This window comes from Lepidochelys olivacea, assembly GCF_965140295.1.
Source record: "Lepidochelys olivacea isolate rLepOli2 genome assembly, chromosome: 1".
In the NCBI taxonomy this organism is placed as follows: domain Eukaryota; kingdom Metazoa; phylum Chordata; order Testudines; family Cheloniidae; genus Lepidochelys; species Lepidochelys olivacea.
The window spans coordinates 57,779,901-57,924,079 of NC_140411.1; the positions used below are offsets into that span (position 1 = coordinate 57,779,901).

General features: G+C 41.9%; 3 protein-coding genes across 6 annotated transcripts; 2 read left to right on the forward strand and 1 right to left on the reverse strand.

The window, feature by feature from the left end:
- Window positions 1-6,554: 6,554 nt before the first annotated feature.
- On the forward strand, window positions 6,555-12,753 carry LOC311515486 (uncharacterized protein C13orf42; the record flags this gene model as incomplete). The annotated part of the gene is made up of 3 exons (XM_084618574.1): window positions 6,555-6,977; window positions 11,307-11,454; window positions 12,518-12,753. 3 exons carry the CDS (start codon window positions 6,555-6,557, stop codon window positions 12,751-12,753), a joined length of 807 nt encoding a protein of 268 aa, XP_084474700.1.
- An 11,699-nt stretch (window positions 12,754-24,452) lies between these two features.
- Window positions 24,453-55,767, forward strand: LOC311516915 (guanylate cyclase soluble subunit beta-2-like; the record flags this gene model as incomplete). The annotated part of the gene is made up of 16 exons (XM_084621343.1): window positions 24,453-24,509; window positions 25,195-25,268; window positions 28,964-29,058; window positions 31,674-31,834; window positions 32,622-32,721; window positions 35,931-36,127; window positions 36,686-36,800; window positions 39,386-39,489; window positions 40,419-40,635; window positions 42,660-42,980; window positions 44,065-44,213; window positions 44,734-44,880; window positions 46,390-46,544; window positions 48,676-48,839; window positions 53,840-53,935; window positions 55,507-55,767. 16 exons carry the CDS (start codon window positions 24,453-24,455, stop codon window positions 55,632-55,634), a joined length of 2,280 nt encoding a protein of 759 aa, XP_084477469.1. The 3' UTR covers window positions 55,635-55,767.
- Window positions 55,768-75,868: 20,101 nt separating this feature from the next.
- On the reverse strand, window positions 75,869-127,359 carry RNASEH2B (ribonuclease H2 subunit B). 4 transcript variants are annotated; one of them, XM_084615064.1, is made up of 11 exons: window positions 127,257-127,359; window positions 113,393-113,464; window positions 111,206-111,313; window positions 108,006-108,082; window positions 103,044-103,161; window positions 95,843-95,907; window positions 93,936-94,041; window positions 90,491-90,572; window positions 87,573-87,615; window positions 85,101-85,181; window positions 81,503-81,967 (listed from the first exon to the last, which is right to left on the reverse strand). In XM_084615064.1, exons 2-11 carry the CDS (start codon window positions 113,442-113,444, stop codon window positions 81,860-81,862), a joined length of 840 nt encoding a protein of 279 aa, XP_084471190.1. In that variant the 5' UTR covers window positions 113,445-113,464; window positions 127,257-127,359; the 3' UTR covers window positions 81,503-81,859. The 4 variants fall into 4 exon arrangements, with proteins under 4 accessions (XP_084471189.1, XP_084471190.1, XP_084471188.1 ...); XM_084615062.1 differs by having other exon boundaries at window positions 127,266-127,287; XM_084615061.1 differs by lacking the exon at window positions 127,257-127,359 and adding an exon at window positions 126,938-127,154.
- Window positions 127,360-144,179: the final 16,820 nt, after the last annotated feature.

Genomic DNA, 144,179 nt, shown 5'->3' on the forward strand with positions numbered 1-144,179 from the left:
GGGAGTTAAGTGATCTCCTCTCATCTGACTAAAAGAAAAGGAGTACTTGTGGCACCTTAGAGACTAACAAATTTATTTGAGCATAAGCTTTTGTGAGCTACAGCTCACTTCACTTTCCAGGCTTCCTATCCTCTGTGCTGCTTTCCATGCTGTCAACCATGATGTCCATCCTGGCACCATTTGCTGGAGTCTCAGAAAACTGGCCGCCTTGTTTTTTTTCCCCATCTATCAGAGTCCTCTTTTTTTGCAGCAAGCAGCAGAGAGAAAAGGGCTTGTCTGTTGGATGGGGAGCTAGCCCTGAAAGACCTGGGTTCTACTCCCCCTAGGGACTTCCTGTCTGACCACAAGCCAAGGCTTTAAGGACAGAAGGATTTGTGCTGGAAATGGCCCACCTTGATTATCATACACATTGTAAGGAGAGTGATCACTTTAGATAAGCTATTACCAGCAGGAGAGTAGGGTGGGGGAGAGAAAACCTTTTATAGTGATAAACACCCATTTTTTCATGGTTTGTGTGTATAAAAACATCTTCTGTATTTTCCACAGTATGCATCTGATGAAGTGAACTGTAGCTCACGAAAGCTTATGCTCAAATAAACTGGTTAGTCTCTAAGGTGCCACAAGTCCTCCTTTTCTTTTTGCAAAGGTTTTTAGGCACTCAAAGATGCAGCTAGATATCTAGTGGGGTTTACAAAGCACCAAATCTTCTAAGTTCATTTGAAAATCTCACTAGGTGCCTAAATACTTTTGAAAATCTGGCCTTTAATCTGTGTGTGCCTCAATGCCCCATCTGTACAATGGGGATAACAGCATTGCTCTACCTCACCAAGGGGCTGGGAGGAGAAATAGGTTAGACGTTGTAAGGCACAGCCTCAGATACCATGGTGATGGGGCCAGATAAGTACCACAGGTAGAGTGGGAACTTCTCGATACACTGCTAGCCTTCCCTGGGTTTGACCTTTTCTTTTCACCTATGCCCCCAAATCTCCCCCTTTTCTGAATGTAACCCAAGCTCAGTGCTTTGCTGGATTTTTTCTGAGTCCCCTTCCCCACCGCTTTGTTCTCCCTAAAACAACCCCTCCTCCCTGGCCCCCCTCCACAGTGGAATTCCTCTTTTACAGGCTAAACTGCCACATTCTTAATCACCAGCCCTTTCTCATCTTAATCACCCTGCCTCTGTTTGTAAACAAAATACTGACTCCCTAGGGCACCTCTCCTCTGCAGAACTTACATTTCACACTAATGCTGTGCTGTAGTTAAGAGCTTTACCTGGGAGCTTGCACACCTGCTGTACAAAAATTGGTGGGGAGGAGGGCTTCTGCCTCTCTTCCCCAGTTGGCACCCTTGTTAAGCTTTACCATGGTGATGTGTCCTTCTGGCATACATGGTGCTTTTATTTGAATACACTAAGTGCTTCCTTATGCAGAAATATTAATTAAATTAGTGCTTTATTACACTCAGAGCACATTACGAATAAAACACAATGAAAAACACAGTTGGTCAAAGCGTTTTAATTAGGGAAGTCTGTGACATGAATGTTCTCAGTGAATGAAGAGAGCGCCTCACTTACTTCACATGCTGAGCTGCCTGTAATATAATCAATAAAAAGTGTTCTTTTATTTTTTGCCAAGCAGCTTAAGTCAGTTGCAGATGAAAATTGACTGAAAACCGAAGATGAACTTCTTTACTGAGTGTGATACATTAGGAATCATAACCAGCTACAAAGACTGATAAACTCTGACAAACTGTGAACCATTTATTAATATATTGGCTAAACCTCTGTGACCGATTTAGTCATCAAAGCTCCACCAGAATAAAATAATTTGCCAATGACACAGTTTTAAAAAGTTACATTTCTGACTTGCCAGGATGAGGGTGACGGAAAAACAACTGCCAGCAACTGTGAGTTGTTTGTCATTAATGCTGTCCTGAGGGAATGCTTTGTAGACTAGAGCATGCAAGCCTGTTTCCTGCCACTAATAGCCAGAAGCTTGAGCTGGTAGATTGTAGAATTAGTAGGCACAGGCTGGGAAAATCGTAAAATACAAGAGCAGGAACACAAATTATACATTTTTAGATACATGTATCATTCTTAATATTAACGCATGGTCTGAAGCATAGGGGGGAGGCAACCCCCCGCATACACTCACACTCTCCCCAAATGGCGCCCTGGCTGATTGAAACAGTAAAAGTCATGACAACTATCTTGCCTAAATAGCAAACGTTTGGGAGTTGTTTTACCAATTTTTATTAATAAGTGATGCCTGTACCTCAGCATTCTTGCGCTTGTAGAGGTTGTTCTCTTTTGTTTAATTCCAGGGGGTGACTGACTGGTTTTGTGTGTGTGTGCGCGTGGAGAACCCATAGAGTCTGACTGAGAATGGAACCTACAGGACAGTCTCTCAGTCATCTAAAACAACACCAGGCTAAATGACCTTGCTGTCTATGCATGCAGTTCATGGGTTGGGAGACGTGTGTTTAAATCCTGAGAAATTGTTATTTTCACCTCCATTTTTGTTCGTTGGAAAAACGTAATAAGCTGTGCTGTTCTCAGCTGTGTTGGAATGTCTCATGTAACTATGTTGGGGGAGAAAAAGATTGGTTATTATCATGTGTCTATAATTTGGGCAGTCTTCCTTAATTAGCATCAGAGCTGTAGTTTAATCCAAGAGAGATTAGATGCTCCTTTGTATCCGCCATTTGGCTGCAATATAAATATCAGGTGGCACTGGGATTGATCATGCCCTGTCATTTTGAGGCTGATAGCTAAAAAAGGTTTGACTCCTTCTACATTATTAGATATAGCTAATATGGAATTGTTGTTTCATTTGATATGTTTTAACCAACCCGCTAATTAGACTGGTTTGATATTAACTCACTCTGTCTTCATTTGATTTATGTCTTTGATTTTATGTTTTTTGTTTAGTTATAAATTATATACAATTGGAAGCCCAGGTGGATTGATATTTCTTAACCAGACATCAGGCTCTACAACTGCAAGAACCCTGGGACAGATAACAGAGATAACTTTATAAGACACCTCCTGGTGGTCCATAGAATCTGCCTCCTTCAGTCCTCCCAACAAACCAGAGACAGTGAAGAAAATCATACAGCAGAAAAACATTTTAAAAGTAAAAGCCTTGACTCGGCCAAGTGAAAGTCAAACGGCCAAATGAACGAACACGAAAGGAGAGCAGCATTGTCAAAGCTAGTAATCCTAGATGCCATTAAATATTTAGAATGATCTATTTCTCTCTAGCTCCTGCCTGGGAAGTTTAATAGCTTCCTGCAAATTTGGCACTCTCAATTAACGGGCTAAATATCCTTCTTCAAACAAGTTTGAAGCAAAGAAACCATTCTGGAATAAGAGTTTGGGTTTTTAATTATCAACAGGATTAGATATGGCAGGTATAGTCAGTGCTTATCAGCAAGGCTGGAGAAGAGGAGTATGCTCTCTTAGTGGAATTGCCATTACCTTGCTCATGGGAGCAGTCCTATTTACTTCAAATGGGACAGCTTCCATATGGAAGGGGAATGTAATTTGGCTTTGAATAAATAGAGGCCTACTTAGAAAACCACCTGCAGGTGTGAATGCCTGATTCCATGCCCTTGTGGTGGGAGACAGGGGCTCAGGACCCTGCCCTCAGTGCTTAATTTGTGCCGGGGCTTGTCAGGGCTGAGCCCCGGCGCCTTTGGGCTTACTGCGTCAGTTATGAAAGTAAAAAAATTACCTGACCCCAGCACCTAATCGCTTGAGCTCTGGCACCTCTTTGGTTACAAATTAAGCACTTCTGGCACCTCTTTGGTTACAAATTAAGCACTGCCTGCCCTCATCACCACTGAATACACAAGATCTATTCATCGCCTTTAAAGAGAGCCAGAGTCTTGTCTTTTAATCTTAGAAGCATAAGGGTTATTTCAAATACAGAAGTGACTCTAGAGAAAACAAATAAATATTCATGTTCCCTACATAGCATAGCTACAGTATTGAGTCATGGATGACTTTTTATTAGTCTCCGCTTGTTAAAATTCATTCTTGAAGCAATAGGAACCTGGTTTCTGGGGGCACAAAATGAACCTGGCCCAGTATTTTTTAAAATGGGGGGAGAGGGGGATTTTGGGGTCAGCAAAGCACTAAAGCAGGTGATTAAAATTAAGTATATGCTTAAGATCCACCACAGGGACTAAAGTCAATAGGACTTAAGCACATACTTAAAGTGCTTTACTGAAGAAGAATAGTTTTCCTCATGTGCTTAAAGTTAAGCAGATGCTTAAGTGCTTTGCTAATCAGGGCATATAACATCTAATGTACTCATCATTAAACGCAGTCCTGGTTTTTGTTTAAAGTTTGATCCACCTTGCAGTGGAACTACTGGTAAATCCAAACGAGATCAATCTGCGATGGAAAGGCAGTGCTTGATCCCAAGGCTCATCTCTGGGGAACTCCCGTTGCCATCAGCAAATCACTGGACTCCAATCCTTCCTGGAGTTCCCATAGATGTTCGAGTCACTGAAGTCAATGGAAGTCCCATGGGCAAGATGGCTACAGGAGCAGACAGAGAGCGCAAACACAGGTGCTCATTACATTCACTGCAACTAAAACCTGAAGATACAGCAAATCAAATCCACTTTAAAGGGATATTATGGACTGATCTCACTTCTTTCAGTTTGGGACAGTAGCTGCACTTTGCAACACTAGTGAGACAGATACAAAGCTCCAAACTAAGGATTATACTTTGTAAGAGAAAATATGTACTAGAAAAGAACCCCACGATGCTTTTTACTATATTACTTTTATGGTCCAGAAGGACTCTCTGCCTTAGACCTGGAGGCACTGGGACATATTCTCACATAGGTGACAATCTCTTTGCACAGCTCTTGGACTCAAAGGGACCATAAAGTTGGCTTTACCAACTACCTGGAGGGGGGAACACATGCAGAGCACCTCTGGAAGTATTAGGTAATATAAACTTATCTCCATGGTCCAGCTCTCCCCAGCCACTAGATCATAGTCTGCTGGGTGCAGTTTAGAGCAATCCCAAGGCTATTCTTGCTTATAATGGGAGCCAAACCAGCCCCAGAATTAGCTTTATGCCATTTTTGTAGCTCCCTATCTTGAGTCTGCCTTAAATCCTATGCCAAACACAGCTCAACCCTGTCCAGAAGTCAGGGCCTATATGTAAATATTCTCCAAAATTATAGTATGAAATCTTCTCCCAGTGAATCCGAGTTTGTGGAGGAATGCATGAAATTACACACATACATTTATATTATCCAATATCTCCATAGCCAATTGCACAACTGTTATGGTGCCTAAATCCATACGCAAGACTTCCAGTGAGTTCAATGGGAGTTTTGCCTGAGTGGAAACTTTAAGATCATAGTTATTTTATTTTCAGAAATCATGGGTTTCTCAAACACACAGTCCTGAGCAGAATAAGTTACAAATTCGATTGTGAAAATGTAAGCCCTGAACATTCCTGTAGACTTTAGATAAAAGCTAGATCATTCTGACAATGAAAACTGGCTGCTGTCCAATTATTTCCCTTAAAGCACATTCACAATGTGGACACTATGCAAATCATAGAATAGTATGAATATGCTAATATTTACAGTATTTTTCAGACTAAATCCTGCAGCCATAAACACAGTATTCAAATGTTTGCACGTAGTTTTTTTTTTCTTGAACATTCAAAAACCACAGATGTAATGGTTTCTCTGTGCACTAAAAATCTCTGCTATTATTTTGAGATACAGGAGTATTTTAGCACAGTTTTACTTCACAGCATTTCTCACACGGTGAAGCTTTTGAATGGGGTGTAATGGATCTGGATACCTGAGTCCACTTTATTCGTAACAATGATGTGCTATCAAATAGCTGTAACCATTCCTCTGTTGCCATAGCACAGAACACAACATCCCTTGTCATAGCAGCTGAACTCCTGCCTGGAGGTGCAATGATCAAGACAATACAGGTGCTCCCTTCCTGATCAGTCAGTCCCTGTTGGTCTAAGCTTATTTGAATGATTTCTTCAGCAAACACCCATTAATGGTCTGCTAAGCCATGTCTCATTATTTCTTAACCAAGAGGATATTTTTTGGACCTTAGAAGTAGTTCAGTACCATGGTCAGCACAAAGACATCTCGAATCTATGTAACTATAAGGTGAAGTAGACAGCTAACGGATCAAGGATGTGACACTGATGGAAACAAAAGAAAGCAACAATGGAGAGGAAAATGTCTTGTCTGATGCTGATGATTTGTATGGGGAGAGCAGAGGAAGGCATTTGACTTACTGTACCACGCTTTAATCAGAGAGAAAAGCAAAGCTGTTTAAGTGATGCAGATGTAACCGAAAACATTTTGTTGTGATCTTTAACAAAAAATTATATTGCAAGCAGCTGAAGAAGCAATAAACTTTTAGCCTGGTTCAAGTGAGCATCTGGCAAATCTGCCTTCCAGCTAACAAGAGACTCGGTTACTGACTAGCTAATTTTGCCTTAAAATCAAGAGGCTGAAGGAGACAAGGTACAGGGTGAAGAAAGTGGCACATTATGTTCAGAAAGATCCATTCAGTCTTTCACCCCAGCTCCCATAGGAGGAATCTGTCTGATGATATCCCTTGCTATGATGGCATAGGCTCTGCTGTAAGGCTGATCCGCAGCACCTCTATGTACACTCTTGGAGGGGAGCAGCAGAGACTCAATGAATCCTTGAAAAAATGCAAAAGTACCACCAGTATAGATTCGTGTGCATACTTCCCACAGAAAGAGGAAGACAGGGCCTGGATGTACTCCAAGACTCAACACTGCTTACAGTACTTACAGGATCTGTTAGCTTTGAGAAAAAAATACCTTGACAGCATCAATGACTTAAAATCCATGAACATGACATCAGAAATTTCTCCAGTGTCAACGAAATCCTCCAAAACAGGGGAAAGGCCACTACACCCACTTCCTACCAGGCACTCCGCTAAGGTAAGGCCTATTGTATCTAAGCACAAGAAAATATTCTTGCCATGTGGTTACCTACCATTTGCCTTGACTGTGTAACATGTAGTTGCATAACCTCTTTTGGTTTTCTGTGTCAATGGTCTTTATTCAAGATCAAGTCCTCTTTTAAGTCCACTCTTATTGTGCCACCATTTGAAATAAAGAATAATTTAATGTTTACAAGCAGTCATACAATAGTGAATAAAGAGCGAATAAAGGTTGAGTAGTACCTGCTGAATTAAATTTGATTTTCTGTGTATCCTGGATGCAAACAGAAGAACTAAGGTATCAACCATAATCTGATGATTGTGCATGTTCCTTTAGGATCTAGATTTGACCTGATAACAGAACATTCTAAAGGAGCAGCTGACTGCTGCTGTCTCTGGGATCCTGGTGGTTTATGAGACCACAGTCAATCATGTGGGGTTTTTGTTAGTTTGAGGTTATCATTTGTGTTATTAAGTGCCACCAATTATAGCCCTCTACCAAGAATGGGGGGACCTGGTTATATTTCATCACTTTTAGAGGTAGGGTCCAATAACAGCCTTTTTTGGAGAACAGCTGGAGTGCTTTAATAGATTAAAATGGTGACAGATGCCATTTTCTATCTTCCCAACTCTGCCACAGACCTTCTGTGTGATCTTGGGCAAGTGACTTCATTGTGCCTCCATTCCCCATGCGTAAAAAGGGGATAATAATACTTCCCTTCTGCACAGGAGTGTTGTGAGGAAAATAAACCATAAATACTTAGAAGACACTCAGACAGTACAGTGATAGAGTCATGGAAGTACCTCAATAGGTAGAGAATCCTGGAGTGGGGGGAGATGAGAACACATAGGGCCTGTAAACACATATTTGGAGTGATGTGGCGTGTGCATGAGTCGAGATTTATCTGAATGTTTTGGGGAAAATGTGCGTGAGAGCGAGAAAGAGTTGGGTGTGTATGATGTCTGGAAAATGCATCCATAAAATAATTGTGTTCAAGGCTATCACATCAGATGGCACTTCATGGTTATCCACCTTGGTTGTTTATAGCTGTTACTGATTGGAGAGCTCAGTAATCCATTGAGATAAGTAGGAGGCTTTCTATTGACTTTGCATCAGGCCCCGTGTAAACTGCTTTGAAATTTTCTACACAGAGTACATTCTTTTATTGAACCACCATGATTTTCACTGAGCAGCCAGGTACAATGTCATCAGCAGTACTAGTTTTGTCATCGCTACAAGTTTCACTGCCTGCCACGGGGACACAGCCAGTATTAGTTCTCAATGCTCCATTCACTAGAAAGCTGCTGCTAACTAATACACTGGCAGATGCTTTAGAAACAGAAAACAAAATTTTGCACTTCACTGTCATTACACTCAGAACTTTGAAGTAGTCTGTATGAAAGGTGCTATCTCCAACCATTTTACAGAGTAAAGAATCATACAGTTGAAAAATCGAATGCAGCCTTTCCTTTCAGTTGCAGTTTTGGATCTCATGTATCTGAACTGTTTTGTTTGCATCTGCTCAGAAATGAGGCTGATTCAGCCTGGCTTGATTCAGTTAGATACAGAGCTCCCAGCAGTGGAAAGGCTGCCTGCCAGAGTATTGTGTTCATGCAAAGTGGCCACAATCCCTCCTTTGACAGCAGAGCCACAGCTGGCCTGTGCAGGGCCCACAGTGGGTGCAAGCGGGGCAGTGTGGGGAGGGGACAGAGGGCTGACTCGCTGCATCCCTTGGGACTCTCTATCAGCAAGGCATTGACCACACTTTGAAGTCAACCTCCCATGGCAGAAGCCCTGAAGGAGAACACTGGTTCAAATGCTGCCTACCCTCCCACAAGGACAAATTCACCTTTGGATATAGTAGCTTCTGCTACTGCATAGGGGGTGCAAATTGTGCCAGTGGGGGCTGAATGAAGCCTAAAAATTTCTGGTACCAGAGACCATATTTTCTAATACTTTATGGGCCTGATCCAATGCCCACTCTGATCAATGGCAGTTTTCACATGACTTCAGTGGGCTTTGGATCAGGACCTACATTGGTATCATATTCGGTACACTGATGCTCAGTAAATAATGGAGGGGAAGAAGAATTAAGATGCATTGGCAAGGGGAGATGGAGACATTTGTAAAGAGATGAATAATCAAGGAGAGGGAAAGATCCACAATAGACACACTGAGATCTAGGAGGAGTGTGGCTTGCGCTATGCCGATGGGTGCCAGTATAAGAACCTTTTCATATGGATAAGTAGTCTAGGAATTTATGACACACCCTCCCTATAGTTAGTTGGGGTTGGTTCCCTTTTGATTCATGGGAGATTGACAGGCACTGGGGTCACTAACTCCATTGCCATCAGTGGTAGAATTCTGGATCTACCCTTGTGTAACAGAGCAGAATTTGGCCGAGTCAACACAGTGGCAAAGGATGCAAAACACTGCCAACTACAGTAGGTGCTGTAGAATAGATCTTACAGACAGAGGGTCCTTACATTTCCTGAGTGGGTTGTTATAGTGCTATGTACAATAGAAAATTTCTCTTTTAAAAAAAAAAGGAACTCTGGTTTAACAAACAAATGCAGCTCTCATTTTCAAAGGTCTGGAGTATTAGGTCATCAGATTATAACTGACTCGTTCTTATGTATGACCAGCCTTGATTCCTGCTGGAGTGTTAACTCTACCAGCCTCCTGCTCATAAATGGATAATGTATGACATCAGCAGGATACTCTATACAGTGAGTCATTCTCACCAACACAAGCGGGTCGGTCACTGCACCGTAACACTGGCTTTGAAGAAAGGGGTTCTGAAGGACTCCGGAAGTAATCCAGAATACCACGGGTTATTTGGCTGCTTTCTAAATGGTACTTTTATTTAGTGATCACATGTTTCTTTTTAAACACAGGGATGTATTGTTTTGTACGTCACTATCAGCTTGCATTAACATTACCTTCAGTGAAAATTCATTTCTCTTTCTCTACATGATGAGGAATTAGTAGAAATGCACTCACCAAACACTAAGGAGGTTTGGATTTGGATCTGAATGGCTGTCTCTATAACAGGCTGAACCAAAGCCTGGTTACTGAATGGTATCTGACCTTTGGGTCTGGATTCAGGCTCAAACTTTGACCCTGGGGCTCGTCCTGAGGGAAAAATAATTTGTGTCTTGGATGATATTGACAAGACGTTTTCTTTAAACTGTCTTCTAACCATTAAGGGCCAGATGTAATAGCAGTCACTTGTCAGTAGGTGTGAAGTGGCTGCTTCCTTTTAGCACTCCTATTGATGCAAGTCACCCCAAAGAGGTTAGGGAGCAAAGAAGCTAGGTCAAGCTTTATTCATCCCCTCACCAGCCTATAGAGCAGAGAGCTGCATCCTTCAAAGATATCTCGGAGAGTCAGGGAGGTAGTGTGGTAGGGACACACTGCTCTCAATGGCACAGTCTGGCCTTAAACCGAGTGAGAACATAAGCAGTCCTTACTTGGGCAGAACTCCGAGGACAGTCAATGGGAGTTTTGTCTATACAGACACTGCAGTACATAGAAACTCCAAGAAGTGTTACTCTATTGTCATAACTATTTCAGTTTTTACACACAGAAATGTTTATTGAAGAGAGATTTTTAAACCCTACTGGTTTTCATTTGGGGTTATCACCACACTATCAAATTGTCTCCCTTTAGTGGCACAAAAGCCTCCTTCCTCCTTAAATAGACTTTATGCACAAAGACCTCCGTTTCCACATAGGCACCAAAATAAGTGGGCAGATTTTCAGAAGAGCTCAGAATATTGAGTGCCGAGGGCTGTTTGAAACTCTACCCCTGCATGTCAGGACACGAGATGTTGGCTGACAAGCACTTTGAAAATCTGGCCCTAGCTGTTGTGGGGGAGGGCAGGTGCTGAGTATTTGAAAATCTGGCCCATTAGTACCAAGAGGTTCAACCTGTTTGGGAGGCAGTGTCTCCTAATGGGTAGTGCCTGGGTCTGGCATTCAGGAGGTATGGGTTCTACTGCTCGCTGTAGCACTGGCCTGCTGGGTCTTGGGCAAGTCACTTTCCTTCTCCAAGCCTCAATTCCCCATCTGTAAATTGAGGATAATGATCCTGACTTCCTGTCTAAGTGCTCTGAGATCTCCTGATGAAAAGAGCAATATAAGCACTAGGTATTTGTGGACAATTCTTAGCTTGGTATGAACTATGGACTAAAGATGGGCCCAAATAAAATCAAAATTTGGGCTGTTTGGATCCAGCTGCAACTCCGCTTTGCATGGTTCTCTTATTAAGAAGTAGTTCTATATTATTCTCAATGTACTTATTTCTTACACATTTGTTCAACAGATATCAATGGAGAAAAGAGTCCCACAGCCCAATTCAGATGTAAGAGAGGCAATAGCCTTCTTGGACTCAGTGATTGCAGATCTGGATGCAGAGAGATCGCAGAAAGTTCCTGTGACAGATCTCCCAAACGTGGATGTTGACTTTGATGGTGAAGTCTATATAGTACATCTAAAATACTATTACTAAGGGAAGAGGGGTGGAGGCATGAAGGGAAAATATGTGGATCATAAAAATGTCACACTCCAATTTCTACAACAGGTAGTCTTGTTTATAGAGCTGTTAAAAATATCAGCAGAATAGTCCTTATCTATAGGTGACTGATCTCTTTCCTCATTCAGAAATGGTTGGCTGATATTGGTCAACCTTATAAACCAAAAACTCACTGACAGGCACCAGTGTGCAAATATTGGATTGGGGGAGGGGTATCACTGACAATTCAATCAATACACTTATTTCAGGTTGATCCAAAAAATGAATTTTTCTGAAAAAAAATCTGATTAATTGAAAAGTCAGAAAACAAGTAGTTTTTGGTTGAATGAAACATCGTGTTTGCTCTGACATGAAATGCTTTGTTTGGATTTCAAGCTTCTCCCTCCCCCTCTCCCCAGTTTAAAATAAAGCTAAAGGTGATTTTGAAACCAAAATTCATTTGGAATCAAACTAAATATTTCGTTTCAAAGAGGTTGAAGTGAAACATTACTTTTGGGGAAATTTGAGAGGTTCCACCCTCCTCCCCCACTACAACCGTTTGCTGAAAAGGACACAAATTCACAGAATATCAGAGTTGGAAGGGACCTCAGAAGGTCATCAAGTCCAATCCCCTGCTCAAAGCAGGGCCAGTCCCCAATTTTTGCCCCAGATCCTGAAATGGCCCCCTCAAGGACTGAACTCACAACCCTGGGTTTAGGAGGCCGATGCTCAAACCACCAAGCTATCCTTATCAGCCAACTAAAATCTGCATTTTTCACCAAGAAAAGTTTTTGTTGAAAGATCTTGCCAGCCTACCTATAAGCTAGAGATAAAGTACAGAAAATTTTAGTCAGAAAGTGAAATTCAGACATTCCTAAAGTAGAAGTCATTATGAAAACTTCACTATGTTACTCAGCATTACTTCTAGAAAGGACTTAATTAACATCCTCCTTTGTCAATTACTAGCTGAATGTCAACATTCATTGGGAAGCTATTTACTAGAACTATCTTCTGTCTTTCAGTTGCTACCAGCACTCGTGAGCACAGTTTACATTCAAACTGGATTCTCCGTGCCCCCCAGAGGCACTCCCAAGATGCCTTGCACATAGAGGCAGCAAGCCAGTCTAAAAGAAACAGCCAGAGAAGAACAACTGGCTCCAGAAAGAGATTGGAAAGATATCCAATTTATTTACCCAAAGCAGTGGAAGGGGCATTCAGCACTTTAAAATTTAAACCAAAATCATGTAAGAAGGACTAGCCCCAGCTGGAAGATAGCTATATGAAAAGCTAGAATGTGTAGCAGTTACTTCTCTTGGTAAGCTCTGGCCCACCCAACACTGCAGCAGGTACATAACAGTGCATGTTAACTGAAGGCTTTTTATGCTGTTTGTATTGTGAGCCATGGCTATTCCAGGTTTGCAGTGACATTGGAGCATAGCTCATTGAGTTCACGGTGCCTAACAATACTGCTTTATCATTGGGTGCGGGGGAAGCGCCAACTTGGCAAGTGTTTTCCAGTGTTATTGGAAGCAATGATTTCAGCATTGCCTGGTGCAGTCATCTCTCTCCTGCCTCTAGTGCTACAAAGCAGTTCTATTGATCTTTGGTGAATATTTGCACCAGGAGTTCCAATTTCAGGGCAGCGAAATGGACTTTCCTCATCTTTGCAGGAGAGGATTTAGTGTGTGCCATCATCAGTCCCATGACCTGAGAGCACGCAGTGGCACCAACGAGAGGCTGTGGAGAAGGCAGCCTTGAAAGGGCCTTAAAAATAACAGCAATAAGAGCATCAGCATGAGCAGGGATGTGTTGAGACAATTCTCTCACTGTGTGCTAGAAAAGTCAAGACGTTCCTGTACTCTGCTCTCTGATGGAAACTGTTTTGATGTGGGAGAAGCACAGAAGCTTCCTTGCAGGTGGAGATTTGTGCAATTCTTTTCATAGGTTACAAAAAATAAAAAAAATTCCTCAACCATATATTTGAATATCCCAGATGCTGATCAAGCCTTACCTAGATGATGGGAATTTAAAACATTTATATGCACTCCTATAGGTGTGTAATATCTTTGAACAGTAGCATTTGTGAACAAACAGGACATGGACTACTCTCTAATCCGGGGTGGGGGGAGGAAATCATGAACATAAATCCTAGCACATCAGCACTAGTTTACGCCCATTACCTGGACATCTGTGTTCATTAAGACCTCCAGTAAACACTGGAAAAAACGTGTACTATAGAGGTGCTTCTAAGAAGGTGCTTTTACCTTAGTCATGCTACATAAGCCATTTGGAATTTTTATGACATACAGTATGCCTATTTCTCTAACGAATAGCAAAGTAAAACCTCATGGACTACACTGAAGCATTCCCACCATGTTGCACTGGCTGTTTGGACCAGGCACTGCCATTATGAGTCCCTAGTTTTTGTCTGAACCTCATCCAGGTTAAAGTTGACTTTCTTCAGAATCTGAAAGAAAAGCAAGTTAGAGAAAGTCTATTTTGCTCCAGTGTCTTTTCTTTCTATTGGCCTTCAGTCAGTACTGATCCTTGGTGCATGGCTTATTGGACATGAAATTTACTATTTTAACTGTGTCTGCAATGGGCTACACTCACCTCTCATGAGCACCTGTTGGCCAAGTGCGTGTGCCTGCACTCTCTCTCTGTCTTTGTGGTGGGTCTTTGCTGACTCAGCCCTCCAGCCAAGTCTCTCACACACACAATCTGTCTGTGAGTAAAAGCACAGCAAACCCCTTCTGGGGTATAAGTCCAACAGGGGCCTCTCTCAGTAACATCTCTCTCAAGTTGTCCCTGCTCTGGTATAGAGCAATGCCCCAGGGCTCCCTCCCTGGAGGCAATGTCTTCACCCTCTCAGGTCCTTTCTGGCCACAGCTCTCAAGCTGGCCAATGCAGTTCAGTTGTCCTTCTAGGGTGTATCAAGGTCCAGGCCACTTTCCCAGTGGCTGGTGGGGGTGCAGGGTGGTCCCAGCCCAGGGACCCTATAGATAGCAGCTGTGCCATGTCCCTTTATCTAAGCCACACTGCTGCTCTAATTCCCTGGGCCACTTCCCCATGGGTCCAGTACATTCTTCACCCTTACCTCAGGGCCTTGTCCTGGTGGAGTCCCAGCAGCCAGCCCAGAGCTCCTTCACATTCCCCCAGGGTTCTGCCAGCATTACTCTGTCCAAGGCCAGCCGGCCATACTCCTCCTACTCTAGCAAAGAACTAAACTCTCTCTGGCCCTGCAGCTCTTCTTATACTAGCTTGTTGGTTCCTGATTGGCTGCTTCTGACACAGCTGCTCTAGGCAGCTTGAAGGATTTCTCTACTGCCCTTTTCTGGGGTAGGGTGTGGCAGGGCCTCAGGCCTCCAGCTGGGGGCCTCCGGACCTAGTTCACCCTGTCACAGTGTCCCTTGTGAATTGGGAAGGTACTTTGCACAACTCCCTGCCATTTCTATGTTCAGCATTTCTGCTATACAAGGGACTTGGGTAAAGATCCAGAGGCAGGGACTGCTGAATTAATCAGTTTATTGCATTGTAACCTTCATGAGCATCATGCATGCTGTACTGTAACATTTACTAGACAGCAAGTGTTATAGATCTGCATTTCTATTGCTTCTTGACAGACTTACTTGACCAGGATTCCTGCCACTGGCTAAACATTCTTCAGATCTTATTGAGTTAGGATGCTGTTCTTCACCTGATAGGAGAGTGCCAAGGAATCAGCTGTTCACTGCTGACACCTGCTGATTGAATAACATCCTTTTTTTTCTTTCTAATGATATTCATGAACTGAGTTTGCTTCTGTTACACTTCAATTTTACATGTTGTTCCTCTACATTCAGCTTAGCCTGTAGTCCTGCCCAATCAAGCAACATAAATTCTGCCAACATCATCCAGAAAGTCTGATGCCATGTTGAAGCAATAAATTGGGGTATAAATGTAGCCTGTTGCTCATAGACTATAATGGTAGAAGCAACCATCATAGTCATCTAGTCTGACCTCCTGCATATTGCAGGCCACAGAACCTCACCCATCTACTCCTGAAATAGGCCCAGAACCTCTGGCTGAGTTAGTGAAGTCCTCAACTCTTGATTTAAAGACTTCAAGTTACAGAGAGTCTAGCATTTACTCTAGTTCAAACCAGCAAGTCACCCATGCCCCAAGTTGCAGAGGAAGGTGAAAAAAGCCCCAGGTTTTCTGCCAGTCTGACCTGAGGAAAAATTCCTTCCCGACCCCAGATATGGCAATCAGTTAGACCCTGAGCATGTGGGCAACCTACCAGTCAGACACCTGGAAAAGAATTCTCTCTTGTAACTCAGAGCCATCCCCATATAGTGTCCCATCTCCAGCCATTGGAGATATTTGCTAACAGCAGTCACAGATTGGCTACATGCCGTTGTAGGCAGTCTCATCATACCATTCCCTCCATAAACTTATCAAGCTCAGTTTTGAACGTATGGAAACCAGCTAGATTTTTTGCCCTTACTGCTCCCTTTGGAAGGCTGTTCCAGAACTTCACTCCTCTGATGGTCAGAAACCTTCGTCTAATTTCAAGCATAAACGTAATTGATGGCTAATTTATATCCATTTGTTTTTGTGCCAACATTGGCCCTTAAATAACTCCTTTCCCTCCCTGGTGTTTATCCCTCTGATGTATTTACAGAGCGAAATCATAACTCCCCCTCATCTTTAATTTTGTTAGGCAAAACAAGCCAAGCTCCTTAAATCTCCTCTCAAAAGGTAGAAATTCTCAATTCCTCTGATCATTCTAGTAGCCCTTCTCTGCACCTATTGCAGTTTGAATTAATCTTTTTTAAACATGGGAGACCAGAATTGTACACACTATTCCAGATGAGGTCTCACCAGTGCCTTGTATAACGGCAATAACACTTCTCTATCCCTGTTCAAAATACCTCACCTGATGCATCCTAGGATTGCATTAGCCTTTTCCATGGCCACATCACATTGGTGGCTCATAATCATCCTGTGATCAACCAATACACCCAGGTCTTTCTCACCCTCTGTCGCTTCCAACTGATGCCTCCCCAGTTTATAACAAAAATTCTAGTTGTTAGTCCCTACTTATATGACCTTGCACTTTGCACTATTAAATTTCATCCCATTTCTTTTACTCCAATTTTAAAGGTCATCCGTATCTTCTTGTATGATATTCCAGTCATCCTCCATATTGGCAATACCTCTCAACTTTGTGTCATCTGTACATTTTATTAGCACTCTCCCACTTTTTGTGCCAAGGACTGTAATAAAAATGTTAAATAAGATTGGTTCCAAGATTGATCCTTGAGGAACTCGTCTAGTAACCTCCCTCCAGACTGACAGTTCACCTTTCAGCATGAGCCGTTGTAGTGTCTCCTTTATCCACCTTTTAATTCTCATATTAATCCCCATTTTCTATAATTGATAGTTTCCCATGTGGAACTGTATCAACTGCTTTACTAAAATTCAGGCAGATTAGACCTACTGCATTTCCTTTGTCTAGAAAATCAGTTATCTTCTCAAAGAAAGAGATCAGGTTGGTCTGGCACGATCTACCTTTTGTAAAACCATGTTGTATTCAATCCCAATTACTGTTAACCTCTGTCTTTAACGACTTTCGCTTTCAAAATTGGTTCTAATACAACTGAGGTTAAACTAACAGGCTTGTAGTTTCCCAGATCACTATTTTTTTTTCCTTTTAAAAATATAGATACTAGATTTGGAATTCTCTAGTCATAGGGTACAATCTCCAGGTTTACGGAGTCATTACAAAATCCTTGCTAGTGGGTTTACAATGTCATGTGCCTTTAATATTCTTGGATGGAGATTATCCAGGATCCCCAATTTGGTCCCATTAAGCAGTTTGAATTTGGCTTCAGCCTGGGATGTGGTAATTTTTACTTCCACATCCTTGTTCCTATTAGCCACCCTGCCATTGCCCCCAAGCTCCTCATTAACCTCATTAAAAACTGAGCCAAAGCATTCATGTAGGTTTTGGGCCATGCCTAGATTATCTTTGATCTCCACCCCATCCTCAGTGTTTAGTGGTCCCACTTCTTATTTCCTTAGATTTATATATTGGTTTTAATTTCCTTTGCAAGGTCCAACTCTGGTCAGCTTTTGGAAGTTCTTATCTTTTCCCTACACTTCCTGACCTCCAAGAAGTAGCTTTCCTTGCTGAACCATCCCTTCTACCATTCCTTTTAGGCTTTCTGCTTTTTCTTAATAACATATTTGAGATGCTCATTCATCCAGTTTGGTCTGCAACACTTTCCTATGAATTTTTCCCCTTGCTTGGGATGTAGGTAGTTTCTGCAACTTTGACTTAAAGTAATTCCAAACCTCCTCCATATTCAGATCCTTGAGGTTTTCAGTCAGGTCCACTTCCCTAACTCATTCCCTTAATTTCTTTAAAGTTTACATTTTTGAAATCAAGAACCCTAGTTGCAGATCCGTTTTTGTTTATCCTTCCGTTTAGTTTAAACCAAATTAACTCATGATCACTCAAACCAAGGTGGTCCTCTACAGCCAGTTCTTCTATGAGATCATTGCTACTTACCTGCCCCACCACGTTGGCACCTCCCATATTGTGGCCCTGCCCACTCTTTAGAGAAGGATAAAACTGCTTCAGGGCAGCTCTAACATCAGCTCAGCTGCAATGGTTTCCTAGGCACCATTCAGCAACCAAGAAGAGGTGGAGCACAGGATGCTTCTGCCACACACCCTCTCTTCGCAGACATAGCCCTTATGCTGAGGGTCTGGGAGGGTAGCATAAAGTCACTTTGGCAGCTTTATGCCGTCCCAGGAACCTGCAGAAGGCTATTCCCTGGGGGCCATTTCCACTGGGTTTTTGACCACCTCAAGCTGCTAGTGTGTTTAGGAGGCAGATCGTGATGGAAAAGCCGACCCATAATCTTTCTGAAGAACAGTAATTAAAGTACATTATGAGACACACACACATTGGTAACATGGATCATAAAAAGGCTTTTAAACAATATTCAACTCCTCTGTATTGGCTTCAGTGCCAATTTCAGAGATTTTACTCATATACTGGTCATTTTGCTTTTATTTTAAAGATGCACATGGGTGGGGCAAAACCAGACCAGTTGAACACTTCCCACTCATACCATCTTCTCTCTCCTTGAAAGGCTCCCGTGTCATTTTGTTGCCACTGTGCTGTGGAGGTGCTCCCACTGCTGGGCAGCACATAGTCCCTTGTGTGATATACGGGCTTTAGTTTGATGACTAAGAGAACAAAAAGGCATCCTAACAATTCTTTGGACTCATTTTCTTAGCCTTTACTTTAAATCCCCCCTTCATTAAACTTAGGGAAATTTAAACTAAACAAAAAAGCAGCTTCCCTAATTAAAGCCCCTTTCAAAGTTTAAGATAAGGTCTGAGTGCCTCATTTCCATATTTAATGGATCACTTCATTAACCTGATTGCAAGGTGCTGCCTTTCATACTTTCACTCCCAGAACTTTTCTGTGGGGCAAGTGCCCTTCAGTACCAGTGCTGTTAGCATGAGCTTGGTCATGCACACAACATACAGCTGTCACGGAGTCCCTGGGCGATGCTCTGGAACTGCTCCCCATGAAGCTAGTCAGGACTCTGGGGAAGTCTCCTCTCTGGGAGCAGACTGTCTTCAGGACACAAAGCTCACACAGCTTCCACCTTCCTGGGTCTGACCTCGGAGCATTCAGCATCCTCTGCCCCTCTGTGCGCTTCCCACAGCGAGTCCGCTCAGGCGGGGTCCTGGGGAAGCCAGAGGGTCCTGCAGCCCAACTTCACAGTCAGATGTGACTCTCAGCCAGCCAGTAAAACAGAGGTTTATTAAATGACAGGAACATGGTCTAAAACAGAGCTTGTAGGTGCAGAGAACAGGACCCCTCAGCTGGGTCCATTTTGGGGGGCAGTGAGCCAGACAACCATGTCTGCCCTTCACTCCATGTCCCAGCCAGCCCCAAACTGAAAACTCCCTCCAGCCCCTCCTCCTCTGGGCTTTGTTCCTTTCCTGGGCCAGGACGTCATCTGATTCCTTTGTTCTCCAACCCTTTCGCTCTCACCTTGCAGAGGGGAAGGGCCCAGGCCATCAGTGGCCAGGAAACAGGGTGTCGGCCATTCTCTGTGTCCAGACTCCTGCACACACCTGCCCTCTAGGGCTCTGCAGTGATCATACACCCTTATCCCACCACCTAGATACTTAAGAACTGCATAGAGGAAACTGAGGCACCCCCACACTATTCAGAGGAAACATTAAGAACAGTCCCACTTCGTCACAACAGCATTAGGGTTTGAGCTTGCACCATTGACTTCAATGGGTGAGTTAGCAGTGACCTTAGTAGGTGCAAGATCAGACTTTTCGTGTCTATTGCTAATATCATGAAAGAACTGTGCACATGCAAAAGAGCTCCTTCATACTACTGCTGAGTACCAGAGCCCTGGAAGAGTTTACTGATGCACTCCTTTAATCAAACCAGTGAGACCCAATAGCAAGGTACATAAATGAGGAGCTTTATTGATCGTATCTGCACTATATGAGTATTCACACAACACTGATCTCCCAAAGCCCTGTCCCAGCATGCATTCGGCTCAGTAAAACCTGGGACAGATTCTCAGGAGAGAGTCTCTTCTTTTGTTGTTTCAAAGTCCCAATATTCCCGAGGCTCACTCCGAGTGACTAGCACTTGTGACACTGTTGGGCCATAGTATCACAGGGATTCTTTGTATTAATTGCTCTCACACATACACACCCCTTGGCTGCTGTGAAATGAAAGAAATAATACACTAAAAATCAAATAACTTCAGGGGGAAGAAGTCTTCTGAAGAAATCAAGCCTATGGGACGTAAAGCCACTTTGTTTATATCATCATTCTGCATAAATCATTGGCAGATGCAGAAGTAGTTCAGATGGTGGGTGTGTAATGGAAGTTGGCAGCTGGACAAGATGTCCACTCCAATTTGAATATTTCAGTGCTGTACAGTTACAGTTAAGACAGAAGGTGTCAGCACAGCCATTGTAAAAGCATGTCTAGGAGAAGTCCTAGGCAGTGCACAAGGAAATACATTATTAGTTTACTGGGCTAGCAACTTTATATGTTTATAGGAATACATTTATACCAGTACAACTTCCCCCCTCCTCACCCCACTCCTGTGAAGGGGGAGAGATACATGAATTTAACTGTATCCTTTTTTCAACTATTACATTATTTGATACATGATGGAACAGCTTCAACAGGAGAGGCTGGGAGAGCTCCCCCATACCAAAATATCCCATATCCCAGTGGTTAGGACACTCACCTGCAATGAAGGACACCTCAGTTAAAATCTTTGCTTCCCATCAGGCCGAGGGGGAAATTGGCCCTGGGTGAGTGCACTGACAGTTATAAGGTTGGCACCACCTCCTTCAGCTGTCTTGTGACGTTTTTTTCTGGACTTTTATTTTAAAGAGTGCCCTAAAATAAAATGAGGCAGAATTTTCAGTTCAGGACAAACTGATTTTTGTCCCCGAGTTTTTGGAACTGCCAGCCAACCAAACGATAAAATAAAATAATTGGCTATTCACCCAGCTCTACTCTGCACCTCTGAATAAGTCAGGACACTATTTAAAGCACAGTGAATGCAGCCCACAGAGCCAGGGCACAGGTCATTCCCAGAGCCACTACTTCAGAGCCTGCCATATAGCCGTAGGAGAGACGAGGGAGTTGGAAGAAGGAGCAAGAGCATGTGAAAAGCAAGAAGCTGGCAACATGAGAAGACAAACTCTCAGACATCAAGAAATGCCCAAAGTTCAGGAGTGAAAGTTGTTCCAGTAACATTAATGCAGCTGCACAGTGCATCCTCTTTTTAAGGCTATGTTAATAAGGAGATGTAAGGGACAAACATTTATGTACAACAAGAGAAAGAGGAATGAAAAATACTCCATGTACGCAATGTCACTGAGTTAGTTGCCAGAAAAACTTTCATTTTAGGGATTTCCTTTGTGGCACTTGATCCTGAACCCTTGAGATTGCATTAAGGTTAGTTTCTTTACATTTAATTTCCTAGGGGTGTGTGTGTGTGAATGCAAGAGAAAGACAGGGGAGAACTCAAAAAGAAAAGGAGTGCTAGTGGCACCTTAGAGACTAACCAATTTATTTGAGCATGAGCAAAATCTCTCACTAATTGATTTGTCCAATTTACAAGCTCTGTTGTGTTGTGAATTCCTTGCTTCACAGTTGTGTATTTTTCACAGTCTACAAACTCTCAAGATGTGGGCTGAAGTCAGTGGGGTTGATCCAGCTTTTTACTGAGTATAATATGAACAGTATCTTCTTGAGCAATGGGCAGCACAAAAGATATTGCCCATGTTGCTTGATTCTTTCAGATTGGCATGACACAGCAGATAAGGTCTATTACCAGATTAGCACTGGTTTCTTTTGTGGTGGGCAAACTCATTCATAATCTATTAACAGGTAGCTCCACCATACACTCTTCCACTGATAAGTAGTTTTAATACAGTAACTACAATTCATCATTACTTTTATCATAAAAATGTGGCACGTTTCAAGACTAGAATAGAGAAACATCCTTTAGGGATAACTCAGGAATAGTTATAAGACCCTGGTACAGGGCAATAGACAAGAGGACCCATTAGAGATGCCTTAAAACCAAACGGAGTCTATGGAATCAAAGTTTTAAGTTATATTGTTTTCTTTAAAGTGAGATTGACGGACCTTACTAAAAGCCTGCGCTCATTGAAAGTGACACTGCACAGCAAGGACAGATAGAATGAAATGCGTGAATGAGCTTTAATAGCCAATGCTATTAGCTGACAGCACCCTGACCCGCTAGACATGATCTCATAGCAGCTCTTGCGGGAGGTTTCTCGAAATGCAGCTTGAACTGTCCTTCGGCCACACGGTGGCACTTCATTCCTAGCAATTCTGCAGTTGTCATATTTCTATGATCAGCAAAAGAAAAGGGAAATTGAAGTGTTTTGTCCTACTTGGTCAACAGACGTTCAGTGTGTGTGTGTATAGATGCATAAACACATACACTACTCATTTTTAATGTCCTTAATTCATAAATGTTTATTTGGCAGTTTCCAATTTACTTTAGTTCTTTAAGTGAGTTTCCTCATTCTTCCAAGGAGATTTCCCTTTGAAATGAATGCCTGCGACACCACAGGAAAAACTGGAGACATCAGCAAATCCTGTCTGAGCTGCTGACCAGGCACCTCACCACTCACGTTGCTGGGGAAGTGCACTGGACATAGTAAAGGCATTTTTAAAAGTGATTTTGTGTTCTCAGGGAAGAGAGTTGGATTAAAAATAGGGAACCGAGGAAGGATTAAATCCTCAGAGTTTAATGTCGAGATGAGACTCAGCCACAAGATTCATCCCTGGCTCTGCAGTTCCCCGAAGTCCAGAGCCAGAGTTTTAATTGAGACAGTTATTTTGATATGGGAGAGGCCTAGTTAGCTTAAGAGCCAAACTTCCCAAAAGTTTTGGGGCTGTTCAAATCCAGGGTTTCAGTCTGGGCTTCCTTCTAATTTAATATATGAAGAATTATGTCCTTGTTAAAAAACAAAAAAATTACTATTGTCTGCAACTCTTGTGCCATGGGGAATGACAAAACGGAGAAGGGGATTGATGGCAAATAAAATACCCTGTTTTATTTACAAGACAGCTGTAGCTTAAGCATCCGGTTAGTTATTTAGACTGATCCATCACATTAAAGTAAAAATGTGGTAGATCAATCCAAATACCTAACTGATGCATCACTTTTAATGCAGTTTCAAAGATACAGGGCTGGTTTTTGTCCTCAGTTCCAGTGGGCTAAATCTGGAGTAATTTAATTGTGTCAAGGGAATGGAACAAATGGAATACATCCAGCAAGAGCAGAATTTAGCCAACAGTTTCAGCCATTCAGTGCATTGACATTACACATTTAGGGCCTGATTTTCAAAGATATTTAGGTGGCCAGTGGGAGTTTCCAAAAGTGAGTAAGCAGGTTAGATGTCTATCTGCATCTTTAGGTATCTAAATACCTTTGAAAAGCTGAACTGTAAGACCAAATCTAGAGCTAGCGGAGACAGATGCAATTGCATTTATACCCATGGGATTACACTCACTGACAACAGGTTTGATTCAGGCCAGAGCTTCAATTGTCAAGATGGCAAATGCAAGTTATGTGAGCAACATAATGCTAACAACAGCCTATCCTGCAGCGTTGTAAGATTTCTACTCCCTTTGCACAAGGTTCCTGCTGATCACCCCATCCCTGTAGGGCAGCTATTTCTTACTGATGCGCCCAAACAATAGGGACACCTCAGGATAAGCAACACTTCTTGGAATGACACGGCAATATTAGAAATGCTGCTGCTGTGACATTCTCAAAAGTGCCTTTGGCTGCATCTGTTCATCATTCATAAACTGTATTGTCGGACAGGGGGTGCCTGTACGTGGCAGCATGGCATTTTCGATGGACATTTTCCTGGGATAAGATCTCATCACTCATCTCTTCCCTCGTGGTAAGATTTCAAACTTGTTATTTCACATCCAAGTATGATTTAAGGGGCCAGAGTCTGATCTCTGTTACGCCAGTGTAAGTCTGGAGTTATTCCATTGATATGGTGAGACGAGACAGAGTCGAAGGAAGAAGTAGACCCAGCGTGGACCAGAGTAAGGGGAGACTGAACGTACTGTCTTTGCAGGCACTCACTCACTGCTACCTTTGGTTATTGCATGGTACTTGGATATTAGGGTGACAGGCATTTCTAAGGCACCTAAGACAAATACAAACAGATAGCACTGATCCCTATCCGGAGAGGGCTTAAACGAGTGATCAACAAACTCCCTGAATCTGTAGTTCAAGTGCATTGTATGAGAGGCTGAGCCCGTGGAACAGTTTCAGAATTTTACATTAAAATAGTCATTTCCACCTCAGCCTAAGCACCACTTTTCCTCTGATTACCTCCATGCTGGACTTTCTGCGCTGTAATGCAAAGCTCTGTTTGGAGAGGATCCATGGCCAGGTAAATGATTAGTTTCTGATTTCCCTGTGGATCTTTCTGTTTTGTGTGCGATGGGCTCTAGACAGTCCAAGTTGATCTGTTAAAAGAACCAGGCTCTCACTGCTGGTGTGATGAAACAACTCACTCACTCCAGCACAACCTAGAGCACCTGCCCTGCACACTCGGCAAGCAGACAGCAGCACCATGGTAAGTGTCTTTCAGCATTACTCTTCTTTTTATGTTCAATACCTAGTTTCTCAGATCAGATTTAAACACTAACTATACTGTATTTTACAACTAAAATATATTTGTCTTTCAATCAAGTCTTGAGGCTGACATAAGCGCTGTTAATTTCCTGCTTTCATCTATCCTTTAACCATATCAGTGCTGCATGATCCAAAAGAATTCAGCGTAACTGAAAACAACGTTCTGTAACCATTCTTAATTGCACGCTGGCTTTAAAGTTTAGTTAATATGTTTTCTCTATGGAAACAAGAACTACTGCTGTGTAGAGAACAAGTCTCGGGGAGTTTTGCATGAAGGCAGGAATGAGCAGTGCTATTAAATAAACAAACTTAACAAGAAATGGGGGAAAGACATAATTGTTTCCCCAAAGGGGTTGTCATTTCATTTTACTTAACCAGCCCATTAAGGGCTCTTTTCCCATGTTCCATTAGGCATAATGCTAATGTCTTCTCTCCCATAGTACGGATTTATCAACACCTGCCTGAAATCTCTAATTATAGAGAAATTTGGTGAAGAGACATGGGAAACACTCAAGTAAGTATTTGATCCTTTAAAAAGAGCAGTACTGATGACTTGGGGCTTCCATCATGGGAGCCAAAGAGGATTAAAATTTGATTGTGTCCTGTTGACCATTATAAATACAATTCAGGCCCACACAGCTCTATGTTTCACTGCTACAATTAAGTATGAGCCGAGCGTGCCAAATTCTGGGCTGAGTTACATCCCCGCTGCAGCTGAGGGAGTGGTGTTCAGCATAAATCAGAACAGAGTCCATGAGAGGCAAATTCATCCAAAATGTTATTTACTAACGCCAGTGGAGTTACACCAGAGAGCGATTTGTCCCTGAGACTCAGAATGCCCTTACCTTCTGCCACCTTAACCTTCTCCCTCCGGTAGTTCATTTCTAGTATATCATAATGTCATTTATCACATATTGTAAAACTAGCCCCACGTAATTTCAATGGAAGCACGAGACTTGGTTTTTTACCTGTTGGATTAGGCAACAATAAAGAAGAACATAAGAATGGCCATACTGGGTCAGACCAAAGGTCCATCTAGCTCAGTATTCTGTCTTCTGACAGTGGCCAATGCCAGGTGCCCAGAGGGAATGAACAGACCAGGTAATCATCAAGTGATCCATCCCCCTGTCGCCCATTCCCAGCTTTTGGCAAACAGAGGCTAGGCACACCATTCCTGTCCATCCTGGCTAATAGCCATTGATGGACCTATCCTCCATGAATTTATCTAGTTCTTTTTTGAACCCTCTTATAGGCTTGGCCTTCACAAGATCCTCTGGCAAAGAGTTCCGCAGACTGACTGTGTGTTGGGTAAAGAAGTACTTCCCTTTGTTTGTTTTAAACCTGCTGCCTATTCATTTCATTTGGTGACCCCTAGTTCTTGTGTTATGAGAAGGAGTAAATAACACATCCTAATTTACTTTCTCCACCCCAGTCATTATTTTATAGACCTCTATCATACCCCCCTTTTTTATAGCTTAAAGTGAGCCACTTTTCATGTTGTTTTATGGACTTTCCACGGCCTTTCCTCTTTTGTGTGGAGGAGGAGCACCAGAGGCGCCAGAGTGGTGGACAGGGGCAACTCTTGGAGCATCAGACCACTAGAGTTGTGTGGCCATGGGGTAGGGAGCGAGGAGCCAGGACTTCTTGGAGCCAGTGCAGAGACACAGGGTCTCCATGCAAATGGTCCTGCTGTGCTGGGCCTCTAGCAGATCTCCCAAGGTCTAAGCAGATGCTGGGATATTTGTGACTAGGGAGTGGTGATCACATCTTCCCCAATGGAATGAATGGGAAAGCCTCCATAATGGAAATCTCATGCAGGTTACCTCCATACAGCCCTATTTCATAGCTAGGAGGAATGGTCGTGCTATGAGATTACAAAGAATAAATGTATAATAAGGGAGAAACACTCAGAAGCTTTACAGCATATTATTAAGAGAGCTCATTACCTTGTCTTTGGAAGTGGTCGTGTTCATGAGGAGTACTAAATTATAAAATACCACAGCAATGAGCACCATAGAAATGCCTATACTAATGGAAACATTAATAGTGAGTTCTCACACTTGTAGTTTCAGAAATGATAGATCAGGTGGTTGTTTGTTAGGTGGTTTGCATGGCATGCACTTCCATTCCCTTGAAAAACATTCACATTGACCTGAAGTGCTGCTTAACCTAATATTAAGATGAGACACACAGCCAAATTAACTTAGTTACATAGGTGTAAATCTGGAGTTATTTATACTGCTGTAACTGGGAGCAGAAGTTGATCTGAAATAATAGACAGGGCTCTTGATGCAAGTTTGAACTATCACAATTTGCACAAAGATCCAAGAATCAACTTCTTGGCCTCTGATGCCTGCTCTAGCAAAGCAGAGTGTACTGTGACATTTGCAGAGTTTTTTTGGCTCTCTTCAGCACACACACATGCTTATGTTGGGTCTCACATACATCATTGCCTAAATCTGGCAACTCCTCTTATGTTGGGCTGATAACAGTTTTATCGTTCAGAATTTACTTGCATTCTGCCTGCAGGCCTGCCAGAAATACCCAAGTTAGTCAGACTGTTCTCCAATTTTCCACTATTAGCTACTAAAATGGTTTTGCTTTAAAAGTTCGCCACACAGGGCACATACACAATAATGCTAATGCATCCTGTGAAGTGATACAATGCTCTAGAGATCTCCCAGTGCAGTGGATTACTGTATAGCAGTCCACAGAATAGAGGACCGGAGACACGCTTAACACTCTGGAGAATGAGCGGAAAGAGGCGGAACTAGCGTGAACACTAATCCATGAGCCCAAATAAAGCACTGGAGAAGCTTGAAAGACCATTAGGACAGGGACTGTCTCTTTCTCTATTGTTTGCATAGAGCTGAGCATATGTATGGTGCTCACTAAACCAACAGTAAAAGTCAGAAACGCAAATTAAACCAACCCTTGGTGGCTGGGTGGGGAAGAACATTGAATGCACTGGGCATGTCACCAAATCTGACTGATATCATAACTAGAAAGACAAGTCGGGTGTGGGAATATCTTTTACTGACCAATTTCTGTTGGTGAGACAGACAAGCTTTCAAACTGCACAGAGCTCTTCTTCAGGGCTGGGAAAGGTACTCCCAGTGCCTACTGCTACTGGCTGATTTATGGAGGGGAGTGATGTTAGGTCCTGTTTACACAGGGAGCTTTCCCTAAGAGAGAAAGGCTTGTTGTGTGGGCTAGGATTGAGTAGACATAGGTTCAAATCTCATCCTCTACCAGAGGCTTCTTATGTGACTATAGTCAAATCACTTAGGCCAAGAGCTTCCAAAAGGCACTAGCGATTTTCAGTGTGCAACCTGAGACACCTGAAAATCAGGCCCCTTTGAAGTGTCTTTAAATTCGGCACCCAGAGTGTAGAATTCCTGAAAATCTTGTCCTTAATCTGTGCCTGAGTTCCCCACCTATAAAATAAACAGGATTATTATCTTCTTCTCACTCTTTGTCTATGCAGGCTGCAAAGTTTTCAGGCCAGGCACTCTCTCTTACTATGTGCTTGTACAGTGCCTGGAACAATGGGGCCCTGATCTTACTTAGGGCCACTAGCTGCTTCTGTGATACAAACAGTCCCTAATCATGGTAGCTAAGAACATATTTTGAATATAGTAATTGTTTGTTGGTTTCTGCATTGTTTTCTTAACCAGAGCGGCCAGGGATTGCCCTCTCCTCTTGTCTCCCCCCACCCGAAGAACAAGCATCTAGCTGTGCACTGGTGAGGAGAGGGCCTAGGATGAACTGGCTTGAAGCCCCTTCTCTAAAATATTAAGCATTAATAAAGTTTCCTTCCTCACTGAGCATGTGATTATCTTCTTCCACCCGCTTTCAAGTTTTAATAACCAGACTTCTTATGGCCAGCACAGAGGAACTCTTCCCTTGCATTCAGGTTCCCCTCTGTGCTCCTTCAGACCCTGCTCCAGGAAATTCTAGGCTCACGTGCCAAGGAACAATTGGGAGCATTCAGTGACTTTCTGCTTTGCTGTTGCAGTTTCTTCTTGGGGACTTGCTCACATAACCATATGGAGATTTGGAAAATGCTGGAACCTGCTTTCTTGGTAACTCTGGCCTAGTTTCACTGTATTCAGTTCTGTTGATGGATGGATTGGTTTCAGGCAGTGACCAGTCTGAGTGGTTTCCCTTCTGTGTTATCATAAATCTTAATTTTCTGGGTTTTTTCAGAACACAGGCAGAGGTCCAAGACACCTTCATGACTTACACTGTGTATGATGACGTTATTACTCTGAAGCTGATCCAAGAAGCCTGCAAAATCGTGGGTAAGGACTGCTCACTACCTGATTGCTGGCTTATTGAGCACTGACCATTTACTCAGTGCTCTTCACACTGATACTGTCCCTGGCTGGCCAAGAGGCCAGATCATGGCAGTAACACAATGCGCCCCCCACTGGATGCACTGTGGAGCTGCACTATACAAGGGGAAGCTCTGGTAGGGCTTATGCAACATCTCCTGGGGGCTGCATAGCATGAGGAGTGTGCAAGGTGTGTGGTCGAGAAGGATGAGGCAGCGGGTGCTCCCTTCTTGCCCAGCTAGCTCTGGTCCATGGCCCAGCCCTCTCCCTTTGGAGTGCCTGGCTAGGGGTGGTAGGAGCCCTGCAAGTCTGGTAGCTTTTGCGCTGAGCCTGCCTGCTGCACATTGCTGCATTTGCCAGCACTTTGGAGCTGATTGTCTCCGAGCACTGAGTGCTCCCAAGAGCAGCTGCGTTAGGGGCCAGCCAGTCCTGTGGAGCTTTTCCATTGCGCTGGGGCTGAGAGAGATCTGCAGCAGTTTGTTTACAAAGGGCTTCCCAAACTGAACCTTGCTATTTGTTTGTAGAAGCGGGAAGTGACCCCATAAATGCACTTGGAGGCTGGAGATCAGTGACCTCCAGGAATCCCCAGAGCTGGCCCCTTGTTATCTCCAGCCTCCCACAGAGGATACCCCAGTACAACCCTCCTGCTTACATTAGAGGGCCTTGGAGATGTCCCTGTGGCTTTTCCAGAGAGAGGCCGTTGTTGGGGATGGAGGGGAGAGAGGACGACTGGAGGAAAGAGGGCCACTGGCTTCTCAGGTCTAAACACAAAGCTTTACCCCCATCTGCCCAAACCTTCACGAGAGCTGTGACTCCGAGGTTCTTGACAAGTGAATTTGTGATGAGATGTGAGGCTTTCACACATCTAAGTTTTGCAAGCGTTGTTGTCATGAGACACTGATCAGATGGTACACTATTCTCTTGGCATTTGGATAAGAGGTGCTATAGAACAGGGTGGGCATAGCTGGCCGGTTACTGAACACTACAGTCCCAAAAGAGAGTCATCTCTCTCTCTCTCTCTCTTTTTTTTTAAATGTAGAAAAATTCACTGCGATCCCTGGTCTAAAGCATGGCTGTTGCAGGCAGCTGTATTGGGATGTAGGATTTGTAGCATGGTATTAACCCCAGGAGTCAACATGGTCTTAAATTACTCCATCCTGATACCTCTTATCTGTTTTCCTTGTCCACAAAAGAGCTGTTTTACTCTTGGGGATTAGGGAATCCACAGCTCTGTTTAGTACCAGCCTTGACAGTACAGCTTAATCAACATGGCAACAAACACAGGGATATTAAGGAAACAGTGGCCTGATAAAGTGGAGCGCAAGCAGCATAAATTAAATGAACTAGATTCTAGAGCTTGATTTCAAACTCATTTACCCTAGTGTAAACCAGGGTTAACCCCACTGAAGGTAATGGATTCCACCAACATACACTGCAGCCAACATTTTCTGCTGTGGGTGTGGCCATAATGCCTCTTTGCTAGCTTCATTAAGGTTTATTTAAAGTCAAAAATAGACATAGCTCTGAAAACTGTTCCCACCAGTAGATCTGGGTGCATAATGGATCTTTTGGTTCACTGACGTCTCAGAGTAGGTTGAACCAAATATGAGAATTTTGAAAATTTCTGATGAATTGAAATGTTGGAAAAAATGTCAAAAGCCCAATTCAACATTTTTTGTTTCAGTTGCAGGTATTTTAACAAATGCAAAGGCAGATTAGATCCACAAACTAGCTAGCGGAAGAGGAGGCAGTGGACTCCTAACAAGCTTTAGCCCAGGAGTAAAGGCACTTTCCCGGGATGTGGGGAAACCTGTCTTCAATTCCCCCTCTTCCTAATGTGGAGAAGGGATTTGTAGTCGGGTGGCCTGCATTGCAGGAGTAGCTCCCTAACCATCAAGCTATAGAGTCCTTCTCTTTCCCTGGCCCAATGGCTATTTATTGTCATTCACAGTGGCAAGTCATAGTTATTTATGAATAGTCATTGGGCCAGGGAAAGAGAATGACTCTTTAGCTTGGTGGTTAGGATAGTCACCTAGGATTTGGGACAACCAAGCTGCAGTCCCTGCTCTGTTGATTATTTACAAAAAGTGGAACAGGAACGACAGGGAGACCCATAACAGTGTAACCCACCGCCTAGGGTACTCTCTTACAATGTGGGAGATACAAGTTCAAATCTCTTCTTCATATCAGGCAGGGGAAGGAATTGAAGCCACATCCAGAAGAGAGCCCTAAGCACTAGGCCATAGCTTCTAAGGAGAAGCCAACCACTTCTTCCTCCATCTGTTTTGTGACTCCAGTCGGAAACATTTTTTCAATTTTTGGTTCCATCGAAACAATCTGGCAAACTCGACACAAATTTGCAAATATCTTTGGGTTGGCCAAAATGGCATTTGTCAGCAAATAAACTTGTTGCCAGAAACATTTTCATCCAGCTCTACCCACCAGATCATAACAATTTTTGTAATAGGTCACGTGGGGGCCTTGGCCATTTGCCTGTGTCCGTTTCAGACCTTAAAGCTTGGGTCAGGTCACAGGGTATAGATAGCATTGCACAGCTGTAAATCCGAATATCTTTTACACAGATGTGTCAGAAGACGTAGTGCTGAAACTTTTTGGAGAATATTTCTTTACTTTCTGTAAGATGTCTGGCTATGATCGAATGCTACGGACTTTGGGAGGGAATCTAACCGAATTTATCGAGAATCTAGATGCCCTTCATAGTTACCTTGCATTGTCTTATCAGGTACTGTCTTCTTTCTGTGGATGTAAATTGCTCCGCTCCCTGGCCATTTTTCTAGTTCTGTGCTTTATGGAAGAAATCCTCTCCCTACCATCCTGCTACTGTAAGAAGATGGGGAATCCTCCCCATCAGCCCACGTGCTGGCAGTGGAATTGAAAGTCTCAAGCTATTCCACCCTAAAGGGTTTTACAAACCCATCTCTGCATGGCATTGCCAGATCCTCCAGCTTTGCCCTTCTCGTGTCCACTCTGGTCCATCCCAAGTCCCCTTGGAGGTAGCCACCCTGGAAGCCCCAAGGGAGCTGTACACCCCTCTCTATGTTGCTTTCCCAAGGCTTACCTCTCCCCTTTGCAACAGCATTGCAGTGGTTCCTCTGCCAAAGGAGTGTGCTTCTATGTGTTGGAAGGATTTGCCCCTAAATGCCTAACAGCAGGTTTGCAGGTACAATTGAGAGAGTTCAAAACATCCTGTGGCCACCTCTGGTTCTTGTGTTCACTAAAATGGCATGGCAATGATGGAATGTGCCGAACCTACCCCAGCATCCCATGAACAAATACTCAGAGTGCAAAACCAAAAATCCCTCAAGCAAACAAGAGACAATGCCCTAGTCCAACAGGTTAGATTTTTTTTTCATGCCAGTTTTCAGTTTGCTGATAAGTCTTTATGTCTTTGAAGTAATTGATGAAATAGTGGGCCAGACCCTCAACTGGTGTAAATCAGCATAGCTCAGTGACATCTCTAGGATAGATGACTATGCAGGTAGACTGAGGTCTCTCGTCTCCTTACTTAGGAAATGAATGCACCATCATTTCGCGTGGAAAAGAGGACCGACGGGGCAATGTTACTTCACTACTATTCTGACAGGAGAGGCCTGTGTCATATTGTCCCAGGTAAAACCAATATTATTTCATAATGGCCATAGTGTGCTCTCAGATATCTGTCACTCAGGGCTCCCTGGGACTTCAGCACTTTGAGTCCTCACCTTCAAGGCCATGTTCAGCTTAGTTCCTGCATCTCTCTGCTCCTCTCTCTTTTCCCTTTTGAAAAGTTAGCCCCTTCATGCTTTTCTCCATCTGCACGTTCCTCTTCTCCTCCTTGAAACCCTTCCTTAAGACACGCTTCTTCCAAAAGGCCCATGACTCTTACTACTCCCGTATAATGAAGCATTAACAAAAGGATGCTGGAATATTTAGTTTAAAAGGGAATTAGACAAAAATGGTGGGACCAACAGGACATGTATTGAATGCCACCAGTCACTTTGTTTTCCATGTTGCTTTAGCAGTACATTGTCTGTCTAGATTGTAAGGTGTTTGGGGCAGGGACCTGTCTTCTTGTTTGTAAAGTGCCTTATGCTGTTGTGTGCAATTGCTTACTTACCTCGTCCAGCATCAGATACAGCCGTGCCTCAGTTTCCCCTCAGCAACTGGATAGTTAATGTGGTTTAGCCTGCTGGCCAAACTACAAGGGCTTCTACAAGAAGATTACAAAAGTCCAAAACAAAGGGTGTGTTTGTGTGGAAATTGTCACATGGTTCCTGGCCTACAAATGAATGAATGATCTTAATTATGGGCTGAACCAGAACCAGGGCCTTAGTCTGTAGGCTCCCCTAAAGGGCCAGCATATCTAATGACAGTGCTCTATAAATAATAAGAAGAAAACATTTCAGTGCTCAGCCTCAGCTTCTGAATTCAGATGAAGCAGCTTCCTTTCCTTCTGTTTTAGCAGATCATCTCCAGTGCAAGTTGGTGGATCCATATTTGGCTGCTTAATATGGGAGGGAGGAGACTAATGTGGGACTGAGGTGGGCTGGAGATACAACTTCAGCTGTGAATCCATCTCCAAATTTCCCTAGTCTCCAGGTGCTCAGATTGAGGATTCTGGTCTAGAATCATCTCTATTTTGTGAGAGTGGAGATGGTCAGAAAATAGGTTTTCTCCCATAGAAATGCTGACGTGGTTTCTCATGCCCCTAGTTTCTTCAATGGGCCAGGGTCCCTGGCTGGACTAAATCTCCCATGATACACCATGGTCTCTCCTCTTGCTCTCACCTCAGTGCATCATGGGAGATGTCCACTCGATAGAGGAGAAAAGAACCATGAGGCATCCAAACTACAACTTCCATGAGGCACTAACGTGGCATGGAGCCCCATCCAGTCTGCCTGACTCCAGTCCTAGGCTTTATTGCTGAGACCACCCTTCTTGGCTTATTTGGTGCCCTTCAAAGACAGTATTTGGACCCTCCAGGGTTTTTATGTACTGTTATGAGTTGGGTTAAACCTTGTTCCAGGTTGCGTTAAAACTGATGTCTGAATGCACCCTTCACTTGAGACGGTGGAAAGAGACAATTAAGGCAGGTGGGTTGGGGACACCTAAAACAAGGCCTAATAGAGTCTGCCCAGAAACTAGCCCCAGCTGGGTGGAAGCAGCGCTTAATTTGTAATGAAAGAGGTGCTGGGGCTCAAGCAATTAGGTGCGAGGGCTCAAGCAATTTTTTTACATTCACAACTGATGCAGCAAGCCCAGAGGTGCCAGGGCTATGAACTGTCAAGCCTAGAGGTGCCATGGCCCTGGCACAAATTAAGCACTGGGTGGAATGTTCCACTGGATAATAGTTCCAATCAGATGAGTATGTGAAATAGACAAGCTGGGGTACAGACACAGAACAAAGTGACAGACTATGAGGCAAAAAGCACAAAAGCAACAGCCAGTTGTGTGTATGACCTGGGAAAAAGCTAGAGATGAGTGTTTTAGATCTGGTGTTGGCTAGGGAGGCTTGGAGCTGTAAGTTAAGAAACTATTCTTTTGTTTCTGGTTCACCCTGCATTTGGAAGAGCAGGACCTTTCCCATTGCTTGTAAATAAGCAAGTTTGCATCAAAGAAAATACCAGACTCCATCATCAGTTTCTGCCCCCAACTGGCACATCCCCATGCCTCTGAACTTTGATTAGGTGCTTGGGTAGAAAAGTGACAAGAGCCTTAAGCTGTTTCTCCCCACAGAGAAGAAAAGCACAAATGCTTGAGGGATGACAATTTTATGAGTTGGAGCATTCCCTAAGCTTCCTGTCAGGATCCTTTCAGAGCAGCTGTGGGGCTCCCTTCCTCTCATGGAAGGAAATTGATGGGGGCCATAGAGTGTATGCAGGACTTTAGGTTTGATCTATGTGCAAAGTTGCACTGGTTTAACTAAAGGTATATTTTTAAACTGATTTAGTTAAACCAGTGCAAACCCCTGTATGGACACACTTAATTTGATTTAAATCTGGTTTATAACTGGTTCAGCTTGCATTGGTAAATTGAAAAACACCTCTTTAGTTAAACCACTGCAATGTCTGTATTTAGGCCAGACCTGAAGTACAGGATCTTATGAAGTGTGTAAGTCCCATGTCCCACCCACTTTTGAAGAGACAGTAGTAATGAGATACTGGGGTTTTAAAGGGCAACATTGTTTCCACATGTGGGAATCAACATGGGCACATATGATTATTAGTTTGTGTGTGTGTGTGTGTGGCTTTGTTAACTTGATAAAATCCAAATTGTTGCAGGGTCACACAACTGGTGCCCAGCGACTACTAGGACGGGGACTCTATAAATACCACAGACAGACAGACAGAAATCTGAATAGATCTAACATGTCAGCTGAACATTATGCTCATTGGTTTACATTGGGGTAGGACACTCATTTTGCTTTTTCCTTCTAGAAACAGAACAATAAAAGTTACCTTTACCTACAAGGTGCACTTTATGAACAATTTTAACTCCAGGCCAAATTCAGAGTCAGAGACTGATCTCAGTTACACTGGTGTAAATTTGGAGGAATTCTGCCTACACTGAAGTTCTTTAGGATTTATGCTGATATAACAGATTCAAGAATATGGTTTTCAGAATCACTGATGTCAGTGGGTTTGCAGCAGTGAAAGTCAATGTAGAATCAGGTTATAATGTTACGTTGTATGGCATCTTTCATACCAATATATTAGAGTATAAATAATACAATTGTGGAGATTGCTGAGAGGTACAGCTTAGGCAAGGAAGAAAAGAGATACAGAGCCGAAGAAGTTTTGCTAACACGAATAGGTCACCATATAAATCTTCTGATTCAGGTATCATAGAGTCCGTTGCCAGAGACTTCTTCAACAGTGAAGTGACAATGGAAATTCTTACTCAGAGTGAAGAAAAGGAGCGCACTGGGGAAAAGGAGCATGTGATATTTCTTGTTCTGCAGAAGGCAAAAAGACCAAAGAGAAAAACCAAAAAGACAACAAATCCAGAAAGCGGAGACTCCCACAAAGATAAAGAGGTGCAGTAAATCATGTATGGAAATGAGGGAGGTTTACTTCCAGTTTTCTGTGCCTGTCCGGTTTCTCTTAATTTACAAGAGATATTTTTAAGGCAAACAATCCACACATTCTCCCTTTCAGTTTAGAGCTGGATTGAGGATGGTGAGTCTGAGTCTATCTTGCTCCTATGTAAAATGAGGGCAAAGTGGATGTATTTCACGGAGGAGTAAGGTCTACACCAGGTGCAAGGCAGTGGGGCATCAGGCCTGTAAAGCTCTGGATAAGTCACAGGTTAGAGTTCACGTCTGAGACTGAATAATCAATTAAAGAAATAATAATTTAAAACGATGTGATATATTGTATTTGAGAAAGAGCACGTGATCATGTAATTAAAGACGGCCTGTGCACAATGAAGCAAAGTGAAGGTTATATGTGCAACCTTAGCTTTAGCATTTCCTGTCTTTTAAGTGCTTAACAATTCAGCCTTAATGTTGTCTTAATATAGTGTGTTAAAATGGACTGTCTGTATGAATGGTTCACACACAAACATTCTCCTCTCTTTGACTGCTGCTCTCCAGAAGGCACTAGACGTAGCTTTTCAGACAACGAAGGAGAACTATTCTGCTCTCTTGTGCTGCCCAGAAAAGAAATCCCACTGGGATATTGTGAAAAGTGTTGTGAAATTTGGGAAAGGTGAGTGTACTAACCTCCGTTACAGTGATCATAATGAGATATGGGGCTCAGCTGTGCAGACAAATGGACACATTCCCAGGAGGATGGCAGCCTGTTGGATATAAATACTGGAGGCAGTAAAACAGTCCAGATGATATCACTGATTTATGTACGGATAGCAGAGTTTGGACTTGGTGAGAGGTTTTCTTCTTTAAATATGATCAGACCATAATTTGCAATTACTTTATTTGCCCCAGACACTTTTCTTCATTTTCATTGATGTCACTTGATGCCTGGGTCTCTATACTCATTGTGGGACTTTTATGATGTTTTTTTCCTGTTTACATTATTTTAAAAATACTATAGTGCAATGGGACTGGCCACTCAGCCATAGGGGCTGGACCTAGAGTTACTGGGGGTGCTACCACACCCCCTGGCTTGAAGTGGTTTCCATTATAGACAGGCTTTACAGTTTGCTTCACTGGTTCTCAGCACCCCCAAAAATTTTTTGAGCACCTCTGCACGCAGGAGACTGATAGAAGCATGGAAAGGCTTTCACTTATAGGGGTGTTTTTGCGGCCAATGTGAAGAGACTTGATCCCAGTCTACTGTCCCGGTGTGAAGTGGCCACACCACAACAACCACCGGCACAACCTTGCAGGCAGGCTCTGAAGAGAAGTCAAGGACTGGAATAAACAGGAAGAATTAATTATCTTCCTACTTTGGCAGGGTCCCACCCAGGTCAGCTCTGAGGTACTGTTGGGTAGATTATTTTACTGCTGCCCACGCTGTACCTGTTCCGTGGATAAACAGAGGCCCTCGTTCTCGAGGACTGTGAATATGGCACCTTACAGCATGCCATACGCACTGAAAGCATTGTGAATGAATTTAATGACCATGGCAGTGAGGCAGTAATGCCGCTTTAGCCAGGCACAGTAGGGGCAAGGGCTGTGCACACTCTCCGTATACCGCTCTGCCAGCACACCGCTCTCCTGGCCTGTACCACATTGATACTCCAGTCTAGCTGCTCTCATAAGTCAAGCCAGCTAATTGTGCAGCAATTTTTAAAATGTGCACTGCTGGTAACTAGGATGAAACTGCCCATCTTGTTCGCCTTTAAGTCAGGATTTGAAGAGGGGAAAGGCTAATGTGCTAACCTGCTCCCCCGCCTCCCCCCTCCACTCCTGCTCCATTCCCAGCTGTGTGGCGGTTATAAATGTCTGGGAGAAGCTGTGTGGTTCCAGTCTGAGCTCTTTCACTGACAACTAGAAAAACAGGCCATTAGTCACACTTCGTCATCTGCAGGATTCTAAGCACCCCTTCCAATTGCTGCTGCTGCTAGCTGGCCAAATGCATTGTTGACAATGTTTCTCTGTGCTATCCAAAAGGTTTTGTTATGAAAAAATGTTGTATCAAAAATGACTGAAGTAGCCTTCAGCATTACACAGTGCAGCTTTGTATAGCAACGGTAAGGGTAGTTATGGTACTGTGGCCAAGCGCTTTGTCAGCATTTTCTTCACAGACGCTAGTTCAGGGGGTTAATAGATTGTCCATAAAACACTGCTGTGGGCAGAAACTTGGCCTCTGAGGTGACTTTTCCGTTTGATAGCGACTTTTTTTCTTTAATTTGGGAAATTAAAATCCATTTGGCCAGTGTTCATTTATAAGTGACTGTGAGGCAGTGAAGAAGCTCAAGCAACACACTTAGACACTCAATTCTCCTGTTCCAGCGAGCGAGGGCTTATGTTTTAGTCAAGGAAAACAAAGCACAACAGACAGTTTGGCTCACATTCTCAAAGGTATTTTGGTTCCTAATTTCCACTGATACCAATGGACACTGAGAGCCTAAATACCTTTGGGGCTCTGGGCCTTTTTGTCTAGATGCAAGGACCTGCTTTCTCTCAGGCAGTCTCTGACTTCCTCTTCATGCAGATGCCTTTTTTGGTTTGTGCCTGGAGCACCTATGTAAGACTGTTGCCAGGATCTCTGCATTTGCAAGGGACAAGGTAAAATTTCTGCTTATTGTCACAGGGATTAAGTAATGAAGTTCAGCCTATTTCAGGCGATAATAAAAACCTCATCCTTAGACTGTGCTTCTCTCCATATTAAAATAGATTAGAGCTGGTCGAAAGATCTTGGATAACATTTTTTGATGAAAAATGTCTTTTTGATCAAAAAAACTGTGAAAAAATTTCCATGTTTGTTGAAATCTTTCAGGGTTGTTGAAAGTCTGACAACATACATATTTCTGTTTTTTTGACCAAAAAAAAAAAATCCACAATAAACGTTGATGAAACATAAAAAATATGTTCATCAAGGCTTTTCACAGAAAATAAAGATACGTTTTTGACCAACTGTACAGCAGAGTATGATGGACTGAGGGCAGTGCTTAATTTATGCCAGGGCTGAGCACCTCTCGGCTTGCTGCATCAGTTATGAATGTAAAAAATTAGCAAATTAAGCACTGACTGAAGGGGAGTTTTCCAAAGGCAGAAAAGGCATGTATGCTCCCAACTCCTGTTAACATTCCATGGAATTTTGGTGCCCAGATTCCATTTGTGCCTTTGAAAGTCTCCCCCTTATTCCTTGTGTTTGTTTTTTTGCAGGGAACCTGTCACATACTTTTGACCCAGTTTATCCAGAGAGGCTTTGGGTGGAAGAGAGAACATTCTGCAATGCTTTTCCTTTCCACATTGTGTTTGATGAAGAAGTAAGACAGCCTCCCTGGTCGGAAGCTTGTAGCTAAAGATGTTATGACAGAGAAAACAATCTAAGGCCTGGATCCTCAGCTGCCATGGACGTCATGGAAGCTGGCGTTAGACTGATTTACAGCAGTGGAGAATCTGACCTTAATTGTTCTCTCTCTTGCCTTATGTTGGAAATGAAGGAACATCACATTTTGTCTTGATATTTGCGTGTGTATAATTAAAATTAGAATTGACAAACACCTGCCGTCCTCGTCAGCGTTCCCACTGGCCAATGGTACGTCAGGACGGTGTGTCTGGTATCCTAGGGGCACCCATTGTTAACCACCACGAATCTCTGTGTTGGGCTCTCCTGTGCCATTGCTGCCTGCCTCCCACATAGCTGTGCAAGAAGTACTACTTAAACTGGGCTAAATACTGCTGAAGTTACATCATTTTACCCCATTGAAATCTATGGATCTGGGCATACGGATGAGTTCAGATCTGCTCCCAATGACACCTGTGAAAAGATCTGACTTTATCTGTATGCCCAGATCCATAGACTTTGCCCCACCCTCAGCAGCTGTGGAAATGCTAAGACTGCACATTTCTTGAGCTCCTGTCATCTCACCTTGAGTCCTCCCAGCCCTAGGTCTCTATCCCCTCCTTGAACTCCCTAAGTTAGTTTCTACTGGGCAGGGGTGGGGAGTGGGCTCAGACAGACTCAGGCTAGAAGCTTGGACTCTGAATGTGTGACTCCGGATGCTACCCTGAGCAGTCTTTCTTGAGATATCAAAGCGGTAGCCCTGGTCTCAGACTAGTGAGGAGCTGGACACATATTTACTCAATCCAAAATTAAACAGGTTTTAAAATACCTTCTCCCCTCCACATTCCTTTGTTTTTGAAAGAGTTTTTAGCTTTAACCCAGGTTTATGATTTTCCTTCCTGTCCTTAGCTAAGGATCAAGCAGGCAGGTGTGAACGTTCAAAAGTTTGTGCCAGGACTACGGCGACCAGGGGGCAGAGTGGATAAATACTTTACTGTCATCCATCCACAAGTTACCTTCACCATTTTCAGCATAAGGAAATTTATCAACAGTCAATTTGTCCTCAGAGCACACAGAGAAATGTTGCCTGACTCACGGAGAAACCAACCCATGCTGAAGCTCCGAGGTACTAACTTATAGCTGCTTTTTACTGCTGCCCAGCATGTGTGTGGGATACTTAGGCAGAGAGGAGTAGCTGAAAAGCCTGGAGGTTGAATTTTCTTAACTATACGTTTACTTTTGGAAAACTGGGCTACATGTCCCCCAACTAATGGCTAGAGCATGGTTTATCAAATCGGTCATAGTGTGGAGCAAACCTTAGGGAGAGTTTCTCTCGTAGGCCACTTCCTGTCCCAATCAAGCTCCCAGTCAATTTGGGACTATTTAGAAAAGCTGGACGAGCACAAGTCCATGGGGCCGGATGCGCTGCATCCGAGAGTGCTAAAGGAGTTGGCGGATGTGATTGCAGAGCCATTGGCCATTATCTTTGAAAACTCATGGCGATCGGGGGAAGTCCAGGACAACTGGAAAAAGGCTAATGTAGTGCCCATCTTTAAAAAAGGGAAGGAGGAGGATCCTGGGAACTACAGGCCAGTCAGCCTCACCTCAGTCCCTGGAAAAATCATGGAGCAGGTCCTCAAGGAATCAATTCTGACGCACTTAGAGGAGAGGAAAGTGATCAGGAACAGTCAGCATGGATTCACCAAGGGCAAGTCATGCCTGACTAATCTAATTGCCTTCTATGATGAGATAACTGGCTCTGCGGATGAGGGGAAAGCAGTGGACATGTTGTTCCTTGACTTTAGCAAAGCTTTTGACACATTCTCCCACAGTATTCTTGCCAGCAAGTTAAAGAAGTATGGGCTGGATGAATTGACTATAAGGTGGATAGAAAGTTGGCTAGATTGTTGGGCTCAACGCGTAGTGATCAATGGCTCCATGTCTAGTTGGCAGCCGGTGTCAAGTGGAGTGCCCCAAGGGTCAGTCCTCGGGCCGGTTTTGTTCAATATCTTCATAAATGATCTGGAGGATGGCGTGGATTGCACTCTCAGCAAGTTTGCAGATGACACTAAACTGGGAGGAGAGGTAGATACGCTGGAGGGTAGGGATAGGATACAGAGGTCCCTAGACAAATTAGAGGACTGGGCCAAAAGAAATCTGTTGAGGTTCAACAAGGACAAGTGCAGAGTCCTGCACTTAGGACCGAAGAATCCCATGCACCGCTACAGACTAGGGACCGAATGGCTAGGCAGCAGTTCTGCAGAAAAGGACCTAGGGGTTACAGTAGATGAGAAGCTGGATATGAGTCAACAGTGTGCCCTTGTTGCCAAGAAGGCCAATGGCATTTTGGGATGTATAAGTAGGGGCATTGCCAGCAGATCGAGGGACGTGATCGTTCCTCTCTATTCGACATTGGTGAGGCCTCATCTGGAGTACTGAGTCCAATTTTGGGCCCCATACTACAAGAAGGATGTGGAAAAATTGGAAAATGTCCAGCGGAGGGCAACAAAAATGATTAGACGACTGGAACACATGACTTATGAGGAAAGGCTGAGAGAACTGGGATTGTTTAGTTTGCGGAAGAGAAGAATGAGGGGGGATTTGATAGCTGCTTTCAACTACCTGAAAGGGGGTTCTAAAGGGGATGGAGCTAAACTGTTCTCAGTGGTAGCAGATGACAGAACAAGGAGTAATGGTCTCAAGTTGCAATGGGATAGGTTTAGGTTGGATATTAGGAAAAACTTTTTCACTAGGAGGGTGGTGAAGCACTGGAATGGGTTACCTAGGGAGGTGGTGGAATCTCCTTCCTTCGAGGTTTTTAAGGTCAGGCTTGACAAAGCCCTGGCTGGGATGATTTAGTTGGGGATTGGTCCTGCTTTGAGCAGGGGGTTGGACTAGATGACCTCCTGAGGTCCCTTCCAACCCTGATATTCTATGATTCTATGATTCTATCATTCTATGATTTCCCCCAAAGTGTCTCAGTGTTTTGGGGAAAGTAATACTGCACGTGACTGAAAAATTAACCTTAGCTGAATTGTTTGTTAATTTTATCGTAGACTCATGTATAGGTTGGGAAAGCTTGCAGGCAGGGAATATGTAGGGAAGTAAATCAAAATGTGTTGGAACTGCTTCATGCCTTTCTATTCAAAGGACAAATGATCTGGATGGAGTCCATACAGTGCATGATGTACCTGTGTTCACCAAAGCTCCGCAGTTTAGAGGAGCTGGAGGAACAAAAGATGCACATTTCTGACATTGCACAACATGACACAACAAGGGACCTCATTCTCCTGAACCAGCAGCGTCTGGCAGAGATAGAGCTGTCCAACCAGCTGGAGCGAAAGAAGGAAGAGCTCAGGATCCTCTCAAAGAACTTAGAGGCTGAAAAGAAGAAAACAGAAACCTTGCTGTATTCCATGCTGCCGAAACATGTAGCCAATCTGCTCAAGGAGGGCAAAAAGGTGGAAGCAGGTACTGGACTTTCATTATCACTTACACTCTTCAGGTTCAACTGGTGTGGCTCGCCTTAAAAACTTTTCAGTTGCCTTTATAATTGAGTATTCCATGGGCATTCCCTTCCCCAGTCACTGAATAAGAAGCTGCAGGTGATACCACCACTACCATTCTCTAACCCCAAAGGCAAAATTGTGCAGTTCTGAGAGGGTGAATACTCCATCACCAATCAAGAGCAGGGCTGGTTTCATGTGAGGGTAAGATGTGCACTTGTGGATTATATGTTCTTTTGATTTTAACCTGGTAACTGCTAAAACAAGAAAGGTTGATTTCATAAGCCCCATGTAGCAAAACACTTAAGCAGGTGCTTAAATTTAAGCAGGTGGTCAAACATTTGCCGCTGTATGAGCAAAAAACATTTGCCCATGCAAATCAAATAGCCATCTAACACTGCCTTTAACTTCTGGCATCTGCCTAATTTACATGCACCAATTTAGTCTGTGCCTCTAAAGCTGAACTTCTGAACTTTACTGCACAAAACTGTGAACTTGAATTTAGAGTTACTTAAACTCTTCACTGAAAAATGGATATTTTTAAAAACAAGGTGTAAAAGACATTCTGGGTCCAGTCCAGCAGTCTTAACGGGAGAGGGCTGTTCATAGTCACTGGGGTATTTGCATGGCTTTATAAGAGTACATTATAGGAACCATATTTTTTTAAAACACAGCTAATGGATTAGAAGAATGTTGCAAACAGATAGAAGATACAGCTGAAATGTGGCCAGCTATGACACTATAGCTTTAAATATTAAAATATTCAGGCTGGGATTTCAGTGGAGCCTTCTGAAGTCAGGTGCCCACATCCCATGGAAATTCAATGCAATTTGGGCATTTTAGGTTCTTAATTTTAGGCCTGATCTGATGCCCATTGAAGTCAGTGGGAGTCTTTCCATTGAGTTGTGTGTGCTTTGGCTCAAACTAGTCAATAGGATTTTGGTTGGCAGATTACAGAAATCTATTGTCAACTTTTATTATTGACGTAGTCAATAACAGTGGATGCTTTTATAAAGAAATATGCATCTCATATCTGCTTTCTCCCTCAGGGGAATTTAATTCCTGCACGATTCTCTTCAGTGATATAGTGACATTCACAAATATCTGCTCAGCCTGTGAGCCTATCCAAATCGTGAACATGCTGAATTCAATGTATTCAAAGTTTGATAGATTAACCAGTGTTCACAACGTGTATAAAGTAAGTGTTTCTGTTACTTGTGTTCAGTGCTGTTCTTTACTGCACTTTTGTTTCCCACATTTGCTTTTGTTTCCTTTTGTTTCCCACATTTTGTTTCCCACTTTTGTTTCTCACAATTCTAAAGAGAGGCTAAAATGTAGAAGAATGGCTATCACCACAACACGCAATTTGACTTATTGTCAAACTTTTGAATTGAAAATTTGGGGGAGCATCACACCTCCCTACTCTCCCCACCATGAAGATTCAGGAACTGAGAGTTTGTCACTGGAGAGTTTATAAAGTATATAAAACTAATGAAAAAAGATTTCATACACAGCTAGGCCCTAGATTCATCCCCAGTCCTGTGACATGATGAATGAATCCAACCCCCAGTTACTTCAATGGGAGAGCAAGGCACTCAGCACCTTACAGAACTGGGCGTTTTGCTTTCCAGTGAACTCAACAGGAGCCTTTCCATTGACTTCAATGGGCTTTGAATCAGGCCCTTTCTGACTACTGCATTCTTTCCCTTGTCTGTCAGGTTGAAACAATAGGCGATGCATACATGGTAGTTGGAGGAGTCCCAGTGCCTATTGCCAGTCATGCGATAAGAGTGGCCAATTTTGCATTGGGTATGAGAACTGCTGCCAGAGAGGTGATGAACCCAATCACTGGAGAGCCTATTCAGGTATGAAACAGATGAACTCAGTTTGATACAAAGTACTGCACTTAAGTGCTTTGCTGAATCACAGCCTAAGTGTATGAGTAGCTTTAAGCAAGAGTTTAAGTCCCATGCTGTGTTTGTACAGTGCCTGGCTCAATGGGGGCCTGGTCCGTCACTTGCATTCTGAGGTGCTATGGTAATACAAATAATAATGCATTTATGTGCTTTGCTGAATTTGGGCCTTTAGGCCTCAATCCTGCATGGTGCCGAGCACTAATCTGGACTTTAACAAAGCACTTAGGCACATGTTCATTGAGCAAGTCCATTGGGATCTGCTGTATCTTTATTGGCATCTGTGTCTGTACATAATTAGCAAGTCAGTTAATGGCTCCAGAACAAGAACAAAAGTAGTTGACCCTGATTTATTCCAACCTTGCCTCTCCTTTGTCTGAGCTGCTTAACACAGGGCAGGGCTGTGGCTTTTTTCCTGTTAGTTGAGAAAGTATAAGCCATTTTACAAATCATTACTGCACAACTATAAAAATGCAGTGTGAACTATTACCAAAAAGGACCAATTCCTAATCTAGAGGAGGGAATAGTATTGCAGAAAGAAGAATGCAGGGCGTTGTCTATAACCAGTTTTTATTAGTATTTTCTTTGACAATAATTTACAGCAAAGCAGTGAGATAACAGCCAGTTTACAGAGGACAAAGCTAAGTGTGGGTAGATTGAATGACGTATGTCGTATACGTAGAGGTAAGGTTTATTCTGAGACACTGATGCAACTTCCATTAGGCAATGGGCTACTGTCCATTGGTGAAATTTAGCCCTTTGCATGGGATGAATTTCACCCTAGTTGAGCGGCGTGCATCTGTTCTCTGGTGGAAGAGTGCTCTGGTTTGTTTTCTTGTTTCAAGTCTTATTACAGACCACAAATGCTGGTAAAAAGCTACACCTTTTACACTGGTCAATGGTTAAATCCCTTTGGGTATATTTTCAATATGATGCTACTGATGGGAGTTGTACCAGTTTAATTGCCACATGGCAGGTTCAGGCTTTACCTAGTAAGATGCAAGATAAAGTTCAGCCCTGGTGTGAACAGGTGCCAATTTCCCACTGAAATCAACAGGATCCTGTGCCCACTGTATGCCTGGATGGAACTTGCCCAGCTATCCACCCAGTCTGGCAGTGCCGGAAATAGAAGCGTGCTATACAGAGAACAGCAGAAGATGCGGCCAGTCCTCCTTCCATTTCATTGTTTGCTGAATTGTAATATCAGCTCCTTTTTCTGGAAACCCGTAAGACAATTTTTTAGACTTGCTGTACCTTAAAAGCAGAGTTTCCAAAATATACTACACATATTGTCTTCAATGGTCTTTCTAGCACAGCTACTTAGTTCCCAGAATGGGGGAGAGACTGCTCAGTACTATCCAATGGGGCGGTGGATGGGGATGGGCTGTTGACATCTTACTAATGATCGCAACGAAGAGCCAATATGATTTTCAAAATATCATGTTGGGTTTCAACTGACAGATCAGAGTTGGGATCCACACAGGACCAGTTCTGGCTGGAGTGGTTGGTGAGAAGATGCCCAGGTACTGCTTGTTTGGAGACACTGTCAACACAGCTTCTCGGATGGAAAGTCATGGACTTCCTAACAAAATCCATCTCAGCCCAACAGCGTTCAGGTAGTGTCAAAAGGTTAAATAATAGTGAGACCCCAAACAACCCAGAATTCTTTTCCTCCTTCTCTTCTGCTTATAGCATTAATAACACAAATAGTTTCTCTGTTGGATGAGAGCCAATGTAGGCATAGAGCACCACTCCACTTAGCTCACAGTACTTTTCAATCTGGAAACACACATGATAAAGTTTCATTTTCACACTTACTAATAATCTCAGAACAACACCGAGGGATACAGTTTAAATCTGAGTGACTAAACTGTGACGCAGCGGTGCCTGTTGCTCAAGCAACACCCACACAAAGTGCCTGTTTACAAGCACTTTGCACACACAAGGTTTGATTGTGGCATATAGTCACAGCTCTGCAATGACAGCGTGAAGAAGGTGCGGTTCCCAACTAGGAGCTTCTTTTCAGCCACACTGCCTCTCAGAGCAACAAGTAATTTACATGAATAGCTTTTTAACATGGCAACACTTCCTGCCCCAAAATAATAAATAAAGTGTCTTACCTTTCATTGCTACCCCCAGCAAAATTCTTGTGGTATTTAATGACAGCTTTTTCTGAGTAAGAGTTGAAGGATTGGGTTGACAGTCAACATAAATGTGATGTTATGGACCATAATCATAATCCAGTCTACTCTCTTCTATGCATGAAAACCAAAGAGGTTCACAATCAAATAAATATCTGAAGTCCCAATCCACTTGCATTACCCAAATACCCATCAGGATTTTTATGCATTCAATCCAAGAAGATTTTTCTGCCAGAAACCAACAACAAGCAATTTGTGGGATGAAGATATTTGCTTGTTTTAATGTAACACAGGAGAGATGCTATCAAATAAGCTAAACAACTAGGGGATGTTTAACTCTGCATTCTGCATTCCTGATACAAATTCATGTGTGGCTTCTAATTAAATATGGAACTTTGGAAACTCTCGTGATGAACATTCTCCATTTGAAAGACTCAAAACGTCCCACCCTGTCAATAATTACTGTAAAGAACAGTTATAATCTGAAATGTAACTTTATACAAATGGCACTGTCTTAACTAAACAGAACTGCTCCCTCTACAGTACATCCTCAGGAACTCACTTGCTAACTGTACTAACCAAGTATATTCTATTCCTTTTCATACTGGAGAGCTAACCAGTTTCGGTAGCGGGAGCTGGATTCCTTTCTGACTCATGCATCATCAGCAGATTCGTTACATTTCAGCTTCCAAATCTTTATTACTGGTGATGATGCATGAGCCAGAAGAGCAGAGGCTAAGTATGCAGGATTTGCCCGGAGGGAAAAGATTTACTTGTGAAGTGAGCACAGTTGATTTCAAGCCACAAATATTGACCCTCACATTATTTTCACAGGGTCACTTTTCTGTGTTTAACTGCACGTTATGTTAACAGGGAACTTTGCCCACCATGGCCAAAGATGCAACTGAAGACAGACTGGTTAGGTCCCAATCCTGTGCCATGTGCAGTGGATGGGCAGGCTGCTGCCCCTGGGTGGAAGTCAGGTGGGGTTCTACCCATTGAAGTCAGTGGCATTTTCTGGGATGCAGCTGGCTACTCAGGCACTACCCATTGCAGGACTGGGGCTTGAGTACCTTCCTGTTCGGAGAAATGTCTTGAGTAATTTTGAACACTCGTGTAACATTTAAACAGCACCTTTTCTGTTCTCTACTTTCCTAGTGTAAACAGTCTTTACAGAAGAGCGTCTAAGTTAGGCTCTGATTGCGAATATTCATGTGTATAAAGTTAAGCATGTGCGTATATATTTGCAGGACAGGGGTCTAAGCTTGATGCTCCTATGTAAAGGCCAGGGGAAAGCACAAGATGTAAGAGAGGCTGTTCACATGATAAATATCTGCTCATTGTGACATCAATGAGACTAATAGTCTGTGTCAAGCTAAGCATGTGCAAAAGTGATTGCAGGTCAGAAGCTTAGCCTCTAGGCCAACCCTAATTAGAACAATGAACTTGTGCTTTGATAGTGTTGTTCTGTTTACAAAAACAGCACTAAAAATGCATCCAACCCTACAAATATTGTTCTGCAAAATGTTTCCTTCATCCTACTCACCCCAAATCCCCGCCTGGACTTCTTTGTCCTAATGGTTGTCCCATGTCTTCCATTGTGCAGATATCTACAAAATCAAGGCTTCGAAATAGTTGAAAGGGGAGAAATTGAGGTGAAAGGCAAAGGAAAAATGACCACTTATATCTTGAGGCAAAATCTATATGCAACTGAGAATGAAATCATGGGGAGAGCAGAAAAGCAGCACTCCAGTCACACGGATCAGATGGGTAAGCTAAGAGAAATGTCTTAATCCAGATATAGGATGCACAATGACATTTCTCTCTGATCAACATAAAGCTCATACTTCACAGAGAACACCTTTGCCTCCTACAGTACACATACATCACATACTTATATCCTTGCCTTAGGTTAGAAATCTATGTCCTCAAACTAACATTTAATACAGCATCTCAAACAGTTATTTAGTCCCATAGGGCCTGATTTTCAGAGGTGCTGGGTACTTGCAGTTCCACTGATGTAAATGACAGTTTTGGTGCTTAGTATCTCTGACAATCAGGCTTAAGGTCAGCACAAACTACATTTTCTAGGGAATAACTTTAAACTGACAATACATATATGACTAAAATACAATTATTTGTAACCAAATGTAATGGACGTTGTCTTTATATTCTTGAAAATTATATTATAACCTGCTCAATTCAACTATGAAACAAATAATCCAAATTTTCTTCATTAGAAGCCCAAAGGAAAGAACCTCAAAAAATTCAGTAATTTACATCATTATGGCCCAGTATCTTTTTTTTTTTCCGTGTGTGTGTGGCTGCTAATGAGGACTTCAGACTTAAGATTCTTGCCACTTGGAAGTGAGATACTAGGGCAGGGTTGGGCAAACTATGGTCCGGGGGCCACATCTGGCCCTCCGGATGTTTTAATCCAGCCCTCGAGCTCCCACTGGGCAGCGGGATCTAGGGCTTGCCCTACTCTGGCACTCCAGCTAAGGAGCGGGGTCAGGGGCTTGCTGCACTCCGCATGGATCCCGGAGCAGTGGCATGTCCCCCCTCTGGCTCCTACATGTAGGGGCAGCCAGGTGGCTCTGCATGCTGCCCTTGCCCCAAGCGCTGCCTCCACAGCTCCCATTGGCCGGGAACTGCAGCCAATAGGAACTTCAGTGGCGGTGCCTGAGGATGGGGCAGTGTGCAGAGTCGCCTGGCCACACCTCCATGTAGGAGCTGGAGGGGGAACATGCCGCTGCTTCTGGGAGCTGCTTGAGGTAAGTGCCACCCAGAGGCTGCACCCCTGAGGCCCTCCCATGCCCCAACCCCCTTCCCCAGCCCTGATCCCCCTCCTCCCCTCTGAACCCCTCTGTCCCAGCCTGAAACAACCTCCTGCACCCCCAACCCCTCACCCCAGCCCCACCCCAGGAACTGCACCCCCAGCCGGAGCTCTCCTCCCTCTCCCCCTCACTCTAACCCCATGCCCCAGCCCAGAGCCCCCTCACACACCCTGAACTCCTCATTTATGGCCCCACCCCAGAGCCCGCACCCCCAGCCAGAGCCCTCACCCGCCCTGCACCCTGATCCCCAATTTTGTGAGATACCCCTGTAATAGGGTGACTTTTAAAAAATAACGTTTAGATGCTATAATAGTGATGGGAACCAAGAGTTAATTTCATCATGAAACAAGCAGCAAAGAATAATAATAGAAATAGAGGAGTTACAGATGGCAAATACCTAGAGGTTAGAGATGGACCTAGATCTAGACCTTAGCTCTAAAAGACTGAGTAGTTAGAAATGGAAACGCAGTCCCTGCCCTGAAGAGTTTGCAACCTAAATAGACAAGACAGACAACTAGGGTGACCAGACAGTAAGTGTGAAAAATCGGGACAGGAGGCGGGGGGTAATAGGAACCTTTATAAGAAAAAACCCCAAATATTGGGACTGCCCCTATAAAATCGGGAAATCTGGTCACACTACAGACAACGGACTTGGGGATAAAGGTGTAACCTATAAGCAGAGGGATTAAGGTGATGGCTGGCAAATGTTACAAGTTCTTTTTAATCATTTGGGGTTTTTTTAAGTGAATATAGAAGGGTGTGGTGTGAGGGCAGAGGGGAGAGTTAATAGTTGCAGAGGAATAAGAGACCAAAGAAAGGGGAGGGTGGGAAGGGGAAATGGGCAGCATAGAGACAAGGAAAAGTGGGGAACAGGGATTACAGAGACGGAAGCTACAGCAGAGAATTGGAGATGCGGGAGGGAACAAACAGACAATTAAAAAGGACCCATTAATGTTTTGAAACATGACTTAAGCAGTAGATTCAAATTGCCATCTCCTCTCCCCAATTATCACCAAAATGGCACCACTGCCTCTTGGGAAAAGTCTCTTTTCCTGAGCAAACACTCCAGCCTGGGACGTAGAATGGGAGCAGTCCCATGGCTCACACTGCAGTGTTTGTTTGAGCAGAGGACTTTTCTCAACAGAGCCATGAACTGTTCCCATTCTACAGTCCGCTGCCCTGGCTCCTGCAAGTGGGAGCCAAAGAGAATCCATGACTAACACAGCTCAACCATCACAGGGAGTGGAGTTAGCTGCAAAATAAGCTTGTCTGTTTGTCTTTACAAAGCCCATCAGCTGAATAGTTGTTTCTGTGCTGCGGAAACCATGAAAAACAAAACACAATGAAAAGGAGTACTTGTAGCACCTTAGAGACTAACCAATTTATTTGAGCATAAGCTTTTGTGAGCTACAGCTCACTTCATCGGATGCATACCGTGGAAAGTACAGAAGATCTTTTTATACACACAAAGCATGAAAAAATGGGTGTTTACCACTACAAAAGGTTTTCTTTCCACCCACCCCACTCTCCTGCTGGTAATAGCTTATCTAAAGTGATCACTCTCCTTATAATGTGTATGATAATCAAGGTGGGCCATTTCCAGCACAAATCCAGGTTTTCTCCCCCCCCCCACAAACCCACTCTCCTGTTGGTAATAGCTTATCTAAAGTGATCACTCTCCTTACAATGAGTATGATAATCAAGGTGGGCCATTTCCAGCACAAATCCAGGGTTTAACAAGAACGGCGGCGGGGGGGGGAGCGGTAGGAAAGAACAAGGGGAAATAGGTTACCTTGCATAATGACTTAGCCACTCCCAGTCTCTATTCAAGCCTAAGTTAATTGTATCCAATTTGCAAATGAATTCCAATTCAACAGTCTCTCAGTGGAGTCTGGTTTTGAAGGTTTTTTGCTGTAATATCGCAACTTTCATGTCTGTAATTGCGTGACCAGAGAGATTGAAGTGTTCTCCGACTGGTTTATGAATGTTATAATTCTTGACATCTGATTTGTGTCCATTTATTCTTTTACGTAGAGACTGTCCAGTTTGACCAATGTACATGGCAGAGGGGCATTGCTGGCACATGATGGCATATATCACATTGGTGGATGTGCAGGTGAACAAGCCTCTGATAGTGTGGCTGATGTTATTAGGCCCTGTGATGGTGTCCCCTGAATAGATATGTGGGCACAGTTGGCAACGGGCTTTGTTGCAATGATAGGTTCCTGGGTTAGTGGTTCTGTTGTGTGGTATGTGGTTGCTGGTGAGTATTTGCTTCAGGTTGGGGGGCTGTCTGTAGACAAGGACTGGCCTGTCTCCCAAGATTTGTGAGAGTGTAGGGTCATCCTTTAGGATAGGTTGTAGATCCTTAATAATGCGTTGGAGGGGTTTTAGTTGGGGACTGAAGGTGACGGCTAGTGGCGTGCTGTTATTTTCTTTGTTAGGCCTGTCCTGTAGTAGGTGACTTCTGGGAACTCTTCTGGCTCTATCAATCTGTTTCTTCACTTCCGCAGGTGGGTATTGTAGTTGTAAGAATGCTTGATAGAGATCTTGTAGGTGTTTGTCTCTGTCTGAGGGGTTGGAGCAAATGCAGTTGTATCGCAGAGCTTGGCTGTAGACAATAGATTGTGTGGTGCGGTCAGGGTGAAAGCTGGAGGCATGTAGGTAGGAATAGCAGTCAGTAGGTTTCCGGTATAGGGTGGTGTTTATGTGACCATCATTTATTAGCACTGTAGTGTCCAGGAAGTGGATCTCTTGTGTGGACTGGACCAGGCTGAGGTTGAATGTGGGATGGAAATTGTTGAAATCATGGTGGAATTCCTCAAGGGCTTCTTTTCCATGGGTCCAGATGATGAAGATGTCATCAATATAGCGCAAGTAGAGTAGGGGCGTTAGGGGACGAGAGCTGAGGAAGCATTGTTCTAAGTCAGCCATAAAAATGTTGGCATACTGTGGGGCCATGCGGGTACCCATAGCAGTGCCACTGATTTGAAGGTATACATTGTCCCCAAATGTAAAACAGTTATGGGTAAAGACAAAGTCACAAAGTTCAGCCACCAGGTTAGCCGTGACATTATCGGGGATAGTGTTCTTGACGGCTTGTAGTCCATCTTTGTGTGGAATGATGGTGTAGAGGGCTTCTTCATCCATAGTGGCCAGGATGGTGTTATCAGGAAGATCCTGAGGAAACTACAATCCATCGGTAATCTTCCTAATTGGTTAGTCTCTAAGGTGCCACAAGTACTCCTTTTCTTTTTGCGAATACAGACTAGCACAGCTGTTACTCTAAAACACAATGAAGATACTATGAAAGTAGGCACCCTACTTTGGTCCAGAAACAAAACTCTTTGCACCTTCATTTGCTCACATGTCACCTGACGCAGCTTTAGGCCACTGTCTTATTTAGCTTATGAAATATTGACAGATGGTGAATGTCAATGACCAAAAAGGGAATAAATGTGATCCCACTTCACATGTAACTAGGTGAAAAGACAGATTGGTTCTGGCAAGAGCTAATTGTTTTGAACTTTGGGAACTTGAAAACTACCACAGATTTATGGCGTCCTCCTAGATGTGTGCCACCATTAGTCAGCACATGGTAAACAGCAGAGACTACGCATGCTATGCATTCTGGGGAGACAGTTAGGGTCAAAGCATAGAAAATGGAGGGCAGTTAAGGAACATACCCACTTGAGTGCCTAATTTGCACATGCCACTGTGGTACCTGCACACACCAATGCAGCCAGACCACTGTACATACCTTTTTTGTGAGTGCAGGTGAATTTCCAGTTTTCAAAAATGTAGCCCAGAAAGTCTTCCCTTCTCCTCTTCGCACTTTCAGGCCTTTGTTTCAAAGCTCCTCTTCCTATAAATGCCTAATATAGACCGTACACGTTATCACACGTGTGGTCTCTTTCCTCCCCCTTCTTGTAGAGGCAGATGCTCTGGGAAATCTAGCCAGCAAGACTATTGCTGTTATGAAATACGCTGACAGCCAGCAGCTGCTCACCAGCAGCAGCCTTGCATATGGTGAGTACATCAAGGATTTGTTTCAAAATACTCCTGCTACTTTATTTCACATAAGGAGAGGGGAGGATGATCCAAAACAGTCTGCTGTCATGTCTCATCTGCTCACCATGGTGATTAGTGACATAGACCATGTCCACACTGGGGATTTCAGCCTTTTGTATTGAGGCGGCTACGTGACTGAAAACCCCTAGTGACTTGCACTGGTTCAGCTTTCCCCTGCTTGCAACTGGAGTAAACTGCACCGGTGCAGACTGTAGCTTACAGTGGCTTTGCTTGTCTACACTCGGGGTTTGTACTTGTGCAGAGGCTGTCCACTAGTGTTGTACCCTGGGCAAATCACTGTTGTAAACAAAGCCTTTGAAAATCTAGGCATAAATGTAGTTGAGTCATTGACAGGCCTACACAAGGCAAAGAACCAGGATTTACAGCTTATGCAAGGTTTAAACACAATTCTTGTAGCTAACCCAGATCATCACAGGCTTTGAGCAGTATTAAATTGTGTTAAAGCATGTTCTATTCCAATCTCAACCTATGTTAAAGCAGCTTCAATAACCTGATTTGGCCTCATCCACCATGCCTGGCCAAACAGTGTTATAACTAGTTTTATCCACAGCTTTATTCATACCCTGATGATGCTGAAGTACAGCTGTTAAAGCAGTCACGTTACTGCACTTTGTGCAGCCAGAGCCTTCCGCTGTCACATTATAGGGGGGTGTCTCTAATCAGCAGTACTGCTTTTAGTGATGCCATACAAATATACCTTGCAGCCACTACCTTCATAGCCATTTGCATTTCAGCATCCTCACTTTGAGGAGCAAGAGGACTCTTCCTCCCAGATGGAGCTTTGTGAATCTCTTTGTTTTCTCTTCACTTCAACCCTCCAATCCTCTTTCTGAGCCAGGAAGGCCTCCACTAAGGACTCCACTGTTATTATTAGAGTTACGTGGAAGGTGCTCCCATGTTATGGTGGCAGTCTGCAGTACAAAACCCTATGACAGACGGATTGACTAGTAGCCACCATGCTCCTAGAACATAACTTCCCAGGCCAGACTCACTGCTTTTAAACTGCTGGAAGGATGGGTGTGGAGTGGTACAATGCATACCTTAGGGATTTTACCCTCCTTCAGCTCCCTTTTATCCTGTGCTCTCCTGCTAGCCACCTTATGCTCATTCCCTGACTCCGGGTATGTTCCATTTCTCTTTTATTTTCCCCATCTCTCCATCAGTTAGTTGAGCAGGTTTTAGCACACTTTGATTTAGAGGTTTTAGCTCTTGTTGGTGTTTTTCTTACACAGAAGTACAGAACTTGATACGTATCAAGTGACAATAGAAGTTCAGAAACAAAATAGCCGCTCTGTCAGATAAAGCAGAACTGAATGCATCAGCTTTGCCTGTGAGAATATCTGCTCTCATGGGACAAAGCCAGAGTTTAAGAAAGGGTATCAGCAATTTTGTCAGTGTTTCCTCCTGGGATGGCTAAAAAGCTGGCTCTGTTCACAGCAGGGGACTCCTTGGTGATTTCATTTATTTTTTTTTCACACCTCTTTTTGTTCTCACTTGTTATCTGTCAGAGGCTGAAGCCAGGCTGTGTAATGGAGAGCATACAAAGGGGGATGCGGAACAGCAGCTTTCAGATCAGATGAGGACACAGCACTTTAGCGACGGCAATGCCCATTCTAGGTTCTGTGTTTTGTTGTAATAAAAGGAAAACAAGGAACAATAAAATTCAGAACATTTGTTATCAAGCACTGTAATGAAAGATAATAAAGTTTCATTCCTGATGTTTAGCAATCCAATACTGTAGTAAGAATGGTGAATTCAGTGCTTTTGCTTTCAAGGGAAACAGTTGAGCTTTTGTTCCTTATTAAAAAGTAATCTAATACTGTCTGTGTCCTCCCCAGTTGGCTCTTAATTTAAAAATGTGATATTACCTAGGACACAGCAACTGCACCTTGGATGAAGACAGCGCTCTGGTTGCTTCGCTTGTCAATAAGACTGAGTAGCAAATTTAGTCAAATAGTATTTTGTAATATTAACAACTACCCCATCATTTGACAAAATTTATAACCTACCTGAATACTTACACAAATCAAATCCTTTGCATTATCCTGAAGGCACAGAGGTAATACTGACCCAGACTTCTTGGGTTCCAGCATAGCAATTATGTTAAAAGTGAAGCTCAGTGATTCTGAGACCCAGTAATAATTGGTGCATGTAAGGTGCTGGCTAAGTATCTGTGGTCATGTCTCCCTCTAGTGGCTGGCACGTATAGTGACTAAAAAGTTGCTACCTACTTCTATGGGCGTTTATTCCTTTAGCTCAAATAACTGGGACTGAAGATCCTGGGTTCTATCCCCACTGGATAACAACATGGTAAGTTCATGACAAAGTGGCAGTCTTCAGATTCCTGAGCAGCTCAGACGTTTGCTGATGTAGAAATCATTAGTTAAGTGTGTGCTCATATTTCCCTCTAGTGGCTGGCTCAAATGGAGGGTAAGAGCCTGAGACTAACATAGCTAACCCCTTTCGCTGAGCATTGGCTGCTTGTGCTTTTGCTGCTGTTCCCATGAACAGCCTGTGGTGAGTTGGTTGCCCAGTGACATAATGCAGCATCTTTCATTGTGAGATCTCCCAATGCAGATAATTATCTCTAATTAACATAAGAGGAAACAGGGGTAGAAAGGTGAAATGATTCACCTAAGGCCACAGAGTGAATAAGTGAGTGGGAGAGCTGGGTCTCCGAGCTCCCAAAATTCCCTATTCTGGCATGTCAATCTAAAATGAAAGTCCCCCTTGTCTCTAAGCTCCCTTCCCCCGTTCTAGCTCTGGGAGATGTTCATGAAACACAAGCATTCACCACTAGGTAAGTGATTCCGGAGGGTGCCTCCCATATTGGAAGTAAGTGACAGTTAAGGTCTAAAAGCCGTACTATGGCCCATGTGAAAGGAGTTGGCAGTCCCATTCCAGGTACCAGTACCACCACCAGAGAGTCCAAACATTTGATGGGCACACAGACTGAATTTCCTTCTTACCCCTAGAGCAGAGGTCCCCAAAAGGGCCCGGGCCAGCCTCCACGGGGAACGGGGAGTGAGTGCCACCCAGCCTTGCTCCTCCCCCAACTCTGCTCTGGCCCCACCCCCAGCCGTGGCCCTGGACCCAGCCCCAACCCCATCCCCATCCTTGGTCCCCCACTGCGGCTCACCCATGGCTTCCGCTCCTGGCCCTGCCCCCAGCCCTGGCCCCTAGCCGCAGGTCTCTTCCCATTCCCAGCCCACCCCAGCTGTGGCCCCAGCCTCAGACCCTTATCTCTGTCCATGTCCCCCCACCTGAGCCCTGGCCCCACTCCCAGCATGGCTCTGGGGTGGGGGGGCACAAACAGGGTAAAGGGAGGCTTGACCATGAAAAGTTGGGAACCACTGCCCTAGAGGAGGGGGTTTGAAGAACCACATTGGCAGGGAAGCTCAAGAGTATTTACTTTTCTATTGTTTATACTCAACATCCTAATGAAAGGTGTTGAATGATTAGAAGTTGTCTTGCAACATATTACTTCTGCCACATATAAAAGCGCTGGGACGAAAGCTAAAGAATCCCTTTTCTTATTATATCAAATCCTCTAAGCCAGTGAGCATACTAAATCCACTGAATATAGTCATGGCCCTTTTGTGAGGGAACAAGGGCCTTTCAAATCCCATTTCTACCCAGAGTCATCCTGGGGCTTCACCTTATCTGGGGTCAAGAGGGATGAATTGACATACCCCCCCCGCCTCGCCCCCAAGTCCGTCAAGACCTCTCATATTTTTCATCAAAGGGGGAAATGACACAAATTACATGAATTGTTCGCTCTTCATGGGAAATGAATGACCTTCTCCCTCTATGCTTGGGATTGAGAATGAACATGTTTCTACACATCTGATCAGAGAGTTGCCGCAAGTGCACTTCAGGAAGAAGAGGGAAGATGAACATTACATAGGTAAACAACTGGCTCTTTAAGACACAATACAATAGCAAATTTCCTACCTATATTGACTGAGCACTTACATCTGTCATTTATATGGGGTAATCCACATGCCAAGCCATATAATTCATAGGAGGGAATGTGAACACATCTGGATGTTTATTTAATAGTCTCGTGGCACAGGCTTTCCTTTCCTGTGCTGCTTTTGAAGATACATTTCATTTTGTGCCCAGCAGTTTTCCTGTTACACATTATGTAGAAAAATCAACAACCACACAAGCTTGATACCATACTGTGTGTAACAAAGCCAGTCTTTTACATATGTTATATATTCACCTTTTCTCTGACATCTGCATTGCACTTGGGAAAACACTCACACGCAAAGGGATGGGCTCCAAGGAATGTAGAAACATTATCTAGCACGGGAATACTCAATTAATTTGCAGCAAGCAGCTTGTATAATACATAACATAGACTTAACATAATACACTTTGGTCATTTGCCAGAGATTCTAAATGATTAGACTGTATCAATTTACTCTTCAAACACTGATTAAAATCTCAAAACTTTCATAGCAAATGATGCATGAACCAGAGTCAGAAATGTGATGACTGAAATACTGCAATGTCACAGATTCATCACACAGCCTTTCCAAATCCACACACATTGCATTTCAGCTGGCCCCTTAAATGCTCCTCTCACATGTCCTGCTGATCTGCTCCCCCCTCTCTCCTTTGGAAAGATAATAGCTCAGACTTAATTGAAGCAAATAGGTCATTAAAACGGTAATTTTTTGTAGACATTAACATGATAGACATTCACTTACTGCCAAAGACAGGCAGAGAATGAAGGGGTGGATACTCTAAGCACATTTAGCATTAGCATCTACATAAAACCAAATGTAAGGTAAACATCCAAGGAACTAGGGGTCCTCATCTGTCCCTTCATGTTCCAAGGAATACTCATTGGGTGCAGAATAAACAACAACCCAACTGCACCAAGCTCCATCCTAGGTAGAGGCCTTGACCCACTCTCCAACTGAGAGCAAAAAGACTCTCTCCTACTCATTGTATCTAACAGCCAGACAGTGTGTAGCAGTCACTCCGATTACTTCTACCGCCTTTCTTCAGGGGAGCTCTCATTACAGCACCCGAGGTGTGCTTCATTTCCACTGGAATCCAGAAATTCTAGGCCTTCATACCTGTTATGCAAAGCACATTGGCCAACGCAGCTGTCTGCTTAAGTAACTGCCTTATCAGAAATTTATTGAAACAATACTTGACTAGCAAGGTGTTCCTGTAAATACAGTACTCTGTTCTCACTTCTCTTTAGAGAAATGGACACTATGACCATGATTTTAAAAAATGGGTGCCTACATTTACTCACCTCATTATAAACTGTCTGATTTTTAGACCTGCTGAGCAGCCTTAAATCTCTCCGCAATCAATGGGAGCAGGCACCCAATGCCTTTGAAATCAGGCGAATTTTATTAACTTGTCAAAAAGTTATTTGTATGATAATAGAACGTTATGGCGCCAACTGAGCCCAAGGCCCATTGTTGAAGGTGCTATACAAACATACAGTAAAAGTCCGTCCCTGCTCTGAAGAGCATATGGTCTAAATAGACAAGCTTGAGAAAGGTGGAAGAAAGAAATTATTATTATTTCTAGGTGAGGATTTGAGGCAGATAGGCGTTCGGTGGCTTGCCCAAATGCATACAGGATGTCTGTGGAGGTCAGCCTTTGAACTCAGGCTACCTGAATCTCAGGCAGGGCTCTAATTACAAGACCAACCTTCTTTGCCGCTATGAATTTAGAAGCCTAACTTTTGACAGCCAGTTTTGAAAATGATATTTTTTGGCACAAATTTCCTCAATATCTTCCCCTCTATGAATATAGATTTCTAAACACTGCAGTCTCCCCAAGCTTTGGTCTACAGCATTAAATCCTGCAGCGCAATGTTGGCTTAGCACTTTCAGGAATATCACAAGGGTTTTCTCCACCTTTACTGTCACTGCGTTTATGTTATCCTGTCTGAATGCTCGAATGCCTGACTTTGAGCTCTCCTGGCCCCTGCCACTGAATTATAAATATAGTCTAACACATCATTGTTCAGGTACGACTTCTGTATTCGTTTCAAGCTGCCTCCTTCACTTCAGCTTAAGCTGTACATAGACAAGAAAACAAAACGAAACAAAAAAACAGCGGAATGAGCTCATTTTTTCCCTCTCATCTCAGACATTCAGCCTGTTAGGCAGGGTTACTGGAATAAAGCAGGGAAGCTCTTTTTCCACAGCAAGCCATCTGGCTGACATAGACTCACACTGATGCTAATCTGTTGGTTTCGTTCTTTTTATTATTTTTTTTCCTGAGGAACACTTCATCTGCAGCTGTAAATTCAGACCTGCTCCCTCTGTGCACAGAGCATTCATTTTGCACACATATTTATTACCACATTATGGCCCATTGTAGGTGTCAGGAAATCATTGTTATCCTTGGTGCGTCTACGTTGTTCTAATGTCAGGGATGTACTTTCAAATGGAAATTAAGCAATTATGTTTCACATGGGGAAACCTGACAGATGCATAGATTTTTACACCACTGGCAATGTCGCTGTCACAAAAGCAGTCATTGCTCCCGGCAGACTGCCAAAGAAATATAATGTATTTCAAGAACAGGGGAAAAATGCAGGAGTAATTAAGTGTGTGATGAGAGTTCGTAGATCATGTAGCTGTTTAACTTCAAAATGTGATAATGACATGACAACGAGATCACTTAACTCATCCTTGTAAAGGAGGCTTAAAGGAACCTATTAAAATACAGACAAATGCTTTCCACGACATCTTCGCCCCACTCCAATTTAAATGAACACGATCAAGTATGTTTAATATTTTTTCTGTTAGGAATTTGTTTAAACAGGCTCCAGTGCAAAAACAGGCACTGTAAGCAGTGCTGCAGATCAGACTTATTAAATAATGCCTTTTACTTTTATCATACATCCTTCGGCTTTGTAAGTTTCTTGGGGCAGGGAGCATTAATGTTATTCGTCTATAAAGGGCCATGCACAATTCTGGTCAGTATATAAAATAATTAGTGAGCTTTCAACTCAGCTGTATGTGTGTTTTTTAATTGTAATGCGATGCACACAGTATACGTTGGCTGAAATTCATGCTGTACAGTCTTCCCACTTGGTTTTTTTTTTTGTTTGTTACAGGGTTTTATTCAGCAATCTTTTGTGCAGCTCCCAAGTGCCCTTGCTTAGTAGGCTCCTGCTGCTCCCAGGTTGTAACAGACCAACAGCAGTACGATCCTGGCAATCAGCGAATGCAGATATAAGGGGTTCTTATCACTCCCCTGTTGAAATCAATAGGATTGAGAACAGGATTGGGCCCAAAGAATAGAATACATTTTAAAAGGTCTGCTTCTAAAATAAATATTTGAACCAACACAGACCAGTAAATGCGTGTGTATTAAAGCAGGCTTATGTGCACAATGATCAGTTTAAATGGAAAATAGTAAATATTCTATAAAATGGACCTATTTAATAGATTTAGAGACACTCACATCCCATAGCACTATCCATGGGAGATGTACTCGTTTAATGGGCATTTTATATGGGCAAATCTTGCAGTCCTCACTCAGGCAAAACCTCTCATTCTTTGTATTACAGTAATAGCGAGAGACCCAAGCAGAGATTGGGGCCCCATTGTGCTAGGAATTGTAGAAACACAACAAGGTCCTGCCCCAAATCCTTTACAATTTTAATAGACAAGACAGACAAAGGGTTGGAAAAAGGAAGGATTGCTATTGCTGTTTTACAGCTGGGGCACAGAGAGTAAGTGACTAGCCCAAGGTTTCACTGGAAGGCTGTAACAGAGCCACGAATTGAACGCAGCTCTCTCCAAGCCAGGTCCACTGGCCTAACCAGCCTCACCCTCTCGGAGTTTTGCCTGTATAAAGGCTGAGTAAGACCTGACTCTGAAACCTTATAGGAATCAGGCCCAAGTGAAGTTTGGGTGCTCAGTACCTTGGCTCCTGTAGATAGAATTCTGCTATTATGAACTGTTTATTTGTAAAAGAAACACTTTCTGTCGTTCTGATTCATTCTAAAGCATTTCAGTAGCATAAAGAACTTTATTATTATATTCAGGGCCTGTGGCAATCCATAATTTTATGGCTGTATAATTGTTTCTGGCTTCACGATATCTGGGATGCCCACATCACTGACCTTCTCTCCTTCAGTACTCCCTCTCTCCTCTCACCCTCCCAGTAATGCTAGCCCTGACCCCCCCTTTTATTCCTTCTCCTACTGTCACCTCCATGCCTTCTTCCTTGCTATCCCATATGCATGGAAGACCCATTTTCACTAAACCACCATGCTCTTCCTTTTTACGTTTGCTCTTAGCATGTCACAGGAAACATGGGTTTGACACATCCTGTCAAACTAACTTGATTTTTTAAAATTAGATTACAAATTTGGTTGATAAAAGTAATAGTATTGGCAAAATAGACTTCTGTCTTAAGACATCTGTCTTAGTACTGCACAACATTTTGATTAAAAACTAGATTGATACCAAATCAACATGGCACCCTTTGAGTGGATTAAAAACTGGCTGACAGATATCAAAATGTAATTGCAAACAAGCAATCACCCTCGGGGGTGGTGGTATTTCTAGAAGGGTTCTTGGCCTAACACTATTTTACATTTTTATCAATAATCTGGAAGAAAATATAAAATCATCACTAATAAAGTTTGCATACGACCCAAAGATTAGGAGGAGTGGTAAATAACAAGGAGGACAGGTCACTGATACAGAACGATCTGGATTGCTTGGTAAACTAGGTGCAAGCAAACAATACGGCCAGCTTGAAAGTTATACATATAGTAACAAAGAAAGCAGTCCATATGTGCCTATACACTACTGTAATAATCTTTGCACAAAATATGCCTTGTGAGGAATCATTTGAAAATAAATAACTCACTGATCATTAATATTCTTGAGTGATGTATGTACATAATGGGTATTAAGGTTATGAACATATGCTGGAATTAAAACTAAAGTGTGTGTAAACCGGGTGTGTCAGGGGAATTGTAAAACAGGTCTATCCTAAACAAGGGAATGTGTGTTTTCCTCTATTTACATATAAGCAGTAAACAGATATCAAGCTAACAAGGGAGTGGAGGCAAATTTCACACTAACAAGTGGAGGAGAAGACAGTAAGAGCTGTCCCTTGGGTACAGTGAATTGGGGCTACTGTCCCAGGCCCTGCGCTTTGTGGGACCCCATTAGCAGGGAGGGGAGGGGAGGTGAGAGGCAGGCAGGCGAGCAGGGTGAGGAGGCAAATCGGGAGGCATGTGGCAGGCGGGGGGGGGGGGGGAGCCGCCCTACCAGAATCTCCCCCTCCCCTCCCCACAGCACCTCCTGCCCACTGGCAGGTCCCACCCATCAGCGCCTTCCCCTCCCTCTCAGTGCTTACCATGTGCCACGGATCAGATGTTTTGTGGCATCAGGAGCCATTGGCGGGTGGGGAGGGGAGAGGAGGGAGGGTGCAGCATGTTCAGGGGAGGGAGCGGAACTGGACGGGGAAAAGGTGGGGCAGGGGTGGGATTTTAGGGGAGGGGTTTGAGTGGGGGCGGGGCCTGGGCAGCACCACGCAGCGGATTAGAAACTCTGTGCCTATGTTCCAGGCCTTGCACCCCTTAGGGACAGCCCTGAAGACAGCATGGTGTCTATACCCAGCACAAAGAGAAACTTAGTCTGGGTTTTATGTTACAGAAGAACCCATTTCAAAGGTTTACTGGTCTCTAAAAACGGGGCTGAAGCTCAAGTGATAAGCAACTGCATCAGCTGATTTATAATACAGTAATACTGTATACAAAGTGTACGGAATGAGGTCTTTCCTGAAAGCTAGTAACACACTAGTGATTACTATCACTGTGAAATGTATGAACACCAGAGGAAGAATTATGAATACTGTGACAAAGTTCCTCCTTTACCTTGGTGAGTCTTGTGCTAATTGGAGGATTTGCTCGCCTTGGAGCTTCACGGCAGCCCTCAGCTTGGGGGACAGTTGAGGTCGACTGAACCCACAGTCCAGGTCGACTCCTCTTGTGTCTGACCAGGAGTTGGGAGGTTTGGGGGGAACCTGGGCCTGCTCTCTACTCCAGGTTCCAGCCCAGGGCCCTGTGGAATGCAGCTGTCTAGAGTGCCTCCTGGAACCGCTGTGCGACAGCTACAACTCCCTGGGCTACTTCCCCATGGCCTCCTCCCAACATCTTCTTTACCCTCACCATAGGACCTTCCTCCTGGTGTCTGATAATGCTTGTACTTCTCAGTCCTCTAACAGTCAGCGTTCTCACTCTCAGCTCCTAGTGCCTCTTGCTCCCACCTCCTCACACGCGCACCACAAACTGAAGTGAGCTCCTTTTTAAACCCAGGTGCCCTAATTAGCCTGCCTTAATTGATTCTAACAGCTTCTTGATTGGCTGCAGGTGTTCTAATCAGCCTGTCTGTCTTGTTTCCAGAAGGTTCCTGATTTTTCTGGAACCTTCCCTGTTATCTTACCCAGGGGAAAGGGACCTACTTAACCTGGGGCTAATATATCTGCCTTCTGTTACCCTCCTGTAGCCATCTGGCCCGACCCTGTCACATAGCCCCCCCTCCCCCGCTGCTCAACACTACAGGGTTGGGCAACTTGGGACATCAGGCAGTGTACTCGTGACAAGCCATCTGCATTGCCATGGTGGCTTCCAGCCCGGTGTTGAATGGTGAATTGGAAAGGTTGTAGGGACAGGAACCATCTGGTCACCCTTGCGTTCTTCTCTTTATTTTGCTGCATCCACTGGAGGGGTGCATGGTCGGTCATAAGGGTAAACCGTTGTCCCAGAAGGTAATAATGTAGTGTTTCCATGGCCCATTTCACAGCTAGGCACTCTCTTTCAACCACAGCATACTTCTGCTCTCTCGGGAGGAGTTTCCTGCTGAGGTAGAGGATTGGGTGTTCTTCATCTCCGACCATCTGCGATAGGACAGCCTCCAATCCTACTTCAGATGCATCTGTTTGTAAAATGAATTCTTTGTTGAAGTCTGGGGCTATAAGCACGGGGTTACTGCATAGGGCTGTCCGTAGATCCATGAATGCTTTCTCTGCGGCATCTGTCCACTTCACCATGTCTGGACCCCGGGCTTTTATCCGGTCTGTCACGGCACTCACTCTGGTGGCAAAATAGGGAATAAATCGTGGGTAGTACACCACCACACCCAGGAATGCCCGGACTTGCTTTTTCCGATTCGGCCGGGGCCAATTTTGGATAGCCTCTAGTTTGTTTAGTTGGGGCTTGACCATGCTCCTTCCTACAATGTAGCCAAGGTATTTAGCCTCGGCTAGCCCTATAGCACACTTGGCCGTGTTGGCTGTGAAGCCAGCCCATCTTAGCATGTCCAGAACCGCTTCCACCTTTTCTAAGTGGGTTTCCCAGTTGGGGGTGTGAATAATCACATCATCCAGGTATGCCACTGCATAACTGGTATGGGGCCATAGGAGCTTGTCCATAAGAGGCTGGAAGGTGGCAGGTGCCCCATGCAGTCCAAAAGGAAGAACAGTATATTGAAACAGACCCTCTGGTGTAGGAAATGCCGTCTTTTCTTTCGCATCTTTGGCAAGGGGAATCTGCCAGAATCCCTTTGTTATATCAAGGGTGGTCAAAAATCGGACATTGCCCAGGCAGTCAACTAACTCATCGATAAGGGGTATGGGGTATGCATTGAATTTGGATATCTCATTCAGCCGGCAAAAGTCATTACAAAACCTAGTGGTGCCATTGGGTTTGGGCACCAACACAATTGGGCTTGACCACTGACTGTGGGACTCTTCGATGACTCCCAGCTCCAACATCCTTTTTACCTCTGCCTTAATCTCCTCCCTTTTTACTGCTGGGACCCGATAGGGCCTTAAAGTTACCTTTGCCCCAGGGTCTCTGATAATGTGGTGATATGCTTCGGTGGTCCGGCCTGGTTTGATTGAAAACACGTCCTGGTATCGGTTGATCATCTCAGTTACCTCCTTCTTCTGGTTTGGTGTCAGATCAGTGGATATCCTGATCTGCTTCTGCATGTTACTTCCTGCATCGGGGTCTCTTGGGCCACTACACATGCCTCTCGTTGGTGCCAAGGCTTTAAGAGATTAATGTGATATATTTGTTCTGGTTTCCGGTGTCCTGGTTGCCGCATCTCGTAGGTTACTTCCCCCACGGATTCAACCACCTTGTAGGGCCACTGCCATTGGGCCAAAAGCTTGCTTTCTGCCGTGGGTACCAACACCATCACCTGATCCCCTGGTTGGAACTGTCGGACTTTTGCCTGGCGATTGTAATGGGTTCGCTGGGCCTCTTGCGCCTTTTCCAAATGTTCCCGTACAATGGGGTGACCCGGGCTACCCGTTCTCGCATCTGCAAAACATGGTCAATTATATTTCTCCCCTCATTGGGTTCCTCTTTCCAGATTTCTTTTGCGATATCTAGTATGCCACGGGGGTGACGTCCATATAATAATTCAAAGGGGGAAAACCCAGTTGAGGCCTGAGGTACCTCCCAGATTGCAAACATAAGGTAGGGTAGTAGGGTGTCCCAATCCTTCCCGTCCCGACTTACCACTTTCCTTATCATTGCCTTGAGGGTTCAGTTAAACCTTTCTACCAGCCCACCGGTCTGCGGATGATAGACTGAAGTTCTCAGGATATGTATATGGAGCAGCGTACAGAGGTCCCACATTAGCTTCGACATAAATGGGGTACCTTGGTCTGTTAATATCTCCTTTGGTAGCCCCACTCGGGCAAAGATCCCCACCAACTCTTTAGCTACCGTTTTAGAGGCCGTGTTCCACAGGGGGACGGCTTCTGGGTAGTGAGTAGCATAATCCAGAACAACAAGTATATATTGGTGGCCCCGGGCTGTCTTCTCCAGGGGTCCCACTAGGTCCGTGACTATTGGCTCGAAGGGGACCTTTATTATGGGAAGGGGTACTAACGGTGCCCTCAAGTGGGGACAGGGACTGTGCAACTGACACTCCGGGCAGGAGGCACAGTACTTCCACACTTCTTCATGTACTCTGGGCCAGAAGAATCGTCGCAGGACCCATGCCAGGGTCTTCTCTACCCCCAAAAAGATGACTATGGGCCAGACTTATTACAGCATTCTGGTGTTTTTGAGGTACTAGGATCTGCTGTACCTTCTGCCCCTGTACTGGTGCAATCCGGTATAAGAGATTCTTCTTCATTATGAAGTAGGGTCCTGGTCCCTGGGTTTTCTCTTCCACGGGGACCCCATCTATTTCAGTCACCTCTTTCCTAATGTTGTCGTACCTTGGGTCTTCAGCCTGGTCCCGTCCAAAATTTCCTCTCCCAGGGCTAATCTGCCCGAGATCTAGGGGGCCAGTCTCTGTTGCCTCTACTGGTTCAGAGGCGTTAGGGTGTGGGTCAGACTCGGGTGCTTCTCCCTCCTGGGTGGCCTCCTTTTCAGTTGCTCAGGTCCGCCTACCTACAAGAGCGACCCTCTAGCTTTGGGCCAGTATTCAGGTTCCCAAGGCCTTAGCACCCCTTCTTTCCCTTTTCGTCTTTCTACCCTGTCTGGGAGTGGAGAACAAATCTGGGGATATTTCAGAGAAGATTGGGGGTTGACAGTCTACTATGGATGCCTCACTAACTTCAGGGCTTCCCCCTTTTTCCAATTCCCCTGCCGGGAGTAAGTCTCCAAACCCTGGGAAGTCCCTCCCTATGAGCACTGGGTATGGGAGTTTAGGAACCACCCCTGCTGCTACCTCAGTAGTGTTCCCCTGAATCTCGATTTTTACTGGGATGGTGGGGTAATAACCAACTGTCCCATGGATGCATGTTATCCCCGTACACTTAGCCTACAGCAGCTGACTATGCTTCATGAGCTTCCCCGAGACAAGCATGACAGCACTCCCCGAATCAACCAGTGCTGTGGTCTCTACTCCATTTAGCTTCACTGGTCTAGTGTACATATGTGGGGTTAGTGAGACCCCCACAAGGTGGATTAGGGAGCATGGGTCTGCCCAGTTTCGCAGGTTACACTGCATAGGCTTCTCGGCATTGGGACACTGTGCAGCTATGTGTCCCCACTCCCCGCAGGCATAACATCTGTATGGAGCCCTAGGCGTTCCCTGGTCCTTTGGTTTGGGGAGTCTAACATCACGATCCTCTTCCCCCTTAGTGCTCCGACTCTTTGTGGCTTCTGGTGGGCCTTCAGACCCTCTCTTTTTCCACCTGGGTTCTCCTGGCGGCCCAGTCACCCGATCTTTAGGGCTTGGTGCTGCTAGTTTAACCCAGGGTGCTTCTTCCTTAACTGGTCGGGACATCTCCCTTGCCGTCCTTCACCTTTCTACCAGTGCGACAACCTCGTTGTAGGTGGAGGGTTCATTCTGGCTTACCCAGGCACGAAGGTCTGGCGATAGTCCTCTCATGTACCGGTCGATGACCAGAACCTCTAGTATTTTCTCCGGACTCTGGGACTCAGTTCGTAACCACTTTTGTATGAGATGGATGAGGTCATATAATTGAGACCATGGGGTTTTGTTTTCCTGGTCCTTCCACTCATGATATCTCTGGGCCTGCACTGCGGTCATTACCCCAGATCTGGCCAGGATCTCTGCTTTCAGCTGGAGGTAGTCTAGCACAGCCTCTTCAGGCAAATCATAGTAGGCCTTCTGGGCCTCCCCACACAGGAATGGAGCGAGGATGCCAGACCACTGTCCTCGGGGCCAAGCCTCCTTCAGGGCTGTCCTCTCAAAGGCCAGGAGGTATGCCTCTACATCATCCTCCCACGTCATTTTCTGCAGCCAATTGCTAGACCGTATGATCTGCGTCCCATCATGGCCGCAGTTCAGCTCTGTAAGGGCCTTTACCTGGTTTACCAGTTCCCGCAACATAGCCCGGTCTTGAGCAGCCTGCTCCATCAGCAGGCAATTAGTCTCTTGCTGCAGCCGCACTGCTTTCTGTTGGGCGGCTGCCTGGACATGGGTAGCCTCCTGCTGGGCAGCCGTGGCTTGTATCAGTGCCCAGACTACCTCCTCCATTGTGGTGAAAAAAAAAATAAAAATAGACCCTCTCCCCCCCTTTTTTTTCCCCCAAACACTCCTTCTTCCATCACGCTGTGTACACCAAATCCCACTCTTGACACCAAAGTTCCTCCTCTACCTTGGTGAGTCTTGTGCTTATTGGCGGATTTGCTCGCCTTGGAGCTTCACGGCAGCCCTCAGCTTGGCCATTTTTCTGAACCCACAGTGCAGGTTGAATCCTCTTATGTCTGACAAGGAGTTGGGAGGTTTGGGGGGAACCCGGGCCCGCCCTCTACTCCAGGTTCCAGCCCAAGGCCCTGTGGAATGCAGCTGTCTAGAGTGCCTCCTGGAACAGCTGTGCAACAGCTACAACTCCCTGGGCTACTTCCCCATGGCCTTCTCCCAACACCTTCTTTATTCTCACCATAGGACCTTCCTCCTGGTGTCTGATAATGCTTGTACTTCTCAGTCCTCTAACAGTCAGCGTTCTCACTCTCAGCTCCTAGTGCCTCTTGCTCCCACCTCCTCACATGCGCACCACAAACTGAAGTGAACTCCTTTTTAAACCCAGGTGCCCTGATTAGCCTGCCTTAATTGATTCTAACAGCTTCTTGATTGGCTGCAGGTGTTCTAATCAGCCTGTCTGTCTTAATTGTCTCCAGAAGGTTCCTGATTGTTCTGGAACCTTCCCTGTTATCTTACCCAGGGGAAAGGGACCTACTTAACCTGGGGCTAATATATCTGCCTTCTATTACTCTCCTATAGCCATCTGGCCCGACACTGTCACAATACTCATTGATATTACATTTTAAAGCATATGGCCAAAGGAAGGGCCAGTTCCTATCCGGACAGGAGGGGTGTGGGAAGCTTTTTACCTGTCTCTTATGTGAATTAACATGGTAGAATCAAACCAACGGAAGCTCCATTTACATAGAGGGGTATGGGGAGCCCACAGGAAGGGATGAACTGCATGAGGCCAGCTTCCTGGTGGACACAGCAAGCTGAGCACACCCGGAGGGCTTCCTGCCTCCTGAAGCAAAGTCACTGTAATTTGGGAGATACAAGCAAGGACAGAAGCCATCTTTGGCATCCATCACTAGACAGACACAGGAGACCAGAGCTGTTGCAAAATGAGAAAGATGGTCCTTCAACCAAGCGGGGTTGAATATTGGTGAGAAACCTGATTAGGAAAAGATCTTTTACCTACGATGAAAAGGGAAGCCAGGACCTTGTACTTTTGTGGAAGGTCCTAAGAGAAAGTCAGCCATAACTGTGGAAAAGAATGACTGGTAAGAGAAACCATCTTGAACAAAGCCTGCATCTTGCTAGATTGTTTTAGACTTTTAGAAGTGCATTTTGTTTTGTTTTACTTGTAACTTTCTATCTTCACTCCTTATACTTGAACTCATTTAATCCTATGTATGTTTGGTTAATAAATTTATTTCAGTTTTACCATAAACCAACGCTGTGGTGTGTTTAAAGGGAAGGGTGTATTTACCTCCAATTAAGCTGTGATGCAGTTTTGTCTCTTTACAGGAGTAACAAACCTTAGTATGTCTCTGAGTTGTCCAGGAGAGGGGTGGACGCTTCAGGGCATATGGAGGAAATTTGGGACTGGGCGTGTGTTGTGGTCAACTTGCTGGTTGTAACCAAGGCTAGTGAAAGCCAAAGCATGACTGGTTTCTGGCAGGCAAGCTGCTGGGGACAGAGCTGCTGGCTAGGGCTGCAGCTTTACAGATTCTCCAGGCGTGACCTGCATGCTGGTAGGCTGGTTGTGAGACGCCCATGTTGGGAGCTACAACAGCAAAACATTGTGAGGCACCCAGGACAGGCAGTGGCACAATCCCTCACCAATTTGGATTGCACCCCCAAACCCTGACCGGACATGACACCGTACTTACAGGATGGAGGAATCTGCCCTGGGAAGGAGAAACTCTGAAAAGGACTGGGGGGGTCAGGGTGAATAATCAGATGAACATGAGCACCCACTATGATACTGTGGCCAAAAGGGCTACTGTGATCCTTGGATGTATAATAAGGGGAATACTGAGTAGTAGTAGGGAGGTATTTTACCTCTGTATTTGGCACTGGTGCAACCACTACTTGAATACTGTGTCCAGTTCTGGGGTCCACTATTCAAGAAGGATGTTGATAAACTGGAGAGGAGTCACAGAAGAGCCATAAGGAGTGAATAAAAGATTGGAAAAACCTGCCTTACAGTGAAGGACTCAAGCAGCTCAATCTGTTTAGTTTAACAAAGAGGCGGTTAAGGAGTGACTTGATCATGGTCTATAACCACCTACCTGAGGAAAAGACATTTTGTAATAGATGGCTCTTCAGTCTAGCAAAGATATAACAAGATCCAATGCCAGGAAGTTGAAGTGAGACAAATTCAGACTAGAAATAAGGTGCGAATTTTTGAGACAGAGAAATTAACCATTGGACCAATTTACCAAGGGTTGTGGTGGATTTCCCACCACTCGAAATCTTTAAATCAAGATGGGATATTTTTCTAAAATATATGCTTGCGTTCAAACAGGAACTGATTCAGCCCTATTCAGGAGGACGGACTAGATGATCACAACGGTCCTTTCTGGCCTTATCGTCTATGAATCCATGAACCTACAAAACGTGAGTTAATTCACAACCCACATAGAATCAGGTATTTCCAAAGCTCACTAGGGGATTCAGCCATACAGCTCCCATTAACGCCAGTGACAGTTACGTGGCCAATTCAGCCTTGAAAATCTCAACTACACACACACATTTAGCAGAATGTGTGCACCAGCACATCCCAGATTGCCCATGTTTTAAGCCCCACTGTGTCATCCCTTTCCCTATTTTGTTTGTTTACTACTCTCATGCCTTATGTCATGTCTAAAATTAGACTGCAAGTTCTCTGGGGACGGGGATCATGCCTCCTATCTGTTTTTTCAAGGGCCAAGCATGACTTGGGCAACTGTAAAAATAAACAGTGCCATGGAATCAGTCAAAAAGCTACAGAAAAGGGACAAGAAAGGCCTGGGAAGTGTGGTGGCCCCAATTATAGTAAAGAATCACTGGCAAACTCCTTTATTTTGATTGGCTTATTGGTTTAAACTAGAACCCAACCATCTGTTCCAATAACATATTAAGTTCAAGCACAGGATAGTACAACTATTGTAATGAGTTATGGCTTTTTAAAAAGCAGTGCTAACCTACTACCTAATGCTTTTCCCATATTCTAGACATGAGATTGGAGAAATTGCCCACTGTGGTTTGATTGTTTCCTGATATAGTAAAATACATGGAAAAATTGAAGGCTGGAAGTGTGTTGGACCAGGAAGAATTCTATGGGGAGAATTGGATCTTGGATCACTTTTTATGCAACCACCCCCAATCCTGCCTAGGACACCTCTCTTCTCATCCTCTCACTCCTTCTATTTCATCTCTTCTCTTGCTTGTCTTCTTTCTTGCTGCATAAATGCTCCTGTTCCTGAATCACAACTTTTGGCAAGTTCTCCTGGTCACTGAACAGTGGCACTGAAAGGGAAATTTAAAAGAGTCTTAAAAAACAATCACAACTTGCCTTTGAAAGGAAAACCACACTAGACAATCATCCTACAGTTTGCCTCTTGGTCTAAGCTGTGCTTTCCAACCACTTGGCTAGCAAAAGAGAGACAGATGGCAACGGGCTACGTCAGCAGTTCTTTATTGTAATGAATCCATTAGACTTTTCTACTGCACTCACTCCTTCCCTGTTTTAATTTCCCTACAACTCTCAGTCATTGCCACCTTGTGACTAAGAATGGAATTGTAGCTTGGCATTTATTGATGCCTGTGTTGGAACAGCATAAACCAGGTAGGCTAAGGTTATGCTACACTACAGATTATGTCGGGATAATTTATGTTGTTCAGGGGGGTGAATAAATCACCCCCGAATGACATAAGTTATACCGACCTAAGCGCCAGTGAGGACAGGGTTATGTCGGTGGGAGAGCTTCTCGTGCCGACATGGCTTCTGTCACTTGTGGGGGCGGGAGTAGTTAAACCAATGGGAGAGCTCTCTCCCATTGACTTAGAGCGGCTACATTACAGAGCTTACAGCACTGTATCAGCGCTGTGCCGCTGTAAGCTCTCTAGCTGTGCCCTAAGATTCTGCCCTGTGTTGTGCATGTGTTGGATGGATGAAATGGAGAGGGAAGTAGGCAGAGAGAACAGTACTGTATCTACTGGAGTTCTTGCAAGATTCCAGAGGTTGTGGTAGCATCCAGCAAATTCTGATCCCATGGACATATTTGGCTAGCATGGCAGCACAGTCAGGCCCTTTGCCCCTTATACATACCATATACTGCAACTGGCCGAACTCATTATGACCTGGGAGATAACAGCAGTTATACTTGCTGTTTGCTAAAATAAAAATTATACAGTAGTAACTTCATTTGTAAAGAACTGCGGCAATTTTTGGTTGTGGAAACAAACTGAGATATTAATCCTTCAGTAATCGTATTCTAGATACAAGCCCAACCTGCAAACTTTGACTCTGGCTCTAGATCTAAACTTCCCAATCTTAAGGGTTGTTCAGGTCTGGGATATTGGGTCAGCCTCATCTATTGTGAGCCAGGTTCTACCCCTCCCCACTCCACCCATACTATTTATAGCAGCAGAAAGGGGAGTTTATATTTCATTATCATTTTTAAAAGGGCAAGAGATGATGTCTCCAGCATCTCCAGTAGGGTTTGCATGTCCTATGCAGATGAAGTTTGGTAAAGTTCAGGCTGAATTAATTAATTTTTAAGAAATATTTTTAATTTCATTTCTGACATTGTGAGTTAGTGCTATGCAGACTAATGACTCAACAATGTACTGATTGTCTTATTGCTTAGTAATAAATCAAACTGGGGTAATTTTGGACTTATTGTAGTGACCTATATATTGTTTGTCTTTTTATAAATCAGTCAGACAGAATATGCCTACACCTTCAAAGATGCAAGTTTCAGTTACCAAAACTCAGCAACTTGATCAGTTGCTACCAGTTGGTTTAACAATAAAAAGAAAAATATTTAAAACTAAAACATTGGTTATTTTTGGGGTCATTAAGATATTAATGAATCAGGATGGAAATATATTTACAGTCTCATATTGGGTCAACACACACCAAAAAAACCCATCACTTTTCAGCAAGATGTTTGCTTCCAGTACTAAGCACCAAAATGCCAATTACAACTAATAACTTTTAAGTTTATGGCGAGAAGAATGTGTGTGAGTTCTATTCCTGACTCATCATGCATGCCGGGGCAAGCTTGGGCCAAATTTTTCAAATCAGCCTCCGATTTTGGGTAACTCAATATTTGAGTGGCCAGCCTGAGATATCTTGTGCTGAGCATCTACAACTCTAGCTTAAGTCACTGGGGGCTGCAGATGATCAACACCTTTGCAAAGCAGACCACAAAGTATGTAACACTGAGCACCTGAAAACCGAGTAACCCAAAATTAGAGGGCAATTTTGAAAATGTGGCCCTTTCCTTCTCTATCCATTTCCTACATGTGTAAAATAGGGATAGTAGTTGCCTACCCTCATAGGAGTATTATTTTAACTACAATACAATCTCTATTTTCCAAATGTCCTAGGAGACACTGAGTAAGTTCAAATAACTGAGGTTGTGGATAATCAAGGCAATTTTCAATGTAACAGACATTGGGAGACATGACCTCACTTTGGATAACAGAGAGTTTCAGAAAATTGAGCTTTGGATAAATGAGGTTGTATTATAAGCCTTCGTTATAGTGCTTTGAAAATGCAGAACAACGTAAACAATATATATATATTTTTTGTTCCTGATGGGCTAAGCACAATGTGGGTGTTGTTTTCCTTTAATGTTAGTGATCACACTGATTTCTTGCTCCATCCTTTATGGGAATAAAAGCACATATCGTAAAGAAAAACATACACAGCTGAAAGATGCATAGGCGAAGAGATCTGAACCTTGTTTACTTTCTTGTTTGGTTCTTGTTAACTCTAATACATAGATTTGGCCACCAGTGAACAATGACACCTTTGCTTAGCACCTTGTTCTCTGGTGTCTGAAAATGGAGTAAATTAAGTCTCCTGATAGTTCTGATAACTTCTTGTCAGCATTTAACACATATTCATGGAGACACCAAAATAACGTTTTGGCAAACATACAGCTCATCCCCTATGTCTAATTAACAGTTCCTTGTTAAAGTCAGAGAAAAGAAACCGGCTACCACTTCAGTACAGGTTTCAGAGTAGCAGCCGTGTTAGTCTGTATTCGCAAAAAGAAAAGGAGTACTTGTGGCACCTTAGAGACTAACCAATTTATTTGTAGCTCACGAAAGCTTATGCTCAAATAAACTGGTTAGTCTCTAAGGTGCCACAAGTACTCCTTTTCTTTTTTCACTTCAGTACAGTTGTGTATGTTACACATACATACATTTTACCATGCATATGGTGGTGATATCTATCTGATAAATTACATGGATATCATATGACCTCTTCCCATCCATCCACCTCAGAGGCACTTATTCTAGCATTCCAAAGCCCTGACCAAATTCATAAATAGACAGACACACACACACTACGCAGCCATCAGTACAGAAAAGTACTTAAGCCTGGTTCTAAGTGTATTACTGAATTTGCCTTCGTGAACCTTTAGATTTATACCCACTTACACCATGATTACTTTTTTTCCTGTATATGTTAATAAACTTATTTTTCACTCCACTCAGTTCAAGAATTGACCACTTCATTACCTGGCACAGACTAATATATTAGTTGACTGTATTTTATTTTCCATGTGAAACTACTGCAATGACCAATGAAGGCTATTCCATAAGTTTCCATGGGTAAGGATATTTATTTCTTTGTCCTACTTAAATTAAAAATACAATCCAACACACAAACTGAACCATACCCTTTAATGAAGTATACATCTCATATTTTGAATACAAGTTAGCAAAAACAGAAAATGCAGTTTAGTCTCTCATCAAATCGCGGAATCCTCCACACAAGAATATCTTGAAATCTATATTAAAATTCACATTAACTACCCATGACAAGTGATCAGTGCTAACTAGTCCAGTGCAAAGCCAATAAAAGAGACAATATCAGTATAAGAATTCTAAAAGGAGCGTTCATAAAATAACTTATTTCATAGAAGAGTCTTAAACATTTAAGGGCTTAGTCCTGCAATCCTTTCCTTTCCAATCCTTCTTTCCTATTCAAAACTAGAGCTGGTCAGAAACTGAAATGAAAATTGAATAGTCTCCCCTCCCCTCTTCTCCCCCCCCTTTTGGTTGTTGTTGCTGAAATGTAGTTTCTCGGAAATATCCCAATCAACTTTACTCAGAACTCTCATTGACTTCCCTGGGCATGACACATGACTGCAGAATTGGGCCAAAATATTTTCCCCCTCAACACTACATTTATTTGCAATGTTGTTGCAGTCGTGTTGGTCCCAAGATATTAGAGAGACAAGGTGGGTGAGGTGGTAACTTTTATTGGACCAACTTCTGTTGGTGACAGAGACAAGCTTTTAAGCTTACAAAGAGCTCTTCTTCAAGTCCGAGTAAGGTACTAAGCATGTCACAGCTAGACACAAGGTTCCAAGCTCAAAAGCTGGTCTCTCTCACCAACACAAGTTTGTCCAATAAAAGATATTATCTCACCCACCTTGTCACTCTCATACACATATTTAGGCTTTATGTAAACATACAGGTCATCTGCCTAAGCGCTTTGGTCCATTGGGCCCATAGTTAAGATTCACAGAAATATATTGCCAGTCATTTTAAAACTGTTGTTAATTACTAGTTTACAACATTTATTTTGCAAAATTTAATGTTAACAGCAGATTGGTACAGGTAATCATTTTTGCAAACATATACCATATGCCTGATAGAAACAATTACAGTGCATGTTACTAAGTAGTGGGTTTTGGACCACGTATGGCAGTTATGTCCTCTCATATAATCCCGCTGCTATTCTTGCACATACAATCTACGTTCTAAATATTCTCACAAGGATAGTTTGGTTGAAATTTAGTCACCTAAAATGTATCATGCATGCACAGAAATTAAGATTCTCTCATTATTTGTTGGCTTTCCGCTGCTTCCATATAATGCAACAAAATGGACTAATCTGTAAAAAGGTAAAACCATCTGTTTAGTTCTAGTATCATAAAATGCACATTTTCAGTATCTTATTCTTTTCCAAAAATATTAGCTCTCAGCCTTCTTATGATCATATTTTTTAACTCCTGCCTTTATAACGAAAACACTGATTCAAGCCTAAACACTGTAGAATGATGTACATCAAACTACTATAATTCCAAGAGGTGAGAGTGGAGCTTACTCACATAAAAGATTCTTAAATTATTCGCAATTCAGAATTTAGCAGCAAGGGAATTTTTTTGCCCAATTTTTAATGCTTTCCTATCTGTAATGAAAATTCTGCTTCCCAGCAGAGTTTGTAACCTACAACATAGGAGATGCTCCTCAACAATGTATGTAGATATATAACCGAATCTTCTTAAAATTGAAATTGTCACCACTTAATCAGAATAAGTATAAGTATTTTATAATCTTTATAAAAAGAGTGAAAATCATTTAAAATCCTATAGAAACACGACATCTTTTAGGAGCGGATTCTCAAACCTCTGGCCTTGATCCAGCGAAGTACTTAAGCATGTGCTTAATTTTACACATGAATTTTATGGATATCACAAATGCAAAGGTGTCAGTGGGACTGCTCATGTATTTCAAGTTAAGCATGCGAGTATGTGCCTTTGCTGGATCAGGGTCAGAGTGCTCAGCACCTTGTAGGCTTGAGCCCTTGGGCCCTCCCCCAGCAAAGCATTTAACCATATGAACAGACCCATTGGACTACTCACATGCTTACATTTACACATGTGTTTAAAGTATCTTCCTGAAAAGGCTTTACACAGCAATATTGTATTAGCTATAAAATTTTAAGCTGCATATGATTAACACACAGCTTGTTCAACAATGTTATCTGTTGACATTAACTGTTTCTTAAAGCTTAGGGTTGCCTTGTTCTAAGAAATCACTTTTAGAAAGCACAAAAGAAAAAGTTTTAAAAGCTGCTTTGAGAGTATGAAAAGTGATATAACCAAGCCTCATTATGTTCTTCATTTCCTCCTCTGACATCTCTTTACTGACATCTAGAGAGAAAAGAACAAAAACCAAACATCAATCTATTCAAATAAGAATCAATGCATTTTATTTTCTCTCTTAAAAAAAGCTGGAGAAAGCCACAATCAAACGTCTGTATACAAACAGCACTGAAGTTTCTTAAATTTCAGATCCAGATCCAAGCTTTGCTGTTTAAACGTTCTTTTCCATGGAAAATAAAATAATCAAATAAGAAAAGGAGTACTTGTGGCACCTTAGAGACTAACCAATTTATTTGAGCATAAGCTTTCGTGAGCTACAGCTCACTTCATGCTAGTCTCTAAGGTGCCACAAGTACTCCTTTTCTTTTTGCGAATACAGACTAACATGGCTGTTACTCTGAAACCAATAATCAAATAGTCACTTCCCAAATTAGAGCTAGTTTTATTATTTTAGACTGAAGATAATGTGAAAGTCCAACCCTGAAAGGTCCCTAAGAGCTATCGTTTCCATCCACAGGAGATTTTCCACACTCAGTGAGGTCACTCCATTTGTGATATGCATTCTTAAAAAATCGTCTATCCCAAACAACAGCTATAAAAACGGGGGGAAATATCAGATACTTACATGCAAATTTAGCAAAGACATGTTAATCCAGGGGTAAAAAAAAAAAGGGAAACCACGTTTCTGTAACAGTGCTGGCATATTGTTTAGTATTAAACTAACCAAGCAAAAAATGTCACAGCAACACTTCATAATGACCATTCTGCTACTGCTGGCCTTTCATTGTTACTATATTTAAATCCTCATTGTGGTCGGAAACATTATTTTATGTATTTCTTACAGCTTCATGTTAAGGAAGTTTCAAAGTTGCTAAATGTATTTTATTCTTTCCTGAAGGGAAAGGATATTTTAAAAAAAAATTGTCTTTTTTTTTTAACCTGAAAGCTCTACTGCTTTTGGAAACAGCTTGGGTTTTTGTCATGCATGAGTTTCTGCTGGACCAAAAGACATTCACTAATAAAATTACTATTGTTATAAGTTACTGCATGGCTGACAGCTGAAGTTGAGATGTGACATACTAATGCAGAATGCATCTGTGCTCACAGGAAGAACTCCAGACTTGCCCTGGTGAGCAGGGATGAATGTAGAATTCATGTATAGAAAATTGGTGCACTAGATAAGAAGTCAAGATAGATACTTTCCATCTGTACCAGACTTGTTCTGTCTGTGACCTATCCCCCACCCATTCAGAAGAGTTAATTTGACCTGTTTTTTAAGAGCAAAGTTCACAACTCATTTAACTCATGTAAAGGTTTGCTTTTAAAACTGAATTTTATTGGTGCTCTGACTTTTAAAACTTCGAAGTGTAAAACCCAGAATCAGTGTTTGCTTTAGAAATCCATTCTCCATGCTTCTGCCCTTACATCTCGATCCTCAGCTTCTCCTATAACACCTTCCTATCTCTGTGTTCCATTCAAGCCTTCCTCCCGACCATTCTCTTCATTCACTCCCAACTCTGTGCCTTCTTCCTCACTGCCTTTTCAATGCCTGAAGCAGACTTCCAGTTAACATAAACCAATTTCCGTCACGGTCTTCCAAAATACTTCTAAACCACCACAGATTGCATGCAGCATTCCAATCATAACAGCCATAAAAGTTTGCTTTTCCCATTTGGAACTCAAGGGTGGGGTTTTCCCAAAGCACTCGTCATTGGCCTAACTCTACTCCCACTGTAGTTAATTGGAATTTTAGCATTGACTTCAATGGGAGCAGTTAGGGTAATGCTGAGTGGTTTTGAAAACAACATCCTTAGACTCTAGGGCACAATTGTTTATGTTTGAAACTCTTACCAATTCACAAGAATGTTTCCTACAAGATGATCTTTAGTATTCCATATGGTGCCACAATGCTGGAAATTACTTACACTCCCAGGATAAAAAATTAGTACAGCAACAAAGTGACAAGGGAGGTCTCAAAAGAATTGCTTATAACCAACTGGAAGAACACAGATGTGACGACATCCGGTCTTAATTGTTAAGAGTTGTTTAGCTGACAGATATTGATTTCAGAATGGTACAGGAACCTCTGCTGATGGGTCTGGTGAAAAAGGGCTAAAGACAATTATAGATCAGAGTGATCAGAATGTCATGGCTCTGCATGGTTTTCTTTCTTTCATTCAAACCCACCATGTTCTGAGATTTATCTTTTGCCTTGTTTCCTACAACTTATTTGTAAAGCAGTGAATATGAACTATGATCAGATTAACATGGATTATATTATACATGTTTATGCATTATTTCTTTATTTCATTGTCATGTCAGTCCTTCCGTCCCAACTTCCTTACACAAGAAAACAAAAGTTGAGGCACCCAAGAGTGGAATTTTTAAAAAGCATCTAAATGATTTAGGAGCACAATTTCAATTAAAAATCAGTGGGATTTGTGCTCCTAGATTAGGACTGGGGGAAGTTTATTTACTGAAAAATGCAGTTATGGGTCCATCAAAATGTGTGTGCGTGTGTGTGTCAAGTTTGCTGAACACTTTTGACTGAACTGAAAAAATCAAAAACATTTTGGTAATGTCAAAACAAAATGTTTCATTTCCACTTGAAAAATTCTGTTTTGATTTTAGGCATTGCAGCAAAGAGCTGGATCCACAAAATGGCTGGGGAGGAGAAGGTGTTTCTGCCTGACTTGGACGCTTTAGCCAAGTGGCTCACATGGGAGACTGGGTTCAATTTCCTTCTGTGCCTGATATGGTGACCTTGAGTCTCCTCCATTACAGGAGAGCACCCTAGCCACTAGGTTATGGGATGTTCTGGTCTGCAGCTTCCTCAGTTTCTCCTGATGAAGCTATTCCACTGTTTATAAACTACATGAATAATCAGTGAGCCAGAGAGATAAAGTGACTATTGGCTGGTGGTTAGGGCACCCACCTTTTGCTTATTTGGATTTATTGAGATTTGGTCATTAGGCTTCTTTGAAAATCTCAGTCTTTGTCTTTAAACAAACATTTGGCAACTTATTTTGGTAAGAAGCCATGATTCTTGGAAACAAACAGTGAAAGATACATAATTTTTTTTAGCAGATTTATACTGCTAAAAAAAATTAGCAAACTTTTCAGTGATGTCATAATTTTTAAAGATGGTGTAGAGGTGTATACGCAGGGAAGCACTATGAGGGTACGTCTACACAGCGATAAAAGACCCACGGGCCAGCCACGGCTGGCCCAGGTCAGCTGACTCAAGCTTGCGGGCTAAAAATTGCTGTGTAGATGTTCGGGCTCAGGTTGGAGTCCAAGCTCTGGGATCCTGTTAGGATTTTTTATCTCTGGATAGACATATCCCAAGTGCCACAGCTTATCTAAAACTCAGCATACTTCTATGAATACAGAAAACACAACAAACATTTGTTTCATACATCAATTTATTATGCTATATTAGTTTTGTTATTTATTGCAATTACAACAAAAACAATGCAGGAATTCTGGGTGCAAAGATAACCTACCCTAAGCAGCTCTCACATCACGTGTTTTGACCTGGGCTAATAAGGAAACCTTAAGAAGCTGCTCCAGTCTGATTTTATACAACATGTAAATCTCAGAAATGTAACACACTCACTAGATCCAGAAATCCTGCTTTAAAATCCTCATTAGCTGACAGACTAAATAAACCAACAACAAAAACAGAGGAAAGAAGTTAGCTTTAGAACAATAGTAACTACAAAAATAATTATGTATCAAAAATATGTTTTAGTTTCAAATCTTTATTTTGTTGCTTTAGGTTTTGCGCTAAAGAAAGCAGAAATGGTTTTCATTCCAGTTTTGTCAACTTTGGCCAGAGCTTTCTGAGCAGCAGACATCTTGCTAGTTGTCTGTTAACGAAATGAGGTAAAAAGAGAAAAAAAGAAAAATTACTGAGCAAATCTGCAGGAGGGGATGCTAATCTACAAACTCACACATACTGAAATCAGTTAAAGGTTTGCTTGGTTTCTTAGTCTACAGTATACAGCAGGGAAAGATGATGTGGGATAAAACTGAAGGAAAAAACCTTACAATTTTGAGATTTTTCAACAGAAAATAGTTGTCATGAATTATTTAACCTCAAAGACAGAGAATCTGTTAAGAGGATAAGGAAGCAAAATATCTCTCCCTCCTGCAGAATGAAGTACCCTAACTCAAATGCTTACTTTGGATAATCCTGGAGTGTACATTAACAGGAATAATGCACGCAATACAGCAGACGTATACTGTACCCTGTGACTCAGTCTCATGATTATGTTGTCAGCCGGCTGGATTACAGCCTTGCATTACAGATGATGAATAATTCACACTGATTTACTATCAAAATCTTTTAGAACAGTGAAATAAAGGGAAAGAGAAGAAAGGACACTAACGATGAAAGAGGTAACCAAGGTTTGAAAAGCATGTTGAGGCCACTGGGACAGCTTCCTAGAGACTGTTACACCTAAAACACATTTTATGTGCCACATTTTATAGAGCTGACCTCCTTCCCTTCTTACATTTTAAATTAGCATGCTTCACATCTCTAGCCATTTTCCCTATTAAGAAATCTTTGCATTGACCTTTCCTTCTGTTAATCCTCCTACTGTAGGACTTCACAATTTCACTCAATTTGGGTTTAGCTATGATGTTATGGACAGGATAATGATATGCAACCAACAGTAAGATTATCTGCATTACTTACAGTGCAAACAAAAACACTGCCAAAGTATTTTAAAAGTGCAGTACACTGAACAGAACCCACGAGCCAATTCATCCTTCCCAGATGCTCTTAACTACATATTTTGTTATTTCAGAAGTAAATCAAATTTAATATTAAAGCTTTCTTCAGTCCTTTTTGTGCCAAGATTCAAAAACTGCATGTACATGGTATGGGAGTGGGGAAAAAATGGAGCTTTTGAGTCATTTATCACAAGAACATAGGGGAACTCCTGTACCGTCTTTTAAGGCTGTGGAATGCCCCTAATGGAAGAGGGTTTGTGGGAAAGGGTGGTGGTGGGGGGGGGGAATGGAACAACCACTAGGACAGAGGTGGGCAAACTACGGCCTGCGGGACCGTCCTGCCCAGCCCCTGAGCTCTTGATCGGGGAGGCTAGCCCCTGGCCCCTCCCCTGCTGATCCCCTTCCCCCGCAGTCTGAGTTCACTGTGCCGCCCATGCTCTGACACGCCACTCCTGCGGGGCAATGCGGCGGCATGGCTTGCTCCTGCATGGTAAGGGGGCGGGGAGAAGTCAGGGAACGGGTAGCAGGGGAGGTTGGATTGGGGGTGAAGTCCTGGGGGGCGGTGGTGTGGACAGGGGTTGGGGCAGTCAGGGGACAGGGAGAAGGGGTGGTTGGATAGGGGGTGGGGTTGCGGAGGCCCCAGGAGCAAGGCGGTCAGGGACAAGGAGCGGGGGGGTTGGATGGGTTGGGGTTGTGAGGGGGGCAGTCAGGGGGTGGGAAGTGGGAGGGGGCGGATAGGGGGTGGAGCCAGGCTGTTTGGGGAGGCACAGCCTTCCCTACCCAGCCCTCCATATAGTTTTGTAACCCCGATGTGGCCCTTGGGCCAAAAAGTTTGCCCACCCCTGCACTAGGAGGACCCACGGCTCCTGGAAGAGTAGAGGTGCAAAGAGCAGTAGCTATTACAATAACAGCATGGAGTGGGGCTCTATTGCCTCCCTATGGACTGGAGAATTCCTTCTTCTTCAGCATCCACAGAACCACTCAACACCAAGCCTGGCTCCTTAGGCTTGGTGCAGACAGAGGATCTATTTATTTTCATATCTCTGCTTCTCCCCTTGGAGTGACAAAATGGTAGACTCCACTGGACTTCCCTGAAAACTTACATTGAAGTTGGCAAATTAGGCAGCTGGTATTGATTTACTTTATTAACCCACACAAACAACTGCACAATACAACATCTGTGGGCAAATTAAGACCTGTTTGAAAATACCTGGGAATTTAAATCAATGTTGCCTCCCTTGCCCCTTTTTTAAAAATAATACAACAGCAAACTAATTGCACTCCCATTTTCCATAATAAATAAATAATAATCCTTTACACTGCTGTAGTAGCTTTCATCCAAGGGGATCAGAAAGCTTTATAAACATTCACTAAGCCATGTAACATTAGTTAAGTAAGTGGCTATCTAAGGCCCACCACTAAAACACAGTCACCTTTGCAGTTATTTAACATTACACTGCAACACTACACAAACACTACACAACAGTTTAGGATGGGAAATTAAGACTATCATGTCAAATGGAAACTGCAGGTAGAGTTTAAAGAAGGAGAATGCAATTGCTTTCACTACATTTTTTCCAGGACTCTGGAATCAACACTTCTATGGTACCTCTTATGAAATGTGCCATGATAAATGGTGATAATATATGGTCACGACCTTCATGTCAAACCTTTTTGATTGCTTCAAAAATTTCTGACCTGCCTTATTCACAAACAATTAAGTACCTCAAAAGAATACTGACTGCTTTAGAAGACTTGGCAGGATCAATATATTCGGGGGTAAAATACCAGGAAGAGTAAAAAGACAGTGCTGACATGAGAACAAATGGATATAAACTGACCAAGAGTAAATTTAGGCTGGAAATTAGAAGAAGGTTTCTAACCATCAGAGGAGTGAGGTTGGGGAACAGCCGTCCAACTGGAGTAGCGGAAACAAGGAACCTAACTGGTCTCAAGATGGAGTTTGATAAGTTTATGAACAGGATTATATGATGGGGTTGCCTGAGATAGCAGGGAACTGGACTCAATGACCCAGAAAGTCACTTTTAGTTTGGTTCTTATCAAGGTGAACCCACCTACAATACAGTACATTGATTCTAATTCAGAACATGTTGAATATACTTTCCGAAAACATCCATTTTACATTTGCTTTTCTGACTAAGAGGCACATTGCAAAAAATGGGCACCCTGGGTAACTATTTGACCAGCATTAAAACACACTTTAACAAAATGTGGGCATGCACACGCATAAAGCACACGTACCTTTTTCTTCTTGAGATCACTGCTGTTAAACTTAGTGTAGTCTTCTTCTGCTTCCACAGGTGCATCTGAGAATTTCCTTTTCTGAAATGTTAAGAGTGATGAAGTCGCTCTGTCAACCACTACTGTGATGTACACACATTGAACGTTAAAGCTGAAAAGGCCCTCGGGCTTTCTGGTGTAAGCTAGACACTGAAATGGCACAGGCAACCAAACAAGTAATATGCAATGGAGTACTGGTAGGTCTCTTTTCATAACAGTCTCCTCAAGAAACAGGAAGATAAACAGTATCTCTTCACTATTCGGAGAAGTTTGGTTAGTTTTGTAGGAAACACATTTTCTTCTCTTTTGCCCACAGAAGACTGATTTATAGAATCACTTACATATACATTTCAATTTCCATCCTTTGCCTTTAGTTTTTAATTCAGAGACTATTTGACTCATCTTTATGGATTAGTGCTGAAAAGTATTATCTACTGGCCAAGGAACAGGGGACAAAATTCAGGTCCTTGTGGTCTCTTGGGACCGGAAAGCACAAAGCAATCCTACATTTGGAACAATGTCTAATCTGTGTGTTGCATACAACCTCTCCTGGGATCGCTACTTTCCACAATCTGGTAATGTTCATATGTTGACTTGTTTGACATACATTGACTTGTTTTTGCTCAATGCTCTCTAATTTCAGTTCAGTGACAATCTAAGAGCCTAACTGTTCAAGTTGCTAGCTATCCTTAACTACTATTGAAGTCAATCGAACTCAAGGGAGTTCAGCACTTGATATGATCAGGCCTTAAGAATGCATGTTTCTTTCCCTAAGCTGTGTGCATTTGGCATTTCACAAATGTAATGAGTGCTTTTCTTTTTTTTTTTTTTTTTTTTTAATTTTCAGAGACAATTACCATTGCCTTAATATCCTGTGAAATCTGAGCTGCAGCCTTTCTAGTTTCTTTGCCAGAGTGAGTGATAGTGAAAGTAACCTGAATGGTAACCGTTCTATTTTAAATCCTTATTTTTCACTCTATTTATTGGCACTTGTGATCTCTCTCACTGGCACAAAAACCAGGTCTGCATCTTAGATTTCTCAGGCCCTTAGGAACAGATCCAACAGCAGCCGTTTTTTTAGTTCAATCCAAGTTGGAGCAGGCCCTTTGGGAGGTAGTTTTCTTAAATGCTACACTATAAGAACATTTTTAAATGACAGCCTAACAATAAATTATGATGTCCCTCTTTTGGAATCTTCATGTTTTTAACTTTCAGTAAAACTTTTGTAGTTCAGCTTTAAGTGATCTCAAGTATTTTGCGTGGCTATGTATTATGATCTGACAGCACCACACTTCATACTCTGAGAAGATATAGTGATTACAATGCAAGATTGGTGGTTACAATTAATGGGATGGTTGGCATGTGTCACATGAAGAGTTCAGACTTCCTCAAAAAGTCTTGTAATAGAAGAGTAAGCTTGGTAATATGCTCCAGCTAGTGGACATTTGTAGCTATACTCTAAGGCTCCTGCGTCTCTCTCCCTTCAGAAATTTATTTCAGATTATTATTTAAGAAGCAATTACTTTGTATTAGTAAGAGACATACATCAGATCTGTCTTGATTTGTAGGAACCATACATTTTGTCCTAACAACCACCTTGGTTTCACATAAGAGAAATTTTAAAATAAGCTAAAACAGAAGGTTTAAAGCAAATCAAATTTCACCTAATTTATGCCTTGATCCTGTAAAGCAGTGAGATAAAACATATTAAAGTAGCATTTTAGGCCCTGAACCTACAAAGATTTACACATGTGCTCAACACACCGTGAGCAGCCATGTGGAAGTCAATGGGACCGCAGACATTATTTCACAGTCAAACTATTGAACAAAATTCTAAAAATGGCTTGAGTTGTAATCACACTGCTGATTATTTTTAGAAGTCACTAGACCTTTCTAAAAACAGATTCTCAGCACTATCCAAACAAGCATAATAGACATTCATACACATTGTATAATCTACATCACAAGAACGCTCAGCAGAGTTAGTGTAACACCTAATGAATATCACTTGGCTCAAGACAGAATCAAAGCAATAAATTGTGGCCACAGTTACTTCCATGTGGTTGGACAGGTGTAACTTTTATGAAAAAGACATGAGGTCATATAGTCCCATCAATCTACCAACAAGAGATGCTCATTTTTTTTGATTTTTCATTATAAAAACAGGAAAAAATTATTGACAAAGATGACTGAAATTTTGATGAATAAAAAATAGAAAAATATTTGGCAAAATTTTTGGGATCCGCCTCCCCCTATATTTCTGATCAGTGCTACTACAATGCAGGTTTGCTCCTTACTGCATATTATTTAATGCTTTGTCCAGTCTAGTTTTAATTGCCTCAAACATTTGAGAGAGACTAATCCACAACAAAACAGACATCCATCAAGAAGTTTTATTAGTTTTCTACCTTAAAATTTTTCCTATTTTCCTACCTTTAGCGGGGGGTCTGCTTCTGGACTTGTAAGTTCTGGAAGCCTTCAGAATAAAAGATTTTAAGTTACAGTTTTCATATAGAAACAAATCAATATATTGGAATATAACTTTTGAATATGTTAACCTGAAATTACATTCCTCTCCCACAAAGAGGGCATCAATGCTAATCCCATCAATCACCCTCAAAATATTTTTCACTTAATTTCATATTACTTTTATGACACACTAACGATGAGAGCCAAGTTTTCGAAAGAAGTGGCTAGTGGGTTTAATCATTAGGTTTAATCATCTTAGGTGACAACTGAAAGAGGCCTGAGTTTCAGAAAGTGCTGAGCAAACACCCTCTGAAAATCAGTCCCTTTTAATGGTGTCAAGTCAGATACCTAAAACAGAGGAAAACCCAAATCACTAGTTACTTCTGAAAAGCTTGGCTATAAGCTGTGAAAGGATATTTTATATATATATAGCAGCTGATTGAGTGAGAATGGAGAGGCAGTGTAGCTTAATCGCCAGACCACTGCAGTGGAACCCAGGAGTTCTGGGTCCTATTCCTGGCACTGCAACTAGCCTTCTGGGTGACTTGGGAAAGTAACTTCACCTCGCTCTATAAAATGGTGATAACAACATCGACCTTTGTAAAGCACTTTGAGATGAATGGATTAAAAGTGCTATGAAGGGCTAGGTATTATTATTATAATTATTAGTATATTTCTACTTGCAAAACATGCTGTTTACATTCACAATGCCAACCTAGACTTAATAAAGAAAGTTCCACTCTTCCTAAGAATGGCCATACTGGGTTAGAACAATGGTCCATCTAGCCCAGTATCCTGTTTTTTGACAGTGGCCAGCGATAGATGCTTCAGACAGAACAGGGCAATTACTGAGTGATCCATCTCATCACCCAGTCCTGGCTTCTGGCAGTCAGAGGTTTAGAGGCACCCAGAGCGTGGGGAGGCATCCTTAACCATCTTGGTAAGTAACTATTGATGGACCTATTCCCCATGAACTTACCTAATTCTTTTTTGAACCTGGTTATAGCTTTGGCATTCAAAAAAATCACATTGCAAACAATTCCAAAGGTTGACTGTGCGTTGCATGAAGAAGAACTTCCTTTTGTTTGTTTTAAACCTGCTGCCTATTAATTTCATTGGATGACCCTGGGTTCATGTGAAGGGGTAAATAACACTTATTCACTTTCTCCAAACCATTCATGGTTTTATAGACCTCTGTCATATCCCCTTGAGTCATCTCTCTTCTAAGCTGAACAGTCCCGGTCTTCTTTAATCTCTCCTCATATGGAAGCTCTTCCATACCCCTAATCAATTTTATTGCCCTTCCCTGTACTTTTTTCCAGTTCTAATATCTTTTTTGAGATAAAGTGACCAGAACTGCACGTAGTGTTCAAGATATGGGAATACCACAGATTTAGACAGTGACATGGTATTTTCTATCCCTTTCCTAATGGTTCCTAATACTGTTAGCTTTTTGACTGCTGCAGCACTTCAGCAGATGTTTTCATAGCACTATCCATGATGACGCCAAGATCACTTTCTGAATAGCAACAGCTAATTTAGACCCCATCATTTTGTACGTATAGCTGGGATTATGTTTTCCAATATGCCTTACTGTGCACTATCAACAATGAATTTCATCTGCTATTTGGTTGCCCACACACCTAGTTTTCTGAGATCCTTTTGTAACTCTTCTCAGCCAGCTTTGAGCTTAACTGTCTTAAGTAATTTTGTATTGTCTGCAAATTTTGCCATATCACTGTTTACCTTCATTTCCTGATCATTTATGAATATGTTGAACTACACTGGTGCCAGTATAGATACTTGGGGGACTAATTCTCACCATAGTGAAAGCTGACCATTTATTTGTACCCTTTGTTTCCTATCTTTTAACTAGTTACTAATCCATTGAAGAACTTTCCTCTTATCCCATGACTGAAGAACCTTTGCAGAGGGACCTTGTCAAAGGCTTTCTGAAAGTCCAAATACACTAATCCACTGGATCACCTTTGTCTACATTTGTCGATACTTTCAAAGAATTCTAATAGGCATGATTTCTCTTTACAAAAGCTGTGCTGATTCTTCCCCAATATATCATGTTCATCTATGTGTCTGATAATTCTGTTCTTTGCTATTGTTGGCACTGAAGTTAGGCTTACTGGCCTGTAGTTGCCATGATTGCCTCTGGAGCTTTAAAAAAAAAATACTGACATTACATTAGCTGTCCTCCAGTCATCTGGTACAGAGGCTGTTAAGTGATAGGTACATTCCATAGTTAGTTGTTCCACAATTTCATAACTGAGTTCATTCAGAGCTCTTGGGTGAATACCATTTGGTCCTGTGGCTTATTACTGTTTAGTTTATCAATTTGTTCCAGAACTTCCTCTACTGACACCTCAATTTGGAAAAGTTCCTCAGATTTGTCACCTAAAAAGAACGGCTCAGGTGTGGGAATCTCCCTCACATCTACACGATAAAGACTGATGCAAAGAATCAATTTAGGTTCTCTGCAATGGCTTTGTCTTCCTTAGGTGCTTCTTTAGCACCTTGATAACTCATTGGCCCCCCCAATTGTTTGGCAGGCTTCCTGTTTCTGATGTACTTAAAAAAAAAGTTTTGCTGTTACTTTGTGTGTCTTTTGCAAATTGGTTTTCAAATTCTTTTTTGGCCTGCCTAATTATACTTTTACATTTGACTTGCCAGAATTTATGTTCCTTTCTATTTTCTTCAGTAGGATTTGACTTCCTCCTCCAATTCCTACCCTCCTCGGATATTTAATAAGTGACAAAAATATCTCTATCAGTCCCTGTAACTTGATGGTCAAAGTTACAGTATTCAGTAGAAAAGGTCATCTGCAGAGCAATGTGTGTCATATAAAGCTAACAAATAATTAAAATACTTACTGTAAGTACTTAGATAGCTCAACACTCAGATCTTCAGAAATATATTCTGATATTAAACCATGGGCATATCGTACATAGTCATCTGAAAGTTAAAAACAAACAAACATGATTCGGGGAAAGAGTGTGTGATCCATGTTATACAGTCACAGGACTGCTTTTCAATCCATGCTCTTGTATGTCACTATAACCCATTATGATGAGCTAATGCTAAGAAACTACTAACAGACACGTGATGTTTCTCTTTGTTGAGTAGTTTATGTTACATGACACTTGTAGGTTTAATTAAAAAGCAAGGAGTTACTATGCTTACTTTGTCAGCACAGATGTTATTAATCTCTGTGGCATGTACTTTATAAAATCTGTTTGCTTTCTGAGAACTCTAAATATAATGTATTTTTTCTGCACAATTAATTTTTAAAAAATGCTGCAGAAGTAAAAAGCTGACTCAACAAAATGTGTAATCATTAATTTTAAAGCATCTGGATCCTACAATTATTTGGCAACAGTTTCAGTACTAAAATATATTTCTGGCTTCAACTGAAAACAATTAGATGAGACAATGAGTCTATTTCAAAGCCTTGTACTTAATGTCAGTATTTTATGAAAAATGCCAAGGCATATCTAAACATCACTGGCAAGACAGGATAATTATCTGTGGAAATATGAACTACTAGAAGCTGTTTTCAGGACAGGAAACTCTTGCTATAAAAGTTTTTCTGGAAATCAAACCTTTGGCAACATGAAGTCCTAAAACATCTCTTTTTCTGTCCCCCTCCCCACAAAACGGCAAAACAAGGCTTAGCTCCTGCAAACTCTTCTGTATGTGAATAACTTGATGTCAATGGGGCTATTAGAGAGTAACTTTACTCACATGCATAAATGTTTGCACAAGCAGACCCCAAGCCAATACCTTGCCTCTTAATTAGCCTTAAAACAGCCAAGCACTTCAACCCCCTCCCCCGAACTATATGGAAGCATATGGTAAACCAGCCCACAGAGTAGAAAAGATATATTTCTCCTGGGTCAGAGATGGTTTGCCACACACGATTACGTGAAGTTTTGTAATAGCACAAAGCAAATTGGCGCCAAAACAGATATAATTAATAAACTGGCCCCAGTGTGCACATTTTAGCTCTACTGGCACCACTTTCCTGCGTGCTTTACAACAACAAAAAGCAGATTTGTTTCTCACGTATTTCCTCCTTCCTTAACCCCCTTTGGCATCCAAAACCATAAAAGAGTGGTCCAGATCCAACACACTGATTCTGAACTTCACCCTTATACCCCATCTATACCTAAATAGAGATGTTCTTGTTATCTTGCTCTTCTTTTTATGGCACTGAATTGTTAGGTCAAGTCAATTACTACAGCAATTCTTCACTTCTCTCAGACTCAGATATGAAGCTGCATCACCCCTGTCCTCCAGAAATCTTCACTGGCTTCCTTATTTAAAAATCCAGTACAGAGTTTTCCAAGGAGTTCCTACTGCCACCCTAACCCATACCCTAACTCTTAACCTGCCGCCAGCTTTTCCATTTATTCAGGCTATTTGCTTCTCTTCTCAAATGTCAGAGAATTTTGTATCTCCCTTCCTTGTCTTTTCTCAGTGGGCTTCTCCCACACTGCTCTCACCATATGAAATAGCCTCCCTAATAGCAAATCTCATCTCAAGATCCATCTCTTCTCCCTGGGTTATAAGACTCCCAACCTTCCTCTCTAATAAAACATTCAGATCCCACACGCTAATCCTTCCTTGTTTCCCTTGTACTCATTCTCCCATTGGATGCCCTACAACACTTCTGTCTTACCACACCAACAGATGCTACCTGGTGGTTATTACTGTAATCTACACAGCTGCATTTACAGGTAGACTGTGAAGATTACTGCCATACTCTTGAATCAGCAACTGTATGCAAAAATCAATTGCACTCTCTTATCATTGAATGATGATTAAAAATAAGTGTTGAGTAAGTTCCCTTTGACTTTCTGCCAATCCCTTTGCTACATACAGTAGTTAGAGACACTTCAGAACCTCCTCCAAAACTGACCTAACTTTAACCCACAATATTCCCTCCTTCAATGTTGTTCTTTAAAATCTAGACCCCTTTCAATGGCAAATCTATAATAAAGAATATACACACCTTCCTGTAAGGTGGGAGGATACAAGAGAAAACATTGTAGATTGAGACTAACAATAAATTTACCAAAGATAATGGTTAAATATAGTAAAGATGGACCTGATCTGACAGTTCCAATTTCCTTTTATTTATTTAATCTTTTTGGAAGTAATAAAAAGTTACTGTAAAGTTAAAGGCACGCAAGTCTCTCAGCACCACCTCCTTTTTGAAACTATATATTATAATGCACCCCCTATAAAACTGTCTAGATATCTCTTAAATCTCATTTATGCTTTTTCCTTCATATCATTACTTGATAACTGGTTTTCCACATACTCAGTACTCAGTGTTCAAGAAGCCTGCCACGATTACCTGTTCATTGTTTCCTCATTTTTAGATTGCAGGCTGGCTTCTGAACCTCTTAGTAAAGTGAATAATTTACTTTGCTTAATTTGCTCTAATTACTTTCTGAATTTGAATTTCTTCTCTTAAAATTTTGATCTTTTTCTTCATCATAGTGCATATTCTGAAGGGCATATCTAGGATATTTCATAATCCAACCCCTCATTGACCTTGTCCTCAGGAAAAAAGGTGATCAAAATAATGGTGAAACCTTATAACTTAATGATTATGGTAATAACTCTAACACTTTGGGTGGAATTTTCAAAATCATCTAAATGATTTAGGAACACAAGTCGTAGTGACTTTCAGTAGGACTTGTGCGCACAAAGGCACTTTTGAAAATCCCCCTTTATATTGTGTGTATTCAATATATTATTAAATCATAATTTATATTATGTGAGTATACATAACATAACTATGCCTATACATACTGTATAGAGAAAAGGAGTACTTGTGGCACCTTAGAGACTAACCAATTTATTTGAGCATGACATGAACATACTGTATAGAGATAATTCATATCTATTATACTAAGATTACACAAGATGCATATTCTCTCTCTCTCCCTCTGCATAATCATTGCACAGGAGTACAATCCCAACTTGAGTATTTGTTCTCCGAGCACATCAATGAATAGTGATGGTTTGCTGAATTGGCGCCTCAATTAGATCTCACTAGAAGCTATTCAGAACCCTTCTCCCGGTATATTTGGTGCATTATACAATTACCACATTTCAGGCACCACAGAACTCAAAACAGTCATGGCACCACTACAGTAACTACACGAAAAACATTTTGGGCAAGAAATATTTTTAAATGTTTACAAACCATTTAAAATTATTGCTAGATTCTAGCTGAGCATCTAAGCTGCAGGTATCTTATCACATAAAGATATATTTAGTTAGAACTACACTTCGTTTTCTTACCTTCTTTAACATCTGTGATTTGTTTGCCGCTGATAAATGTAGCTGATTGCACCCTTCCACCCACACATACATTGCTGCTTTTAAGTACTTTCACTGTCTGGCTGACCTGTAAGGAGCCACAGATTGAAATGTCTAAATCAATGTTGTTATGCACGTGTGTTAATACGGTGACAAAGCCCTTGTAATTTGGTTTAAAGCACATAAAATGCTCAAGTTATGAACTGTGATGAAACTTAATATACATCTGTAATGACTAGCATATGATCTCAAAAAATTAAGGATCCAGTGTTTCGGCCTGCTGCCTTTGAGACATGTCAGCTAGATTTGCAGCTCCGCTGAGACGGGCTGGAATTTACAGTTGGAGCAGCTATGGATTTTACAGATGATTCATGCACCTGCTCAGAAAAGTAAGGGTTTTTCCATTTCTATTGGAATGGGAATGGAGTCCTGAACAGGAATGGAATGTAATCATCAGGATTCTGTAGGCCAGGGCATTGTCAGATTCAATATAAGAGAGAGATTGTCAATAGAGAAGGATCCAATTTTGTTTTGAAGGTCACGGAATCCATGACTTTAATGGACCTCCATGACTTCTTCTGCTTCAGCTCTTGGGGCTGGAGAAGCTGTCAGCCCCTGCCCAGGAGCAGCAGTGGGGCTGGAGTAGTGGTCGGTGGTCAGCCCCTGCCACAGGAGCAGCAGCGGGACTGAGTCAGCCCCCGGGGCTGGAGAAGCTATCAGCTCCAACCGAGAAGCAGAGGCAGGGTTGGAGCAGAGGCCAGCCCCCGGCGGGGCTCCGACTGTTAGTTCCCGCCCCCTCAGGTATTTTTAGTAAAAGTCACAGACAGGTCACAGGCTTCTGTGAATTTTTGTTTATTGTCCATGACTTTTACTAAAAATACCTTGATAAAATCTTAACCTTATCAATAGATCAAGAACATTATAATTATATAACAGGCACCTGCAAAAACATAAATATTCAGCCATGGATGTGAAAATTAATATCAGAGATGTGAAACTATATGGGCTCTTCCAGTGATATTTTTCCCTTATACCAGCCTTGGAAAAATTCCACTTAACCCAGACCAGTACTTCCTTTAACAGGCAAGAACATTATTGTTATCCCCCCCACCCCGCCCATGATCATGGCAAAAGGTGGGAAGTAGTTTTTGTGTTTGGGATGGTAAACGTTAATGGCAATTTTTCAAGGCTCCCTTACATCTTGTGATTGACATAGATTTAATCATTTTCTCAGATGGATGCTGTTGCAGTAGATCTATTCTGATTGAAAGGATCTGCTTCTTTGTGTACAACAGCTTGGACAAGTACAGCAGCTTGGACAACAGCTTACCTGACACAGTACAATTTCTTTTAGGCATAGAGAGTGTGGGCAGGCTTGCTTCACGGGTGATACATTTTTGCACGCCCCACCAGTATTAGGGGAGACAATGTAGAGAGCTCATGAGGAACACAGTTGCATCAAATCACAGCAGTGTTCAAGGTATGCTTCCCTCCATGTTTGGCCGGCTGCTATGGGCTAGGGAGCGAGAAATGGTCATAGCCTTGCTTCCTTCCCATGCTTTAAGGCAAAGAGCAGTCCCTGAGCTCAGGGACAGCATAGAAATAGCAACTGTAGCCTACTCTGGACCTTTCTGCGCCTGTGCAGGGACTAACCACAGTCTGGTTCTGTCTAAGAGGGAATCTGCTAAAAATCTGCTATTTCCTTAACACTTTATATTTGTCACATTCTAAAGTACGACAGCTTTACTGATGTGTTTACTCTTGTTCAACGGGATATGGACTTCGAATATACTCACGTTTTGTGATTCAAATATAATGTGAAGAAAACTTCTTACTATTTTAAATTTTGCACATAAAAGCTCTTTGAAAGCAAAAGAGAAACATAATACCTTTTTCTTTAACCACTTCAATGTCTTCTCTTGGCTGTATTTATAAAATTTCTTATTGCCAATTTCTAGGATAAAACAAAACAAGGAATAAAGTCATAATTGGTTTTCATTTTCAATACATTAAAAACTCAAAAGATGCACATAAGGCATGGAAGTTATTTCATAGTTTGCACATGTCATCAGGGTAATAATACTGAAAAATATTGGAAATGTGGAAAAACAACACAGCAAGCTGATGTTCACAAGACCATGCAACTTGACAATTGTCTCTAATTAACCCTGATTCAGGAAAGCACATGTGTTATTTAAGTATATGAATAGTCTCAGTCCAATGGTTTCAAAAGTGGTGTCAATGAGACTATTTACATGATCAAAGTTGAGCACATGCTTAAGTGCTTTGCTGAATCCCTTTTGACACATGCCAACAGACGGTTACATTTATAAGTGATATGGTCACAGCTGTTTTTTTCATCTCAGGTTCAGTTCCTAGTCAATTTGTTGTTAAGCCTCATGTCTTAAACCTGGACTTTGTAAACAGATGCATCTGGCACCAAAGGCAGAAAAAAAGAATAGTTTATAAAAAATATTTCACTGCTCTTCCAAGCATTCTCCCCCAAAGACTCATAGGATGGTGGATAGCAACATTTTCTTTTTCATCTCCTCCTCCTGCTTCTAAATAATTTAACATAAATGTCAAAGCAAACAAGTTGTAGTTCTTAAAAAAAAAAAAAAAGTGAAACATGCAAATTATTTGGGGATGGTAATATGTCTTATCTATTATTTGTTAAGCACAATATAAATTAATTATGATATATGTATTAAAATATTTTCCATATCTGCAACTATGAGAGCATAAACATTCATTGCTGCTGAATGATTAGTTATCTGCGTGTGCTGGGGCAAATGGAAGAGGAAATTACAAAGATTTCAGGAAAATTTCAGCATAGAACTGCACACTAAATTAATAGTGCATAAAGTCCGGAAATTGAATGAAATGTGAAAGATGTGAATGTGAAAGATGATATAGGAGACTTTAGAACACACCACATTTCAATCTTGCTCTTTAACAGGTATTTCAATAGGGTTTAATAACCTATATAACATTACCATTAATACTTACATCTGTTTTATGTAATTTAAAAGGTCTGATACCATACTCCAGCACTAGGCTCATGGAGTTTCTTTCTCTCCCTGCAAACAACCAACAACGGTTTATTTATGGTTCCTTCGGCATTTCCTTCTTTGAGGTTTATTTTGGCTCTTTCAAACTGCATACAAATATCTAATTGTTATGTACTTTTTGTGTGTGCATAGCAGGGGACGGTGAGGGGTTGGGGAATGTTACATACAAGATATAGTTTAATTTAATCTCAACCATGGTAGAAGAGTAAAAAAGTAAATATTTTTACATAGCAAAAAAGAAAAGAAAAGGCACCTTAGTGGCACCTTAGAGACTAACCAATTTATTTGAGCATAAGCTTTCGTGAGCTACAGCTCACTTCATCGGATGCATACTGTGGAAACTGCAGAAGACATTATATACACAGAGACCATGAAACAATACCTCCTCCCACCCCACTCTCCTGCTGGTAATAGCTTATCTAAAGTGATCACTCTCCTTACAACGTGTATGATAATCAAGTTGGGCCATTTCCAGCACAAATCCAGGTTTTCTCACCCTCCGCCCCCCCCCCCCCCCCCCACAAACTTACTCTCCTGCTGGTAACAGTAGCTCACGAAAGCTTATGCTCACAGTATGCATCCGATGAAGTGAGCTGTAGCTCACGAAAGCTTATGCTCAAATAAATTGGTTAGTCTCTAAGGTGCCACAAGTACTCCTTTTCTTTTTGCGAATACAGACTAACACGGCTGTTACTCTGAAAAAAGAAAAGAAAACTCCAAATACTATGCTTCATTTTATAACTGACCTGTTGCAGATTAAGTAGTTAGTTGCGATATTGTTGGATACAGCCTTTTGGGACTCAAAAAAAAGCTTTAAAATGGTTCTTAAAAGAAAAAAAGCACAAAAGGGATACATGAACCTGTTTGTTGCTCAAAGAAACTAACATGATTTGGGTCCAAGAATATTATGTACAATTTTTGGATTTCCCTTATCTGAGAAAGTTCGAGCAGAGGACACCCTCTTGCCATCCTCCCCAAATCCATGTTGAAAAATAGTTCAAGTCCAGATTTCCAGGCAGAATCTCCAAACAGCATGAAACAGAGTGACTCAGTTAGGGAAGGAAATATAGAATGTGAAGCCATTTTCATTAAAACATGAAAAATAATTACACTGAACCCTTCAGAGATCACTTTGTTTGAAAGTATTTTATGCACTTGACAGTTTGTACTATTACATACTAGGAACTGACAATATCTGAGACCTCTGAAGAATTGAAATGAGTTGTGAAAGTCACAAACTGCTGACAAAAGGATTCAATACTGGAACATGGATTTTACGTGTAATCCACATTTGATATTGGTGAGAGTTAACAACTATGTTTGATAATATGAGAATATATTGGAAAGACTTTTTTTCCCTAATGTGTCTGGTGCCTATAAAACTGGTCTGAGACATCTGGAAAGATTGGGTTTGAGAAATACAAATGGAATATAAGTGGTTCTACAATTAAATAATATGTTCAGCAATTGGGTAATCGCTATGTAGACTTGGAAGTTTCCCTGATGTATTGTTGAGCAAACTGCCTAAAGCACATTTTAACATCTATTTTCTCAGTACTTTCCATAACTCAGAAACTCATATGGCCCCTTTTTTCCCTACCTTCTGGGAATATAAGCTTGGCAATATTACTTAGTTATTCTAATCAGGTAAGTTTTCTTGGCTTTTCATATTAATCACATCAGACAAGATCACAGTGCAACTTTTGCCTTGCAAAATGAAACAAAGAGTAACACTCACAAACTGAAGTTCATAACCCTTTATTAATCCTTTTCTATCATAGTGTCTCCCTCATACATGAACTTATTTTGAAACAATCCTCCTCACCCAGATCTAGTGAACAGAAAGAAGTAATTTCCTCTACCAACGAAGCAGGTGAATGCAAGTTCAGTGTGATTTTTACACAGGAACAGAACTCTGACTGCTTCAGTGCCCTGGCTGCTGGGTGCCAGGCAGGGGGACTTCTTACTGTTAGCCCAGCAAGTGTAAACTATCAGTGCTCTAGGTTCAGAATTTACTACCCAGATTCCCAGTGCCAGTTATGCTTTTTTTTTTTATTTGTTAAACACCACTACCATGTTCAGTGCCATCTATGACACAAATACTTCTTGCCCCAAGAAGCTTACTCTCAAATAAGGCAGAGTACACAGAGCAATGAGAGGCCGTAGTAGAGAAGTACTAGGTTCTTTTAGAAATGCATTAGTCATAATACCAGTAGTCCTTGTGAACACTAGACAAAGTAAGTCTTTAAGAGTGATTTGAATGACAAGCGAGTAGTGGGTTGGTGGAAAGGAAACGTGAGACGTGATTAATAGCCCCAAGTGTATTTGTTACATATTAATGTGTGTGGTGCTGTAAAAGAGAAAAAATAGCTAAAGTCCTTGCTCCAAGATACAATCCATAGAACAGACACAAATGGGACAAGCAGCACTTGGAGACCCAGAAATGGTTATGACTAAGAACGGTGTATAAAAAACACTGAGTTAAAGTCAATCATATTTTTACATATTTCAAAACAAAATATAAAGATGCTGGCTTTCAGAATTTGTGCCAGTTGCTGAAAAGGCTATATATTATATAAAATTATATACATATATATTTTATATATAAACAAAAGTAAATAATTTCCATTTGTCTAAAGGAATAAAGGAGCTTCCTAGAGGTTGCTCTGTTGTACTATAACTGGATTATTATTTACAGAACTAGCACTGAGATAAGGTTAAGAAAGAAGAACTTTTTATGGTAACCACTATTATATTTTTGCTACGGAATTAAAAAAAACCAACGATTTCCTAAGGGCTACATTGCGATTTGTACTAGGCATCCATGCAAGGGAGTAACCCCCCCCCTTAATTACCCCTACACAGACTTCCTAGTCTGGGTGGCTCCGGAGTAAACCACATTACTCCCTCAGTGGAGCAGGTGGATAGAACATTGGCTTCTCCTCCTTCACTTGCTGACCAGCATGGGGGTGGGGCTGAGGGGACTGTAATTTACTTTTGGTACAAACCAGCAGTAAAATTACTACCACTCCAGAGCAAGCAGGGAGAAACAGTGACCTGGAGGCATGTGTGTGTGTCACACAGTGCCTTCTAGGGTTACTCATGGGGCAGTGCAGATTTTGCGCCACCCCTTTGTCTAGGCTGTGCCCAAACTCACACTCTAGCTCTAACGTAAACAGTCATTCATATCTGCTAAAACTATGTGCAACGTGAGCCTTTCTGAAGAGTTAGTTTTGAAACCAAACAAAATAATCTGCAACTCAGAACGGTAAATCTGAATGCTGACCTGGGACCCAATCCTGTGAGATGCTGTGCACCTTCAACTACCACTGAAAGGCCTCTACAGACAAGGCTTCCTGCTTTCATCCTTTGACATGTGTATCATTTCTTTAGTCATTTACCCTCTTTTGCAAGCTAAGCACAGGTTTCTGGTCAGGCCCACAGCTGGGTTACTCTATTCGTTGTACATGTAACTGGGAATAGTAAGGACACTTTCTCCTTTCTTAATGAAAGTTTACTTTGTGTCCCAGATTTCTTTCATCTTCGTTGCCAGGCTGAGGCTAAGGAAGATAGAAATCTAATCTCCTTCCACCTTGCTTTATAATTAAATCCCCTCATTTCTGGCTACAGTCAGTATCCATTCAGCATTCCTGGTCTCAACACATAGGTAGTAACTGTGTTATCAATATGTTCTCCTGCTTGCTCACTGCAATAAACGTGACTATTTTCAATGGAAGCAAGTCCTACTTTATGTTCAAATGAAGCTTTTTACGAAGAAATGGCCGAACACATGCAACACACCCCTTACCCATACAGGACACAACATCATCTCATATTGTGAGAATATATCCGGTTCCCTAAAAGTTCAACATGTCTCTCCAGGTTACTGTTAAATTCCATGAAACAATAAGTTTTTAGTTTTCTTCTGTTTGTGGTGCTTATTGTTCCATTGTTACTTTTCAATTCTTTGGTAGTTATCCTTGTAACACTGCCTAAATCTTCCCTCCCAAAGGTGTCAGTGACAACTGCAGCCTGCCATGGCTAGCAGGAATTGGTTCAAACAAACCTTCTTGTTCGCATACCTTAGTGCCTTGTAGGTGCTCTACACAGTACAGAAATAGAAAAACTGGTTGATTTTTTTTAATGGAAAAAGAAGGCCAATGTGGAAGATTCTGTTTTCTCTAACTTCTGTATCCTTCTTGAATGATTACCCTCTCCATTCAGTCAGGAGGTCAGTGCAGGACATTTCGGGATTTTTACAAGTCTTACATTTTCAGATGATATTGCTATGAATTATGAAGCCTCTTTTCCATGTCTGTCAAGCTGTGCTATGAAAAAAGCCATGCATTTAAATGTATCTAACAAACATTTAGGGCCATATGTTGTCCTCAACTGCCACATAAACTCCCAATAATATCAATGGGAATTCTGTGTAAAGATCAAGGATAGTATGTGTATACCCTTGACAGATGGAGTTGTTTCAGGTTTTCTTTAATACAGTTTATCACCAAACGCCCCTTTCAGAACAAAGCTTACAATGGCAGACAATTGCTGACTTTTTTAAAATAAATTTTTCTTTTTACTTAATTTTAACACTACACTATAAGCTTATGGAAAACTGCAGGAACTTGTGTTGTCTCTTCTCCTTTCCTGAAATGCCTCTCACAGCCATTCATTCTCCCTTTTCCCCATCCCAGCTTGGGCCTGCTTACTCTCCATATACCGTACTGGTAATTCACAGGGAACGCTGGTGCCACTGCTCCTTAGTGGACCGTCCACCTGGCAAAAGAGTCACTCCAAGACCCATGGGATACTCACCAACAGAAAAAAAGAGATATTGCTCACAGGATAAGGGAACCACTCGGATTCCTTTTACAACTTTAATGATATATCATTTTTAATATCAAATGGTGGAACTGTATGCTACTAATTTAGAGCTGCAGTATATAATTTCAGCCAAGTGCAACACCTTTTAAAATACTGAAATAAAGACCACTTCTAACATCATTACTTAAACTTAAACAATCACTAAAGTACAGTTCTACTCGGAGCCAATGACATTGAGGGGGTTACATGTTTATTGTCTCAATGTTTTTCAGACCAAACATTTATAAGTGAAAAGCTGGTGTTCTACTTGCCAACCCTGCACACTAAGCCTGGGATGTAAACACAAGCTAGGTTCTTTCTATCACACGTATCACCCAAAGTAACAGAGCCTCTACATGCTCAATTAGGCCTTCAGCAATACCTGTGCAACTGCAATATTCAAGTGTAACTGAGTAAACAATTCTGTTGCTGATGCAAAAGAAGGAATAAAATCCAGCTCATTCACTCATAACTTGGCAAAAACAGCCCAACTAACTGGAATAAAAGCAATAAAAAAAATTTATTGCTAAAATCAGCAGATACAACTCTAAACACACAAAATGATGAGCCTGGTGGTGCTATTATCACATAGTCACTTTTCAGCATAAACTCGCACTTTTGAAAGTCTTCAAGTCTTCCAGTAGAGTACAGTTTTGATTAACCTTTAGACCCCTCCTCTACTGAGAGAGCACTCTTTTGCTGATCCCTGATTTTACTGTAGTTGTGGTGGTTACAGTTGCAATCACAGAAACGCACGTACATACATACATACACAGTAAAAAAAAAAAAAAATTAAAAAATAGAGCTGTAACTGAGATACAAGGTATAAACAAAAGAGAAAGGCTTAATTTGCCAAACATGGAAGTTACTTTATTGAGGGAAAACTTTTTGCAAATTTAGGAGACTGATCAACTACATGAATGGACTCCAATAATAAAATGCAGCAGGACATGTGGCAGATTACATTGGCACAGCAAAGATGCTTGGTGAAACAAGACGTAAAAGCCAGTGCCTAGTGCTGTAGGCTTAGCAGCAGAGTGGCTTCTAGTCCCACTGTGCAGAGGTCAACGGAAACAAATAAATACACCCTTCAGAACCCAATATTAGCTGAAGTATTAGTCTGTTAGCTAAACTGATATCCAAAATCGTGTACCTTTTTCTTCTATAACATGATGTAGTGAGTCCATCACTCTTGCACACTGTAGCAACATCGTACAGCTAGAAAATTCTGAATCAACCACAACTTGATCCAGTGGTTGGAATTTTCCTTGCTGAAAAAAAATCAAAGGGGATTATAGAAACATTACTGTCAACAACAGCAAAAATATAATAAGCCATTAAACTTTTTTAAGGCTAGAGCCTTAAACCAAGGATTACAAAGACTGGATTGCAAGTAGTACAACATCATATTCATAAACTGTTTATAGAGCAACAAACTATGAAGAAAGATTTCAAAACCGTAAATACTTACAAAGCACTGAACTTTTCAATTAGTGTACTTTAAAAGGTCCAGTTTTAAAATATCATGGAGACAAACAAATGCAAAGTACAGAGGGTTTACTTTGGAAGATGACAGCATGTTACAGTAGTTAATGTGTGCCAATAGTTTTTCTAGACACAACCTGCTGGATTAAATTTAGCATCATAATTTTCATTAAAATTTTGCTTTTTTCCCTTCCATAAAGAAGAATCTCAGAGGAGCAGTGCATCTTAAGGAACATAGTACTAACCTTTCACCTCTGGAAAGTGAGTTCCAGTTTGGCCTGAAGTCTTATATAAAGTGGTTTTGGCACAGCTTAAATAGCACTGTACACGACAGCACCATCAAACAAATCTTGCCTTTGCCAGGCATTACAATGCATAATTATTCAGCACAGTTTGGCACAATTGACAGCTTTCCCTTTGGAAACCTCCCTGAGCACATCAGTACAAAGGCTCAGTTAGCTCTCCATCCTTAGAGTGAATGGTCTCTGGGGGCCAAAACTGAAGTCATTATGCTGGTCAGGGTGATAATAAAACACTTCGGTAAACCACATTCATTATTAGAGAATAATCTCATTGGAGCAATCAGAGAATTCATAAAACAACCAACTGAAATTTACAAGGTACAAAACAAAACAAAGGATTTCATATTTGTTTCTAGCGCAGAAAAAAGTAGAGGTAAAAATCAAAAGAAGAAAACGATTACAAGAGTAAAAAAATAAATGTATATTAAAATTAATCTGTGGATAAGGTTTTCAAAGGGCAACCAAATCTGAATGAAGTGTGGTTCATGGAAAGCCATTGAAAGTATTCTTCTGTAATTGTTTATAAGAATGTGGACTACTATAAGATTGGGATGGACTACAATGCTATAAAGCAAACATGTTTATGGTTACCCTTTATCATAAAATGATGAAACATTTCCAACACAATATAGGTTAAATTACTGGTTAGAAATATCAAGCAGGTGTTCACTGCTAGAAGAAAATGCATAAAAGTAAGATTTTGTATCCTGAATCCACTACTTAAAAGCACAAAGAAAATAATTATCTCTCTCCATATACTTTTTCTTCCATGACACAGTAGCAGGGAATCTTGGAGGGAGAAACAAGAAACAGGTACTGAAGGAAAGAGAAGCCTTTCAGATAAGTAAACCTAATTTACTGCCTCCATTTGGCATGAATGAAGAGTGGCATTTAAATTCTTCCAGTTAGATAAGCTAGTGTCCTTTGGCTCATGGACAAGAGATTACATTAACTAATTAAGTGCATTTTTCTATTCTTCCTGATGTATTGTACTTTTAAATTACACGTGAGAATTTGCAGAGCCATGTGATCAATTCATTTATTATCTGCCTTGGATTACTTAACCATCCCTTTGCCCATAATCTGCAAATTCCAGGATTTATCTACATTCTAACCCCTGTAACTACTTCAAATAGCCACCTTTTCCCTTTAAGTTCAACCTGCCATAGAAATGTTTCCTCCTCCTCCCCACAAACGTTGCATCTACCCCTGGCTCAGGAAAGGCACTATTCAGTCCTACACAAACAGCTGCTTATCAGTTCAAACTCCAATACCTCTCAGCTCTACAGGCCTAGACTCAGGTGTTCTATAATGACAGGAAAGAGGAGATTCTCTGTTTCCAAATGGGAACTAGCATTCACTTCTGGCCCTGCAGGGTGACAATTACTTTAAAACGGTAGTATTTTAAAGTTATTTTAGGTCATGTTTGGAGGTGTTTCATATATATTCATTTTAATTTTTCTCCCTCTTTGAGCCCTGTGCAGTGCAGTGTGACACTGACAGACCGATTGACTGGTGGATAACCCGTAACAACTCAACAGAAGGTACTGAAATGATGAACAGGGTCATTCCCTGTAGATAGTTATCAAAGCCATGTTAAGTAGACTAGAAACTCTGATATGTTTGCTTATACTATTAGAGAACAAGAATAGATAATAACTGTATTGGTCTGTGTTTATCTATATCTTGTTAGAAGTTAAACAATGTGATCTAAGGAACCTTATAGACTAACAGACGTATTGAAGCATAAGCTTTCGTGGGTAAATACCCACTTTGTCAGCTACCCCTCTGATCTAATTTGCTTGTAGATGCTAAAATTCTGTTTCTATCTGTAATGATTCATTACTGTATTCTATTGATTCAGAGATCAAAAAGGTATATTATCATCTAGATGGGACTTGCAGTTTAATAAATATTATTGGCTTCATTTTTCTTTGAAACTTGTAAATTCCACATAAGTAAATTAGCTGTGAACTGTTTGAATAGTTAATTGCCTTATGTAAATGAATACAACTAGTAACCAGGAAACAGAGATTAGCTTCAAAGCAACAATATACATTAGCTATTCGTCATCCAAGAAAGGCCCTGCTGTGACCATGGCTGGTTCAGCTACAAGAAAAGACCTGGGCCTGATCCTTATCTTATTTCATATCTGCTTAAACTTTGACAAGGTAAGTCTAAGCGCACAGGACTGAGGTCTCCAAGTTACTCTGGATCCATCCTGAAATTCTAATGGAAGAATTTGAACAAGCTCTGCACATGGACTGCCTATGGGACTATAAGCTATTGAACTGATTCTAGAAGAACTTTTGCAGATCAGCAGCCTCACCATCTCTGCAATGAAACAGACATAAGAACTTTACTCATATCCGTATGTATATTGATCTTTTAACCATAACAATTCTCTTCTTTCTTTTTAACAGTAACAATTCTCTTTTTTCTTTTTATTAATAAATCTTAGATTTAGTTAATAAGAACTGGCTGTAAGTGTGGGTGAGATATGAAATATTCATTGACCTGGTGGGCAATACGTCTGGTCTCTTGCGATTGGTAGAACTTTATATATGGTGAATAAGGTTTTAGTAACTGTCACTATATTAGACGTGGCTGTCTGGGTGGGAGCCAAAGGCTGGATTGCTTAAAGGGGACCGTATTTTGGTTTCTTGGTAACCAGTAAAGTATTACAGAAGTTGTTTGGTTACTGGTTTGGTGAAATCTAAATATAGAATAAACCACCAGTTTTGGGGATTGTCTGCCCTATCCTTTGCAGTTTGCCCTGAATAAGCATTCTCAGTGTAGTTCCTCCAGGTACCACAGTCACAGGGACTCATAGGAATCAATTTCTAGGAACAAAGAATGTAGACCATCCTTATAGGATGGGGGGAATCTACCCAGGGAAGCAGTGACTCTGAAAAAGATTTGGGAGTTATGCTGGAAAATCAGCTGATCATGAGCTCCCAGTACAACCCTGTGGCAAAAAAGGGCTAATGCAATCCTTGGATGCATAAACAGGGGAATCTTGAATAAGTGTAGAGAGGCTATTTTACCTATGTATTTGGCACTGGTGTGACTGCTGCTGGAATACTATATCCAGTTCTGGTGCCATCAATTCAAGAAGGATGTTGGTAAACTGGAGAAGATTCAGAAAAGAGCCAAAGGAATAATTAGAGGATTATAAAACATGCCTTACAGCAATAGAGTCAAGGATGTCAATCTATTTAGTTTAAATAAAAAGTTAACGGGTGACTTGATTAAGTCTACAAGTGCCTTCACAGGAACAAATATTTGATAATGATCTCTTCAATCTATCAGAGAAAGGTATAACACTACCCAGTGGCTCAAAGTTGAAGCTATACAAATTCAGACTGGAAATAAGGTGTACATTTTTAACAGTGAGAGTAATTAACCATTGGAACAATTTACGAAAGGTCATGGTGGATTCTTCATCACTGAAAATTTTTAAATCAAAGAATGGATATTTTCTAAAAGATATGCTCTAGAAATTTTTTCAGGGATCTTCTATGGCCCATGTTATATAAGAGGTGGACTAGACGATCACAATGGTTCCGTCTGACCTTGGAATCTATGAATCCCGCAAAGTACTAAGCAACCGGCCCCAATCCAGCAAAGTACTTAAGCATGTATTTAAGTGCTTTGTTCGACTGAAGCCAAAAAAAACTTAACTCAAATTTTGGGGGGAAACCTTGTGCTGAGCAGTCACAAAATGAATTTTTCCAATGATTATAATTCAACTTGTTTTGTTAATTTTTATATTTAGTTAAGCAAACTGGCTTAGAGATTAGTCCTCAGTAAGGACTAGACATACGGAAATTTCAACTTGTGAAGGTCAGCCATTTTTAAACTCATGAACAAGCAAAGCAGCACCTTCACATTTTCCTAGAGTGGTAAAAGTATTTTTATTTCCCTCACCTTCCATAATCAAAAATGGATGAATGAATTCATCTCAAACTTTCCAAAATATTCACCTTTGGAATGAGACCAAGAATGGAACATTTCAGATGAAATGGAAAATTTTTTAGATAATTATGAGCAGAGAGAAAAATATAAGGCTTATATCAAAGTCAAAATGTAACCTTAACTATAACATCCTTTACTGACAACACACTACATCTCTGATCACCAAACAACAGTGGCAAAGATGACAACAACCTGTCTGGGACATGTATTTATGCTTCAGTGATATATAATGCAATATTCATTTAGTGTGGGAGTCCCACTTGAAAGAATTAAAATAACTTTTAGAGAAAATAAAGCAATAAATAGCTGTTTCCCCTAAAATTTCTAATGCCAGAATCTAGGACACTTACCTCTTTCTCTGCCTTTATGAGGTAGAAAAGCACCAGAAATAAAGGATCCATTGGTGTTGCAAACAATAGGCGTCCATCTATGGAGAGAAAGATGAAAGAACATTTTATCCTCAGAAGCATAACATAGGCAGATTGATTATTTCCTTTTAATTTTACTGATGGGGTTGCAGCGTTTTCATGGAGCAGTTAAGTATATTCTGTTATTTTGTTTTACAAATGCCTTAATATAAGAGGGCTTAATTCTTAATTGTGCCTAAGCCACATTAAAATACAGTGGGACATGTGTCTTGATAGGAAGCTGACTATAGCTTAATGATTCTGCTCTCCCCCTAGTCCTCGAGTAACTTAAAGCTGCAGGGGGCTAGCTCCAATGCACGGTGCAGAGGAAATCCCTTCCATCAGCAGAGAATCAGGCATAATGAGACCTCGCTCTGCTGTGGCCCCTTCCCCACTTACATCAGGCAGAAAGCTCTGCAGTAGGAAGCAGAAGAGGAGTTGTAGCTGAATTCTGCGTGTTTTACAAAGGCCAGAGATTCCCTCTGCATGGGGGAATTCTCTGTTGGTTTCTTATGTGACACAAAGTGAACTTAGTAGACCAGAGAATATGGCCCAGTGCGTATGTTTAATAATATATACCAATTGCAGGATGGGACCTTCAATTAACAGAGCCTTCAGTATAGAGAATTGGAAACAACAATGTAACATTCATTAGAAATTCATTAGATAAGATCTAATAATTGATAACCATTTGACATTAGAAAACCAAAAATGAGTGTAGATATGTGGACTTGACAGCTAGAGGGAGGTTTTTGTTTTAATTCACTAAGAGGGAATGAAATTTTAATGTACTTTTCCCATTTTGCATTTCCTAAATCTTGCTAAATCAAGATCAGGTTATTGGAGAATCATTTGGCTTACAACTAATAATTTATTCTTCATATTTCAAAAAGTGTTGATTTTCCAATGGAAGACTTAACAACAGAACTAACAGTCCCAATGGTAAATTATAATTTGTGATGTCTTTAATTAATTTGCATATTTATTTCCAAATCTTCTCCATTTTAGAGTAAGACCGCTAAATAAGTAAGAAACCTCATTCCCCAAGTTCTGTCTTACAGTCATCTATTCCTTGTCATTGGTACTTTTTAATCTGACAGCTGGAAAGTACCACCACACCACTGAGAAAGCAATTTTATTTTTAAAGACGCTTTTTTGTATTTTGGGGACACAGAATTCTGAATGTATTTCTATTTCTCTACACACTCTTTTGTTCCCGGAAAAACAACATTTTCAGTAGCAATGAATCTAGTAATGCGTTATTGTCACTTGGAAAATAGGAGAAAAATCCAAACAATGAGATCATCATTAAATATTTAAAAATAAATTATAAAAAGGCAGAAAGAAAGACAGGCCTTTGGAAGCCAGCAGGGAACGCAGGATATGTCTACACTACAAGTGCTACAATGGCAGAGCTGCAGTGGTGTAGTTAATCCACTCCCTTGAGAGCCACTAGCTAGGTTGACAGAATTCTTCTGTCAACCTATCAGTCTAAACCGGGGCTTTGGTAGGCTTAATTTTTCACACTCCTGAGCAACGTAGCTAAGTCAACCTATGTTTTAGGTCTAGATCAGGTCTAAGTTTCTGGAACAGCTGAAGATGGAGCATGCTGTGAAGATGACATGCCGGCTATCAAAGGGAGGTAATGTTATGCTTTTCACACAGCAGTTTCTGTAGTCTAGATCATTAAGAGCCACAACAAATATGTTTCTGCTTGAGAGGCAGTTCAACCCACCTTCCAGGTAATGCATTTGCATGAGCAGTGGGATATAAAGAAAAAAAAAGCCAAACAAGAGAAGATAACATGAATTACAGGGAATTGGAGTAAGCTCCTCTTTCAGGGGATGCAAGAAATCAAGAATCAGAGATTCCATGCCACCGATATGTCAGACAAATGGGAGAAAAGACAGGGAAACTCCACTCAGGAACCTGAAAGGCTCACTAACAAAACTAGGTTTAACATGGACCCATTTTACAGGAACTGAAAAACTAATGAATTTCAGACTTATACATAGTTAGAATACTCAAACAAAAACAAAAAGCTGGAGAATTATCTTCAGAAGAATAACCTTTTCAGAGATACAGGAGTTAATTTTATACATGCCCCTGCAGCACTCAAAGAAATTAGGAACATCTTTCCAGGCTTCTAAACAAAATGCAGGTGATGGTTCCTGAGGACAGCTATTTCTCAGGGGCCAAGGCAGAAGGTGGGAGGAGAAGGGACATAGAAAATTCAATATAATCAACAGCATGAAGCATGCACACTCCCTCAGCTCAACACCCACCCACAACAAATCAAAGCTTACAGCAGCATTACTTGCAGTCTGGTTATTCCTATATGCACCTGTGCAAAGGAAATTTAGAATTAAACACACAGCTAGGGATAATACAATTAAAGAAGATACACAGTTTTTAGAAAAATTGTGTGTTCCCCTATCATTAAATGACACTTTTTCTAGGGAAAAAAAATCAAATAAAATAGGATGCAATAATTGACTGGGCAAGAAACATTTCTCTAGTGACAACCTCATGGATAAAAACATTGTTAGATCCTTGGTGAGAAGCTACAGAAAGTTGTCTGCCTTCTATTTAAAAAGATAGGCTAGGATGATGAGAGAGCTATGAATAAATAGGGGAACTTGCTCCAGGTCATGAAATTCCTAAATACCAGCCTCAGGAAAAGAACCATCAGCTTGAGATCCCAAAGCTTTTCTGGGAACCAGAATGGTAGGTTAAAGGAAGAGGGACCAAATGTTTCAATGTCTGAAACTATATTTCATTGCTAAAATAAGTGGGTCCATTTATGCTTTCTTCCCTAAAATTAAAATATACATATGTTCCCTGAGGGCTTGTCAGGTTGATTGACAAGGAAAGCTAAATATTTTGTGGCACTTGAGTTTACGACAATTTGATTTTTTTCAAGACACACGAACATCTGTCTAATTGAGGCTGCCAAATGCAGTCTTCTAAGAAACCACAAAGCCCCACCCCTGGTTAAATCCAGATGGCATGTGAGTGCCTCAGAAGGTGGAGATACTGTGTGACTGGACTCTAAAATTTACTGGAGATACACCAGTACATTTATGGGGGGGAAATGTATGAATATTAGTTACACTTAGGGGTAAGGGAAAGGAAACACTCACCATGCTGAACAGCCTGACCTATAAACCAAGAACGATATTCTTCATGAAAAGCTTTTACTTCAAACAGCTGCTGTGCACTGCTATTGAATAAGTAGAGGGCAGCTTCTCCTGTTAAAAGAAATCTGGTTTGTATTTGTAAGCTTTCATGAAAATCAAAAGACCATCCAATATGTCTGAAGAACTTGCCTAATATATACATAAACATACATACATTCTACACACACTGTAACTACAAAGAAAGCTTAGACAAAGAAAACTATTATATACAGATGTTCGTTTACCAGCTCTATAATCCCTACTCAATTTTGAATCAATAAATAAGAAGTGTGAATAGTTCATCTTACAATGCAAAGCCTTTGATTCAAACCCAAATCAGATCACACAAGAAATTAGCTTTTGTCTGTACAGGAGGGGTTGGTGATAGTGAGAATCTCTTCTTTCTTTGTGTCTGTCTCGGAGTTATCTGACTCAGGGATAGGGAATGAGAGTCCCAACTCTTTTAAGCATCATTTTGTTGTTTGTCATTTATTTTTGTGTGTTGGTACAGATGTAGGGAGATTATGGGTTAAATGAATTAGGTGACTGAGGGAGCTGAACAAGTGGGTTTCATTAGAAACTTGAAATCTTGGAGATGACAGAAATTGCTTTGTTTTAGGCCCCTTCACAAAATCCCCCTGCTTGTCATTGCTTCACGTGGACAAAGTGGAATGGATCATTCTTATGCCTCCCATATTAGTTTTGATTTCCAAATGCCAAATACATTATGAACAAGGCTGACAATCTCCATTACTATAATGGAAAGTCACTAAGACTTTGCTTTAGAAGTTGTATGATTTTGCAGACTTGGTTAGTTCTGGCTGATCTCTCAAGAGCACACATTGCATGGGTGTTTATACAATATTTGGAGACAACAACTTATTTATTAAAACATAAATATTCTAAAAAGATGCTAAAAGGGTGTTTTCTTCTCTATTTCACACCCTGCACTCATACATAAGGTTACATAACCAAAGGTTTGCGCATTATAGATCTTTAAATAGGCTTCTAGTAATTCTATAATAAGTTACCCAGCTTCAGTGTCAACAACTACACTTAAAGGTTTTCTCTAAAAGCCTTCCCCCACACTTTTCATTCTACAAATTAAAGAGATCACTTCCCTCCTTGGTAAAATATAAATTCTTATCTACTTTTTTTTTCAATTCTGGTGACAAATTGGAAAGCCAATTCAGTACAGCAGATGGAAGTTGTGCATTGCTTTATATTCTGAAGCTAAGTTCTGAATATTTTTAAACAGAATTAATAAACTCTCTTCCCATTCTGCATCTCTTGTCTTTCACTAATCTCTTCCCTTAGGCACAAAGCAGAAACTAGCAGATTATCTGCACCTGTAATTAAGGTTCTCAGATGTGTTTTAATGTTATAAACATGAGTGGTGACATTTTAAAAAACCCAATGATCCTACCAAAAGCAAATGAATTTATGGATTGAAGAAATAACCTGAACCAGATTTTTTCAAACAAACTACTTTAAATGTGAAGATTTTCTGTTTAAATAAACTAAACAGGGTTTAGTACTGTATACTTTAATGAAAAGAAAGTCTTAGACAAAGGCAGCTTTAAGATACACTAGCTATACAACCAAAGAAGAAAATGATTGTTTTGGAGATTGGAGGGAGGTTCATTAAATTTTCTACATATCTGTTTTTCTAATATGTTTCTAATTAAAGGTAAATCATCATCTACTGTCAAGAAAAGAGATACCACACTTTGGACTGAGTAAAAAGAAAATCATAGTTAAAAATGAAAAGGCTCAAAAGTTTGGCAAGTGTAATAAAAGCCTCTCCTAGCTGAATGTTTATTTTATAGGTGACTAGCTGAAGAATCTAAATTTGGATTTATAAGAAAGGCCTGTGGATCCCCAAAAAAACTAATGCATTTAAAAGACACACTTGAAATATACCACTTTTTTGTGCTGCCAATATTTCTGATGAACAGTTCAACCAATTAAAATTATAAAACAAATCCTAAATGTTTTAACTCAATTAACTACATGGCATCCTCAACAAAATCTCTGGCACATGAGATTAACCCTATCATCATTTCAGCTTGCAAAATATTAATTCTCTGGTAGAGATAAGGAGAGAATTAACCATAATATTAACAATGTCCTTAACTGTTGCAAACTTGCCTGTACTTGGATTACGCAGTCTTGTAAATAAAGGTCCACCATCAGGTTTCATAGGAAGATCAGTAACAGGCTCTGAAAAGAATTATAAAATTATAAATTGAGAGATCTTTCCCACCCCATCATACTTCACCAACATACTTGTCTGTATTAATTGGATTTACCTTTCAGGTACTGGTAATTTCCCCCTGAAAGCCACCCAGTATGTCCATTACATCAGAACACACAAATGGCCATGCTGGACAAGAACAATGGCCACCTAGCCCAGTATCCTGTCTTATGACAGTGGCAAGTGCCAGTGTTTCAGAGAAAATGGACAGCACAGGGCAATTTCCAATCATCCATCCCCCCGCCATCCACGCCCGGCTTTTGGAAATTGGAGGTTTAGGGACACCCAGAGCATGAGATTGCATCCCTAATATCTCTTATATATGCTCATATATCTTTTTAGAGATGGGGTGACAAAAACTGCACATACTGTACTGCGGGTGTGGGTGTTCCATGGATTTATACAGTGGTGTTATGATATTTTCAGTTTTGTTTTCTATCCCTTTCCTAATGGTCCTAACATTCAGTTAGCTTTTTTTCCACTCCTTTGATTGCTGCTGCACACTCAGTGGAGGTTTTCAGAGAACTATCCACAGTGCCTCCACAATCTCTTTCTTATGCAGTAACAACTCCTTTAGACATCATGGTTTTGTATGTATAGTTGGAATTATGTTTTCAAAAACGCACTACTTTGCCCTCATCAACACTGAATTTCATTTGCCATTTTGTCACAGTCACACAGCTCTGTGAGATCCCTTTGTAACTCTTCAAAGTCAGCTTTGGACCTAACTATCTTAAGTAATTTTGTATCATCTGCAAATTTTGCCACCTCATCATTTACCCCCTTTCCCAGACCATTTATAAGTATGTTGAACAGTCTGGTCCCAGCACAGATCCTTTGGGGACCCTCCTATTTACCTCTCTCCATTTATTCCTACCCTTTGGGTATGCCTATACTGTCATTAAAAACCCACAGCAGGCCAGTACCAGCTGACTCAAGCTCAGGGTGCTTGGATTAAAGGGCTGTTTAATTGTGGTGCAGACATTCAGGCCTGAGCCTGAACATCTACACCACAATTAAATAGCCCCTTAACCTGAGTCCTGGGAGTCAGAGTCAGCTGGCATGGGCCAGCCACGAGTGTCTAATTGCACTGTAGAGATACCCCTTGTTTCCTAGCTTGAAACCAGTTACCGATTCATGAGAGGACCTTCCCTCTTATCCCATGACTGCATACTCTGCTTAAAAGCCTTTGGTGAGGGACCTTGTCAAAGGCTTTCTGAAAGTCCAATTACACTATATCCATTGGATCACCCTTGTCCATGTTTGTCGGCACCTTCAAAGAATTCTACTAGATTGGTGAGGCAGCATTTGCCTTTATAAAAGCCAACGCATTGTGTTCATCTATGTACCTGATAATTTTTTTGTTACCTAGAGATTCAACCAATTTCCTGGTACTCAAGTTAGGCTTACTGGCCTGTAATTGCCAGGATCACCTCTGGGGACTTTGTTAAAAATTGGTGTTCCATTAGCTACCCTTCAGTTATCTGATACGGAGGCTGATGTAAGTGATAGGTATATCACAGGTAGTAGTTCTGTATTTTCATATCTGAGTTTCTTCAGAACTCCTGGGTGAATACCAAGTGGTCCTGGTGGCATATTACTGTTTAATTTATCTATTTGTTCCAAAACCTCCTCTATTGACTTCTCAAGCTGTGAAAGTTCCTCAGATTTGTCACCTAAAAAAATGGCTCAGATGCAGGGATGTCCCTCACATCCAATACAGTGAAGACCAATACAAAGAATTCATTTAACATCTCCATAACGGACTTGTCTTCCTACAGTGCACCTTTAGCACCTTGATTGTCCAGTGGCCCCGCTGACTGTTTGGTAGGCTTCGTGCTTCTGATGCACTTAAAAAAATATTTTCTGTTAGTGTGTCTTTTTCTAGTTGCTCTTCAAATTTTTTCTTGGCCTGCCCTAGTTTACGCTTGACTTGCCAGAGTTTATGCTCCTTTCTATTTTCCTCACTAGGACCCAACTTCCACCTGTTGGACCAGATCCTGTGTATCACTTAGAATTAAAACAAGAATTGGCTCTCCCTTTGTGGATTCCAGGACAAGCTGTTCCAACAAGCAGTTATTTATGATGTCTAGAAATTTTATCTCTGTGTCCCTTCCTGAGGTGACATATACCCAGTCAATATGAGGATACCTGAAATCCCCCAATCATTAATTTGTTTTCTGTCTTTGTAGCCTGTCTAATCTCCCTGAGGATTTCACAATCACTATCACCATCCTGGTCAGGGAGCCAGTAGTAAATTCCTACTACTATACTCTGATTGTCCAAGCACTGAATTTCTATCCATAGAGATTCTATGGTACACTTTGATTCGTTTAAGATGTTTACTTTATGTGACTCTAGGCTTTCTTTCACATACAATGCCATGTCCCCACCAGACCTACTCTGTCATTTCTTCCATTGACTAGAAGTAATTTTCATTAGAAATCAGTTATGCTTGAAAATCAGGTTGGCATGCAGACGGGGAAAACATTGCAATGGTGCTGTCTTGCAGAAATAGATACCAAACCAACTTGGCCTTGAAATATTAAGAACCCCCTATTTAAATGGAACACATACAGGAGAGAATACTCAAGAATAAGAAGTCAGGGTAAGAAAGCATTACTTTTGTGGAAAGGGCATCAGATATAAGAGAAAAAGACCACATTTTGCAAGCCCTATAAAAGGCACAGAGATCTTTACTTACAAAGGTAACTGGATTGCCCTTTTTTTTTTTTTTTTGAGGTTTTCAGCTCCATATTCAGTGAAAAAGATAATGTTGTTGCTAAGTTAATGGGCTTTCTTAAAAAGAAGTATCAAAGCAGCTTTGTTGTTTCCAGGAAAACTAAGAATTAAAATGTGTCTTTTGTCTTAAGGTCTAAGACCCATAATTGGTTAAAAAAATTGGAGAATATAACTAAAAACCAAACCAGAGATGCAAGAGGTCTCTTGTTAAATCCTAAAGGAAGATGGATTATTTGCCACAATATACAAGAATAGTTTTTATAAACTCTGCCCCAAAGGGTTGCTTTTATATGAGCAAAAAACAAGTTAGTGAGTGTATGCAAGGTCTTTTGATTAGAAATTATGCCTTTCAATTAATTATACTGCACCTAGACACTGTACCAAGATGGAGGCAGGTAGACAAAACTGCTCACCCAGTAAAGGTGGGTGTATTAGCAACAGATAAACTAGACAACTGTTCATCCAGCACAGCATTTAGAATATGACTACATTACACAGATTCACTCAAATATATAGTGCCTTTATAACCCTAACAAGGTAATTAAGAAGTAAGCATAATGTGTTTATGGGGCTGTTTAAATAAATGTTAAAACTGGTTTTATGCAGCATTGTTGTAGCTGTGTTAGTCCCAGGGTATTAGAGAGACAAGGTGGGTGAGGTCATATCATTCACTGCAGTGGCTCTCAACCTTTCCAGACTACTGGTACCCCTTTCAGGAGTCTGATTTGTCTTATGTACCCCAAAGTTTCACCTCTCTTAAAAACTACTTGCTTACAAAAATCAGACATAAATACAAAAGTGTCACAGCACACTGTTACTGAAAAATTGCTTACTTTTTCAGTTTTACCATATAATTATAGATCAACTGAAATATAAATACTGTACTTACATTTCAGTGTATAGTATATAGAGCAGTATAAACAAGTCATTGTCTGTATGAAATTTTAGTTGGTACTGACTTTGCTAGTGCTTTTTATGCAGCCTGTTGTAAAACTAGGCAAATATCTAGATAAATTGATGTACCCCCTGGAAGACCTCTGTGTACCCCCAGGGATACACGTACCCTCGGTTGAGAACCACTGTCTTATTGGACCAACTTCTACTGGAGAGAGAGAGAAAAGCTTTTGAGCTTTTTTTATTACCTTTTTTATATTACCTCATCCACCTTGTGTCTCTCTAAAATTGGTTTTGCTATAAATCATATAAGATATATGCTACGGTAATCTTTGCAGTATTCATCAAGTAACACTAAACAGTTTTAAAAAAATGCTTTGAGATGGACACGTCATTTTCACTGAAGTCTACAAAGTGAATTTCACAACTTACTCTATCCTGAACCTGATTTAAGAGAGGCTATAAAAGCTTTGAAAATGTGCAGCACAGCAGGTACACTAAACGGTAATCCCAGCACCCTTACTTTCTATCGTCATGCATTCCCTCACATGAAAGCCTCTCTAAGTTTAACACAGGCCAAGTCTAAAATAATACCAGAATAAACAATTAAAGCTTTTTAAAAGTGTCCAGACTTCTTTCACATTTAATGAAAACGCTCAGGTCATCTGATGACTTTCACTTGCCCGACTCATTCCTAAAATCTTGCGGGAAACCTTATCACATTTCCTGGAGGTCAGACATACAACCAAATTCCATATTATATAATGGTTATTGTTACATGACTAAATTGGAAGTGCATTTTATTTTTATTTTTCTTTAATTCAGACTGGTGAAATTGACCCTTGATGTTCTGACAGCTGCTAATCGCTAGCTCCACCTTTCATTTCATCACAGCCCTTGAATCCCCCTGGCAGGCCAGTTTCTCTCTGTGCCAACACCAGGCCCAATGCAGTTCTGCGTTATACTTCTACTACATGAAGGAGCATACAACCCCACCAAGCTACATGAAGCAATAATGGATGACCCAAAATCTATTTTTATAAGCAAATTTTAGAAATGAATACTCTGTTTAACAGACTGGTATCAAAGGATATGGAATTCTCAGGCAAAGAGATGCCATTAAGGTTAGCCTTAAAAGAACATTGAGGGCTTTTTTTCAAAAAGAAAGGCTCATTAAAAAGTCTGGAACTACAAAGTTAAGATTTCATTTAAAAACAGATATTAAAACATATGGATTTATCTAGTTTAAAGTCATCTACATAACTGTATTTTCTTCCATTCCCAGCAGTACTGCCAGCCCATGCAGCCTTTGCACATTGTTTACAACATGGGAACATTTTGATGAAGTCCTTTTGATAGATATTTTAATAAAAGCTTTAAATAAAGACAAAGTGACATACTAATACTGCCGATATTTTAGATCTAATAATCTCGCTTCATCTGTGTACCTCGTGGAGTCAAGGAACTCTGAAGTACATGGCTTTAGCTCAGTACCAACAACTTTATGGTACATAAGTGTGATGCCCTACGACTCTGCAACCCAGGCTTATAAGTAATACAGACCTTTTAGAAGGACTGAATAAGATTACATAGGATTTATGACACTTTACATCATCCAAGAGTTTTACAAAGTTTAACTAATAATCAATATGAAGAATGTATTAGTTCCAATCAACAGAGGAATCAACTCAGTTACACAGAGGATAAGTGACTTGGTAGAGATCAGAAAGTCAGTCAAGTATCAAAGACAGGACTATAAACTTGATTTCTTGACTCCCAGTCCGATACTTCATCTTCAGAAAAACCTCAACTACTTTAGAAAACAGGCATTTTTGCACAGACACATTCTGTAGGAGCATCCATTGTATGTTCTTTGAAAATTTTGCTTTTGCATTCGATTTCTCAACTATGTTCAAACATCAGAAAGTGCTGGAGAGCTTACATTTCTGGCTTTCTTCATAACAAATCTGTAATACTATCTTCAAAAATTGAGCGAGGACTTCTCCAATGCTTACTGTCAATGCGCTAATGGTTATCAGTCTGGCAATCGCTGAAACATTGATTGGTACTCTCCAGCAAAGGTCTAAATTCAGAAATGATGTTTAAGGTGGTACAAGTTGCACTCCTCAAACTCACACCACCTTATGTATCACCTGTGAATTGTAAGGTGCAGTCACGGACAAACATGAGTTATCTTGAGTGAAACTTCAGAGAAAAAACTACCAGATGGTTTGGTTAGTCTTTTGCCCCTATTCCCAAATGGAATGACTGATTTTGCCTATGAGGACCACTATAACCCTCCTCTGGCTTCACCCCGTTCAGGCATAATTCACCTTTTTTAAAGCAACTAACAAGGAGCAAGTCTAAGACTTGCCTACAGAGAAATAGCACTAATTCAGCAATCGGTGTAGCTGTAACCATGCTGAACCCTAGGTGTAGATAAGGGCATGCCAGAGTTTGCACCCACTGAAGTATGGGTAAACTCTGATTAGCGTAAGCAAGGTTAAATCCTGACTAGCTTAACTGATGCAAACCCCAGCTTCCTCTTGTCTATGCTTAAGTGTCAGCATTGGTGCAGGTACACCAACTGCTGAATCAGCATTATTCCTGAGTGTAGACAATGCCTAAATTGATGTAACTTGCTCACTCAGGAGCCAGAAGATAGGAACAGAAGGAGGGGAGGGTCTCATCTCTTTTCGGTTATTTTACTTGCTATACTCCTCTCTTCTGGCCCCTCAGCTTATGAGTTACATCAAAGTAGTCTTCCTTATACTTAGTGGACCATATTCAGAGATGACATATTAGAATGGGTGCAAATTACCTGTTGGTAAAATGTCTTAAGTGTAAGGGAATCTAAGCTGATATAATGTACACATTGGGGGAAGCACAGGTAAATTATGCCAACAAAGCCGCTCTCTAAACTCACCACTGAATTTGGCCTGGACACTTAATCCACTAACTTTTTAAGATGACTTTAATATTAATATATATTCTGCAGTGTTTTTATGTAATATGTACAAAGTTCTTATTGGATTTTTTTTAAACCTACTTGTTCAGGGAATGTTGTTGAAGAGACAGATAAATATAAAAGTCCAAATGTCTCTCTGAATTTCAAATTCTAAGCAATTCCTGGATCCTGTTTTATAACTCTACTACTGTGTTTTGCTCTTTGGCAGATGAACAAATTGGGCTAAACAGCTTTTATTTTAGGTTAAACAGAAATGAACAAAACCAAGTGTTTTAAAAGGCAGGATCTTAACATGCTGCTCCTGGGGGAATTCTGTACCACTGCGTAATGCAGAATTTTGCAGAAATTAATGTTTTGCACACAGAATTTCCTTTCCCCCACAGAAATGGGCTCTACTGCTGCTAGCTGCCACTAGGAACCAATGGACTCGGCAGAGACCAGCTTGCACATAGAAGACACTGCTTGGGGGGAGGGAGAGAGAGCTAGAAGGTTCCTGGAAGCTGCAGTTCCCAGCATTCCCTGAGGGAAAGAGAGGGCAGTATGCAGGAAACTCTGTGCAAGCCTGGGACCAAGCATCAGGCTGTTTCTCCGTCTGGATCCCTGGGCTCTGAGGGAGGAAGTGTGTTTGGGCATGGGGGGCCCCTGCAGCTGGGCTCTGGGAGCGGACCGGGCTATCTGGGTTGGGGGGGCCTTGATGCTGGACTCTGGGGAGGAGGGGGTTTGGATGTATTGGCCGTGGGGGGGGCCCCACAGGTAGGCTTGGGGGCGAGGGGTTGTGGGTGTCTGGCCCCCTGGCTGGGATCCGGGGGGGGGCAAAGGGGACAGAGAAACAGGAACTGGGTTGTCATAGGGGTTTCTTTAACTCTCTACTCCCGGGGGAATTTTTGTGCATGTCTGAATTGTTACAGATATATTTGCTGACAGGTATTTTGAAATAAATTACCAAAATAATTGGAATTGGCGTGATTAACTTGTAGTGTTATTTTGACAAATAAAATTTGCAGAATTGTGCAGAATTTTAAAATATTGTGCACAGAATTTTTAAATTTTTAAATGCCCCCAGGAGTAATGACATGTAAAAAAATAAATATAATCTGTCTAAGTTGTTAATATAAATTATATTTTACATACTATGTGTCCTAGAACTTATTTTAATATGACTACTTTTCCAATATGATCCAGAGTTTTCAAGTTGGTCACTCTTCTTCTCTTATTCCTTAGGCTAATATGAAAGCCCCACATATTCCGTTATGCTTGCTGATGCCCTATGGGTTGATAGCACAGTCTCAATCTGATAATTTGGTAAACAACATTTGCTCAGGAAACATGCCAAGTATCCTGCAGACGAAAAAGTAAACCACAAAATAACGGTTCCTTTCATTATTAAACGATGAAAACAGGCTTTTTCTTTGCTCATGTGATTACTTCAACTGAAGACTTAGAAATTGCACCACTCAACCTTCCAATTTAACTATTTGGCATTCCACTGATTTCTGTTGCAAGTACTCACAATATCTTGCCATTTCCAATGCTGCATCACAGTGATCAGCTGGGGAAAAGCATGTCACCATTAACTGAAGTGCAAAAGTTTCATATTAAGATTTACTATCAGTCTGAATGATGACTCAGGAGATGGATAATGGAATAACAGAGCTTTTTATTTCTAGCTAACTGTTTTCAATCCAATCTGCCATGAGCAACTAAAAATCATGCTAGGGCTGTTCAATGGTCTCTGTGACATTAATACAATAATAATTCTCAGTACAATGGGACTATTCACATGAGAAAAGTTGTGCATGTGGTTAAGGGTTTGCAGGGTCAGGCCCTAACTTTGTAGCACTCTATTTCACACCGTTTTCAATATAGCAAGCTGCTGTCATGCTGCTTGGGGCTTGACAGATATCAAGATACACATGATTTAGGTAGAGTTTCAGTTTCACTTCTGAATACTTGCTGACAAGTCCCCTAATTTCAGTTTCCCTTCTCTATCTGGACTGATTCCAAGACATCTGCTTCTTTGCAGAATTAGCCCATCCTCTCCATTAATGTTAAAATAAGGCATAATCAAAGCAAGATGAACTATTCATGTCCAGGTGAAAATAATGCTACTGAATATATAGGGTGGTACATGATATCAACACCCATGTGAGATATTCTAATGCTAAGATTACTCATGTGAGCAGCTACAGGTGTGCCTTAGTGTTTCTAGGATTGGACCCTTTGTTACTTTTTCTTCTTGGAAAGTAGGTACATCCAATTAGCTCTTTTGTGCTTCTTGTTGTAACATTAAAACAAATCTTTTCTCTCCATAATTCAATGTTTCCCTGCATAAGATCAGAAACTTGTTACTAACCTACCCCACAAAGGAGTTGCAAGAACTAGAGAGACAAGATAGAGACTCCACAATTAAGGACCAGATCCTGTAAATAATTATTCATCTGAGTAACCCCCTTACCCACATAAGTAGTCCCACTGAAGACCATGGAACTATTATCATGAGTAAGGACTACTCGTATAAGTAAGAGTTATCATGATCAGGCCCTAAAATTGTAACAAACTTTTGTTATAAGCCCCATTTTGCCCACTTAACTTCCTCAAAAAACAGACTATTCTATTGGAAATTTGGAAAGCAAAGTCAAGTTTTGCAAGTATAGCCACAAGAGAATTTACGGAAATTATGACAAAACACTTCTGAAATATGGGACTTCAAAAAATGGTATTCAACTTCTTGTAATTTCTCAAAAACACTTAATCAAAAAACATTACATTTATTATATTCAGTGGTCTTCAATTAGACCTCAACCATAGGACTATTTCTGATTATGTCAGCAGCAAAACCTTGGAGCTGTTTGCTGTGGACTTTTGAAACTCCATATGTGCTTTCAGGTTCTACTGAATTTAATAAACTTTCCTATACATTTGATGAACTTTATAAACTTTGCTGGCAAAGTTGGCAGCTTTGCCAGTGCAGCTGTTCCCACACCAGGAGCACTCTGCTGGTATATTATACCTATACTATACCAGTAAAGCTCCCCTACTGTACACATAGCCTCTGTAAGGAAACCTGAGTTCCTGGAATTTACAAGCTCTGGCTCCACTTCTGAAAATGCTGATGTGAGAGATTAACATTTTGCACAGAACTGACTGCTCACATGCATAAAGTTAAGTGTGTTAAAATTAATAGGAAAGAGGCATTTGTTGGCAAAGTCAGCTGTTTGAATACAGTACTTAACTTTAAACTGAAGTTTGCATAGATGTCAAAGTAAGAAGTGGCGAAGAGTCCTGTGGCACCTTATAGACTAACAGACGTATTGGAGCATAAGCTTTCGTGGGTGAATACCCACTTCATCGGATGCCTCATCCTATACTGGAATTCAGGAAATCTGGGTTCTATTCCTGGTTTTGTCACTAGGCTGGTAGGTGACCTCACTTCACCTCACCTGGTACCTCAGTTTTCCCATCTGTAAAATGAGGAGAATGATACTGACCTCTATTGTAAACTGCTTTGAGATCTGCAGATGAAATGCATGATATAAGAGCTAGCAGTTATTATTAGGGCTGTCAAGCGATTAAAAAAGTTAATCACGATTCATTGTGCTGTTAAACAACAATAGAATACCATTTATTTAAAATATTTTTGGATGTTTACTACATTTTCAAATATATTAATTTCAATTACAACAATACAAAGTGTACAGTGCTCACTTTTATATTACAAATATTTGCACTGTAAAAAACAAAATAATTGTATTTTTCAATTCACCTCATACAAGTACCGTAGTGCAATCTCTTTACCATGAAAGTTGAACTTACAAATGTAGAATTATGTAGAAAAAAACCAAACAACTACATTTAAAAATGAAACAATATAAACTTTAAAGCCAACAAGTCCACTCAGTCCTACTTCTTGGTCAGCCAATCACGCAGACAAAGTTGGTTACAATTTGCAGGAGATAGTGCTGCCTGCTTCTTATTTACAACGTCACCTGAAAGTGAGAACAGGCATTTGCATGGCACTGTTGTAGCTGGCATTGCAAGATATTTATGTATAAGATGCGTTAAAAGTTCATATGTCCCTTTATGCTTCAACCACCATTCCAGAGGACATGGTTCCATGCTGATGATGGGTTCTGCTTGATAACGATCCAAAGCAGTGCAGACCAACACATGTTCATTTTCATCATCTGTGTCAGATGCCACCAGCAGAAGGTTGATTCTCTTTTTGGTGGTTTGGGTTCTGTAGTTTCTGCATCAGAGTGTTGCACTTTTAAGACTTCTAAAAGCATGCTCCACATCTCATCCCTCTCAGATTTTAGACAGCACTTCAGATTCTTAAACCTTAGGTTGAGTGCTGTAGCTAGTTTTAGAAATCTCACATCGGTACCTTCTTTGTATTTTGTCAAATCTGCTGTGAAAGTGTTCTTAAAACAAACATGTGCTGGGTCATCATCATCCAAGACTGCTATAACATGAAACATATGCAGAATGCAGACAAAACAGAGTAGGAGACATATAATTCTCCCCGCAAGGAGTACAGTCACAAATTTAATTGACCCATTATTTTTTTTAATGAGCATCATCAGCATGTCCTCTGGAATGGCGGCTGAAGCATGGAAGGGGTATACGAATGTTTAGCATATTAGCATGTAAATACCTTGCAACACCAGCTACAAAAGTGCCATGCGAACGCTTGTTCTCACTTTCAGGTGACGTTGTAAATAAGGAGCAGGCAGCAGTATCTCCCGTCAATATAAACAAACTTGTTTGTCTTAGCTATTGGCAGAATAAGAAGTAGGATCAAGTGGACTTGGCTCTGAAGTTTTACACTTTTGTTTTTGAGTGCAGTTATGTAACCAAAAAAAAAAAAAAATCTGCATTTGTAAATTACACTTTCATGATAAAGACATTACACTTCAGTACTTGTATGATGTGAATTGAAATACACTATTTCTTTCGTTTATCATTTTTACAGCACATATATTGGTAATCAAAAATAATAATATAAAGTGAGCACTGTGCACTTTGTATTCTGTGTTGTAACTGAAATCAATACTGAAAATGTAGAAAAACATCCAAAAATATTTAGTAAATTTCAATTGGTATTCTATTGTTATTAGTGTGATTAATCGCAATTCATTTTTTGAACCGTGATTCATTTTTTTGAGTTAATCGCATGAGTTAACTGTGATTAATTGATAGCCCTAGTTGTTATTACTATCAGCAGCAGCATCTTGTACACTTTGTATCTCAGATCCAAGTGTGGAACAGACAGGCAGGAATCAGCAAATCCAGAAGAAAATAGGGTTGAGAAATGCATCTTTTCTCCGTTTCCTACAGTTTGTGCACATTCTCTCTCACTCAGCCACCTTCATTTAAAAATTAACCAATCTTTTGTTTGGAGATAACTGAAGGTAAGAATCAGATGTACTTGTGGCACCTTAGAAACTAACACATTTATTAGAGCATAAGCTTTCGTGAGCTACAGCTCACTTCATCGGATGCATACAGTGGAAAATATAGTGGGGAAATTTTATATACACAGAGAACATGAAACAATGGGTGTTACCATACGGTAGCTCACAAAAGCCTATGCTCTAATAAATGTGTTAGTCTCCAAGGTGCCAGAAGTACTCCTTTTCTTTTTACGGATACAGACTAACACGGCTGCTACTCTGAAACCTAAGAATCAGATGACATTTTAAATCCAGACACTGCAAAAAATTAGCAGTAATGCAATTTTACATTTACAAATCATAGTGAATGACAGTTGTGGAGTGGAGGGAAATACAGGCCAGAGATGATTTCAGTTTTTAAGGCCCTCATCTGAAACATTCTTCCATCAGATACAGGGAATTCTGTTTTATCCTATAAGGATGAAGGGTTGAGTAGACCCCACCAGGTTTAGAACTTTGTGATTCAGAGGGGTCTAAGTGTTTCGAATCTGATGTTTATGTCTCTACGCCATTCCCTTTAGAAAACAGAAGACAGAATAAACTGTGAAGTAAGTAAGGCTCCTTCACGAGAGATCATCAAAAACAGGTGAGATCAAGCACCTGTGAGAGTACTCTAGAAATGATATTTTGCACTTGCACAGCACCTTCTCTCCAAGGATCTCACAGCAATTTACTAATTCTAACGAGTTAGGCCTTATGACATCCCAGTGATGTAGGAAAATATTGAGTATGGACTGAGAAGCAGAATGGTGAACTCTGTAAGACTTTGCTTAAGGTTACACACAGGAAGGTCCGGTAGATGATCCTGCTTCTTAGCACGATAGGGGTTGGCTGGATATACAGAGAGGTCATGACTAGGGTGCAAATCAGCCAAGGAAATCTAAGTATTTGATAAGGGAAGATCTCTCTCTTTCTGCAGCATCAGTAGCCTGTGAGATGCATCTAGCTCACTCGTGAGAGGGAAGGGGCAGCAGATATAGACCATCAAATCCTGCCTTAAATACGCCTCCTGCCCCCTGCCTTGACTGTAATACAGCTGCAAAGAATTTAACCTTCTACAAAGAGCAGCCCCTCAACCCCGCTGGGTGCTGCTCCCGGAGACTCGATGGGGCACAACAAGGGAAGCTGGTGTGGATCAGGGGGGGGTCAAATCTCACTGCACTGAGATCGTGCCCCTCCTTGCCGAGATGGGGCACGGGGCTCCAGTCTCCCCAGGGGGCAGCTCGTGGGGGCAGGGGGCTCAAGTCTCCCCAGGGGCCCCAGTGGCGGGGGGGGCCCCTGGGGCGCTGAGGGAGGCCCAATCTCCCCCGGGGGCGCTGGTGGGGAGACGGGGCGCCGGGGCTCCGAGCTGCTCCGCGGGGCCCGGGGGAGGGGGGGGTTACCTGGTGCAACCAGCACCCACTGGTCGGGGCGCGAGTCCGCCGGGCGCCGCCGCCCGCTACCCAGCATGGTCCGGGTCCCCCGCGCTCTTGGCGCTGCCCGTCTCGGCCTCCGCGTCCGAATAACGGCGGGGCCCGGGCGGGCGCGCGGGGCGGGGGAGCCGCGGGCGCCGCGCCCTCCCGCCAGGGCTGCCCCGGGCCCGGCGCGGGCCCGAGAGCCCGGGGGAAGGCGGGGGCCGCGCGGTCTGCGCGCGGGGATCACAGGGGAGTCCAGTCGCTCGCGCGGCAGCCAGGGAACCCCTGGCTGGGGTTTGCCACGCACCCCCCCTACCAGCGCCGCCAAATGGTACGAGCCCGGGGGAGGCGGGGCCTGACACACTGCAGCGCCTCGCGCTGGCTCCCTCTGCTCGGCCCGAGCTTGGCGCGGCGAGGCCGGGCCCCCTCCCCTGAGCCCTCCGCTCGGTGCCGGGCCCCGCCTTGAGCTGAGGGACGGACTGACGTCCCCTAACCCCTCCCCCCGCTCCGCTCCGCTCCCCACACACCCGGCCTTCCCCTCCTACCCGCCAGCCCCAGGGGCGTGACAGGGGGGTGGCGTTAAATTCGTCTCGCAGGCTGCCGGTGCCCGCTATTGCAGGGGCGCCAGGCCTACGGCGGGGCCGCACTGTGCTGCCCACCCACAACCCAAAGACCATTCCCGCCCCAAAGAGCCGGTCCAGACCACTGTTACTCGCATCTGTTAAGGCGGGCATTAAATAGCAGCGCAGCGCACGGTGTTTGCCATCCTAGAAACCCAAACAACCAAACAGCAGCAGGTCAAGACAAGGCCTGGACATGCCAAATGGCTAAGTTCATGTTACAGAAAACAATTCCCTGATGTTTGGCTATATATATTTATACCCTTAAAATTATGTTAACCTACGTTCATTTTAATTTTCCTTGATTTTTTTTTAACCTAAGGAGGGACAGGGACATAGGAAAAGCCACGGGCCGTATTACGGCATGTGCTGCAAAGCAGAAATCACTGGAAAGTTCTGCTTATAAACTGATGGCCTGATATGGTTCCACAGTTATTCTCTTTAGGACCTTACAAACTACCCACGCTACCGGATTTGCAGAATTCACCAGCAGAGTTTATAAATCCCGCTGTTTGTGTTTGCCGTGATTATAAAATCCACTGGAGCTGGCTGTGTTTGTTATCTCTGCCAGAGCATCTATATCTCAAACAGAATTGGTTACTGTGTTGAAACCTGTCTACAGCGAAAGTTTTTCATTTGGAAAATATTCTCTGTAAATATTGGCAACGATAATAACTTGGGCCTTGATCCTGGAAAAACGTAAGCCGTGCTCAAGAATATCTAAAGAAACCATATATCCAGTTTTACCAAAGCAATCCTGATTTTTTGTATAATGTCCTAGGATCCCAGGACCTTCTTTTGGGGCACTTGAAATGTCCTTGTTTTTCATTTCATCAATGAACATGCTCATTTTTTAAAATGTGTTTGTATCAAAGGTAGAATTTGTTCTGTTTACCAGCAACAGTCTAATGGAAAGCGTTCTTTGTAATGCATAGCGTTTGGAGAGAAAAGTTGAATGAGTGTAAACTCTGTCAAGGCTGTTATTTTGCTCAAAGTGAATGTTAACACTTGTTCAATACTTCATGATAAATTTATTCTCAACACTAAATTACTGCAAGAATTTCCTCTGCTCCAAGAAATATGAGCAACTTGAGTCAGAAGCTGGCTGTAGGGGGCACCAGCACACATGGTTAAGAATGTACTTTTGCATCTTGCATGAGTGTTTCCACCAACCTAAAAGATATAGCCACAAAAGTGTCCGGTTTTTATTCTGAAAATATGGTTACCTTAGCCTTATCTTCAGGATTTCAGGGGATTTCTCAGACCCCTACCATCCTGAGGAGTGCTTTAAAAATGCAATGCCTTTTGGTGGCCCAGACCTCACAGATACAGCAGCCAAAAAATTACACTGAATAGAACAGATATGCAAACAGGGAAAGATTAAGAATGAGCTCTCAAAACTGGATACTCTCATAAAAAACCAACCTTCCACACAAACTTCCTCGTGGCTGGACTTTACTAAAACTAGACAAGCCATTTATAACACACACTTTGCTTCTCTACAAAAGAAAAAGGACACTAAACTTTCTAAACTACTACATGCCACAAGGGGCCACAGCAATGGTTCCCTCAACCCACCCAGCAATATTGTTAACCTGTCCAACTATACTCTCAGCCCAGCAGAAGAAGCTGTCCTATCTCGGGGCCTCTCCTTCTGCCCCTCCACTCCCATGAACATGATACAGTTCTGTGGTGACCTAGAATCCTATTTTCGACGTCTCCAACTCAAGGAATATTTCCAACACTCCTCTGAATAACATACTAATCCACAGAGACCTTCCTACCAACACTACAAAAAGAAGGATTCTAGGTGGACTCCTCCTGAAGGCCGAGACAGCAGACTGGACTTCTACATAGAGTGCTTCCGTCGACGTGCACGGGCTGAAATTGTGGAAAAGCAGCATCACTTGCTCCACAACCTCAGCCGTGCAGAACACAATGCCATCCACAGCCTCAGAAACAACTCTGACATCATAATCAAAAAGGCTGACAAAGGAGGTGCTGTTGTCATCATGAATAGGTCGGACTATGAACAAGAGGCTACTCGGCAGCTCTCCAACATCACTTTCTACAAGCCATTACCCTCTGATCCCACTGAGGGTTACCAAAAGAAACTACTGAATTTGCTCAAGAAACTCCCTGAAAAAGCACAAGATCAAATCCGCACAGATACACCCCTGAAACCCCGACCTGGGATATTCTATCTACTACCCAAGATCCATAAACCTGGAAATCCTGGGTGCCCCATCATCTCAGGCATTGGCACCCTGACAGCAGGATTGTCTGGCTATGTAGACTCCCTCCTCAGGCCCTACGCTACCAGCACTCCCAGCTGTCTTCGAGACACCACTAACTTCCTAAGGAAACTACAATCCATCGGTGATCTTCCTGAAAATACCATCCTGGCCACTATGGATGTAGAAGCCCTCTACACCAACATTCCACACAAAGATGGACTACAAGCCGTCAGGAACACTATCCCCGATAATGTCATGGCAAACCTGGTGGCTGAACTTTGTGACTTTGTCCTCACCCATAACTATTTCACATTTGGAGACAATGTATACCTTCAAATCAGCGGCACTGCTATGGGTACCCACATGGCCCCACAGTATGCCAACATTTTTATGGCTGACTTAGAACAACGCTTCCTCAGCTCTCATCCCCTAACGCCCCTACTCTACTTGCGCTATATTGATGACATCTTCATCATCTGGACCCATGGGAAAGAAGCCCTTGAGGAATTCCACCATGATTTCAACAATTTCCATCCCACCATCAACCTCAGCCTGGACCAGTCCACACAAGAGATCCACTTCCTGGATACTACGGTGCTAATAAATGATGGTCACATAAACACCACCCTATACCAGAAACCTACTGAACGCTATTCCTACCTACATGCCTCAGCTTTCACCCAGACCACACCACACGATCCATTGTCTACAGCCAAGCTCTATGATACAACTGCATTTGCTCCAACCCCTCAGACAGAGACAAACACCTACAAGATCTCTATCAAGCATTCTTACAACTACAATACCCACCTGCTGAAGTAAAGAAACAGATTGACAGAGCCAGAAGAGTACCCAGAAGTCACCTACTATAGGACAGGCCTAATAAAGAAAATAACAGAACACCACTAGCCGTCACTTTCAGCCCCCAACTAAAACCTCTCCAACGCATTATTAAGGATCTACAACCTATCCTGAAGGACGACCCATCACTCTCACAAATCTGGGGAGACAGGCCAGTCCTTGCCTACAGACAGCCCCCCAACCTGAAGCAAATACTCACCAGTAACTACATACCACACAACAGAACCACTAACCCAGGAACCTATCCCTGCAACAAAGCCCATTGCCAACTGTGCCCACATATCTATTCAGGGGACACCATCACAGGGCCTAATAACATCAGCCACACTATCAGAGGCTCGTTCACCTGCACATCTACCAATGTGATATATGCCATCATGTGCAAGCAATGCCCCTCTGCCATGTACATTGGTCAAACTGGACAGTCTCTACGTAAAAGAATCAATGAACACAAATCAGATGTCAAGAATTATAACATTCATAAACCAGTCGGAGAACACTTCAATCTCTCTGGTCACACAATTACAGACATGAAAGTTGCGATATTACAACAGAAAAACTTCAAAACCAGACTCCAGCGAGAGACTGCTGAATTGGAATTCATTTGCAAATTGGATACAATTAACTTAGGCTTGAATAGAGACTGGGAGTGGCTAAGTCATTATGCAAGGTAACCAATTTCCCCTTGCTTTTTCCTCCCCCCCCCAGACCCCCCCCACCCTGTTCCTCAGACATTCTTGTTAAACCCTGGATTTGTGCTGGAAATGGCCCACCTTGATTATCATACACATTGTAAGGAGAGTGATCACTTTAGATAAGCTGTTACCAGCAGGAGAGTGGAGTGGGGGGAGAGAAAATCTTTTGAAGTGAAAAACACCCATTTTTTCATGGTCTGTGTGTATAAAAACATCCTCACTGCATTTTCCACTTTTATGCATCTGATGAAGTGAGCTGTAGCTCATGAAAGCTTATGCTCAAATAAATTAGTCTCTAAGGTGCCACAAGTATTCCTTTTCTTTTTGCGAATACAGACTAACACAGCTGCTACTCTGAGAACAGATATGGACAATTCTTGAGTTTAATTATTGTCTTTATTCTCATAAAGTAAGTGATGCATTATTATTAGTCATTATTATTAGCAGACAACAGCTTCTTGGACAGATTTGGCTATCAATGTAGTCACCTACAGAGTGCTCTCTTGCCTTCAACAATTTTTTTGCCTAAAAATCTGGTAAATAGAACCAGTGACCTTAATTTCTACAAACTGAAAGCCTCATACCCCATATGGCTAGCACACACACACACAAAGAATTTATATCCTGCAAATTCTTGGACAGATAAGCTATGAGAGAAGTATCAAATTTGCTGCTCTTCTGTAATGAGGGATCTATAATAGTGCCAGTCAGTAACCCCATTACAAAAGTCTGTATTATAATTATATTATACTTCAAATTTAGAAAAAAATACATTTTTAAGGCATTTTCCACCCATATGACAGAGAAACTCAGGCCCGTAAGGAGGGAATTAAAGGTTATCTTGTAACTCCTGGTGAATATATATTGTTAAAGCAGATTACAAATTCAAATAAATAATTCTATTCATTTTAAAGGAATGTCTTACAAAGAAATATGAGCTGGGATGCATTTTCTTCCACTTCATAGAATGCTGCTCACTGCGGGTGTTGTCCAAAGTTCCACCCACAAGTTTATTGGTGGCGGACACTTAGTAGCAGCTCTTGAGGGCCAGGCACTTTAATAAAAACTCTCCCTGATTCCTAACATTCCTGTGGTCATTCTTCACTTTTCTTCCAAGCTTTCTCTTGTCCATTTTGAGTGGGAGGATGTTGGCATGTCTCAAATTACTCTTCTCAGGCAATTTTTCTCTACAGTAAGAGTTGTGTCACGTGAGAGCAGATAACAGAGACTGTATATAAAAGGCCCACCTGATTACCCCAACCTGCCAGAGGGAGCTAAAGGAAAGTTAATCTTCATTACATTCTCATCACTGAAATTTCTCCCCATTCATGCTGTCATAGTGCAAAGAGCTACTGGTAGGCAAGTCCCAGCCATAATGCTAGTGTTCTGCCCCAAGCCAAATTCCTCCTCCTCAAATTATGTCCAAATATGAGTGAATTGTGATACAGATGAGATATAAATGAAACAGTTTAAAACACCTAAAGAGAATTATTTAAATTACTTTCCTTCAAAACTCTTCTCTTAGTCTTCCCCCAGTGATACTCCGACATCTTTGAGTGTTGTATACCAGGATCAATTTCAACCATAACCTTTGCTCCCCCCCTGGAGTAATGCACATCGAGTCAGACTGCCTGTCATAGTTCCAGGGCTAGCTGCACCCCTGACCCCTGCACCTCTGACCCTCTTTTAATGTACCCTTCAGGTGACTGGCCTCATGATTCTTCCACTCTTAAATGGAGACATGGGTTGACTGCTCCGTGTATACCAACCATTTATCAACCTGTTGGTTTGACTGGGTTTCAGGCACCTGCATTTCAGGAACCTGTGACCAGTGATATCGACCAACAGACTTCTTGAAATACAGCTTTTTTATTAGTGAGTTGGAACAAAGCATTAGAGAAATAAAGATTTTAAAACAACAAACAGCCTATGCTTGTAGTTAGTTTCACTTAATCTTACACATCATTACACACAAAATTAGATCAGCTTTTGTCTTAAGTTACTGGAACAGAGCAGAATCAACTTATATTCTACTAGCAAGTCCCAATCTTCCCTACCTTGCCTCTTTGGGACTCTCAATCTGCTTCCCCCAGTTTGACCAACCCTGTTCAGGCTGGTTACCGTTCTCCCCCTGGAGAGCTGGCTAGAGTCATTAAGGCTACTTGCGCTAGCATAGCCTCTTAATGGCCCTTATGTGTAAGCTGTTTGGTGACTATTAGAAAGGGCCTCCTTCCTCTTTTCCTAAGTGGGATACATCCGTAGAGTGAAATATCCATCCCCATTTATTGTACAGACAACCTTTGTACTGCCAGACCAAGAGACAGAATAATCACCCAAGAGCACCCTTGCATTTGTCTCACTGCCTATGATAGTGCACAGTTCAATTTTATAAATGGATACAAAGGTTTTGCACATGGATGATCAGAACACTTTTTAAAGTTAAATGCAAAGCTGGTCTGAGGCCATCAATAGAATATATTTAGATTAAAAACTATAAATACAGTTAAAACAGACTATTTGAAGATTGAGTGTCTTCTTACTCTGAAACGTCTTGCTTACTATGGACCCAACTGGCAAAATCCACACTGACTTCAGTGGAACAGGTTTAGGGACAGTGTCCTCAGTCCAGGAATCCATGTTTCCAGTGAAACAGTTGATGCAAAAACAAACACCTAAAGTACAACAGGCAAGCAATCCCCTCAAGTTTTAGTGGACTGTGAAACTGTAGCTCTTAAAGGGAAAACACTGAGTCCTGATCTCAGAATTCAGCATGCAAGTGATTTTCACAGTGCACTGTGAGGGAACTGGAGCTGCTTTGTAAAGAATTCCGAAGACTCTGTGTTGACCAGGTTATTGGTTATATGAATATGTTGGTTTAGTAACAGGGGTGTGAAAAATAAATAGGAAGGGAAACAATGACTCACAATAAGCCAACCTTGGTAAACACTTAAGGGTTGTTAGGAGACCTTGCTGGATTAGAAAAGACCTGGGAACATGAGATCAAAAGGACTATGGGACTCAAGAGAGAGGGAGGCAGCAGCTGGGGAGCTGCTCTGGGAAACCAGACTTACATACAGACATCCACTGGAGTGTCTGAAGAAGCTAGGCTTGCCAACATTATCATCGGGAATGGTAAGCTATCGGTAAGATAGACGTGGGGAGACTGTTTTAAAATCCTTTTTCTCTGATGCTTTGTTCCTACTGTTAAAATAAACAATACATTGGTTCAACAGGACTGTCTCATCACTACACCACTGGTCACAGACTTCTGAACGGAAGAACTGGAGGTGCCAAACCTGGATAAACACGGTTGATGCACAGTGTTGGGAAACTGGGTAATGAATTGTGTTAGTCAAATATACACTAAATACTAAATATACACTAGAGAAATGAATATTATTATAGTATTATAGGAAAATATAAAGAATGTTTTGCTTTTTGTATGTGTTCCTGCTGATGCAGCATTTCAGAAGTTAGCTGAAACATCTTCAGGGTTGTGTTGTGTAAACCATGAAAGCTGGTGTGTGTGTGTGTGTATGTATGTGTGTTAGTTGTAAAATCTTGATCTGTGGAAATAGGGTGAAACAGAGTGTCATGAGGGAATTGTTAAACTCAGTTGTGCCCTGAACATGCTAACAAGCACATACCCAAGGCCACCAAAAAACAAAAACAAACAAACAAACAAACTAAAACCTACACAGACCAGTAAGATAGAAACAACTGGAGGGAGCCAGTGGGGTTAAGAACAAAGAATAGATGACAGAAGTAGGCAGATTAAAGTAGGTTTTTAGCAGGATAAGCAAAAATGGATAAGTTTGCATTAGTTATTGGGATTTATGTATAAGAATGTTTTAATTGGGGTTTAGAAAGGACATGTGTAGAGATTAGGTAACTGATTAAACTGAGTCTGCCTGAAGTTGCAGAACAGGAGGTAAAAATAGGTGATTGGTAATAGGAAAGTGGTGAAGAAGACACAGGAAAGAACAGAGATTTGAAGAGTCATTTGAAAAGTTTCTTGCCTTATCTGTGTTTGCTTGTACATGTAATTCACAGGTGGTAATACCATTGTCTTAAAACATACCAAATAAAGCCTGAGCCTAAATTGGAGTGGATCTTGTTTGCAGCATGGGTCTTTGAAGTCTTTAAACCATGATTTGACAACTTCAGTAACTCAATCAGAGGTTAGGGGTCTATTACAGGAGTGGCTGGGAGGGAGGGGGTGGTTCTATGGCTTGTAATATGCAGGAGGTCAGACTAGAATCTGATCATTATGGTCCCTTCTGACCTTAAAATCTGATTCTATGAGTCAGCCAACAACAAGGTACTCTAGCCTATGGCCTGGTCTAGGAGGGGGAGAATTGTAGAATTCCATCCCAGGAAAGCCAAAGTTCTGAGGCCTGAAACCTGATGGGGTATATTCAGAGAAACCAGAGGTGCATTGTGACCTTGACATGCATCTTTAAGAAACTGTCATTCCACTCTTTAACCTAATGTTTTTATCTTTATTACAAATTAAATTTTCTTTCAACCAAAGGAGCCAGATTATGCTGCCTTTACTTGTATTGAGTAGCACCTTATTCCAGTTAGTCCCATTGGAATGCCACTTGGATGGCAGCATCTGGCCCATAGTAATCAGTATTCCTTTTTAAATGCTATGTATTTATGTCTTTTCTTCAGTTACTGACTTTCAAATGTTAACTCTTAATTCAGAATGGTATTTGTATTTAGGGTGACCAGATGTCCCGATTTTGTAGGGACAGTCCCGATTTTTGGGTCTTTTTCCTAAAAAGGCTCCTATTACCCTCTACCCCATCCCGATTTTTCACATTTGCTGTCTGGTCACCCTATCTGTATTATTGAATCTATAAATGGTATTGGAACCAGCTATATTCTAATGTTACTTCTACATCAGACTGGAAATCAGAAAGATCAGTTGAATTAAACATTGACTTATGAAGTGTTGTGTCTTCACTAATGCAAATTAGCCTACTATTTATTGAGAGCTGCTAAGAGATTATATTATGAATATATATAAAAACAGATTCCAGCCAAGAACAGTCTATAGATGAATTCTAGATGACAAAGGGTCCTTGCTGTTTGAAACACCTTTAACAATACTTTGTACCTTGAATGCAGATAACCAGAGAGTTGCCGTGTTAAGGTATATTTACAATATATATATATTTGTTTAAACAAAGGGGCTGTGTGAGACGCTCTAGACAGATCAAGAAGTGTTGTCTTTGATATAGCCCTTATCCAGAAAACCATACCAGAGACACAGATTTGGCAATAAAGCATCCCCTGTACTGGGCTTGGGAAGAAACCAAACTGATTACAAAGAAACACTGTAAATTGATTAAAATATGAAAGGGTAATATTAAACTTAAAGACTAAAGAACTTGTTCCATATCTTTAGAAATGGCTGCCTGAAGAGTAATATGCCTATAGTCTGAAACAGACATGTTATCCTCTGTCTTCTGGATGGGAAAAATCGAGGCATGTTTCATTTATTTGGAGTATGACCTTGGGTCAAAGAGAGATTAAAAACGTAAGCATGAGGCAGTGCAATAGTGCTTGCTGTAACAGTTAAGTATTTGGACTCTAATGCCATCAGATCCTATAGCAATATATATATTAAAACTATATAGGATTTGCATTCAATTTCCAGGAAAATGTAATGGTAGGGTAAGGACAGGTATACAGATTATTCTGGGCATTGTTATATTGGGAATATACTTAGAAACATTAAATGTAGGTAATTACTACAGTTTAAAAAAAAGAAATTAGTAGACATTTTTATTTAAACAGTGGATCTGTTTTAATTTCATCACTGATAATGCGGAGAAGACACTGACCGGAAATATAAGAAATTCTCATATAGTTCATGTTAAAACATTTTGTGAACAAATTAGAAACAATCTAATATTGTCTTTACCTGAAAACAATGTAGTTCAAAAAACATAGGAGTTTGAAGTATGCCCAAAAAAATTCTATTTGGTTGTGGGAACAAAATCTGCTCCATACACCACAAATCTGTTGAACAGATCAAAGCCTTTTTGAACAGGAGCTGCTGGAAAAAAATGATGCATACCAGTTGAAGTCAGCACTTTTATTATTCTGTTTCTAAATCATCTCAACATACCCAGACTGGTGAGTCGTAATTTCTCAGCCTCTCTCAGAATTATGTGTTTAATTTTGGCTAAATGCACAAGATCAGCAGAGATGCATGGTTATATGATTTAAAAGTTCTCAATTGTTTTGGGAGGGATACATCTATTATTAAAAGAAGAAAGTTGGAGAACAGCTAGTTCAAAACGACATCAAGAGAATTTGTTTGCAATGTTGTTGTAGCTGTGTTAGTCCCAGGATATGACAGAGACAAAGTAAGGAAGGTAACATCTTTATTGGACCACCTTTTGTTGGTGAAAGGTACAAGCTTTTCAACTACACAGATGACCTGAAGAAGAACTCTGTATAGTTTGAAGGCTTGTACAAAGAAATGATGTTGGTCCAAGAAATAATGTTCGCTTACCTTCCTTGTCTCTATCAAGAGAGTTTGAAATTAGAGGGCAAAAAATTAGTTTGAATAAAATAAGAAGCAACTTGAACTATCACCCAAACCTCTATAAAAGTTTCAGTTTGAGTTCAGTTAATGTTTGAACAAATGTTGAATTTTTCATTCTGTATTTGTGCCCCTTTCCAGTTTAAGGTTCTGGCTGGCACAAGAAGCTGTAGTGATCAAATACTCAGAGAGGATGTACTAATGCAGTGGCTCTGTAAATTTCCAGACTACTGTACCTCTTTCAGGAGTCTGATTTGTCTTGCATACCCCAAATTTCATCTCACTTAAAAACTACTTGCTTACAAAATCAGACATAAAAATACAAAAATGTCACAGCACACTATTACTGAAAAATGGCTTATTTCTCATTTTAGCATATAATTATAAAATAAATGAACTGGAAATATAAATATTGTACTTATATTTCAGTGTATAGTATATAGCGCAAAATAAGTCATTGTCTGTATGAAATTTTAGTTTGTACTGACTTTGCTAGTGCTTTTTATGTAGCCTGTTGTAAAACTAGGCAAATATCTACATGAGTTGATATACCCCCAGAAGACCTCTAAGTAACCCCAGGATTACATGTACCCCTGTTTGAGACCCACTGTTGTAATGGCATAGTAGTTCTAACTCAACTGGAATAAGGAAGTAAAGGAAATCTCACAAGAAAGCCTCTTTCCAGCTTAGGTATATTGATTTAAGAGGTTTTGATAGTTTGAAAAAGCATCTGAACTTCTGAGTGCTTCTCTGAAGTGAACCTTTGGAAGCTTTGGTCTGAAGTAAATCAGATGAAATTCAAGAAAGACAAATGTAAAGTACTCCACTTAGGAAAGAACAATCAGTTGCACACATACAAAATGGGAAATGACTGCCTAGGAAGGAGTACTGTGGAAAGGGATCTGGGGGTCATAGTGGACCACAAGCTAAATATGCGTCAACAGTGTAACACTCTTGCAAAAAAAAAAAAAAAAAAAGCAAACATTATTCTGGGATGTATTAGCAGGAGCGTTGTAAGCAACAGACGAGAAGTAATTATTCCACTCTACTCTGCGCTTATTAGGCCTCAGCTAGAGAATTATGTCCAGTTCTGGGCGCCACATTTCAGGAAAGATGTGGACAAATTGGAGAAAGTCCAGAGAAGAGCAACAAAAATGATAAAAGGTCTAGAAAACATGACCTATGAGGGAAGATTGAAAAAATTGGGCTTGTTTAGTCTGGAAAAGAGAAGACTGAGAGGGGACATGATAACAGTTTTCAAGTACATAAAAGGCTGTTACAAGGAGGAGGGAGAACAATTGTTCTTCTTAACCTCTGAGGATAGGAAAAGAAGCAATGGGCTTAAATTGCAGCAAGGGAGGTTTAGGTTGGACATTAGGGAAAAACTTCCTGTCAGGGTGGTTGAGCACTGGAATAAATTGCCTACGGAGGTTGTGGAATCTCCATCATTGGAAATTTTTAAGATCAGATTCGACCAGTGGTTCCCAAACTTGTTCCACTGCTTGTGCAGGGAAAGCCCCTGGCGGGCTGGGCCGGTTTGTTTATCTGCCGTGTCCGCAGGTTTGGACGATTGCAGCTCCCAGTGGCCGCAGTTCGCTGCTCCAGGCCAATGGGAGCCGCTGGAAGCGGTGTGGGCCGAGGGATGTACTGGCCACCGCTTCCAGCAGCTCCCATTGGCCTGGAGCAGCGAACTGCGGCCACTGGGAGCCACGATCGACCGCACCTGCGGATGTGGCAGGTAAACAAACTGGCCTGGCCTGCCACAGACTTTCCCTGCACAAGCAGCAGAACAAGTTTGGGAACCACTGGGTTAGACAAACACCTGTCAGGGATGGTCTAGATCAGGGGTGGGCAACGGGGAACTGCAGCCAATGGGAGCTTTGGGGGTGATCTCCCCCAAAACTTTTGACACGGTCTCCCACAGTATTCTTGCCAGCAAGTTAAAGTAGTATGGGCTGGATGAATGGACTATAAGGTAGATAGAAAGCTGGCTAGATCGTTGGGCTCAACAGGTAGTGATCAATGGCTCCATGTCTAGTTGGCAGCTGGTATCAAGCGGAGTGCCCCAAGGGTTGGTCCTGAGGCCAGTTTTGTTCAATATCTTCATTAATGATCTGGAGGATGGCATGGATTGCACCCTCAGCAAGTTTGCAGATGACACTAAACTGGGAGGAGAGGTAGATACGCTCGAGGGTAGGGATAGGATACAGAGGGACCTAGACAAATTAGAGGATTGGGCCAAAAGAAATCTGATGAGGTTCAAGAAGAACAAGTGCAGAGTCCTGCACTTAGGACGAAAGAATCCCATGCAGCGCTACAGACTAGGGACCGAATGGCTAGGCAGCAGTTCTGCAGAAAAGGACCTAGGGGTTACAGTGGACGAGAAGCTGGATATGAGTCAACAGTGTGCCCTTGTTGCCAAGAAGGCCAATGGCATTTTGCGCTGTATATGTAGGGGCATTGCCAGCAGATCAAGGGACGTGATCGTTCCCCTCTATTCGACATTGGTGAGGCCTCATCTGGAGTAGTGTGTCCAGTTTTGGGCCCCACACTACAAGAAGGATGTGAAAAAATTGGAAAGCATCCAGCGGAGGGCAACAAAAATGATTAGGTGACCGGAACACATGACTTATGAGGAGAGGTTGAGGGAACTGGGATTGTTTAGTCTACGGAAGAGAAGAATGAGGGGGGATTTGATAGCTGCTTTCAACTACCTGAAAGGGGGTTCCAAAGAGGATGGATCTAGACTGTTCTCAGTGGTAGCAGATGACAGAACAAGGAGTAATGGTCTCAAGTTGCAGAGGGGGAGGTTTAGGTTGGATATTAGGAAAAACTTTCACTAGGCAGGTGGTGAAGCACTGAAATGCGTTACCTAGTGAGGTGGTGGATTCTCCTTCCTTTGAAGTTTTTAAGATCAGGCTTGAGAAAGCCCTGGCTGGGATGATTTAGTTGGGGATTGGCCCTGCTTTGAGCAGGGGGTTGGACTAGATGACCTCCTGAGGTCCCTTCCAACCCTGATAGTCTATGATTCTATATCTGGAGGCGTGGCAAGGGCAAGGGCAGCGCGCGGACCCCTGTGCCCCCCTCTTCCCCAGGGGCCAAGCAGGGACGTGGTGCCGGCCGTTTCCTGGAGCAGCACTGCATGGGGCCAGAGCAGGCAGGCAGGGAGCCTGCTCTGGCCCCGGTGTGCGCTGCTGCCACCCCTGAGCCGCTTTAGGCAAGCAGCACCGGGCCGGAGCCCGAACCCCTCCTTGCACTCCACCCCCCAACTCCCTGCCCTAAGCCCCCTGCCTGCACCTCGCACCCCCATGCACCCCAACCCCCTGCCCTGAGCCCCTGCCACACCCCGCACCCCTCCTGCACTCAACCCCCTTCCCTGAGCCCCCTCATACATCCCGCACCCCTCTTCTGCCCCATTCCTTGCCTTGAGCCTGTTCCTGCACACCGCACCCCATCCCACATCCCGTACTCCATCCCACACCCCAACCCCCTGCCCCAGCCCTGCATACAATTTCTACACCCAGATGTGGCCCTCAGCCCAGAAAGTTTGCTCACCCCGGTCTAGATAATACTTAGTCCTGCCATGAGTTTAGGGGACTGGACTAGATGACCTCTCGAGGTCCCTTCCAGTCCTAGGATTATAAATATGAAATCTACAAAAATGGGATATTTATCCTCTATACCATACTTAATCTGTCTGTGTATTCTTAATATACTCATTTCATATTCTCTATGCACCAGTTTGGCCAGAATACTTATTCTGGTGAAAAGTCCCATAGATTGTAATGTGATATACAAACTCCACACTGAGCCCAAAGGGGTTAAAAGGCAATACTGGGCCCAGGTAGCACCACCCCTCCAGGCCTTCTGAGCAGATGACTACTGGAGGAGTGGGTAAAAAGGAGCTCAGAAGCCCAGACTATTGGTCGTGGGCAGGCTATAGGAGAGACTAATCCTCCAGGAAGCCAGATTGAAGGTTGAGCCTAAGATGGGACCATAAAGAGGGTAAGGCCCACAGGCAATGCCTTCTCAAACCACCAACCACTTTAAGAACCAGCAGGTCCTGCAGAGCCCTGCTCATCTGGACTCCTTTTGTTAAGTGATTGATTGTTTGGACTATAGGGGCAACATCCCAACCTGAAGGGACTTATAGGTAGGAAGTAGCCCAGGGCAGCAGACAGACACTACTGCTTATGTCAATATAACTTATGTTGCTCAGGGGTATGAAAAAGTCATTCCCCTGACTGACACAAGTTACACGGACCTAAGCACCCGTGTGGACAGTGCTACCACGGCAGGCAAGCATCTCCCACTGACATAGCTACCGCCTCTCGTGGAGGTGGAGTAATTATGCCCCTGGGAGAGCTCTCTCCCGTCAGCATAGAGTGCCTTTACCAGACTCACTACAATGCCGCAGCTGAATCAGTGCAGCTGCGCTGACGTAGTGCTTCTAGTGTACACTAGCCCTTAGGCTGTCTGCAGGGAAGACCCTGCTGGTGTTGCTCACACAGGCCCTGGTGGAGAGGGAGGGCCCAGGTCCCACGACCACACCCCCTTAAGGGTGAGACCCAGAGGCAAGTGGAGCCCAGAAGATTTATGGCTGATTGATGGACAAGAACTAGGCACCTCTACCACCTTGACAGAGGGGCAAGGGGCCAGAGGTTAGGTGCACTAACTGCTAGGCCACCCAGTCCTCTGAGCATCCTATCACAGCTTGGCTTTATCTCTTATCACAGGACAGCATCTGTAGTGGCTGTGGATCCTCTAACATCACACTGGAGCATTGGATCAGTCCTAGCTCAGAAGGAAAAGTGTTCTTTATTGAATTACCAAGATCACTTCATTTAGAAACTAGGTGTTGTTTGGGCTTCTCCCAGCTGTGATGAATTGGGAACATGCCTGTACAATTTATGAATGCTCTGTCAGATGATGAACGCTACATGTCTCTGTCCAGTTGCACACTCCATTATGAATGTGCAGCCTTTTGCCTTCTCTGTGGTCTGTTTGCTTCTATGTTGGGTTGAAAATTCCAAAGGCTGGTGGCGAAAGAACAACAGAAGGTAGCTGACTGTTAAGTACCCACTTGTGTGAAATGTATTCACTCTAGCCAAAGAGATTGATCCCTGACCAAAAAAATTGGTTTAGTGGGAACTCACTTTTTGTCACAACAAGGATGTGGGCGGTCTGACTTGTGGTCAGAGCAAGAGTCAGGCTGGGCAAGATACCAGGGGATTATCATTTGTTATAGTGCCAGAGGGCAGACTGAGAACCAGGTGTGACGCGGCAGGCAGGGGCAGGTTACCAAGAAATCAGAGTCCAGTTCAGGCCAGAGGGCAGAGCAAGATTCAGTTGGTTGGCTGGGTCAGGATACCACAAGGTCAGAGTCAAAGAGCAGGAAGTACAAGGGAGGCAGTCCTAAGTAGGACTAACAACTGTTAGTTTTTAATAGTATAGATGGGATCAAACAAAGTATGTGTGGGGGCAAGGGGGGAAGAAGGAGGGCTAAGTGGCATATGGTAGGGTAAATGATGACCCCTGAACAGTGCAAGCAAATAGCCAAGGACTCTCTTCTCTGGATAGGGCCTCTGGGAGATAGATACTTAGCAATTCAAAGATCAATATAAACATTAACTAATGAATAGCAAAGGAGAGCTCATGTTCACTCATTGATGCTTCGATAATTGTAAGCTATGTTCATACAATGCTTCTTGATCAGTGGGACTTAGCTCTACTCCAGCAGAAATCCTGACTCTACCTATATAATTTTAATATCAATGCCAGTTGATATATTAATACTTCCTTTTGCTATGAATGTGTCTGCCCTCCAGCTGATTAAAGAGTTGTGTAGTTCCAAATTCTGGTTGTAAATCTTTGTTTACATTTCTTGGGGAAAAAAGGGGCTAAATTTATTTTGTACTCACAAGTTTGGTTTCTCAGTTATGAAAATGGAATCCTGCCTACTTGATATAAGACTGACTTGCATACTGATTTGTGTGTGTGCATGCAATGGGCATACACTCTATGATCCGATTCCTATTCTAAAGGCAGGGAAAGCTAAATTTATGTTTCATGTCTGTAAGGCGTTTTAAAGTAAATCGGGCCCTTTGGGTCTAATATAATTTGCGTAAGAACCCTGTTGATGATTAGAATAGTTATTTAAGAGTTTTGGTAACAGTCTGTTACATGGAATCCATGGGAAGATTCCAATAGCAGTATGTTAGCTTTCCCCTGTCAAATTCAGGTTACAGACCGCTC

Excerpts from the sequence above, each read along its gene's own strand:
- RNASEH2B (XM_084615061.1), bottom strand. The coding sequence starts at position 127,004 with ATGCTGGGTAGCGGGCGGCGGCGCCCGGCGGACTCGCGCCCCGACCAG. Across the intron at positions 113,465-126,937 it reads GTGGGTGCTGGTTGCACCAG|AGCCTGTTACTGATCTTCCT; the intron begins GTAACCCCCCCC and ends AATTCTTTTCAG. Across the intron at positions 111,314-113,392 it reads ACTGCGTAATCCAAGTACAG|GAGAAGCTGCCCTCTACTTA; the intron begins GCAAGTTTGCAA and ends TTCTTTTAACAG.